General features: G+C 44.1%; 3 protein-coding genes and 2 pseudogenes across 4 annotated transcripts; 2 read left to right on the top strand and 3 right to left on the bottom strand.

The window, feature by feature from the left end:
* Positions 1-25,917: 25,917 nt before the first annotated feature.
* On the bottom strand, positions 25,918-28,430 carry LOC136473401 (type IV inositol polyphosphate 5-phosphatase 9-like). 2 transcript variants are annotated; one of them, XM_066471051.1, is made up of 7 exons: positions 28,265-28,430; positions 28,008-28,129; positions 27,796-27,903; positions 27,386-27,677; positions 27,088-27,287; positions 26,705-26,977; positions 25,918-26,621 (listed from the first exon to the last, which is right to left on the bottom strand). In XM_066471051.1, exons 2-7 carry the CDS (start codon positions 28,127-28,129, stop codon positions 26,480-26,482), a joined length of 1,137 nt encoding a protein of 378 aa, XP_066327148.1. In that variant the 5' UTR covers positions 28,265-28,430; the 3' UTR covers positions 25,918-26,479. The 2 variants fall into 2 exon arrangements, with proteins under 2 accessions (XP_066327148.1, XP_066327147.1); XM_066471050.1 differs by having other exon boundaries at positions 25,919-26,621; positions 28,224-28,429.
* Positions 28,431-34,349: 5,919 nt separating this feature from the next.
* Positions 34,350-36,590, bottom strand: LOC136473402 (type IV inositol polyphosphate 5-phosphatase 9-like). The gene is made up of 7 exons (XM_066471052.1): positions 36,435-36,590; positions 36,214-36,338; positions 35,992-36,105; positions 35,554-35,893; positions 35,254-35,462; positions 34,874-35,143; positions 34,350-34,766 (listed from the first exon to the last, which is right to left on the bottom strand). Exons 1-7 carry the CDS (start codon positions 36,459-36,461, stop codon positions 34,637-34,639), a joined length of 1,215 nt encoding a protein of 404 aa, XP_066327149.1. The 5' UTR covers positions 36,462-36,590; the 3' UTR covers positions 34,350-34,636.
* A 26,057-nt stretch (positions 36,591-62,647) lies between these two features.
* On the top strand, positions 62,648-63,860 carry LOC136477222 (annexin D5-like; annotated as a pseudogene).
* Positions 63,861-63,996: 136 nt separating this feature from the next.
* On the bottom strand, positions 63,997-67,358 carry LOC136477224 (uncharacterized). Its single transcript, XM_066475325.1, has 3 exons — positions 66,987-67,358; positions 65,988-66,225; positions 63,997-64,464 (listed from the first exon to the last, which is right to left on the bottom strand). The coding sequence occupies exons 1-3, from the start codon at positions 67,269-67,271 to the stop codon at positions 64,325-64,327; spliced, it is 663 nt and encodes a 220-aa protein (XP_066331422.1). The 5' UTR covers positions 67,272-67,358; the 3' UTR covers positions 63,997-64,324.
* Positions 67,359-68,569: 1,211 nt separating this feature from the next.
* On the top strand, positions 68,570-71,118 carry LOC136469810 (uncharacterized; annotated as a pseudogene).
* The last annotated feature ends 73,061 nt before the right edge of the window (positions 71,119-144,179 follow it).

The raw sequence follows: 144,179 nt of genomic DNA on the forward strand, positions 1-144,179 counted from the left end.
CCACGCTTGAAACATCTGTTCAGAAACAAAGAACATGCAAAATTGTTGCGATGGCACAAAGAAGACCGTAAGGTAGACAATATGTTGAGACACCCTGCTGATGGGTCCTAGTGGAGAGCAATCGACAGAGAATTCCCGGAGTTTGCAAATGACGCAAGAAACTTAAGGTTTGCTTTAAGTACAGATGGTATCAATCCTTTTGGAGAGTAGAATAGTAGTCATAGCACTTGGCCTATTACTCTAAGTATCTACAACATTCCTCTTTAGTTATGCATGAAGCGGAAGTTCATTATGATGCCTATGCTCATCCAAGGCCCGAAGCAACCTGGCAATGACATCGATGTGTACCTGAGACCACTTATTGACGAACTTCTCATTTTGTGGAATAAAGAAGGTATACGTGTGTGGGATGAGTACAAACAGGAACACTTTGATCTGCGAGCATTGTTGTTCGTAACAATCAATGATTAGCCTGCTCTAAGTAATCTTTCAGGATAGTCAAACAAGGGATATAATGCATGCACACACTACTTCGGTGATATTAGAGGTGTATTCTTGAAAAAATGTCAAAAGGTCGTATACCTTGGCCATCGTCGATTTCTTCCTGCAAATCACCCCGTAAGAAAGAAAGGCAAGCATTTTAAAGGGAAGGCAGACCACCTGACCAAGCCTCACAACCGAACCGGTGAGGATGTACTCGATATGGTCAATGATGTGAAAGTCATCTTTGGAAAAGGACATGGAAGCCAACCTGTTCCGAACGACACTAACGGTCACTGCACCCATGTGGAAGAAGAAGTCCATATTTTGGGACCTACCCTATTGGCAAGTCCTAGAGGTCCGCAGCTCGATCGATGTGATGCACCTGATGAAGAATCTTTGTGTGAACCTGCTAGGCTTCATGGGTGTGTATGGAAAGCCTAAGGACACATTTGAAGCATGACAGGACCTGTGTTGTTTGAGAGAAAGAGACAACCTACATCTAGAGAAGACAGATGATGGACGCCATTACTTACGTCCTGCTAGCTACACTCTAAGCAAAGAGGAGAAGGAAATCATGTTTGAATGCTTAAACAACATCAAGGTACCATCTGGATTCTCCTCGAATATAAAGGGTATTATAAATGTGCTAGAGAAGAAATTATGTAACTTAAAGTCCCATGACTGTCACGTTCTCATGACGCAATTACTTCCAGTTGCATTAAGAGGAATTCTACCTCCAAATGTACGTCTAGCCACCGTGAAGCTATGTGCATTCCTCAATGCAATTTCTCAGAAGGTAATTGATCCAACTGATCTAGCTAAACTACAGAATGATGTGGTTCAATGTCTCGTCAGCTTTGAGTTGGTGTTCCCTCCTTCTTTCTTTGATATTATGACACACCTCCTAGTTCACCTAGTCAAGGAGATTTTCACTCTCGGTCCTGTGTTCCTACACAACATGTTCCCCTTAGAGAGATTCATGGGAGTCCTGAAGAAATATGTTCACAACCGTGCTCGCCCAGAAGGAAGCATCGCCAAGGGCTATGGAACAGAAGAGGTCATTGAGTTCTGTGTTGACTTTATTCCTAACCTTGACTCGATTGGTGTTCCTGAATCGAGACATGAGGGGAGACTAAGCGGAAAGGGGACACTAGGGAGGAAAACATATATTGGTACGAATGATGATTATTTCAATAAAGCGCACTACACAGTTCTATAGAACTCCTCTTTGGTAGATCCGTATATTGAGACACACAAGGATCTCTTACGATCCGAGTTTCCAGGGAAGACTGAAGCTTGGATTACGCGTAAGCACATGGAAACTTTCGGCGGTTGGTTGCGAAAAAAATGTGCAAGGTGATGAGAGCATCCATGAGCAACTGTATTTATTGGCTATGCAACCATCATGGCATATCATCACATACAAAGGGTACGAGATAAATGGGAACATATTCTACACAGTAGCCCAAGATAAAAGGAGTATCAACCAAAACAGTGGTGTCCGCATAGATGCCACAGACCCGAATGGGAATAAGCAGACATATTATGGACGCATAGATGAAATATGGGAACTAGAATATGCACCTACTTTGAAGATCCCATTGTTCAAGTGCCAATGGGTCAAGGTGACCGGAGGTGGGGTAACAGTAGACAACGAGTATGGAATGATAACAGTAGACCTTAGTAATATTGGGTACAAAGACGAACCATTCGTCCTTGCCAAGGATGTGAATCAGGTGTTCTATGTCAATGATATGTCTACCAAACCAAAAAGAGGGAAAAACGATAATGACTCAACCAAAGAGCCAAAGCGCCACATAGTTCTTTCAGGGAAAAGAGTCATCCGTGGGAATTGAGGACAAGTCGGACATGTCAGAAGATTATGAAAAGGATGACCGAATTCCGCCCTTCAAAGTGAACAAAGACCCTAGCATCTTGGTAAATGATGAGGACACTCCATGGTTACGAAGCGATCATAACCAAGGGACATACGTAAAGAAGAAGTTCACTGCTGTGCCCACTTGATGATATAGTGATTTAATGTAGTGTGTGTTTGAGATATTATGTAATAATTGTGAATTCAGATGTTTATTATGTCATGTTTCAAATTAAATCAATGTTTGATTTGGTGGGATTTCTCTCTCAAAAAGGTAAATTAGGATACTGAGTGATGAAAAATTAAAATATTAACGTTAAAATGATGTGAAAACAAATTTCCTGTCCAAAACCAATAGTTTTAATAATTTTAATTAAATACTACATTTTTGCATTAACGAAATAATAAATATTAGTTACATTATGTTTTATAATTGTAACAAAAAATAAAAAAAGTTAGGTTATAGATTTTTCCTATGTGCAATAAAGAAAAAGAAAATCCATATTTTTAACAAAATAATTTTATGCCTTTTATTTAATTTACTATGTATTTAACAAGAAAATCCATATTTCTATTAAAAAAGTCTGCTCAAAACAGGCAGGAAATGAAACTGCAGGCCACCTTTACTCCCAGGGTGGGAAGCCCACCCGAGAGTAAAGGTGGGCTGCAGTTTCGTGGCCCGCCAAAAAAACTCTTTACTCCTGGTGCGTGTTACCAACCGGGAGTAAAGGTATACCTTTACTCCCGGTTGGTAACACGCACCGGGAGTAAAGGGACCTTTACTCCCTGGTTGGTAACACGCACCGGGAGTAAAGGACCTTTACTCCCGGTTGGTGGCTGGCACCGGGAGTAATTCTCTCTAATATATAACCTCTAGCGCCTGGCGCAGATCGATCCGCTCGTCTTCTTCCTCGTCGAACACCGCTGCCCTCTTCTTCCTCGCGCCGCCGTCCGTTCGCCTTCTGTGACACCGCCGCCCTCTTCTTCCTCGTGCGGCCTCCACCATGCGTGCCCGTGCCCCTCCTCCACGCACGCCCATGGCCCTCCACCGCGCCCTCCTCCGCGCCCGAGGCCCTCCACCGCGCCCGTGGCCCTCCACCGTGCCCGAGGCCCTCCACTGCCGAGCTCGAGGTGATCAGTTCGTCAATCTCTTTGTACATTCTTAGATGGTGGCCGAAAACTAGAATATTGTTTGATGAATCTAAAACACTGCCTTTGCTCAATAGAAGAATTTTTTCTATCTTAGATCAATGTTTGTTAACGAAATTTTATCTAAATATATTCATGTAGGGTCTTTTTTTGAAGGATTTGTTGTAGGATATATAATGGTCAAATAGGAACTCAATTTGGATACCCAGTTTGTAAACTAAGCATTTTTTAGTTTATAAAAAATATCACATGTGATGATGTAAGCAGGGTTGGACTTGCATGCATGGCTACAGACAATGAAGGAAAACTTCAACGTTTCTTCATTTGTGAACTTTGAATATACAGATATAATATATTAATGTTGCTAAAGTAATATGAGCATTACATATTTTTTCCGGGAAGACTATCTTCAAACTTTATATTATAGCATCAGAGATCGCCTGTAGAAGAAGAAAATAAATTCTTATCATTTCAGAAATAGTAATGGTTATATTAGCAATAAGACACATATACTTACATTTCATAATGACTTATACTTACATTATCAGCATAGAATTTTCTCATATGATGAATGACTACATGGTTCACATGGTACATAGGATCACAACATCACGCACCTGACACCGCCCCGGCCCGCCTCACGTCGTCGTCGTCGTCAGCACGCCGGCCCGCCTCACGTCATCGTCGTCAGCACACCGGCCACCGCGCCAACACGTATATATACGTCATTTGTATTCATATGCATGTATATATATGTCGTGGAGCACCGCCGCCCTCGTTCGCCCATGTGTTTCTATGTATACGGCAGAGCACCGCCGCCCTCGTTCACCCATGTGTACAGACATATATACGGCGGAGTGGAGCACCGCCACTCTTGTCACACCGCCCTCTCTCATGGCCTAGTTGATCAACATTCGTATTATCGTTATCGTTAATGCTAAACAATTACACCAGGGCGAACCGCGCTGTTGATGTCACCGACGTGGTTCGCCCTAGTCACCGATGCAATTCGCCCTCGGCCGTTTATGTATAGCCCTAATTCGCCCTAGTACCGACGCAGTTCGCCCAAGTGTGGCAAATTGTGTCCATGACCGAGGGGCAAGATTTAATAATGCATATTGTTCGTAGATTTTACGCATGTAAGCAAAGATTTGACGTACTATATATTGGTTTTGTTTTTTGAAGCTAGATGGCCGACCCGAGAAACATGGATGAGGCGGAGTTGATGATGAATTTAATCAACACTGGCACTCAAGTTGCCGGCGATGATGGTGCTAAAAATAACGTGCAAGAGGATGCAGATGATGGGAGTCAGTACTTAGCTCTTGAACAAAATGAGCAACAACATATTGGCCAAGTATATATTTTTTATTATTAGCTATATATATTATCATATGTCTTATGTGTGCTCATGACATTAAAAATAATGTTTATGTTTTGTAGCCCTCTGGATCGACATCAACAACTACAACGAAGAGTAAAAATGTTCGAGGTCCCAAAAAGCCATTGGAGGGCCGCTTCATCATCTCGGAGTTCAATGTGGATACAGGAGAAATGGGGGGGCCGAATAAAATGAAATTTGTGCACCACTGTGGTTACCTTGTACGGGACCGGCTCCTGATTAGTACCCATGAATGGAAGAAGAAGACCAATGCTCCTCATATCAGTTTTGTCTCCGATCGTGACAAGGCGTTAATTTGGAAAGATGTCTTGGTACATTTCACGCTCTAAACAGATGGTTATGATGATATAATAGATGGTGATGAATTGAAGGAGCGAGTTAGGGATTGGGCAATGAAGAAGATGGCCACCCAGTTTCAGACTTGGAAGAAACACCTATACACGACGTATGTCAAGAAGAACATAGCACCAGATTTTACTGTCCCAGGCCCGATCTCAAAGCAGAGGCCCTATTGGGATGAGTTTGTACAGTACAAGACTTTGGAAGAGGGTGTGAGTCGGGTGATAAAGAACCAACGTAATGCCCAACAGAAGACATACCACCATAACTTGGGATCAGGTGGCTACCCGACTGCCATTAAGAAGTGGAACAAAATAGAAGCAGACCTTCTTGCCAAGGGTATCAGACCAGAATCACTCGAGTGGGGAGAACGTGCAAAGAATTGGTTTTTCGCTCATGGGGGAACACTAGACCAGGAGACAGGGAAGTGCGTTTATGGCGCAAGACTGCAAGAAGCAGCAGAAAGATTGTTTTATGCTCAGAGAGCTACTGCTAGTGGTGCGTTCAGGCCCAATAGAGAGAAGGATGAGCTGACATACGCCATCGGGACTATTGAACATGGTGGCTGAACTAGAGGCAAAGGAAGTGTCTCGTGGGAGCATGGATTCCCTCAGGACAGACCTTCCTACAGAAGTCGCCAGAGAAAGAAGGAAGAAGAGGCACAGCGGCTCTAGAGGTTGGAGGAAGCGGTGCGTGAAGCACTAGGAGCGGGAAAAAAACCTTGAAGCGAGAATGCAGAAGGAAATCAGAAGGCAAGTGCAAATAGCAGTGAGTGCAAGCAAGCAGGCATCAGAGCCAGGAATCAACATTAGCCAATCTGTTCAGTTGAAAAGCAGCTGCGCTTCCACAGAGATACCAAATCAAGGGGACACAGGACTACGCTTCCCTGTGGATGACTGTCACTGAACCTTGTACAACATGTGAGCTACACATTCCGAAGGAGAATTCCACAATCAAGGTGGCTATCGGTCTTGTTAATCCTATCGACCGAACCAAGACACCAAGGATTCATGGGAATATAATCCAAGAAGGATATGCTACCATCTCGGTAGATAAAGCTGAAAAAGGTTTTAGTGATTTGCCTCTTGACATTCCTGGAGGTGATGGCGAGAAGACTCTAGGAGAAGCGGAGAAGACATTCATTCTATGGCACAAGCGCTACATCATCATTCCAAGGGATGTCGGCTCCACCTCCTCCTGAACTACCTCACCATAGGTACTGTGCGGATGAAAACTACTACATCATTAATTTGTATTGGCTTAAATAATTAACAATCTGCTCATAATAATATGTCATTTCTTTTTTTTGTAGCAGATCCTCCCCCAACCTAAATCCAATTGTTCAATCGCCAGATCATCATAGTGCTCTATACGATGACATTGTGTTGGAAGGCGAGACTGCATCCACACCATCTCCAAGGAGGTCTCCAACGCCGCAGCCGCCACCTCCAAGGAGGTCTCCAACGCCGCTGCCAACACCTCCAAGGAGGTCTCCAACTGCCTCCCCCGCCCCCGCCTACCAAGAAGCCTAGCAAGAGGCTAGCCCCTTAAATGAAGAACCAGTCCCCACCTGCAAAGAAAGCCACCAGTGAAACCAAGGGCTATTCCTAAAATAATATCTGAAGAGAAGGAAGAAGGAACTGATGCATATAAAAAAGACATGTCTAGATTCTATGACAAACTTAAAATGAATCAAGAAGCAAGGAGAAATCCGGAGAAACCGTACTTCTTCGTAGCTCCAAATATTCTAAGAAAAAAGGTGACTTCTTACCAGCAACAACAGCGGGAATCTCGTAAGCCGTCCAAATCAACGTTATCGGACTATGACCGCACTCTCACCAAGTCAATTGAGGCGGCACAGAAAAAGAAGCGGGCAGCGAAAGGAGTTGCCCAACTCGAACAACAAGCGCACCAATCAATCCCCCCGCTAGTTGTTGGTAATGAATATGGTTCGAATTTAGGATTAATGCATCAGGCAAACATACCTCCGGATGTCGATTTGGATCACCTTAGTGAATTTATTGATGAGACTGGTCTCGACCTTTACCAGATGTTTGGTGATGGAAACATTGAGAGTGCGGCGGAGGTTGATATTTGGAAGAAAAAATTTGTACTAGGCCAGAGTCTATACAACCCTCAAGCCTTATCTGATCTGGGGACGCAAATGTACCTGCTAAACAAGTGGTACATGCAGGCGTCTACCAGTGGAGACTTCTGCGTTGGTGTCAGAATTAGAGACGAACATTGGTTCCATGGTGATGATGTTATGTATGTTGACTTTGCAGAATTTCATCAACTATGCCACCTGACCTCTCTGGACAAAGTTATCATTAGCTGCTATTGCCTGTAAGTAATAATTCTTTCGATCTATTATTAAACTCATCATATGTGTGTATATGCATATAAATTATCCTAACAAGTACTATATATATGTAGATTTACAATGACAGAGCTCAGAAAGGAAGGCTGCAATGAAATTGGTTTTGTTGATCCCCATATAGTATTCAAAGACCCAATTACTCCAAAGACTAATTGGAAGAATGAGTCAGAGAGTAACCTCATGAACTTCTTAGTGAACCAACGCCACAAGAAGGATATACTCTTTCCCTATAACTTCAAGTGAGTGTTAATCATGTCGATCATCCTTAATGGCTCATATGTTGATTCTAGTTAATTAATGAGTGTTATGCGTTATATCCTATAAACACATGCAACAATCACTGGATATTGATGGACATCGATCTGGTGAAAAGTCACTTGATAATCTATGACTCGATGAGAAAACCACAACAAGACTACCAAGATATGATAGATATTATCCAGAGGTAATTTCGGGATCTCTAGCAACTATATATACACACAAACATGATGATTAACTATATCTGATGACGTGGCAAATTTTTTATTGGGCAGTGTTTGGAAAACCTTTATTGAGAAGCAACACATGGAAAAATGCAAAGCGCCACTGAATGTAATCCATTTGAAAGTAAGTCCCCTGAATCGCATCATCTTTATTAATTAAACATATAGCTTTCATCGGATCACCTAGATTGGATGACAAATCTTTTTCTCGTAAAGTGGTGTCTGAGGCAGGAACAGGGGAACAACTACTGTGGTTACTATGTTTACAAGTTTATCAAGGTGGTCTCCCAAAGAACTCCTAAAGAGAGACTCAAAGTACGTTAAAAATACACTATATATTCATTTAATTATTATTATTGATTGTGTTACTATGTCTTTATATATATATATATATATATATATATATATATATACATATATTAATTTATTTTCTTTAATTCAAACCTGTAGACTCGATGGTTGGAGGAAAAGGTCATACGGCAAGACCAAATCAAAGCAATTCAAGAGTCTATAGCCGGATTTTTTAATGAGCAGGTCATCGATTTCAAGGGCGAGTTCTACTTCGACCCAACACTGCTATTGAAGCCAAGCTATAGGATGAGAGGAAACTTGTTATGTCACAACAACTGTAATGCAATCTTTTGTAATATATGCACATGAAATAATATAATGTAAAATACACATATGCATGCATGCATGTAAATATATATATGATGCATATATATATATATATATATATATATATATATATATATATATATATATATATATATTTCTATGCTTGAATTGTATGATTTAATACGTTCATTGTGCTTGAACCGAAACATACTATATACGCGTATAAATGTATAATTAGCAGCGTACAATACGACTTCGAAAACCTATTTTGAAAAGAAAACAAAAAAATGAAAAGAAAAGAAAAAAGAAAAAAAACATTTAGTCTCGGTTCGTATTACCAACCGGGACTAAAGGTGCCGGCCATCGTGGCATGTCAGGAGGCACCTTTAGTCCCGATTGGTGTTACCCACCGGGACTAAAGGTCCTCTTTTAGTCCCGATTCCTGACCCGGGACTAAAGGACCCCTTTAGTCCCGGATGCTTGCTCTGGGTGGGGAATCAGGACTAGAGGGAGTTTCCCACCAGATGTAAAGCTCGGTTCTCTACCGGTGCTAGTACTCCTTGTGTCCCACAATACTAGTCGTTTTAGGATGGGACGCGACTACCAACGACCATAGTAAAGGACCTGCATGCCACTGCTCCAGTACTCCCTTCGTTCCTACGCATTATTCTCTCTCCTCTGCCCTCCTCTCCTGTTCGTCGTCCAGATCCAGCCTTCTCCAACTCCGGTGCTCTTTCCCCGTACGACATGCAACTGCGTTGGCATGCATCGGACGCTGCCGACGAGCACGATCTCCGCGCCAGGAGGCCCAGGCAAACGCAACTCCTCCCCGCCGGCATGCGGGGCGCACCTGCTCTCGGCCTTCGCGACTGCGCCGCGACCTCCGCGCCTGGAGGCCCGGGCAAGCGCGCCTCCTCTCCCCGCTGGTGTGCGGGCCGCACTCGCTCTCAGCCTTCGCGACCTCCGCGGCGTCCCACCATGGCCGAATCCTTCCTCTGTCGAGGGACGGAGGGAGTATGCAACACCGGACCATCCGGTATTTGCAAATTTACATACAACTGTGAATCTTAATTGCGAACACACACTATCTTGATATAACAACTTAAGTATATAACCTTAGAACAAAAGGAGTTTGGGAAATTTGAGAATTGGAATACACTCCACACACACAGCTAACGTCCCGTGTTGGCACTATGCATATACCGCTAGTGCTGTTTGCTTCCAAGGTTTCTTTCGATCTGATGAATGGAAGCATGCATCTAGAATGGAATCATCCCAGCATTGCCATCATATATCTATAAAGATCTTTATTAAAGATCTTTAAACGTGGTGAAAATCCTTGTTGATTGATCAACAGTGTCCATCTGCATGCAAGACTTAAAACGCTGTAGATCCACAGTGAACCAATCCTAGCCGTTCAGCCCTTTGCTCTCCATGCATGCCTCCGTCGGATGCCAGCCACGCCTCAGGCTTCTGGAATCATCCGTGCCCTCCTCCCTAGACTGCATCACGGCACCATCCGATTAATGCGATAGAATCGAGACAGCAAAAAAACACCCACGACCTCGCATGCTCCGCCGGCTCCGCCCTCCTCGCCGTCGCTCCTGCCACGGCCTCTTCGACCTCCCCTGCGTCCGTCTCCTCCTCCCCGGCACCTCGCCCTGGTGCAGCCCCGCGGCAGGGGAGCACAGCAAGCCGCAGGACTGGCGCCGCCCCCAGCTTTGCGGCGCGGCCGCACGGACGCGCACCAGCGGTTGCCGCCTCCCGTGCGACCTCCGCCGTCCGCTCAGCGCAGCACCGCGACCCTGCCTGTGCCCTCCGACGGTCGTGCAGTGTGGCACCGCTTCACCACTCTCACCTGGCTGCGCACCGCTCCAGCCCCGCAGCTCCGCCCCAGCCGCAGGAAAATCCACCGGTTCCTGCGCAACCGACCGGAGCGCCCCGGCACAGCAGCAGCGCCGCTGGACCGCGACCCCGTCAGAATGCGGACCCGTCTGTGCCCTCCGGCGGCCGCACCGGAGCACCGACCTGGCTGCTCTCTGTCCTCCCGCGGCCCCCGCTAGACTGCGCAGCGCGGCATAGCGCCTCCGCCGCGACGTGGTCCACCAACGGTGGACACCATGGTGCTTATCTTTCTTTGATCCTATCTTCTACTAACGAATGCCTCACTCATGGATGCTTTACACCGCGTGCTCAATGATTTGCCTGTACAACAATGTTTGTTGCTAACCAAATAACCATGCCCAGCTTTCTGCATGAACAGAGATGCAGAGGCACATATCTACATTTGACAAGGCGTCCTATATATTCAAAGAAGCAAACAAGAAGCACCGAAGGTACCCTTGCTCAAAAGTTAATTCAATTTTCCAAGCAATAGTTTTTCCAACTACAAATGCCTACCTGAATCAAACTCATTATATGGGACAGTAAGCCCTTCATGTTAGTCTGTATGTAGTGATTATCAGATCCACTGGACGAGTTGGCTTACCAAGTTTACATTACATGTTACAATGAATGGATAGTATCCAACACTGGGCAATACAGTTTATCTCTTTTTTTACAATATCTTTGTTGTTGGTTAACTTAGCAGCTGTTACACGTGCATCAAGCCACTGAATTTTGTGGTCAATTTCTTCATGTTCCAGGGAACTTGCAGGTATGTAGGTTGAAGTACAGACTTCCATTTGAACCTACATGGTGTTAATCCAGCATCAATTGCACCAGGTAAGTATTCATTTCCTCCTTAATGAAAGGTGTGCAGTTTGTTTGCCAAATCTCTGCTAATTAGCTCTCAGGTTTGTTTGGCGTAACGAAAACGTTCGCCTATAGTTCGTTACTATCTGTGGTTACATTTAAGCGATAATGTTTTCCTGTGTGATAGAAAATTTGTCGTTTTTAGTACCCAATGTTGTTATTCTTTGCAAGATCACATATTGGGAATCTCTACATGTTGCTCCCCAAATTATGTTTCACACTCCTTCATAGTTTCTTTGCAATTCATTGGACTTGCATGACCGCCATCCTCCCTAAGTTTATATATATGTTTAGCCTCATTTCGCATGACTCCAGAATTTCGACTCCAACATATACTATCTATAAATGTTGTGTACAAAATTGTCTCATTTTGCATTATCCGGAAAACGAAATTAATATGTTTAAATGACACCAAATATTTTATGATCTCTGGAAACTACTGTATGTTCAAATGAGACTAAACAGCATATGATCTCACTTATCTCATGAACCCAAGATCCAACACGTCGCCCTACCCCACGCGCTTTGTAGCTAGTATGTCTTACCATACACTGAAACCTCACGTACACTGCTGTTGGTGTGCTCTATGCCAAATTAAGATGAATTTTGAGAGCTTCCTTCTTGGGTTCTACTTTGTGATGCTTTCTCCAACTCCTTTGTCATGTTCAGCATCTGTGTTTATTTGTTCGGGATTCGACTGATATTCCACTATGTCACAATACTCCATCACTGCTGGTTCAAAATACCCCATCACTGCCGGATTTTGAACCGGCACAACCATACCAGCAGTGATGAGGGTAAGCTATCATTGTCGGTTCCTATAAACCAGTAGTGTTCTTCAACTTCACTGCCGATTCTTTACACAACCGGCAGTGTTCATTTCCATCAATACTGCCGGTTCAAAAGACCACCCAGTAGAGCTCAGTTCCAACAACACTATCGGTTTGTATTTCAACCGGCAGTGTTGTAGTAAGAATCACTGCCGGTTTGTGGCTCGAGCCGGTAGTGCCATCATTGCCGGTTTTGTTGCTAACCGACAGTGATGTTTACGACAACACTGCCGGTTTTCTAATAACTGGCAGTGATGTCACGTTCACAATTTATTGTTTTATAATTGATTTTAATTTATATTTTTTCGTGGAATCGGGTTTCGCTTTATATACGCTACGTAGACGACAGGCTAGAAAACATGGATACGTGGCTGAGGGAGCGTATCACGTATCGGATACGTATTCGATACGGATACGTGGTGGACACGCGGTCGATACGTATCGGTGGAGTATCCCATTTTTTATTATTTTTATGAATTTTGAGTATGTTTCTAGATATGTATCAGTCTATTGGATACGGCCCAGCCCAACAAGTTTCCGTCTGTCCCGACACCCTACCTCCCGTGGTCGCGCCGCCTCCAGCGAACGCGCGCACTGAAGCCTCGTCCCTGCTCGCCGACCTCCTGCGACGAGCCTCTGCCCCGCTTGCCAGCCACCGGCGATGAGCCTCCGGCCCTGCTCGCTGGAGACGAGCCTCTGCCCTCACCTCCGCGCACAGCCTCCTGCGTACACGTGCGCTGCCTCAGCAGGGGATGTAGATGAGAGGATGATTCGATTCAGCAGCAAAGCAAGCTGTCTACTATACTTCTGCATGTACATCCCCTTCCCCATTCTTGATCTATTCTACTTCTGCAGTTCTTAATTTTGTCTGTTCCCCACTTCCCCTTCTTCATTAGTGTTGCCCATGCTTCATTGCTTGCATGCAGTAGATGGCCTCTCCAAATTTTGTAGTGTTGCACTGCACAAGCTGAGTGCTAGTGCTAATCCTAGCATAGGATCTGTGGGTGCGGCTATGGTTAGGATCTCCTGTGAATCAAGAAACCAACAAGTTTTAGACTTTCACAATTTTAATTTGTATTATTATTTATTTATTAAAAAATAGTAAAACGTATCCGCGTATCATATTTTCTAGAAAATTGCCGTATCCACGTATCCATATCCTTCTGATACCGATACACGTATACGTATCTGTGCTGCATAGACGACAGGTACATCAATATTAAACATTATAAATGTTACGGTTACAATTCAAATGTTCTTATCCACATCTTGGTCCCTCAAAATAAAAAAGAAATGTTCTTGGACTTCACACATGCTTCTCGGACTCTTTACAATAATCTGGCGAGCCGCTCTAGGCCATACTGGTCCTTGTACTTCACGGATTGTGCAATGGAAAATACTCCATCTTTTTTCAATACCTCGGCTAAGATGAATTTTGCCAGCTTCGATTGCAGTGCGATGATCTCCATGTCTAACAGCCTTTCGTGGTTATATTTCTTGCGTTGTCGTTAAAAAAAGATGATATCCAAAGAGGAACAGTAAATCATTTTGTTGAATTATTAACAGACATAAATGAAATGGGGATTATACACACTAACTTATCGGCTTCTTCCGATTTTCCGCCGATGTAGCGAAGCATTGCCCACATTACATAAACCCGCATTCATTGTTTCCCGCCAGCTGTGATAGGTACTTCCACTCCATTTCGACAACCTTGAATGGGACCGGCTTCCCACCAATATATCTTCTTCGGACACTGAGCAACATTAAAAGGAAAAATATTAGAAAACGGTATGTGTGATTAGAAAATAATATGTTATTAGGATCACTTACTAATTCAGCACTGCCACTAGTGCATCCAGATGATGAAATGGTTTTTTCTTCAGGTCTTCCATGTCACATCCATGGAGGCCTATACATGTTCTCTCATTGACTCGCAAGGGGTTTAAGAAGCCTATGTAATCCCATTTGCTTTTTAGAATGCAAAATTTTGCTATACACCTACATAAAAATCATGGAAAGTGCTCAAAAGTTAATAATTTGTGTCTCGAGAGAGTAGTTAATTGTAATATCGTGCGTGTAGGGTACTTACATAGTCCACAACGTCAACATTTGAACATCAAGAGAGCATTTCTGGTATAGCTGAAACAAGCACTCCCACTCGACATCGAACTTCTCTTCTTCAGGATAATGAAAAACATATGGCGAACGGATAATAACCTCAAAACCAAAGTCGTCCGTCTCTGTTGCTTGAGCCATGTAATATTCATGTAACTGGCGCATATATGTTGTCAGATTTTTATACTCATGATCGGGAACCAAAAGATTGCCCCTTTCATACTTCATTGTCGGTGTTGTCGTACCTGGTCACTGCCTCTTCCATGGTTAATCCTGGGTTGTCTTCGACGTATTTCTGTATGTTCCTTAAATCTTTATTGTGTATTTCTTTGTCTCTTGTTGTAGCGTATTTATTCTGTGTTTGCCTTTTGAATTCTGTGTAAGTCGGCAGGAAATGCATCTCAAGCCTAACGAGAGTTTTGGCTATGTCCCGCTGCAGCTGCTCTAGCGTAGACACATCAATGACCTTTTTTGAGATCGCGTTGAAGAACGAGCAAAGCTTTATGATTGGGGCGCGGACCTTTGGGGAGGATACTACGCAGGGCAACAGGGAGCAGCTGGGTCATAATGACATGACAGTCATGGGCCTTCATAGGGCCATAGTTGAAGAAAAAAATAAGCGCACGGTCCTTCCTTGTACCGTGGAGCTTCACACTTGGGGCACCTGTCCAAGTCTTTGTATTTTTCTCCACGGTGCAATATGCAATCATTGGAACACGCATGGATTTTTTCAACCTCGAGGCCGTTGGGGCAGATCATTTGCTTGGCCAAGTATGTCTTTTCTGGCAACTCGTTTTTTTCTGGAAGCATTTTCCTTATTATACCTAACAACTGATCAAAGCCTTTATCGCTCAATCCGTTTGTCGATTTGAACTATAACAGCATGATGTCGGCTTCCAGTTTGCTCATTGGACAATTCCTATACAATGGTTTTTTGCCATCTTGTCTCATTTTCTCTAGCTTTCTCAGCTGTCTTTCACTAAGACATCCGATCTCTACATTACATAGCAGCTGAGAAATGCCATCGTTATCCTCTGTGTCGTCAGCTAGCGTGTTCCTAAACACATTATTAACTATGGCCACAGGTTCTGTGTTGACACCGGTTCCTCGTCAGCATCGGGGATGGCTACGTCAGGCATGTCCACATCATCATCGTTTTCCTGCAAAACATTCACACCAACCTCGCCATACATAGTCCATATCGTATAGTTTGGCATGAACCCCCTTGTAATCAAGTGCGATCGTATAGACTCAATTTGACGAAAGTTCCTATGATTCTTGCAATCTTTGCATGGGCAGAAGACAGGGTTCGCATTCCCAGCATGGGCTTTGGCATTGGTGATAAACTAACTGACGCCATGTATGTGCCGATTGTCCATTCGGGACAGATGCATCCACTCTCGATCCATCTCCGCACAAAAAATACTGAGACAGTAATTACAAAGAATTAATAAGAAATCGAGCTTCATGAACAACAATTGCATCTCGAAAGTACCATTTTTGGAAAACATTATTGTACACTAATTATTGGAAAATTGAAATTGGTAGCTCTGGCCCTGTAAATTGAAAATCGTAGTAAAAAACAATTATTGCACAATATTGAAGAACAACTATTCTACTCTACTTCTAAGAACTAATTATAGCATCACATACTAACAATGATGATCTTGACCACCATGGAATAATTAGCTAGGAATTTAAATGTGTTCATAGACACCAACCTTTTGAATGATGAATTCACCACAATTTGAGCCTTGCACAAATGTCTAATTGGAAAAGTGCTCTCTAGAATGGAGAAAGAACTAGAATGAGAATGAAGCAATGTAGCCATCAAAACGAAGCTAATTAAGCAACAAAATCAAAGGAGTGGATGTTTATTACTAACCTTAAAGCAAAAAGATCAAGCCATTCTTTAAAATCCAAGCACTAGCTTTATGGTGAAGAGCAGCCGCAACAATGGAGGGACGGGTCCAAACGCGCGTCTCTGTTCTCGGGATGGAAGAGAGAATGAAGGAGAGGACGGCTACAGCCTTTTTGTGTTGTAGGCTTATCACTGTCGGTTCTTGGCTAGAACCGACCGTGATAGAGCCCAATCACTGTCGGCTCTTGGCTTAAACCGACAGTGATGAGTGCCCGCCAAAACACTGTTGGTTCAAGCTACAAACCGGCAGTGATGTGGTCCTTCACTGCTGGTTTTAGCCCAGCCCCAATTTTTTTTTTATTTTCAAGCTCATAACCGGCAGTGAAGGTACATCACTGCCGGTTCTCACAAATCTAGCAGTGATGTGCAAATCTGGCGTAGTGTTTCTTTGTTAGTTCGTTATATTGTTGTTCGACTCAATGTTTCTGTCTGCCTTATTCAAGTTGACAGCAGCGCAAAACCATGTAAACATACATTTCAGGATGAATGACTGCAAAATGTTTAGGTCAAAGTGTGTTTCTGTGCACTTAATGCACTTCTATGGATTTCGTTGTTTCAGGGAATTTGTGGATTTCGTCATTTCTGCTTGCCTGCTGTTGTATTCGGGTCCTGAATTTTTAGTGTTATTTTCAACAGATGAATTGTCATACCAAAGGATGAGGCACAACATTGCGATCCCAGATACCACAACACAGGTTTGGATGTCCGATATTAAACAATGAACCACATTTGCTAATTTCATTTTCTATTTTCTATCATTCGCTCCTATTTTTTGAGAATGTATATGCATGAATCGATTAAGATGTTCTGGTATATACGTGATTTTTGTTCTACTATGTTAGCCTCAACCCTTCACTTCATACCCTATATGTATCTAACGTCTTCAAAAATGCATATGGCCATAGTACAAGGGTGCTCAGGGAGCAGTCTGAATGTTCCTCATAGTATTCCTGTGCCAAATATTAACTGCTACTCTCTTGCTTTGTTCCTTTCTTCGGTGTTGTCCGCACAACTGAGTACTCCTTTTTCAATTGACTTGCAGGTGCTCAGGTGGCTGGTGCTCAGGTGCCTTGCTAACCTGCTGATTTCATACATGGTACGGCTCAAGCATAGAGAAAATACCATAAAAAAGGATCAGCACATTAGGCCTCCAAAATGTACCATTTAAAATCACTTCACAATTGTGCAGATACATTGTTCATGCAGAGATCAAAATTATTGTGGCTCATATATAATCATATGACATCCTATATATCGCACGGGGTACCTACTAGTGTGTGTGTATATATACATGCCGGTCCAAAAGCTCTGAGTACTGTTCCTCAGAAGGTACCAATGACCTAAACCATGCATGCTGCGGCACCGCGCGAAGGCCTATATCATCGAGCTAATAATGGCCCCATGAGACTCCCTAGCTAGAAAGCAGGCCGTCCGAGAGCAGAAAGGTGGTGTGCCTCAAATACGATCGGCCGGGGTCGTGTGACCCTGCTACTGGCTGCTATCCACGAGCTGGGCTCCGCACGTCACCTTGGAGCGAGCTTGGATACGTGGCGTCGACGCTGAGGCTACCCCCGGCCTCCTAGTCCAAGGACCATGGTGGGACGAAGGCACCGTTTGTCAATTTGTGGCGATGGATGGATGCAGCAGCAGCTGCTGCCCACCAACCGGCTCAGGCACTCACACGTGTGCTCCTGCTCCGATCCCTGCGTGCTTTCGTCGTACAGATCGAATCGAAATCATCATGCATCAGCATCACACGGATGGATCATCGATGGGTGGAGCGTACCAGGTGCAGCCACGAGATGCGACGATGTTGCGCGCGGACCATGCAGGACCACGCACGACGGTGCAGTGCGTGCAACTACTGATGTGTATACGACGTGACGACGACACTGAAACCGGGCGCAACATACAAACGGTCGACACCACACCTACACGTCGTCGTTGCATGTTGTTTTACCAGTATAATGACATGATAATCGAGGACCACATTAAGGCACCACGTGTGTCCAGATGCATGCTCTACTCCGATTGTGTCCCGGCAACAGATGTGTTTTACTTCCTCCATCCTGACCAAAGATTAATTTGTTTCGTTGTTAACTTAGTTTACTAGTAATAAACATTAGTTTAAAAAGACGCCCAGCAATAATAGGTCTCATCACTGCTGGCTGAATAGCTTTTCAACAATTTTCTGGAGCCTAAACTTACAACCTAGCAGTGATAAGAAATCACTGCCAGCTCCGTGACAACCTACGGTGATTGTCTATTTTGGTGTAGGCCCACTGGAGAGAGAAGACCGTCAGGAGGGATTCGTTGAAGGAAGAGACGTGCCGCTATGGATAATAGGGGTCGTGCTGAGGCCTCGAGGGATCCACGTCGGGGGAAGGGTCTCGCCAGAGACGGTGGAGCGGGAGGTGAGGTATCAGATCTAGACGAGCAGACACGTTTCCTCCTGCGCACGGAGAGAAAAATGGCAGCAACCATCATTTGAGGGCCCGAAGCAGGGTCCCAGGAATGAGAGCTAATGGCGTGATTTGAGGGCCTTCTTGTTTTTAGTGCTCTAGTAGAGGTCATGCTAGAGCTCATTGCCTCATTGTGTTTAGTTCTAATCCTCAAATTTGGTTTTGAGGGCTCAGTTAGAGACTTTACTGTCTTCTGAGATCGGAGGCAACTACGTGGCTCTAAAACATGTCAGCGGACATGTGAACTGCGAAGGCATATTGCTATTCAATCATGCATGACGTTGGTCCCATGGTTGAAACCTGAGGCCACGAATTGCTGCATCGGAAAATATCTCGCAACTTCATAACAACTACTGACAATCTTATGTGGCTCACGTTTGTTGACAATGCTGATGTCTCCGTAGAGAAGTTAATATTAAAGCCAGTGCCTGTCTTCTTAATTTCTTCTGATTGATCCTTCTGAACACCCAAAACATACACCAAGGTCATGCATGGCCAGATGGCCAGGGCTAAGAAACGTCACCATTTCTGGATACAATTTGAATCAGCTGGATAATAATCTGTCAGTTACTCAATTAATAGGTCAATATGATCCTTGAATAATCCTTACATCCTCAGATGTATCATCGAGGGACCATTTTGAAAGCGGGACGCATGCATGAATCAGTAAAAAAAATTATCCGAAAGCGTGCGCTGCACGTGCTTCATTAAGAGAAGAAAGAGTTTTCGTTACACAATGGTTGCACACCACAGCGAGTTGCCATGATATACAAACCACGCACACTAACAAGGATCGCCGGCTTTAACGGCGGTGCTAAACCGTTGTACTAAACGTTTAAACAAATGTTGCGACCGAAGGAGGTGGGTGCGCTCTAACCGCCAGCCATGAAGAACGACGCCAGACACCTGTACCCGGCGCCGATGTAGGCGTCCAGCTCTTCGGTGACCACGGCGAGCACCTGTGTCGTCGTCATGGCAACGTTGGTAAAGGTCCTGCTGTTCCGTTCTTTCCAGATGATCCAGGCGACTAGGAGGACGAGTGAGTCGAAGGTCCGTCTGAAGGTTCCCGGGACTTCGTCGCGTGTCAGCAGCCACCAGTCGGCGAGTGTGGAGTCGTTGCCCGGCGCAAGGTTCTGGTGCCCCGCCGAGGCGAGCAGGCGTGCCCAGACCTCTCGCGTGAACGGCCAAGAGGTCAGCAGGTGGTCGGTTGTCTCGCCATCTTGATCACAGAGCGCGCAAGTAGCTTCCGGCTGCAGTCCATGTCGTTTGCGACGGTCCGCTGTCCAGAGGCGACAATGCAGAGCGAGCCAGAAAAAGAACTTGACCTTTGGCGGCACGGCCGCCCTCCAAACGAACTTGGCGCCCGGCAGAGAAGTCATACCGATGAAGAACGCCCTGTACGCCGACGACGCGGTGTAGGTGCCGCTGGCAGTCCACTTCCAGATGAAGCGGTCGGAGGTGTGAGGTGATAGCTGGAACGTCTCCAGGGTGTCCCAAAGATGGATATACTCGCAGAGTACCGCAACGGTGGGCGCGCCAGTGATGTCCCTGGTCCATTGCCGGCCGTCAAGGGCGTCCTTGACGGTGCGGTTGCGACGGCAGCATGCTACTGCCCTCAAAAGGTTTGGGGCAGAGCGGCAGATAGGCCCGTTCGGCAGCCAAGAGTCCGTCCAGAAACGGGCCGAGGCGCCGTCGCCGACCTGGACGGACACCGAGGCCCGGAACATATGGTCGACCTTGCGTTCCGGCTTCGACGACAACAGCTGACCAAACCGCGTCCGGCTGGGATCGACGCAGCCACTCCCAGCGAAGCCGCAGAGCAAAGCCGAGCACCCTCAGGTCCGGCAGGCCCAGGCCTGCCGAGGTCCTCGGGGGAGCAGATGATCGGCCAGGCAACCTTGCATTTTTCGCCAGCGACCGAGTCCGTGCCTGCCCATAAGAAGGCGCGCCTGCGCTTGTCAATCTCACCGATGGCCCAGGCAGAGAGGCTACAGTGTTAGGATTCCTACTCCTAGGCCGGCGCCGGTTGAGCAGCAGGGCTTGTCGGCTTCAGCCGAGGCAGGAGGAAGAATGAAGAGGCCCAAGATAAAGAGTACCAAGGTGTTTGGGCCAGAGTGGGTCACCAAGTGAGCCCAATTAGAAGTATGTGTGAGTTTTGCTATCCTATATGTGTGCTGGTCTCTGCCATGGAGGGCATGACTGTTGTAATAAACAACCCTAAACTCGAAACCTGAGATTCATTTGTCTTCCTGCCTCTACTGTTCTCCTCGCCTCTGCTCTGTTCCTCTCATTCCTGTTCCCTTTGCTGCTAACAAATTGGTACCAGAGCCTATCCTTCCTTGGCCGAATCAGTCCATCCATCCGCCTAGATCGGAGGTTACAATTCCTGCCTCGATTTTCATCCTGGAACCCCACAAAATCATCCACGACCATTTCACCAGGTTTAGGAAGCACCTCGGGGCCATGGATCCCAATACCAAGCTGCTTCTCGATGAGCTCAAATCTGTGAAGACCTCCCTCGAGTCGTCTCTCGGCGGCCGAATCGGAGAGGTGGAGGCGTCGCTGGGCAAGCGGATCGGGGCCGTGGAGCATTCCATCATGGACCGGTTCAATCGCTTGGAAGAGGCCGCTAAGGTGCTCGACAAGTGGAAGCCCAAGGTGGATGCGTCGGTGGCGGAGCTGCGTGTGGAGTTGGGCGAGGTCCGCAAGTCCGACGCCGTGGTGGAGCAGATGCGCGAAGAGATGACCGCGCTCCGCAAAACCGTGAGTCGTCTGGTGCTCGACTCGGATCCGTCAGCATCCACTGGGATCCTCAAGCCTCATCCTGTGGTGGCCGCAGCGACATCATCTGTCGGGCACCCGGCCATCGGGCCCGTTTGTTGGGCAAGGCGCGACACATCACCACTAGGGGTCCGAGCCCATGGCTCAACCCTCGGTCAAGGGTAAGCTCATCGAGACCCTTCCCTAGCCCACCCATCAGTATGTTCTTCATAAGTCGGTTTCTAGCTCGACACTGGATTTGGGGGATCGGGAGTTTCATGGTGCTGGGGGCGCACCGCATGAGCATCGCGCGCATTGGGGGACGCGGTATTCTAGTAGTAAATTACCTAAGTTGGATTTTCCAGTTTTTGATGGGGAGGATCCGAAGTTGTGGCTTAGTCGTTGTAATGATTATTTTGACATGTATTTTGTTGAGCCTAGTCAATGGATTCATGTGGCCTCGATGCGGATGACTGGAGCCGCATCTCGCTGGCTGCAGTCCTTAGATCTTAAGGTGAAGAAGATTAGTTGGGAGGAGTTCTGTCAATTGGTCCTTGATCATTTCGGTCGGGATCAATATGAGTTGCTGATTCGACAGTTATTTCACATTCGTCAGTCCGGGGCTGTTCAGGAATATGCTAACCGATTCACTGGCTTAGTTGATTAGCTCCTAGCTTATGGCAAAACCACATATCCTTTGTTTTATGCATTACGTTTCTTGGATGGGTTGCGTGATGACATACGTTCTGCTGTTCATATGCAACGACCTTCTACCGTGGATGATGCCTGTGTTCTTGCCCTGTTGCAGAAGGAACTGGTGGATCTGAGCCGATGGAAATCACCATCTAACGCCGTGCCCCATGCTGCAGCAGGCGCCAGTCCCTAATTGCGGTGGGCGTGTCCTTGCTGGTGGCGCAGTCGGGGAGGATCGACGTCCTCGGGGCGTCGAGGACAAGCTGAATACTCTTCGCTCCTATCGACACGCCCGTGGCCTCTGCATTCGTTGTGGAGAAAAATGGTCTCGCAACCATAAGTGCCCCGAAGCTCTTCAGTTACACGCACTGCAGGAATTCTGGGATATGTGCAAAGTGAAGAATCAGAGTGCTGTGAGGAGGCAACCACTGAAGATGATTGTACTCTGGTTTTTTGTTGTTCAAGTATTGACCATAGTCACTGCACCAACACCAGTTCGGTCTATTCATTTTGAAGGCACCGTCCAGGGCATTCCTATTCAGATTCTGGTGGACTCAGGCAGTTCTTGCTCATTTGTTAGCACCACTGTGGCCAGTAAGTTGATAGGTGCTACATCTCTGGCCAATCCGCCAAAAGTTCGCATTGCTGATGGTAGTATAGTTGAGTGCCCACAATCTTTCAGTGCTCTGTCTTGGGAGGTTGATCAATGCAAGTTCACTTCAGCTTTCTTGGCTCTTCCAATGCCCTCATACGACATGATAATTGGTATGGACTAGCTGGCTACCCATAGCCCGATGCAGATTGACTGGCAGCACAAGTGGGTTTTGATTCCCTACCGTCAGTCTACAGTGCGTTTGCAGGGTAAGCTCAGAGAGCTGCCAGAGGGCTCTATCATTCAGGTTACTGCACTTTCTTCTGATGATCATACTCAGTAGGATTTTGTTCATCCGACTGTCTCAGAATTGTTAAAGGAGCTTGAGTCAGTATTTGCTCCTCCAGCTGGTTATCGGCCTGCTCGGCCATTTGATCATGCTATACCCCTCATTCCGGGAGCATCTCCTGTGCAAGTTCGTTCCTATCGTTATCCACCATCGGTCAAGGACGAAATAGAGAGGCAAGTCACTGAAATGCTCAATGCTAGTATTATTCAGCCTAGCAAGAGTCCCTTTTCATCATCTGTTCTCCTGGTCAAAAAGAAGGATGGGACATTCTGGTTCTATGTTGATTTCCGTCACCTCAACGCAATCACAGCAAAAGCTAAGTATCCGGTTTCGGTAATTGAGGAGTTGCTGGATGAACTCACCCACGCATCCTGGTTCACCTGTTTGGATCTCACGGCTGGTTATCATCAAATTCGGCTACAAGTGGGTGAAGAACTGAAGACGGCTTTTCAAACTCATTCGGGACAGTATGAATTTCGTGTGATGGCATTCGGATTGACTGGTGCCCCGGCTACTTTTCAGAAAGCCATGAACACTACTCTGGCGCCATTGTTGCGTCGAGGAGTACAGGTCTTCTTTGACGACATCCTTATTTAGTAAGTCTCTTGAGGAACATTTGGTACATCTCCGGCAAGTCTTGGAGCTATTGCGCCGTGACCAGTGGCAAGTTAAGTTGTCCAAGTGTGTGTTTGCTCAGTGTTAGTTGAAGTATCTTGGGCATGTGATTTTCTGAGCAAGGAGTGGCCATGGATCCTGATAAGGTGCAGGCCGTTCTACACTGGCCAGTGCCCTCATCTGTAAAGGAACTCCGTAGCTTCTTGGGGCTGGCAGGATATTATCGGCGCTTTGTTAAGCATTTTGGTGTGATCACTCATCCGCTGACGGAGTTGCTCAAGAAAGGGGTTCTATTTGTCTGGTCCACTGTACATGATGTCGCTTTTCATGCTCTCAAACAGGCCCTAACTTCTGCTCTGGTGCTGGCCTTGCCGGATTTTTCCAAGCTGTTCTCCATGGAGACTGACACGAGTGGGACGGGAATTGACGCTGTGCTTACTCAGGATGGCCACCCGCTAGCTTTTCTTAGTAAGCCTCTTTGCCCCCGTTCCCAGGGTTTCTCGACATATGAAAAGGAATATCTTGCCGTTTTGCTGGCGTTGGATCATTGGCGAAGTTACCTGTAGCATGCTGAGTTCCGTATTATCACTGATCATAAAAGTCTAGTTTAGATACCTGAGCAACGTTTGCATATCCCTTGGCAACAGAAAGTGTTCACCAAGCTCATTTGGACTGTAATACCAGATTGTGTACAGGAAAGGGGATGACAACAAGGCTGCTAATGCTCTGTCCCATATGCCAGCTGTGCACTGTTCAGCAGTTTCTGTGGCTTAGCCTCAATGGTTACAAGATGTGGCTACTTCTTATGAGTCTGATTCTCATGCCCAGCAGATCATTGCTAAGTTGGTTGTTGATCCCTCAGCGGTGCCCCATTTTTCTTATCGGGATGGTCTGTTGCGTTATGATCAACGAGTCTGGATTGGTCATCAGTCTGATCTGCAGCATCGTATCATCGCTGCTATGCATGATGGCGGTCATTTCGGCATTCCTATTACTTATAGGCGCATTAAGCAGCTATTCGCCTAGACGGGTCTCAAGTCAGTTGTGCAGGAGTTTGTCCGTTCTTGCTTGACATGCCAGCAAGCCAAGCCGGATCGCTCCCGTTTGCCAGGGCTTCTACAACCATTACCTGTTCCTGATCGCACCTGGCAGATCATTTCTATGGATTTTATCGAAGGTCTTCTAGTATCGGGGGGCCTCAATTGTATCTTGGTGGTAGTGGATACCTTCTCAAAGTACGCCCATTTCATTGGTTTGAAGCATCCCTTCACAGCGGCAACTGTGGCTAAGCTTTTTTTGTCTCAAGTGTATAAGCTGCATGGGCTGCCCAATGCCACTGTGTCTGACCGTGACCGCATTTTTACCAGTCACTTCTGGAAAGAGCTTTTCAAGTTGGCAGGTGTGGATCTTTGTATGAACTCTGCGTATCATCCGCAGTCAGACGGCCAAACGGAGCGAGTCAACCAGTGCTTAGAAGCCTTCCTCCGGTGTTATGTTCATGCTTGTCCTCGGCAATGGAGTTCTTGGCTTGATGTGGCGAAATTCTGGTATAACATTTCTCTGCATTCTGCTTTGGGGCGTTCGCCATTTGAAGTGTTCTATGGATTTGCTCCCCAGCAGTTTGGCCTGCATGCTGCCAATGACTCGCCAATTTCAGACCTGTCTGAGTGGCTCCATGATCGTGAACTCATGACGGATCTGATCAAGCAGCATCTCCACCGTGCTAAGTAGCAGATGAGAACCGTTCAGAGCGCGAGTTTCAGCCAGATGATTAGGTGTTCTTGAAACTGCAACCTTATGTGCAGTCTTCTTTGGCTGACCGTTCTAACCAAAAGCTGGTGTTCAAGTATTTTGGGCCCTTTCGCATCATTGAGCACATTGGGTCAGTGGCTTACAAGTTGGAGCTTCCGGCCTCCTCTTCCATTCACCCCGTTTTTCATGTTTCACAGCTCAAGAAGGTCGTGGGTGCTCACCATATTGTCGAGAAATTGCTGCCACCATCATCTGTTCGCTAGAGTATTCCTGAGAAAATCCTTCAGCATCGTACAATCATTAAAGGATCAGCACCTATGCGGCAAGGTTTGGTCAAGTGGCCTCAATTGCCTTCTTCTTTGTCTATCTGGGAAGATTTGGAGTATCTTCGTCATTAATTTCCTCGCGCCGCTGTCTGGGGGCATCCAGGCGCGCAAGAGGGAGGGGATGTCAGGATTCCTACTCCTGGGCCGGCGCCGGTTGAGCAGCAGGGCTCGTCGGCTTTGGCTGAAGCAGGGTGAAGAATGAAGAGGCCCAAGATAAAGAGTACCAAGGTGTTTGGGCCGGAGTGGGTCACCAAGTGAGCCCAGTTAGGAGTATGTGTGAGTTTTGCTATCCTATATGTGTGCTGGTCTCTACCATGGAGGGGGGTATGACTGTCGTAACAAACAACCCTAAACTCGAAACCTGAGATTTATCTGTCTTCCTGCCACTGCTGTTCTCCTCGCCTCTGCTCTGTTCCTCTCACTCCCGTTCCCTTTGCTGCTAACATACAGCAACATGAATCAGTAATCAGTTTCGTCTTAAATCTCTTTCTGAGATTTTTAGCACGCACTTTGTAAAATTTACAGGCTCGATCGTTTGTTAATTAAATGTGTTTCAAAGCACAGAAGAAGCCTGCAACTTAAGCATCCACGCCTTCCACCAGTTCGCACACGGCGTGGAACACGGCCCTGACCGGGCGGTGATCGGAGAGCCGGTAGCCACCGCAGCGCTCGTACCGGACCTGCTTCATCCCCTTCCCGCGCCAGAGGATACGGTCGCACCTGCAAATAAACAACAGCAGCAACAGCGTCAGAACAAAACCATCTCGATCACTTGAAAGATCGATTCGGTGAGGATGCATGACCATGCCGGCACGCGGTGCTGCTTGTCGCGGCCGGTGGCGACGCCGTCAGGGCACCAGTAGAGCTGGTCGGAGTTGCGGCGGTACTTGTAGGTCGGGGCGAAGGCGACGTGGCCCTCGTGCCAGCGGTCGAACTGACGGCCACTGCAGAGCTCCAGCAGCAGCTCGTCGTTCTCCAGCAGCATGCTCCATTTCCTGGCCCCAACCAGCTGCCGTGCCTCGTCGTCGTCGTCCATGGCGATCCGGTAGTTGAGGTCCCCGAACAACACCACGCGGCTGCACGCGAGTACACGATTCGGTCATCAACGACTGTTTTCCATTGCTGCCTGCTGCCAGTAGATACTTGGTACTAGGTAGAATGTTCAGAGCTCAATCGGGCGACCTACTCATGGCCAAGAATCTTCTTGGGCAGCTCATACGGTGCTGCCGGCGCGCCGCCGTAGCTGAGGAAGCTGGTCCTGGAGAGGATGTCCACCGCGTCGGCGTTCCGGCGGAGCGCGTCGCCGTCCTTGCAGCCTGAGGCCAGGTGGCAGCAGACGAAGCAGAAGCTTGTGCCGTGGAGCAAGAACCGGACGGACACCGCGCCCTGCGTAGCGTAGCGCACGTACGCCGTGTCATCCGCATGCTTCTTCTGGTGTACAGTGCGTCCGTGCGTGCGTGCGACTCTGCTTCTATATATCTTACCTTGTTGCCGAGCCGGCCGAGGACGCCGGTGCCGACGCTGGAGACGGCAGGGTGGCGGACGTGCCGGCGGAGGCTGCTCCTCGTCCAGACCGACACGAAGATGCCGACCATCTGCTTGCTCAAGAGGCACCTGAACACGCCGCCCTGTCCTTGATCATGCATTGCTGCAACTCCATTTCCATGCCTCCTGTTGTTCAATGCGTCACCGATGAGCAGGTTCCACTTCATGGCTGCCCGCCTCTGTTTGGGGCCAAGCACGGTCCTCGCGTTCAGTGGCACCACCTCCTGGAACCTGCTTCGTGCAAACGTTGCGACTGATGATTCTTTCTTAATCTTACTGCACCAACCTGATCAGCGACCACGCTGATAAATTAAGAGTTGACAAATCGGTTGGCAAAGTGGACGAGTACCCAAGAACATAGATGTCGTACGAGTCGGTCTTGGTGTCCAGCCAATCCTCCAAGTCCAGATCATCCGGCGGCGCCACGCCGCCAACGTTCCATGTACCAGCAAACACCCTGCAGCAGTGCAGCGCCAGCAGGTCATGGACAAACTCGTATGCCGATTGCAGTTGGCGCGACAAAAGCTCAATTCAACGCAAGGTGTTCCAATGGGCGCTCACCTGTACTTGACGGTCTCGCTCTGCCCACCTAGCATGCTGCTCTTCTGCAACTCCACGCCTGAGAATTCGGAGATGAACTGATGACCCAATACCCTGCTCGCCGCCGATCTTGGACAGGTCATCTGGAACAGAGCAACGACGACGATGAGTTCATGTCACTGAGACACAAGCACGAGGAGAACGTAAGCAAGGGGATGGAAATGGAAGAGTGCTGACTTGTGCAAGCTTTGGGCACTCCCCCATAATGCAGCACCTACAAGGAAGAGAGCAGCTGCGGTAATGGCTGATTGGTGCCTCTTTCAGTAGGGACTACGCAGCATCGAAGAATTAATGAGAGGGCATGACCAAGAAAGAGGTAGCAGAGAAGGTTCAGGTATGTGCACAAGTCTTACTTGGAAGATATATAGGTGAGGCAAGTTGGATCCAGGGACAAATCTAGCACTATAACAATGGGCAGTAGCCAGTTGGCCACTAGATATGATGCTGACATATATACAGGAGCACGAGATACATGCCAAGCATTTCGTTTCAAAAAAGAAAAAAGAGATACATGTCAAGCATCCACATATTTGGTTAGGAGCTGTCCAAGTCTCCGTGCCAGCAGGTCTACTCAACAAACCTATACCTAGAAATCTGCCGCTTATTATTATTTTTTCTTCAAAAAAAAAGATATGCAGCTTTTCCTTTACCTGTAAAAGCATTAACCAGATGTTTTCACATCTCTATGTTACCTTTCTCAAAAATGTAATTTTCATATCTATGCATGCAGAGAAATAAATACAGTACCTATCGAACTAACTATACTCTTTATATGAGCCTCCAAGTTGTTAATAATCATGACATTTTCGCAAAAATGCACCCACACATCAATTTGGTAGATCGTAATCAGATCACCATTAACAATAATAGGTTTTGGTTTATTCCTTTCTGTTAAAAGCATCCGGCAATTAATTTGATAGACTCTAATCGTAATTAACACGTGGAGACACGATACAAAGGTAAAACACGATTAATGTAGTATTATGTTATAATATGAACAATAAGAGAGAGCAATGATAAGCAATTTTGATTACATATAGACCTCATATTCATTCTTGAATTTTTAACACCAATGTCTCTCGCAATTACTAGATTGTGCAAGAGCATGGGTTAATAGACTAGTTATTCTTAATGATGACAAGAGTTTAATGAATTAGCGGCACAATGTGTTTCATTTTTGTGGGAATTTATAGAACGTATGTTTTTAGCGCTACAGGCGATTAACGTGAAAGTTCCAAAGTTGTGTCTAATTAATAATAGTAAGATTTAATATAGCATCCTACCATCTGGTAAAGAAATATGTAAAGTACAATGCAAACTGAAACGACTTCCATTTCAGTATACTCCCTTGAGTTCTACTCCCTCCATCTTTAAATGACTGTCGTTTTTTGTTTTCGTGTCGTAACTTTAACTGAATTTGTAGAAAATACGTGTAAAATTTGTATCTCCAAATAAATTTATTATCAGAATAGATTCAATGATCTATCTAATGAAATTACCATAAATATTAATATTATATATATAGAGAGAGTCAAAATTGTTTCTCGGAAATAAAAAACGACAGTTATTTAGGGACAGAAGGAGTACGAGTCTTGTTATTTTGGACATGGTTGAGGTCAAATTTTGAGAATTTTTATTATCAGTAACTTTTAAAATATTTGGTTGTTTGAAGATATTAAGACATCATGTGATAAATTAGTAATTAGAAATTTGTTTTAGTCAATGCTAAGTTTTGGAGACAGCGTCATATTATTGTCCAGAACAAGAATTATATAACAGGAGTGAGTAACTATTTGTATTCAATAATGGAACCACCGGTAAAAAAAAAAGGAGAGCGCCTAAATTAATATCTAGGGCCATGAACATTGCTGCCCCGAACATTCTGATTGGAATGTCACCGTAACATTTTTCATGGTCTGGCCGGGGTAGGAAGGACCATCATCAGCTCTAATTTGGATAATGACTGGGGAGAAGGATGAAGCGACAAAGCTACATTGAGCAACTAGCTAGGATAAAATGTTTTGTTATTGTTGTCTGTTTGGGTTGCTACCTTTATTATGCCAATGCAACCAACAAACCTGCAACTTGTGCTTCAGTTTCGCCAGAATCTGGTTGACTCCTGTGCCCGTATTCACGTAGATGCTAAATCTCATATCATAAGAGTCATATATAGCTACAGAAATATATGAAGGCCTAACCGCTGCTTTTTGCTGGTGTTGACAGTATTTCCATGACTGAATATTTGACCCTTCCGTGTCCTGCTTTGTTTTACAGATAACATACACATGGGCTACTATAAGCTAAATTCCAAACTGCGCCAGATGTCACATTGCTCAGCCTGGCAGTAAGAGTAGGATACTAATTATTTTTCGGATATTAGGCTTATAACTCGGCTCACTGCCGATTCTAGCACACCTAACGATGATAGACAGCAAAGATGACGTATTCTCTGCAATAGGAATTAGGATCCATGTGGCAGCAGACGCGCGCCCATGCCCACCAGGATCCAGGACACATCTCCAAGGCACGTCCCATGTCCACCACGCACTGGGTTGCGTGGTCTTTGGGAGATGGCATGCGGTGGGCCTAGTGGCGTGGCGTGGGACGGTGGCGCAGGGCCCATAAGCCACAGGTGGCGGTGAGGGCTTTAACATGGCCCTACCTGCTACAAAGTCCCAAACTTACCATCAGCAATGCAACCGAGTGATCACAGCTCACCTAGTATACTGATACTGATGTTTCGGTTTGTTGCAAAGCTACTTTTATCGGAATGGAAACCTCTAGCACCTGATGCCGGGAGTGTGATCGGTCCCAATGCATCTGCAAGCTCCAAACTGCTCCTTCAAGCAGCACTAGCGTTCATTCATGTGGTACCTAACACAAGGGGGACCTTGGAGCAAACCATGCGTACACCAGTGCTGTTGGCCCATGCACCGTGTGTAACCCTGCAATTGGCTGCGCCATCGTTGTCACCTCCTTTCCCAGGACACCATGATGGGTATATACTGGGTAGGGCATAGGCATTAGGCAGCACTCAGCTCACTGATCTGGTTATATATGTGCATGACGAGAGCAGCAGAGTGTCACACGTGTCCTCTTTGGGTCGCGGCCATGACACAACACAAGGAGGTCGGAGGTCCCCATCCATGTCTAGTGGGGCTCGAAGTCGATGCACGCCATGATTGATGGGACAGCGTGAGCCGTGACACGTACTCGTCCTAAGCATGTGCTCCTCAAAAGATCACTTCGATCCATCCGACGGTGTACGTCGTCGTGTCGACCGATCGAGCGATCTAACATCTGCGCAATGCGCTCCGCTAAAGATTTTAGCGTTAAATTCTGATTCCGGACTGATCAGATCTCGAAGCCTCCCTGGTACAAACAAAACACTGGAGAGAAGTACAAGAGTACCACGATGACGACGCACTATCTAACACCTGAGTGTTTTAGCAGCGGGGAACACCCAAATTATTTTCCTCATGAATCATCTTCCTCCTCTCCTCTTCCTGCTCGGCACAAATACCAAATCACAAGAAATAGTTTTTTTCTATGAAAGAATAGAGACAGATCTTGGTGTTGACGTCAAAGTTGAGAAAGAATAAGGTCGCCGGAGTTAGAGAAGACGTTGGGCGCGGTGGTGGTGGCGGCGGCGGCGCGGGGACGGGTAGGCGCAGGCACGGCAGCGACGCGGGCGTGGCGGACCGGCGGTTCTACGGCCAAAAAAATTCGTGCGCAACACCCGATTATTGTATAGCATTTCTGTTTATTTTATTTCTAAGTTCTTACCGTCGTGTACTGCCACTGGATATGCTCTACTCTGCGTTATTTGTTGGATTTGTTGTTTCACAAAATCTTGTTAAGCTACTTTAAATTGATAGTTATGACTGAAAAAAAACAGTATAATGTGATTCCTCTTGCAAGCAGATGCATCTCACTGCACGTTCACAAAAAAAAACACAGTATAGCATACATTTAATTTTGCAGGTTTCAGTTGCTTCTTCTCAGATTCCAGTAGCCCTGCATCACTATGTGAATTAGTAGCTTGTAATTGACCAGTGACCACACCAATAGCTTCTTCCATATTCACAGAGACATCAAATTAGAGACATCATAGCATGATTCGCATGTCCGAAAATACATAACAAAACGATGATTAGCTAGAGCAGCATTTTGGTGAAACGCGTAAGCAAAAGATGTGAAGGCATGGTAAGGCTACCCTGACATGACTCCTTGCATACTCCCTCACTCCCACAAAGAATGTCATTTTCACTTTCCAAAGTCAAATATTTTAAATTTTGATCAATTCTGTATAGAAGATTATTAATAGTTATAATGCAAAATTAGTATCAACAGATAAATCACGAAATATATTGACTCAAAACCAAAGGCTGAGGGTAGCTGCAATTACAAAATATATCTGATTGATACTAAACGATGATTACAAAATGTCGACTTCAAACATCCAACTTGGGTCAAGGTCAAGAAGTATCGCTTCTTTAGGTGAGAGTAGTATTTTGAAGTGTATTTTTTAGGACCTTTCTGTAAGTGACTATTGCAATAAATGCTGTTTTACTGCCCGTATCACAGTATTAATACTACCGCTGTGCATAAAAAATACAATTCTAGGTGTATTCATGGTTAACGTGCTTAAAGTTTGACCAAATATATAGGTAAAGATATTAAGATTTATGACATCGAATAAGTATAAGTATATGAAAATATATCTCACGACAAATCTAATGATATTTATTTGATGTTATAAATATTAATATTTTTTAATTATAGTTAGTCAAGCTCAAGATACTTTTACTTTAGTACTATGCTAGAATTGTATGCTTTTATGGATGGAGGGAGTAACTGCTACTTCTCCCACTTCCTTGTGTTGAATATTTTGACCACTAAATGATTTCAAATGAAAAAATAACTACAAAGGTTTTTTTTTATCTTGTCAAGAACTACAACTTTGGTATATGAGGTGTCTTCATCCAATATTGTTTGAAAATTTCAAAGATTTGAATCTCAAAATATAAAAATAACTTAAAGTGAATATTTAGGACTCTAAACAATTTCTAATAAAAAGACTTGTCAACTACAAAGTTATGACTTTGAATAAAAAATTTGTCAACTATAGAGTTGTAGATTGCATCAGCAACTACAAATTTGTTACTGACAATTCAATATTCGAGGTCGTCAGAAATTTTTAAAATTTAAATTTCTAAATCTAAGAACTTCAAACACATAGGACTCTAAACGACTTCTAGTCAAAAACTTGGCTACTACAAAGTTGTAGAACGCACTAACTAAAACTGTGGTGTAGGCTATGTCAACATCTAAGACCATTCAAAAAAAAATTAAATTTCAAATTATGAGAAATTAAAATAAATTTTCTAAATAGTTTCAAAATAGAAAATTATTAACTACAATGTTGTAGATATAATTTTGGAATAATGTCCATCTTCATATGACTTCATATAAAAAAAGTTTTGAATTATTTTTAATACAACTATTTCTCCAGAGACCGGCTCCTTATGGGTGTCGCCTCTGTTAATCGATTTGTAGATGTGATACCCTTAGAATGTATAATTCTTTGATAGAAAAATTCAACATCTTGAATAGTGGGAGAGGCTATTGTAGGACAAAGATGGCCGTGGCATTCTTGGTTTCTAAAAATTCCCTTGAAATTAGTATTGTTGGCCCATCCTTGACCTCACTCTTCAAGCTCACTGGGTCTTGAGCGGTGTGGTGAAATCTTGAATTACCATTTACACTATCATAGTAATTAAGACTACAATAAAAGAAATAAAGTCCTTATTTTACTAAGGAGTTTTAATAAAATAAGTATACAAATTTTAACTTAATATGCATATAAAAGAACTGTTGGAATTAATAAGATAAATTTTTGAAAGTCAAAATTTAGATTTTTTTTTTGAGAAACAGTCAAAATTTAGATTGATAACGTCATGGGGCATGGGCTGCAACATGAGCCACCATCGCATATTGAACAATCATGAAGTGGCATACAAACGGTGAAAAAATATGTATATTGATTGGAAAAGTAACACTCGCAGAGTAACTGATAAATTAATCACAGCTAGATAGATATTATATAAATTAAAGTATCTAGTTAGAAGATGAAGCAAAAGAGAAAGCGCGAAGAAAAAACGATTTTGATTGGTTATATGAGTTTTGTACTTATGTCTCTTAAAATTTTACCCCCTGGGTTAATGGTGTAGTAAAAAGCCGAAAAAGCACGACCCTTGTCATCAGGCAAGGCATGGAGAGGAAGCCATGGAGGTACGCCTGTAGAATTTGAGCTGTTTCCGTCCTTCTGTTAAATTTTTGTTTTTAATGCAACCCCTTAGATTTACAATGTCTCGATGCCTCATTGGTTAACTGTATTTCAGAGCACACAATATCTGCTCACTTATATATATATACACCTTTAGCGTCGGCGAATCTAAGGGGGTTCATCAGGGTCCGCCGACCCCGATGAAACTTATAAAATTCTTTTGTAAATTACTGTTCAAACTTACGAAAATTTATATCACATAATAGAGTTGACCCAACGATGTTTTCGGCTAGATTCGCCTCTATTTAGCGACCTCGCACACGGCGTGGAACACCGCCCTCACTGGCCGGTGGTCAGAGAGCCGGTAGCCGCCGCAGCTCTCGTACCGGGTCTGCATCATCCCATCCCCGCGCCAAAGGATACGGTCGCACCTGCAAATCACAGCAGCAACAGCTAGCGTGTCACTACTGATCACCCTATCATGGCATGGCGCGATTCGATCGATCGATGTGTGATGTGTCGGGTTCGGGTGTCAGACCATGCCGGCGCGCGGTGCTGCTTCGAATTCCGATGGCGGCCCCTGTCGGCGCCGTCCGCGCACCAGTAGAACTTGTCGGAGTTGCGGTGGTACTTGTAGGTTGGGGCGAAGGTGACGAGGCCCTCGTGCCAGCCGTCGAACCGCCGGCCCTTGGAGAGCTCCAGCAGCAGCTCGTCGTTCTCCAGCAACATGCTCCATTTCCTGGTCCTCACCAGCGTCGTCGTATCCATGGCGATCCGGTAGTTGAGGTCGCCGAGCAACACCACGCGGCTGTGAGGTGACAGCGAACACAGGAATTCCATCAGACGACCTACTCACTCATGGTTAGTGAGCTGCCGCTTCTAGAACGCCTAGAATACTAACTCAGACGACCTACTCACTCATGGTGAAGAATCTTCTTGGGCAGGGGCAGCTCCTGCGACGCCTCTGCCTCCGTGCTGCCACGGCCGTGGAACCTTGTCCGCGAGAGGATGCTCCCCGCGTCGGCGTTCCTGAGCAGCACGTCGCCCTCGTCGCCACCGGAGGACAGGTGGCAGCAGACGAAGCAGAAGCTCGTTCCTTGCAGCACGAACCGGACGGTCACCGCCCCCTGTGCGTACGTGCACGGTCATGGATCATGCGAGTTGCCTTGTTTACTACTCCATTTCGGCGTGTGTGCATCTGTGTCCGTGCGTACGTACCTTGTTGCCGAGCAGGCCGAGGACGCCGGCACGAACGCAGGAGACGGCGAGGTGGCGGACGTGCCGGCGGAGGGCGCTCCTCGCCCAGACCGAGACGAAGATGCCCACCATCTGCTTGCTCGTGACGCGCCTGAACACATCCTGGTCTTGGTGCCGTGCTGACTGCGCCGCTTCTCTGCTTCCTGACATGGCTCCTCCTCCTCCTCCTCCTCCTCCTCCTTGTCTTCTTCTTCTCGTGTTGTTCAGTGCGTCAGCTATGAGGGAGTTCCACTTCATGGCCGCCGATCTCTTCTTAGGGCCAAGCACGTTCCTCGCATTCAATGGCACGATTTCTTGGAACCTAAAGTACGTTCGTGAACATCATAAATTGTACTGCTACTAGAGCAATGCAACTTGACGACAGCACAGTTCAGAATCAGAAGGATCAGCAATAAGTACCCAAGAACATATATGTCGCAGGATCCTGCCGTGGTGTCCAAGTCCAACCAGTTCTTGAGGTCCAGATCATCTGGCGGCGCAACGCCACCCACATTCCATGTACCAGCAAACACCCTGCATCAGAATCAGATCAGGCCGTGGAAACTTATTTGCCAATTGCATATGACACGAACCCAGTTCATCTTCATCTACGCAAGATGCTTCAAGGGAACGAATCCTCACTTGTACTTGATGGACTCGTTTTGCCCAGGTTGCAGTTGCAGCAGGGTGCTGCTCTTATCCAGGCCTGCAAACTCGGAACTGAGACGATGGTGCAGAAGCTTCGCCACTGATCTTGGCAAGACCATCTGGAATAGATGAGAGACGAGTTCATGTCAGTGATGCACAAGTTATCTGAGCATATATTTGCATTTCTGCAGAGATAGATGGAACTCATGGAAGACTTGTGCAAGCTCTTGGCTCTTCTCCATGACAACGAAGAAATGTTTGACAGATCACCGACTAGCGGCCTTTGGCGCCTCTTTCAGCAAGGACTAGGGAGCATTCAAGGATTAATTGGAGGGGATGAGGTAGCAGGGAAGGTTCAGAGATGAACAAGTCTGGACAGATACCATATATACATAGGTGGCAAGGAAGGAGAGAACGCTGGCACAATAACAATGTGCAGGAGGCGCTACCACGCTAGATATGATGGTGACAGGAGGAGATACATGATCAGCATCTAGCCACCCACACGTTTAAGTGGAGTCGTCAAAGTCTCTGCATGCACCAGCGTACTTACTGAACAAACCTAGACCTCACAAAAATCAGCACCTTTTTGTTACCAAAGAAAAACATATAATCAGAAGGGCCCAAGGTTACAGCCCCTAGGAGACATCTAGAGGGATGCAACGGTGGAACTGGTTGTGGACGACGGTTCAGGAACAGAATGTATCTGATGTCATGTACCACCTCCGTCCCTTTTTTAACTATCATTTTAAACTTTAACCATATATATATATATATATATATATATATATATATATATATATATATATATATATATATATATATATATATATATATATATGTACATAATTAGGACAATTACATAAATCATTGAATTTATTTTCATAATTAACCTATTTGGAGATACAAATGTTGTTATTTTCTACAAATCTAGTCGAATTTAAGGAAGCTTAACCAGTATGAATACTGTAGCGACGCTTAAAAAAGGACAAAGGGAGTATGCATGTGTACTCCTAAACTAAAAGGGTCAATATATTGCATCGAGTTGACATATTGAACCTCGTGGGCATCTTTAATTGAGTTTAATTAGCGTCAAGGCCTCAAGCAATTTAGAGATTTGATGGAAAACTAACTCTATCTGATCCCAAAAATTGGATTCTTAGCATAAAAATTGGATCCAAATCCATCCGCAGAGCACGCACCACGCGAGCCAGGCCACGGAGAAACGAGTCTCATTTTCGTTTCCTGGGAGCTTGGCCGGCTGGGTGTGCTTGCACCCCGGGAGCCTGGCCCAGGCCATAGAGCAGGCATCCAAACGGACTTGAGGTGCATCTCGGGAGCCTGGCCCGTCCAAAAGCAGGCATCCAAATATGCCCTTGGTGCATAAAATCGGTTTTTAGTTTTTACGTAGATTTTATCGTAGAGAATCATAAGAATTAATTCAACACAGGAACATCTTATCAAAGATTCACTTCCCATAAAGAGTCAGGATAGATTGTCCCAATCTCTGAAGAATGCCCATGTTTTTATTATGAACTAGAAGCTAGTTGGCAGTTGTTGAAAGCGATGATATGTTTACTTGCTCCTGGTCTTACTTTTATATTTTTTTTCTTTGGGAACAGGCTAGTCTCACTTTGAAGTACTGAGATGATCATCATAGCAGCACGCATGATTGGCCCAAGAATTACCTGAAACATTGACCAACAAATGAAGAACTGTTGCACACTGCTACTGAAAATGCCCAATAATCAAACCTAAAACTGCTGCTCGATGGATCTGAATCTAATCTTGTGGTGGTAATCTTCTTGACATTGTTGTTCCTGTGTGACTGGACTCTGATGGAGCACACGTCAGATTGGAAGCATCGAGAATTAGCATCTACCAGTCTTGAACAACTGGGTCATCACAAAAGTCGCAAACTTTATTCATCGGCCTAACGATGGTGAGTTTTAGGGTCCATATAGGAATCATGTATGCCGAAAATGTTGACGAGAGTAACGCGTCCATTGAATTCGCGGCTGCAGAACTCGTGAAACATAAACGGACGCAATAGGCCAATAAGTCAATAGGTAACGGCCAACGTTCTAGTCCTAGCAAGTCGGTATTACTTTTTTTTTTTTTTTGTTTCCAAACACACCTTTCATAGATCATAGATTGATCCAGCAAATATGTTGACATTGATGAATATCGCTGTCGACGGACACAGCACATAACAGTATTTAGCGCCATTAAATCCTAGTATAAGAATACGAGCACCCTTGCTAAATTAAAAGACTTAATTAAAATCGAGTTTTACTACCAGGAAGTTTGAAGCAATTTGATAAAATACTTGTTTGTATTTCTTAATTGAGACGATAGTATTATATTTTGGTCATTTTTTATAATGGAAGGGGAACAAGGTGCTTCGGTTTTGCTTTGTGTATCCTTTAATTTTTTATACGGGATCAATTTTTATTTTCCATTGTAATTTTGTTTAGTCCCTGATTAGAAGCACATATTACAAAGCCAAGACACAAGCTGAGAAACAACCACCGATGACCCAAAAAGAGCAACCACAGAGTAACTTATTTGTTAGCCATACCGTGGACATTACACATTCACACCACTCCTAGTGGCTAAGCCGCTCTTCTCCTGAGGGGCCGCCCAACGAAATGGGGACAAAAGGTGACGAGTGAACCGAATCTCACCAAACATAATAATTTCTCTTCAAACTATAGACAACATCATTTACAGCACATCCAGACTCCATGTACCACCATCCAACTTCGTATAATATGAGGTTGCCTTGAAGAAGAATGACAGAAGTGGTGGATTGAACACCACCTCTAGCACTTGATTTGGTAATGCCACCAATACAGACGCCAATGGAGCAGAGGCACCAAAAGAGCACACTTAGTGAACCAATGGGGCCCATCAACCAACATCAACCATGCCCAAGAAGTGTACTTCTTTGCATAGATGAGGATACACTCAATTAAGAAGCTCCAACGGATACACTCAATTAAGAAGCTCCAACAACCAAGGAGCTTGCCAAGGGAAGAACTAAGAGTCAGGGCCAAAGCATGGCGAAAGAGCTTGACACCATACTGAAAGGATCAAGATGCCCAAGAAGGGGGGTGAATTGGGCTAATTCTAATTTTCTTTGCAATAATTAAACCCTACGGTTAGCCCAATTAACCCCTTGTGCCTAGAAAGTGTTTCTATTGATCTTAACGCACAAAAGTTTAGCAGCCTATGTTCCAATCCTACTCTAACATGACAATTCTATGAATGTAAATGACAAGAATTGAATTGCTCAAAGTAAATGCTCAAAGTAAAGAGAGAAGGAGGAACGCAGCGATATTTTGCCGAGGTATCGGAGAGTCGCCACTCCCCACTAGTCCTCGTTGGAGCACCCGCGCAAGGGTGTAGCTCCCCCTTGATCCGCGTAAGGATCAAGTGCTCTCTACGGGTTGATTCTTCGACACTCCATCGCGGTGAATCACCCACAACCGCTCACAACTTGAGTTGGGTCATCCACAAGCTCCGCCAGATGATCACCAAGCTCCCAATCACCACCAAGCCGTCTAGGTGATGGCGATCACCAAGAGTAACAAGCACGAACTCTCACTTGACCACGACAAGCCTAATGAGAAGGGTGGATGCACACTTTGCTACTCTTGATCTCACTAATGAGGACTCTCTTTGGGATTCTCAAATCTTAATCACCATGAATAAAAGTACCACCACACACGAATGGAGGAAGTATTTATAACCATGGCTGAAAAACAAATCGTTATGTGCCTCTGCGGGGTGATCGGATGCTCCGGTCAGTTCACCCCCGAACTCCAGTGATCAAGTGGTGACCAGACGCTGGACAGCATCCGGTCATGATTTTCCCTCTCTAGAACCTTACTGGAGTCGATCGGACGCTGGCCCTTAGCGTCTGATCACTCACCTCTCAGTGTCTGGTCACTTCTAAATGACTTCACCTTGATCAAATGAATTGACCGGACTCTGCGCTAGCGTCCAGTCATACCGAAGCCAGCGAGCTACCTAGTGCTAGGTTTAGCAAGTGTGCACCACACCTAACCCACTAGACTCACCTAGCTTAAGCTACCCGTCCATACCCTCCTTAATAGTACGGCCAAAGAAAAAACAAAGTCCTAAACTACTCTAAGTGTCTCTTTAACTCCAATCGACACTTAGAACTAGTCTATCCTTAACCTTGTCGTCCATCCTTTGAAAACCAAAATGATTTCCATCGTAGGGGTATGACCACCATGATAGCCCAATCGATCTCCATTACCGTGACCTAACTTAATTGCCTCTGCAAAACACACGTTAGTCACAGTAATCACGTATTGTCATTAATCACTGAAACCCAACTAGGGGCCTAGATGCTTGGTTCATATAAGCTTTTGTTAATAAGAACAAAAGAATTAGGCAAGCTTATATGACCCAAGCCAACATGATGTACTCAAAAGATATGAAATAAGCATGAGTACAAGTAATAAAGCTTGTTTGCATCAGAGTAAAAACACGGAAGCAAAGCAAATGAACATAGCACAAGTGATATGACATATAAATAATTCGAAGTAGAGAGCACACATGTCATATATCACGATCACATAGATATCACTATCACATAAATATAGTTTGATGCATAAAAGTAAACACATAAATGCATAACAGTGTATCACACATAAAAACCAAACATGATAGAATACTAAGCTCCCCCTAAGTCTAACATACTCTATCCATCTCCCCCTTTGGCGTCAAACACCAAAACCTAAGGGTCGGTCAGCGGGGCTACAGCGGACGAGTCGGGCGCTGAAGTTCGAGGAGCGAGCTGAAACTATGTGCCATCATCATCTGAACCAGAGCTCTGAGTAGTCTGACCCTCTGTAGCTAGAATTGGTGCTGAAGTGGTCTGGGTCAGATCAAGGATTGGAGCGGTCGTAGACTGTGCAGGTATCACTAAAGCAGGCGGCTCTGATGATGCAATAGAAGAAGGGAGCATCTTTGTAGTTCCGATAATAGGTGCAACTGTAGAAGGACCTAGGACATGCAAATATGGCAGAGTAAGCTGCCCTATCAACTCACTGAAAGTCACTCCAAGACTCCAAGAGACTAAGACATCTGGCACTAGCAGCGAGGAAGTCTGAGCCAGTGTGAAGCCCGTCTGAAGAGGTGTGAACTGTGAGGCTAACATCGGCGAGGCAAATCACTGGGACACCTACTTTGTAGGTGAAGCAAACTATGTTGGTGGTTGTCCCTGACTCTAAAGCTCACTAGGCTATAAAGCTAGAGTCATAGAAATGGTGGCAGTCTGACCAAGCTAGGGTGAAGGCTATGGTGGTGGAACCCCAATAGCTATCACAACATGCTGCATAAACCCAAGTAGTTGCTGCTGCTGTATAGCCTGCTGCTGCCGCTGAAACTCATCATGCCGAGTCTAAAACTGTACAAAAGTAGCAGTGGTCTCCTAAGCTTGGCGAGTCTGATCCTGCCTCATCCACTCAAGTATGACAAGTAGAGTGGGGTCTGTCTATGGTGCAGGTGGAGCTGAACTAGAGTTATCGACCTCATGGTCATATCGATGTGGAGACATATGAGGGATATCACGATAGTCCTCATCTGAGCTGTCGCTAGGGTCGCTCTCGACCATCTCCTCCTACTGAGCATCAAGCTACTCCTCTATAGCTGCTATGCCCCTGATAGTATCATCCTGCTGGGCTGCAGTCTCTGGCACCTCTAGACGATGATGTGGCTGGCTAGGTGCACTCAGTGTACTATGGCGGATCATCTGAGTCAGGTTGTATGCAGGGAACTCTGTAGTAGCACTACTGTACTTTGCTAGCATCTCAGGCAGTCTCACTGTAACTGTCCTGTGAATAAGAAATGTGATCCAATGAGCATAGGGCAACTGACGATGACCTCTGAACCCCTCAGTAATAGTATCCTCCATCTTTGATAGAAGAAGATCCCAAATATCAAACATAGTCTGCTGTATCAGAGAGTTTAGAAGCCATAACTGAATGCGAGTCAAGCCCTCGCGATACCCCATCCTCGGAATCAGGATCCTCCTCATAATAGCATCTAGCACTCTAGCTGTAGAAGTGAGATCACTTGGAGTCCTGCTCGACCCCTCACCAAAAGGCTCTTTGAAGCAGTGGTGGACTAGATTTGTAGGAGGTACCAAACCGCCATGAGGGTATCTAGGAGGCACTGTCTGTCCATAGCAAACCTCATGTAGCCGGACGGGCTGCTCCTAAAGCCTAAGAATCTCTCTGACCCTAGTGCTCGTCAGCCTGTAATCTCTGCCTCTGAATGCAAAGTGTATAAATCTGTGCTACGGGTCAATCCAGAGTGTAGCATAGAACTGACGAACCCAAGATAGAACATATAATCCTATCCATCCAAGTAAATCTGTCAGCCCAGGTAGATATGCTAGGTAGGGGCGAATATGCTCTCCAGCTGCTGCTACTATAGACTCAATATTACACACCCTCTATGACCTGAATAGTACCCCACTGTTAAGATATGCATTATAGAAGTCTTCCTGCAGTGGTGTGTAGAAGCCCTCTGAAGCACGCTCATCCCGCCTCGGTGGAAACCACTGCTCAAAGTCCATAAATCTAAGCTGCTAAACCTGCTTGGTAGTGACAGCCCTCAAATCTAGATGAGTCACTAGCGGTGGACCCTGTGGTCTAGGAGGCGGACCACCATCCAACTTCATATAATATGAGGTTGCCTTGAAGAAGAATGACAGAAGAGGTGGATTGAACACCACCTCTAGCACTTGATTTGGTAATGCCACCAATACAGACGCCAATGGAGCAGAGGCACCAAAAGAGTACACTTAGTGAACCAACAGGGCCCATCAACCAACATCAACCATGCCCAAGAAGTGTACTTCTTTGCATAGATGAGGATACACTCAATTAAGAAGCTCCAACAACCAAGGAGCTTGCCAAGGGAAGAACTAAGAGTCAGGGCCAAAGCATGGCGAAAGATGTCACAGAACTGACCAATTTATAAGAGTACAAGTACAATGGCAGCCCGTAAGCGGTCGCACTGTCATACTTGAACCCATATAAACTCGGTAGTCCGTCGAGTACCACGATGGGTCTCGATAAATGATTTACAACAAACAAGATCGTACATGATTCAACATACATGCCACATATTACATAAAGTTCATAGATACATTTCATCATCAGAGTACAAATAAAAGTTATTACAAACCAAGTTTGATAGATAAAGCAGAAGCAAATAAGTTCGAAAATAAAGTTTCCAACATAGTTTGATACAGTGCCAAGTAGGATCACGGTCCACAAAAGCAAAGACAGGGATTAATAAAGAAGCCCGCCCAAGGTTTACTCCTCATCCACGGTGGGATAGAAGCAACTCTTGCAATAACCATGATACACAGTGCCATCTGCAACAATGGAAAAATAAAACCCTGAGTACAAGAAGGTACTCAGCTAGACTTACCCGTCGTAAACCAGAAATAAAATGACTCCAAAGATTATGCAAGGCTGTATAAGTGGAGATAACTTGACAACATTTTGCATAAAAGCAATTGACTCATTGTACAATTATGATTCCTTTATCAAGTTAATTATAACTATACATTTCTAGATTAGCAACTATCCTATGCCAAACATGTGGTATATCCATTTAAAAGCATACAATAGTAACCATAGCAGGTATTGTAATTCCATATTCATCTAAACCATCATGTTCCATAACACAGTTACTACGATGTTGGGACTAGCCAAGTTTCTCACAATCCAAGAGAGATGGCGATTCAAATCAATTTCAACTAGCTGGGAATTTATTCCTACCACAAACCCAGGCATACCGCATGAAGGCAGCCTTAGGTCACCTTTGGTACAACTCAAGTCTACATTTTGCGGGTCCGTACTGCACCACACAATCTGAAACACCAGATGCTAGGACGTTCAGGCCTAGCCTGCCCTTGGGCTTAGTCTGATCGTTCCCCGAAAGGAGCGCACAATAAAATGGGTCCCGGCCTGAGTTGAATTACTCGACTTCACGGTCGGAACGAGTTATCCGGCCAGCTAAGTGAGAGGCATGCGTTCAATCTTGTCAGAAGCGCCAACAACGGTATGGTCCTTAATCGACACGGACAGGGATAGATCCACACCCAAGACCTCCATGTCTCGTTGCTTCTCTATCGACATCCCGCCCGGTCTTGATTTTCTTTTACCCCATGGTTCTATTCCACGATAGCGAATATAGCCAACCGTGCTTCGATATCCACCAATATCTCGCAGGTGACAGGACATCACCCTACTTCTACCGGTCTAAGCATGGCTAAGCATATATTCGATCCTAGACCTATACCGGTTAAAGGTGTAATATCTAGACAAGGAATGTATATGCATCAAGTGGTTCCATTCAACTCTTATAACCTAATGCATAAATCATAGGTACTTAAGTAATCATTTGTAAAATACTGGGAGACTTAGAATGCTCCGGGGCTTGCCTCGCAGAAAGGAAGTGGGGCGGTGGTCAGGACACTCTAGAAGCTCTTCGAGATTCTACTCCACGCCTTCGGGAGCTACGGCTTGAAGATTCTCCTGCTAGTCCCCTTCCTCTGCTTCGTTGAATTCCAGCAACATTATTTCTTCCTCCGATCCTAGATGCATGAATATGGCATAAGGTATTGCGAATGCATACATGCGTACAAGTATAGCACGATGACACATGATGAATGCATTCATGTGAGTATTCGTAACAGCATGGTATTAACAAGTGCATAATGTTTATTGAGTAGGTGCATATCTCTTCTCGAGTATTTAATTAACTACTTCCACAATGCATCTACTATATCACAAAATAGCAGCTACTTGTTTCACTCATAACTAGAGTTCTGTTAATCCAAATGTAGTGATCCTAGACTTTCTGGAAAGCTTATCAAATTATCTACAACTTTGTTATTAACCATTTTTACAGCAAACATCATCCCTATCATGCAACTTATCAAACTACAGAATCTGTCTGGAATCCTTTTAAATTTGCATTTTAAAGCAACAATACTTCTACTTCATGTAATCACTCAAAGTTTGACAACATAAAGCCTACCAACAGTTTAAGCATACCAAATACATTCAAGACAATATAATGGTGAAGCCCAAACTATTTATTTAAATGCCTTTATTATTTTATTTAGATATTTAGGTTAAATAATAAACATATACCAGATGTACTTCATAAATTCTCAAAAATTTACAGTACTTTTCTAAGGTTACTCAAAGACTACAGTAAAAGTTTCATGCCACTTTATATAATAAAACATTCTATACAAAAATGACAAGATAGAAAGGCTTAAAGTAGCATAAATAGAAAACCCTAGTGAAAAGTGTCAAACAACAGATTTCCTATTTTTCTTAGCATCCTTATAGTACTAGGATTACGCCCAACAAATTTCATGAATTTTGGATTCATAAATAATTTATAAAAATTCATACAAGGATTAACTATTTAAAAAAGAAAACTCTATAACTATAAATCTACCCATGCACTGATCCTAAACTTTTTACCAGAGTTCATACATGACAAGAATAGCTTACCACAAAAATTTCATAATTTTTGGAGCAAAGGAACTCTAGATATAAAATAAACAAATTTGCATGCATTCAAAAACACATTTCAAATCTCTATTTAAATCTCCCAAAATTTCTACTTTAAATGTCAAGGATATATTTTTCCTAAATACTACACTTCCTAAGGAACACTACACAATTTATTGCACAATTTTTGAAGCTACCAAACTGGAGATATAAAAATCACAAAACAATTCAAAATCTAGAATCAAATGACCTATCCTATCTCCTGCTGTCGTTGACCGGTGGGACCCGTCGGTCAGAGGACCCCACATGTCATCGACCCGAAACAGGGTAGCTATGCTGCGCTATGGTGGCGCGGCCAAAGCTCGCCGATGGCGAACTTGCTGGCGGTGACATCATCACACGATGATCTACTCGACTTCGCGCACACAATGCACTACTTGGTGGGACTTCTCGTTGGTGCTAGCAACGGCGGCAGCGGCCATGGCAGGGCGGAGGTGCGGGTCGACGGTGAGACGCCGGTGGAAGCTACAGTGACTCAATCAAGCGCTATGCCGAGCATCACAGAGCTACGGCGGATCTAGCTAGCGCTCTATCATGGCCTAGGGTGGTCTAGTTAGGTGGGACCACAGCGACGGAGGTGGCGGCGGAGCTTCGGTGAGGCGGTGCGCGGGGCTAGAGCTTACCGAGCTCAAACCGTGGGCATGGTTGGACGTGGTAGGTTGCTGGGGAGACGGTGGAGGGCTGCGGTGGGGATGGAGGAGCTAGGCGTGAGCTGGCGCCTTCAACGGCGATGGTGGGCTCTCGGCGCCGAGGTTGCAACTGCTGTGGGCGAGGTGAATGGCGAAGGAGAGCCAGGAATGTGAAACTGAGGGCGTGGCTGAGTGCAGGCGGGTGCTGGAGAGGTGAAGGCATGCATTGGCCTGCCCTGGCCACACGTGGCAAGGCGCCGATGATGTGCGGCCGTTGCCAGCCACCACGCGGCGTGCGACGACTGACGCCGGTCGGCCACCCATCCTGATTCAGTTGATTTAGAAACAGAAAGGGGCACCTGACAGCCGGTTTTTTGTTCGAATTATCTCACGATGCAAAGCAAACCAGTGACTACTTCCAAAACAAAATTTGTAGCCCTAAGTGCCATCTACAATTCTTGTTCAAAGATCATGCTCTAATTCTCAACCAATAACGAGTAATGTCATCACCAAGATGGGTTTGTCAGGCTGTCAGTCAAACAAAGACTTAGAAAATTTCGTAAGTGTTGAAATGTTGATTTTGCTGATTCTTGTGAGACCAATTCAGGCATGGTAGAAGCTAAATCAGTCAATAACCCAAAAATAAAAGTTGTTCCTTATAGCAAATACTACAACTTTGCTTTAGTGATCTCCTCCATGCAAGGTCTCTAACACCTAGTTCAAAATTGGTCAAACATGTCACATTTAAAGAGTGGTGTGCTTCAAACCATGGCTTAATGACCTATTTACCCCTAACCATGAATATCAAAGTTGTTCATAATGATACTCTAAACATGTTTAAGCAATTTGCAAGGTCATTCAATCATTTCATGTAATAGTCACTCATAGAGCTATTTAGTGTAATCACATGAAACCTGACTTAAGGCTTGATCATGGGAAATGACATTCATGAACCATGTTCCATTTGTGAACCTAAGTATTGCCAATATATTTTGGTGACTCAAATCAACCATCTACATGTATACACTCATGATCATATGCATAGACACATGGAGTCATGAAATAATGAGAAAAGTTGCATATGTTCAAAGAAACATGCAATAACAAGCAAATGTTGCAGATGTTTCAATCCAATGTTTCAATTGTAAATGCTTGTTTATGAATGCTTGATGATCATGCTCATATTATGCAAGTCAAGTTATGCAAGGCTAACACCTGAGGTGTTACAGCCTCTCCCCCTTATAAAAATCTTGTCCCGAGATTTGCAAGATCTACCATTCTTGGAAAAAGGCGGGATAAACTTCTCGTAAATAATCTTCTCTTTCCCATGTAGCATCTTGTTCACTATGATTGTTCCACACCACCTTATAGAACTTAATAATCTTACTCCATGTTACTCTTTCCAACTCTTCTAACACTCGAATTAGCTTTTCCTCATAGGTCAAATCCGATTGAAGCTGCACATTGGTGGGTGCAATAGCTTCTTCAGGTACTCGAAGACATTTCTTCAACTAAGAAACATGGAAGACATCAAATATTGCACTCATCTCTGGTGGAAGTTGTAACTTATATGCAACATTTCCTTTTCGTTCCAAAATCTTGTATGGCCCTACATATCTTGGTGAAAGCTTCTTTTTCATCCCAAATCTCTTCACACCTTTCATGGGTGATACTCTCAAGTATACATAATCACCCACTTCAAAAGTCAGTGGTCTTCTTCTTCTATCGGCATAACTCTTTTGTCTTGATTGAGCTGCCTTCATATGTTGTTGGATGATACGTACTTGCTCTTTGGCTTCATTGACAAAGTCAATACCAAAGTATCTCATTTCACCGGGCTCAATCCAATTCAATGGAGTTCTACATTTTCTGCCATACAATGCTTCAAATGGAGCCATTTTGTTACTCGCTTGATAACTGTTGTTATAGGAGAACTCAGCTATAGGTAACCATTTCTCCCATGAACCTTTTGAAGATATAACACAAGCTCTAAGCAAATCTTCTAGGATTTGGTTCACTCGCTCCGTCTATCCTGAAGTTTGCGGATGGTATGCCAAACTTCTGATTAGCTTGGTTCCCAAAGCCTGGTGTAAGTGCTCCTAGAAACGAGCTATGAACTGTGGTCCTTGATCTGAGATTATAGTCCTAGGTACTCCATGCAGTCTCATGATCTAGGAAACATATATCTCCGCATATTTCCCAACTATATACCATGTGTTCACAGGTATAAAGTGTACTGACTTGGTGAGACGATCAACAATAACCCATATTGAATCATGACCTTATGGCGTCATTGGAAGGCCTATGATAAAGTCCATGCTGATTTTCTCTCATTTCCATCCTGGAATAGGCAATGGTTGAAGTAATCCGGCAGTTTTCATATGGATAGCTTTTACTCTACTGTAGTTATCACACCTAGCAACATAGGCTGCGATCTCTTTCTTCATCTTAGTCCACCAAAAATAGGTTTTCAAATCTTGGTACATCTTACTACTGCCCAGATGGATAGACAATTTGGACGAGTGAGCTTCATCTAAAATTTGATTCCTTAGCTCATGGTCTTTTGGTACCACAAGTCGGTCCTCAAACCATAATACACCTCTTTCGTCCAATCTAAAATGTTTGGTTTCTTGCTCTTGCATTTTTCTCTTGATGTGACTTATTCCTACATCTGTCTGCTGTAGCTCTATGATTTTGCTCTCAAGTGAACAACTGATCGTGATATTGTGTAGTACAATCAGGATGTAACAAGTTGAATCCATCTTCCAATAATGCTTCCACAGTGTTGCAATGAGACTTCTGACTAAGTGCATCGGCTACTACATTTGCTTTACCCGGATGGTAATGCACTTCTAAATTGTAGTCCTTAATCAATTCTAACCATCTTCGTTGTCTCATGTTCAGCTCTGGTTGGGTAAAGATATACTTGAGACTTTTGTGGTCAGTATATATATGACATACATTGCCCAACAAATAATGTCTCCATATCTTTAATGCATGAACAACTGCTGCAAGTTCTAAATCATGTGTAGGGTAGTTGACTTCATGTTTTCTCAATTGCCGAGAAGCATATGCAATAACTCTTCCTTCTTGCATAAGCACACATCCCAAACCTATTCCCGATGCATCACAAAATACATCGAAAGGCTTTTCAATGTCTGGTTGTGCCAGCACAGGTGCTGTAGTCAACAAAGTTCTAAGGGTGTGAAAAGCTGCTTCACATTCTGGTGTCCATTTGTACTTCTCATCCTTCTGAAGTAGTCTGGTCATAGGCTTAGCTATCTTTGAGAAATCTAGAATGAAACGACGATAATATCCTGCTAACCCTAGAAAACTCCGAACTTCATGAACCTGAAGTTGGGGCTTTCTAATCCATGACCTCTTGTACTTTTGATGGGTCTACAGAGATTCCATCTCGTGATAAGATGTGACCTAAGAAAGGTACTTTGCTCAACCAAAATTCACATTTGCTAAACTTTGCATATAGCTTATGCTCCCTAGTCTGGATAGGACAATCCTCAGATGCTTCTTCATGATCTGACTCATTTTCTGAATAAATCAATATATCATCGATAAACACGACCATGAACTTGTCAAGTTCGGGCATGAATACCGAGTTCATCAGGTACATGAAGTAGGCTGGAGCATTTGTTAGTTCGAAAGACATAACCAAATACTCGTATAAGCCATACCTAGTAGAGAAAGCAGTTTTAGGTATATCCTCTGGTCTGATCTTTATCTGAATGGTAGCCTAATCTCAAGTCAATTTTGGAGAATACCTTTGCCTTCGCTAGCTGATCGAACAAGATGTCAATGCGGGCAACGGATATTTGTTCTTGATGGTCACAGCATTGAGTGGATCTGTAATCTACACACATTCTCAGTGACTTTATCCTTCTTTTTCACAAACAAGGCTGGACATCCCCACGGAGATGAGCTAGGTTGGATAAGACCCTTGTCCAATAGATCTTGCAATTGAACCTTAAGTTTCGCTAACTCATTGGGTGGCATTCTATAGGGCCTTCTTGATATGGGTGCCAGTACCTGGCACTAACTCAATCTTAAATTCCACCTCCCTATCAGGTGGTAAGCCTGTAATTCCTCTGGAAATACATCAGGAAACTCACAAACCACTAGGGATATCACAAAGTGTGGTGGTTTGGATAGCACAAGCTAAATGTTGGAGTTCGAAATTGCGGGAGAGTGGTACTAGAAAAGCATTCCCTCCCATGGGTTCTCTCAACATAATAGTATGGGTGCTAGTGTCAATAAGAACACCATGATACTTCATCCAATTCATGCCTAAGATTACACTTATCGATAACCCGGGCAATATTATCAAATCCGTTGTGTACTCCCTCCCTTGTATAGAGATGAGTACATTTTTTACTATCTTTTTGGTAGTAACAGTACCCCCTGCTGAACTTATGTTATAACCCCCTTTGCTTACTTCAATTATTTCTTGATCATGTCTAGATGCAAATGCTTGACTCATAAATGAATGAGAAGCTCCCGAATCAAATAAAACAACAGCGGGATGCTTGTTGACGAGAAACATACCAGCCATGACAACTTCTCCAGCGGGCACTTCCTCAACAGCGGTATAATGCACGTATCCTGGACGTGCCCTTGCGTTCGCCTGCCTCTGATTGTTCTGATTTGGGTTGCCATTCTTCTTGGGGTGGGGGCATTCCTTGGCCCAATGACCCATTTGGTTGCAGTTGAAACATGGCTGATTATTCCTAGGTCCTGTGGAGCTTCCCTGACTGCCAGTTCCTTTTGGTAAGGCAATAGTGAACGCCTTACGAAATGGTTTCTGTGGCCTGTTATTCTGAGCTTTAGGTGGTGGAGGCCTAAACTTGGGTGTAGGTGGATGGAATTGTGGCCTAGCTATGATAGGCGCTTTTGACTGTGAAGATCCGGAGGCACCTGCCTCATATGCCCTCTTGCGACCCTTAGCAACTGGCATGCATGTTGTTGTGGTTTTCTTGGGTCAAGGCATCACTAATAAACTCATTGTATGTGGCACACCTAGAATTGGCCATGGTCTTCATCAGTTTGGTACCCTAGACCCTGTTTGAAGCTCTCTATCTTTTTCTCTTAGTATCCACAAAACCTAGAGCATATCTGGACAGGTTGTTGAATGCGTGCATATATTCGGTGAGAGTCTTTGTTCCTTGAGTGAGCCTCATAAATTCAGCGCTTTCATGCGCATCAGGCCCAGGGGAATATGATGTCCCCTAAAAGCCAGCTTGAACTGTTCCTAGGTCACTCGCGCATTAGCAGGCAAAGACGACAGGAAATGTGTCCACCAGATCCCTGCTGGTCCTTGCAGCTGATGAGAAGCATACTCAGCTTTCAGATGCTCTATGACCCTCAGTAGACTAAATTTCTGCTCAATGGTATTGAGCCACTCGTCAGCCTGTAGTGGTTCCTCAGCCACCTTGAAGATTGGAGGCTTCGTATCCAGAAACTCCTTGAATGTACTGTGCTGATTTGGCTCGGCCCCTGGTTGATGTGGGTGGCCACGAGTGGTGTTTTGCGCGATGAGGCGCAAAGCTTCTTCCATTGTCCTTTGGCTCCCCAAGAACTAGGGTAAAGAACTCCTGAGCGGACTGGCGGCGGTGGTGGTGGTAAGTCATCATTATTGCCATCCTGGCTACCACCAGCTCCAGCACGGGTGCGCGTCATCTGCGAAGTTGCAACAATAAGCGATTATTGGTTGATGTCAAGAGATTGCAGATGAATCATAATCATGCCAAACTGAAATTACTGGAGAAAATTCTCAAATTCACAATAAAAACAGAGGCATAACAATTCATTCTCGCAACATGACATCCCAATTTGACCACTTATCACGCTCATAACGCATGCAAATTTAAATCAGTGATCACCAACAAAGGACTGGAATTGCATTGATGTTCAACCAAACGTGCGATAGTCAGTGCGATTAACAATATTACATGATAGTCGGATTACCAATACCAAATTTGAACTACAGGTCCATTACATGAATAAAGGTGATACATTAGCCCTTCCACTAAGTACTAAGCGATCTAATCCTCATCATGATCACTATCGAGGTCAGACGATAGGATCCTCTCCTCCCTCAGGCTCCACTTCTTCCTCTTCCTCGTCCTCCTCTAGATCCATCTCTATGGCTCCAGGCGGAACATAAGGGTGGAGCTGGTTATTCAGCTGATGAACCTCCTCATGTAGGTTGTCGTTGTACTCTTCCTGCATTGGCCAGCTGCTGCTCCAGCTCAAACTGTCGAGCTCTCAGAACATCTTCTCTGGACCAGGCTTCATTCCTCTGGTGAGTTAACTGAGCCATCTCTACATTGAGCCTCTCAATCTCGGCATCGTGCTCCCTCTGAAGCTGACGTCGGTCCTCACGGGCATGACCAAGAGCACCAGACACACGTCTTAGGCTACCTTCTACTCCATCTAACACCTTCATCACTGCGAACATGGCGCTCATGGCAGGGTTATCACTGTTCTGCCCTTCTGCTGCACCAATCTCCAAAGATCTTCCTCTTGCCTACTGCCATGAGTCAGTGGAGGGGTTGCCCCTCGGAAAGACTCCAACCAAAGCGGCTGCCAGCTCCTAAGGAAAACGATCCATGATATCCCTCAGTATCCCAAAGGCTACCCTGCCAGCTGCTTCTTCAGCAGTCCTGCTAGTTGACTCATAACACCAACCTGTCCACTCAGAACCGTCACCTCGGGGATGAACAATGGCCTCCACAGTAACCAAGAGACCTTCCCCCAACTGCTCATTCGCCCAGAAGTAGCGGGGCTCCATTCCATCAGGATAGCCTACATAGCTGAGCACTCTCCACAAGAGTGTAGGCATCCCAAACTCTCCAAGAAACATGTGGCAGTTGATGGGTACAGTGGAGCAAGCTGACGGCTGGGAGCTCTGCCTCCGGTGGACTTGCGAGCGGTCTGCTTTGTGCGTGCCATCTGCACCATTAACATGTACCACTTGGTGAGACAATGCCATAATGGATAAGAGTTACATAACCGAGTAAGAATTTTATAAGGGGAGGAACAATGTAGTTATGTGAATGGTAATTATCATGATGCATGCTCGTTCCGTACGTCCTCACAAACTTAGGAAAAATTTGTTTCTAACGGTAGACACGGTGGCATACATACGTTCTCTCATATATAGCGTAACTAGTCGAGCTACATGTTTCGTTGTTAGTGTACCTGCATAAGAATTTCATTTCAGCCCTAAACCCATAATGAAATATGCAGAATGTAATTGTAAATACTTCCATATATGTATACCCATACATATACTTCCGTATCAAGCTACCCGACAATAATTTAAACCCACAATTAAATACGTACCATATACACATGCAAGCATGCATACATAGCCGTACCAAAGCTAACTCTTCCCGACCGCACGCTCACATCTTGCGGTCATACACTCATCATCTTACCTTGGCATAGAGGCATTTGATCCATACATTACCACTCAAGTGAATGGCATCCATACAATAGCACGCCGTATGGACGATGAAGTAAAAACCCCCATGTTAGTACTTAAATAGCCACCTAATAGTCCTTAATTTGGGCATAAGGAAAGTGATCATTGGCACACTTTAGATTTCAAATACCTATTATATAACTATTAGTTGCTAGAGAAGGGTTTTTGGAAAACAAAAACTTTTGTTTTAAATACACTTGTGACAATTAACGTTGAATCTTGCTCTGATGCCAGCTGTCGTAGAACCGACCAATTTATAAGAGTACAAGTACAATGGCAGCCCGCAAGCGGTCGCACTGTCATACTTGAACCCATATAAACCCGGTAGTCCGTCGAGTACCACGATGGGTCTCGATAAACGATTTACAACAACCAAGATCGTACATGATTCAACATACATGCCACATATTACATAAAGTTCACAGATACATTTCATCATCAGAGTACGAATAAAAGTTATTACAAACCGAGTTTGATAGATAAAGCGGAAGCAAATAAGTTCGAAAATAAAGTTTCCAACATAGTTTGATACAGTGCCAAGTAGGATCACGGTCCACAAAAGCAAAGATAGGGATTAATAAAGAAGCCTGCCCAAGGCTTACTCCTCATCCACGGTGGGATAGAAGCAACTCTTGCAATAACCATGATACACAGTGCCATCTGCAACAATGGGAAATAAAACCCTGAGTACGAGAAAGGTACTCAGCTAGACTTACCCGTCGTAAACCAGAAATAAAATGACTCCAAGGATTATGCAAGGCTGTATAAGTGGAGATAACTTGACAACATTTTGCATAAAAGCAATTGACTCATTGTACAATTATGATTCCTTTATCAAGTTAATTATAACTATACATTTCTAGATTAGCAACTATCCTGTGCCAAACATGTGGTATATCATTTAAAAGCATACAATAGTAACCATAGCAGGTATTGTAATTCCATATTCATTCGAACCATCATGTTCCATAACACAGTTACTACGATGTTGGGACTAGCCAAGTTTCTCACAATCCAAGAGAGATGGCGATTCAAATCAATTTCAACTAGCTGGGAATTTATTCCTACCACAAACCCAGGCATACCGCATGAAGGCAGCCTTAGGTCACCTTTGGTACAACTCAAGTCTACATTTCGCGGGTCCGTACTGCACCACACAATCTGAAACACCAGATGCTAGGACGTTCAGGCCTAGCCTGCCCTTGGGCTTAGTCTGATCGTTCCCCGAAAGGAGCGCACAACAAAACGAGTCCCGACCTAAGTTGAATTACTCGACTTCACGATCGGAACGAGTTATCCGGCCAGCTAAGTGAGAGGCATGCGTTCAATCTTGTCAGAAGCACCAACAATGGTACGGTCCTTAATCGACACGGACGGGGATAGATCCACACCCAAGACCTCCATGTCTCATTGCTTCTCTATCGACATCCTGCCTGGTCTCAATTTTCTTTTACCCCATGGTTCTGTTCCACGATAGCAAATATAGCCAACCGTGCTCCGGTATCCACCTATATCTCGCAGGTGACAGGACATCACCCGACTTCTACCGGTCTAAGCATGGCTAAGCATATATTCGATCCTAGACCTATACCGGTTAAAGGTGTAATATCTGGACAAGGAATGTATATGCATCAAGTGGTTCCATTCAACTCTTATAACCTAATGCATCAATCATAAGTACTTAAGTAATCATTTATAAAATACTGGGAGACTTAGAATGCTCCGGGGCTTGCCTCGCAGAAAGGAAGTAGGGCGGTGGTCAGGACACTCCGGAAGCTCTTCAGGATTCTGCTCCATGCCTTCGGGAGCTGTGGCTTGAGGATTCTCCTGCTGGTCCCCTTCCTCTGCTTCGTCGAATTCCAGCAACGTTATCTCTTCCTCCGATCCTAGATGCATGAATATGGCATAAGGTATTGCGAATGCATACATGCGTACAAGTATAGCATGATGACACATGATGAATGCATTCATGTGAGTATTCAGTAACAGCATGGTATTAACAAGTGCATCATGTTTATTGAGTAGGTGCATATCTCTTCTCGATTATTTAATTAACTACTTCCACAATGCATCTACTATATCACAAAACAGTCAGCTACTTGTTTCACTCATAACTGGAGTTCTACTAATCCAAATGCAGTGATCCTAGACTTTCTGGAAAGCTTATCAAATTATCTACAACTTTGTTATTAACCATTTTTACAGCAAACATCATCCCTATCATGCAACTTATCAAACTACAGAATCTGTCTGGAATCCTTTTAAATTTGCATTTTAAAGCAACAATACTTCTACTTCATGTAATCACTCAAAGTTTGACAACATAAAGCCTACCAACAGTTTAAGCATACCAAATACATTCAAGACAATATAATGGTGAAGCCTAAACTATTTATTTAATATGCCTTTATTATTTTATTTAGATATTAGGTTAAATAATAAATATATATCAAATGTACTCATAAAATTCTCAAAAATTTACAGTGCTTTACTAATGCTACTCAAAGGACTACTGTAAAAGTTTCATGCCATTTTATTCAATAAAACACTCTATACAAAAATGACAAGACAGAAAGGCTTAAAGTAGCATAAATAGAAAACCCTAGTGAAAAGTGTCAAGCAACTAGATTTCCTATTTTTCTTAGCATCCTTATGGTACTAGGATTACCCCCAACAAATTTCATGAATTTTGGATTCATAAATAATTTATAAAAATTCATACAAGGATTAACTATTTATAAAAGAAAAATCTATAACTATAAATCTACCCATGCACTGATCCTCAAATTTTTACCAGAGTTCATACATGACAAGAATAGCTTACCACAAAAATTTCATAATTTTTGGAGCACAGGAACTCTAGATATAAAATAAACAAATTTGCATGCATTCAAAAACACATTTCAAATCTCTATTTAAATCTCCCAAAATTTCTACTGTAAATGTCAAGAATATATTTTTCCTAAATACTACACTTCCTAAGGAACACTACACAATTTATTGCACAATTTTTGAAGCTACCAAACTAGAGATATAAAAATCACAAAACAATTCAAAATCTAGAATCAAATGACCTATCCTATCTCCTGCTGTCGCTGACCGGTGGGACCCGTCGGTCAGAGGACCCCACATGTCATCGACCCGAAATAGGGCAGCTACGCTGCGCTACGGTGGCGCGGCCAAAGCTCGCCTGACGGCGAACTTGCCAGCGGTGACATCATCACACGATGATCTACTCAACTTCGCGCACACAATGCACTACTTGGTGGGACTTCTCGTCGGATGCTAGCAATGGCGGCGGCGGCCATGGCGGGGCGGAGGTGCGGGTCGATGGTGAGACGCCAGTGGAAGCTACGGTGACTCAATCAAGCGCTACGCCGAGCATCACAGAGCTACGGCGGACCTAGCTAGCGCTCTATCATGGCCTGGGGTGGTCTGGTTAAGGTGGGACCACGGTGACGGAGGTGGCGGCGGAGCTCCGGTGAGGCGGTGCGCGGGGCTGGAGCTTACCTAAGCTCAAACCGTGGACATGGTTGGATGCGGTAGGTTGCTAGGGAGACTGGTGGAGGGCTGCGGTGGGGATGGAGGAGCTAGGCGTGGCTTGTGCCATCAACGACGACGGCGGCGCTGTGGTGCCGAGGCTGCAGCTGCTACGGGCAAGTGGACGGCGAAGGAGAGCCGGGAAAAAGTGAAATGGAGGCGCGGCTGAGTGCGGGCGGGTGCTGGAGAGGTGAGGGCGCACACTGGCCTGCCCTGGCCACACACGGCGAGACGCCGGTGACGCGCGGCCGTTGCCATCCACCACACGGCGCACGACGACTGACGCCGGTCGGCCACCCATCCCGATTCAGTTGATTCAGAAACTAAAAGGGGCGCCTGACAGCCGGTTTTTCGTTTGAATTATCTCTCGATGCAAAGCAAACCAGTGAATGATTCCAAAACAAAATTTGTAGCCCTAAGTGCCCTCTACAATTCTTGTTCAAAGATCATGCTCTAATTCTCAACCAATAACGAGTAATGTCATCACCAAGATGGGTTTGTCAGGCTGTCAGTCGAACAAAGACTTAGAAAATTTCATAAGTGTTGAAATGTTGATTTTGCTGATTCTTGTGAGACCAATTCAAGCATGTTAGAAGCTAAATCAGTCAATGACCCAAAAATAAAAGTTGTTCCTTATAGCAAATACTACAACTTTGCTTTAGTGATCTCCTCCATGCAAGGTCTCTAACACCTAGTTCAAAATTGGTCAAACATGTCACATTTAAAGAGTGGTGTGCTTCAAACCATGGCTTAATGACCTATTTACCCCTAACCATGAATATCAAAGTTGTTCATAATGATACTCTAAACATGTTTAAGCAATTTGCAAGGTCATTCAATCATTTCATGTAGTAGTCACTCATAGAGCTATTTAGTGTAATCACATGAAACCTGACTTAAGGCTTGATCATGGGAAATGACATTCATGAACTATGTTCCATTTGCTAACCTATGTATTGCCAATATATTTTGGTGACTCAAATCAACCATCTACATGTATACACTCATGATCATATGCATATACACATGGAGACATGAAATAATGAGAAAAGTTGCATATGTTCAAAGAAACATGCGATAACAAGCAAATGTTGCAGATATTTCAATCCAATGTTTCAATTGTAAATGCTTGTTTATGAATGCTTGATGATCATGCTCATGTTATGCAAGTCAAGTTATGCAAGGCTAACACCCGAGGTGTTACAAAGAGCTTGACACCATACTGAAAGGATCAAGATGCCCAAGAGGGGGGGGGTGAATTAGGGTAATTCTAATTTTATTTGCAATAATTAAACCCTACGGTTAGCCCAATTAACCCCTTGTGCCTAGAAAGTGTTTCTATTGATCTTAATGCACAAAAGTTTAGCAGCCTATATTCTAATCCTACTCTAACATGATAATTCTATGAATATAAATGACAAGAATTGAATTGCTCAAAGTAAATGCTTAAAGTAAAGAGAGAAGGAGGAACGCGGCGATATTTTGCCGAGGTATTGGAGAGTCGTCACTCCCCACTAGTCCTCGTTGGAGCACCCGCGTAAGGGTGTAGCTCCCCCTTGATCCGCGCAAGGATCAAGTGCTCTCTACAGGTTGATTCTTCGACACTCCATCGCGGTAAATCACCCACAACCACTCACAACTTGAGTTGGGTCATCCACAAGCTCCGCCAGATGATTACCAAGCTTCCAATCACCACCAAACCATTTAGGTGGTGGCGATCACCAAGAGTAACAAGTATGAATTCTCACTTGACCACGACAAGCGTAATGAGAAGGGTGGATGCACACTTTACTATTCTTGATCTCACTAATGAGGGCTCTCTTTGGGATTCTCAAATCTTAATCACCTCACTAGGACCTTGCTCTTCTTGGCACTCACAAAGGTGTTTCTCAGCTGTTGAAATGAGCAAAAGTACCCGCACACACGAATGGAGGAAGTATTTATAACCATGGCTGAAAAATAAACCGTTATGTGCCTCTGCGGGGTGATCGGACACTCCGGTCAGTTCACCCTGAACTCCAGTGATCAAGTGGTGACCAGACGCTAGACAGCGTCCGGTCATGATTTTTCCTCTCTGGAACCTTACTGGAGTCGATCGGACGCTGGCCCTCAGCGTCCGGTCACTCACCTCTTAGTGTCTGGTCACTTCTAGACGACTTTACCTTGATCAAATGAACTGACCGGACTTTGTACCAGCGTCCGGTCACACTGAAGCCAGCATCCGGTCAGTATTTGACCCTCCATTCACTTCCAACTCTCGATCATATGTGAATGGAGTTTGCTCCAATGGATCTAAGGGCTTTTTAGGAGCTAACTAGTGCTAGGTTTAGCAATTGTGCACCACACCTAACCCACTAGACTCACCTAGCTCAAGCTACCCGTCCATACCCCCTTAAGGGCCTGTTTGGAACGAAGGAAACCAAAACACAGGAATAGAAAAAAACGTAGGAATAAGGTATGATGAAAAGTGAAAAACTATAGGATTTCAAAACACAGGAACAGAAAATTTAGGCTGTTTGGAACACAGGAATTTATAACACAGGAATCTTCTCCACCCAGCAGACGATAACCGCGCAGGATCAAAAAACCAGAGGCAGGAGCAGATGTTTTTTTCCCGTGAAATCACATTGTCGCTACAGTATTCCAAAGGAAAGGATTCGTTGGTTTCCTTTGTTCCAAACGCTATGACCATCTTCCTTTCCTCCATTTTGATTTCCTTCACTTTTCCTTTGAAAAAACCGTGTTCCAAACAGGCCCTAATAGTACAGCCAAAGGAAAAACAAAGTCATAAACTACTCTAAGTGTCTCTTCAACTCCAATCGATACTTAGAGCTAGTCCATCCTTAACCTTGTCGTCTATCCTTTGAAAACCGAAACGATTTCCATCGTAAGGGTATGACTAGGGATGAAAACGGATCGGATACGGACGGATATCACCGATATTATATTTGTTTTCATATTTTTGTCCGGATTCGGATTTGAATACGGATAGTGTCAACTATGTCGGATAGGATACGATTGGATATCGACATCATAAATATGCGATTTGAGTATTCGGATACGGATACAGCATCGGATGTTGGATATCCGGATTCGGATACGGACAGATCTCAACCCCTCTAAACGGATTTGGTTTCAAATGCGGTCGGAAAATATCCGTACCGTTTTCATCCCTAGGTATGACCACCATGATAGCCCAATCGATCTCCATTACCGTGACCTAACTTAATTGCCTCTGCAAAACACACGTTAGTCATAGTAATCATGTATTGTCATTAATCACTAAAACCCAACTAGGGGCCTAGATGCTTTCGCATACCATAATGCCCAGGGTGTGGTGGTTGAAGGAAGTTGAATGGCACAACCGTCTTCACCAAAACTAGCTAGGACGAGGAGTCCAAACCAAAGCCCCTCATTGTACGTTACACCATTGTAATTTATGGCCCACCTAAGATTTCGTTTAGCTACACTCTAACCTAACTCAATCTATATGTATTAGGGTGGATATGGTGAAAAACTAGTTGATTTTGTATCGCAATATATGTGGATTGTGGCGGATTGAAGTGGCTAGATAAACTCTAATGTGTTGACTAATCATCGTTGGCATGTAAAGGTTGGGATGTTATTTTATATAATGGTATATAGGTCAGATATTCAAACAATTTGCAGCAGCCCAGGAGAAGTTATCTTTGGTTTAAGACTCAATACTTTTTTCTAGATATATAAAAATGACGAGACTTTTTATTTCTCTCTCTCTCTAGCTACAGCGCACGTTGACGCCCCATGGTATCCGGCCCAACTCTGGCAGGAATAATGGTCCGACCCAACCTAGCTTTTGACCCGCGCAACTCCTGAGATGCCGAAAGGCCTACAGAGTGCAAAGCCCTCGTGCATAAAAAAAAAATTCTAAAAAAAATCACATATTTTTCATTTCGCTTTAGTTCATTTATTCACGAAAATAAAAGGTAGTAACAATTGGAGTTAGCGTCACCTTCACATCTGACCAAACTGCATCCTGAAAACATCGCATTTCTCATATACTCCACAAAACTGCAGCACGTACAAGACATGTTTTAAAGTGAAATGTTTTATATTGCTAAGCAACGAGACTCAAAGTTTACCCCAGGTTGTTTACCAAAAAATCAATCATTCTACCAGATTTCTTCTTTTCACTCAAACGTGCATCACCTGCAGCTAATTGGCGCAAGGTCGAATCTTTCATGGGCGCCACACCGGTCCGTCAAGCAAGCATCAACCGAAAGTCGGGCAGGCCATGGCTGGTGGCTGCATGGCGCGGAGATGCTCGGGATAAGGAGGCATCCATTGTTTTGGTTGTCCTAAGAGCAACTCCGATAGTGCCCTAAATCTCCTCCTAATCCTTAAATTTTAAAAAGATAAAAAAAATTCTCTCTAACAACTTCTAATACTATCTCCTGCTATTTTAGGAGTTGAAAAAAATCTCCTTTTCTGCATAATTTTAAGCGTCGTAGAGTCACGCGTATCCTTGTGACTCTCGCTTGGTTTCCTTCGCCTCCCCGCGCGAACGATAAGGAGATCATCGCCGGCGCCTACCTGTTGTTCCTGGTACTGATGGCTACCTGTTGCTACTTGATGACCGGCAAGGCGGCAACTACTGTCGGTGTCTGCTACTGCTACTGCCGCTTTCTGTGCTTGCCGCTGTCTGCTACCACTGGTTGGGCGGCAGATGTTGCCTGCTCATGTGCTTTTGACGTGACCGCCTGATGCCTGCAGCTAGCCTGTGCTGGGAGGAGGCCACCGCTGCCTGGGAGGTGCAGCCTAGGGCGACACGACGGAAGGAGGCGGCGGCGGCGTTGGCACGCGCGGCCACGATGAGTTTGCGCGAAAAAAAAGAAGAAAGAAAGACCGCAAAAAAAAAAAACCCAAGTGGACCGACATTTAATTTTTTAAAGTTAAATATTAGAAACTATCATAGATGTTTTTTTTTCTTACAATATCTTCTAGGAACTGGTAAACATAGAGTGTTTAGAAGGAATATTTAAGGATCTAGGAGATGCTCTAATTTTTAGTGTTTTCTTCCGGCGTCCCGGCGACTGATACCGTGATAGTGGCGTGGGCACCCACCACCCGCGTCGATCGGATGCGGTCGTCCATCCCACGGCCGCCATCGCCCGGAATCACCGCATCTCTCTCGCGCCGCTTGCTTTAAAATGCCCGTGTGCGAGGAAGGAGGGTCATCATCATCACTCCACTCACCAGCGGAGACGGCTTGCTGCCCCCGACCCGTGCGGCAGAGGCAGAGCTCGCTCGAGCACTCGACACCAGCTAGCAGGGACAGACAGGGATGGCGAGCCTGACGGTGCCGCCGGTGCCGACGTGGCCACGGCAGGACGCGAATCGACCTCCACAAGGCGTTCCAAGGGTTCGGGTGCGACAGCACGACGGTGATCAGCATCCTGGCGCACCGCGACGCGGCGCAGCGCGCGGCGATCAGCCAGGAGTACCGTGTTCAACCAGGACCTTGCCCGTCGCATCGCGTCGGAGCTGAGCGGCAACCACAAGCGCGCCATGCTGCTGTGGGTCCTGGACCCGGCAACGCGCGACGCCACCATCCTGAAGCAGGCCCTGACGGGCGACGTCACCGACCTGCGCGCCGCCACGGAGGTGGTCTGCTCCCGGACGCCGTCGCAGCTGCGGGTCGTGCGCCAGGCGTACCGCGCCAGGTTCAGCTGCCTCGTCGAGCACGACTTGACCGAGCGGACCTCCGGCGACCACCAGCGGCTCCTGCTCACGTACCTGGCCGTCCCGCTGGCCGAGGGCGGCCCCGGCGAGGTGGTGGACCCGGCGGCGGTGGCGCTGGACGCGCGCGACCTCTACAGGGCCGGTGAGCGGCGGCTGGGGACGGACGAGCGCGCCTTCATCCGCGTCTTCAGCGAGCGGAGCTGGGCGCACATGGCGGCCGTGGCGCGCGCGTACCACCACATGTACGACCGATCCCTGGAAAGCGCCGTCAAGAGCGAGACGTCGGGCAACTTTTGCTTCGGCCTCCTCACCGTGCTGCGATGCGCCGACAGCCCCGCCAGGTACTTCGCTAGGGTGCTGCACAAGGCCATGAAGGGGCTGGGCACCTCGGACTCGGCGCTCATCCGGGTCGTCGTCACCAGGGCCGAGATCGACATGCAGTTCATCAAGGCGGAGTACCACCGGATGTACAAGCGATCGCTCGCCGACGCCATCCACGCCGAGACGTCCGGCAACTACCGCACCTTCCTCCTCTCCCTCGTCGGCCGCGACCGCACCTACTGAATACCAAAATCGGTGTGGCTGCTGCTGCATGCTTTCCAGCGTTCTTAGCCATCGCATCGTGTGTGTGCTTGCTATTCCGATCCTGTTAACTCCATCCATGGAAATGTTCCTTGCCTTGTAAATACTCCTACTTGTATTCTTGGGATAGTTGTTCGAATAATGGTTTGACAACTCAAAATGTGTATGTCCCTATTAACAAAGACAATGGAATTATTATGATCAACTCATGAAGGACATGTACATACTGCATACCTGCACAGGTAGCGGTGTCTATTCATTCACTACAAAGTTCATCTGCTCACTATCCCATACAGAAAGAACAGCATTGGCCGCCATGCCAAACGTACAGGCTGCCAAAGTTCAGAGCTAGTATTAATACAGCTAGTCGCCGAGAGAAACAGAGCTGCCGCAACAAACATGTCTGTCTCCTACACTCTTACAAACAGCCAAACCGTAATTCACATAGATAGACCCGAGGGCTTCATACAGGACGCAACCAGCTAGCCTCAGTCGACTGGCTTCTGGTTCACATGCCCGGACGCCGAGTATGATTGGATCGCCGAGCTCGTCACGCCGATAGAGTGCTTCGTCAGGTCCAAGCTCTTCCTTGCGGCGAACCAGATCATCCAGAAGAACCCAACCCAACCTGCAGTAGGATGCGTTTTCTCAACATTAGCACAATGCACACGTGATACAAAGCAGGTCCTCAGACTCAGAAGGCAAAGATATGCTACTCCCCCAACAAATCTCAAAAGAGTATTCTTGCTGCAAGGAAACTGCTTTGTCAAGACAGATTTTTCCGTGCTTTACCCTTCTAGATATTGGGCATCACAATCTCTATGAAATTTATAAAGAGAGAATCGTAACTGCAGCTATTTTTGCTAAAGCTATGCCACTTTATTCCCCATTATCCAGGGGATCTAGTTTGATGTCTACTTATTCTCCACTAATTTGTGGAGACGGTGCTGTTGTGACTACTTCCTCTCCTAAAGTAAAAAGAAGGTGAAATTGACAAGAGATCCAAGACTATCAATTTGATATAGCCTTTCAGGAAGTCGTGTGGAGGAAATGATTTATAAGAAATGAAACTCTTTTCTTGGGATGGACAAGGTGGAAATTGGAAACTCAATTTGACATGCAGTAAATTGACCTCACCTACATTTTTCATTCACAAGTTTTAAAATGTTAACTGTTGCATTCATAATTCTTCCAGAATTTCAGTTCTGCTACTTTTTCCTGATAATACCTTTGAAAATCTTTAGTTTTGCAAGTTCATACCTTTCATCACATCTTAGATGCTGACCCAACATTAAAGGAGGAACATAATGTAATTATTTGCATTTTGCAGTAGAATCTCTTCAACTCTATTTAACACTTGTTTCTTCAACGAATTGTAATGAGATTTCAAAAGCTTTTATGAACTAGTTTAAATGCCTCTACATGGTTCTCCTAATTGTAGAAAAACAGAATGTTAAAGAGAAAACCGGAAGTGGTATCAATAATTCACCAAAGTTACAATATATAGATGTCTCTACATGGTTCTCCTAGTTAGTAGTGACCACAATGTCAAGGAAAACAAGCACAACTTATAAACAAATCACCAAAATTACATAGTACAGACGTTTTTATGTGATTGTCCTAATGAATTAGGAAGCATACTCATTGTCACTGAAACCATATAGCACAATAACTTCTTACTTCTTCCATTGTTAGTCATCAATCATCATTGTTCTTAAAAGATCTTAAAATATTAATACAAAAGAGTCAATTTACTGTTAAGCATATAACAATGGGCAACCAACATTTGGTTCTCCTTAATTGTTGATTTAATGCGTTCATGACTCTATTCTGATTCTGATGCTAAGATGAGCACGTAGGCACCCTGTGGGAAGTAGCCAATACTAATTTTCTGATTCCTGATCTAACTTTATTACATGGGCAAGTGCATAGATTGAGATGATAATTCAGTTGAAAAGAGACACATTTGTTACAGTTTCACCGTATTAACATTGACTAAATTAATTTCAGACGCAGAAGTGCAGAGCATCTTCTATAATGGTTGGAGATTCAGGTAAAGTCTTTAAGGTTTTATATTATGCCTGAAGGTCGATTGCATATTAATATTTCAACAGCAGTACAATCTTTTATAGGGGAATATAGATGATTTACCTGTAGCAATCATAACTCCAACAACTGCTGAGATGACAGTCGCAGAAATGGCAAAGATAGCAACTGATACTGCTCCAATATACACTGCAACTAAGCAAGCAAAGAAGATAGCCAAGAATCCTCCGGCAGCAGCCAGTGACATCAGGACTGAGACGATGATTGCATTAGCAGTGGCAACCAGCAGGAAGAACATGAAGATCAGAAGGCCAGTCAATGCTATAAGCGTGATTGCCCCGACCTGCCACATCAGAAAAGGGCAAAATGAGGAAAATCTACAGTATTTACTAAGAAATTTCAAGAATTCCTAAAATGGATGCCAAACTATAGGCGAGATATCATGTAAGAGTTTATATGGGATCAAAACTGCACGCAAAAGCAATCTACCATGTTGTATTGCTAGTGAAAGTAATCTACCATGTTTTTGTTTCCACTTACACATGCTCCCTCCACCTAGAAATGCAGTGGATTTTGAGTTGTCTGAAGTCAAACTAACCTAAGTTTGATAAGTTTTTTTTAAGAAACAACCAATAATATTTATGATATTAAATGAGCACTATTAAAAATCCTGATACCCTATGAAATCTATTTTTATAGTTTATCTATTTGAGGTTGTAGATGTTAATACATTTTTTTTTTGTAAATTTAGTTAAACTTAAGGTAGTTTGATTTAGGGCAAACTTGATCCTATTATATCTCAGGACAAGAGGGATTACAATTCAGTCTATTCTTCATTTCCCTCAACAGATTTTGTAAACATTTTGGCCCCTGAGACCTAAAAAGTACCAATCTAAACCAACATTGCAATGGCGACTATGACACAGTAATCCTATTGACTGAAGCACAGACTAAAACAAGTGTACTGCTAAGCAATCACCTATAAAGACTTGTTCAAGTCGCGCAAACAATGAATGAATTACAGAACATCGAGTCAGATTTAGTAGTAAACAGGGCAAGGAAAACCCATGCTTATGTGACGGATCAAGGAGGCGTGGGGCCCACCGAGATGACGAGGATGGCGCGGAGGCCGCTGCCCCGCCTGGTCCACTCGAGCAGGTCCCGCGCGGAGTTCCGGGACGCGCCCCTCAGCCGCGGCGCGGCCTCGCAGGACGCCGCCCGGAGCCGCCGTAGCAGCGGCTCGTCGTCGGGGTACCAGACGCCGTCGACGTAGCTGCGGAGGACGCCGGCGAGCGTGTCCTCCTCCTCGCCGACGTCCACCTCGCGGGCGCCGGAGGGGGCCTCGCCGTTCGAGGCGGGCTTGGCGGGGGTGGGCCCGTCCACATCCATGGCCGGAGGGGGAGGGCGGCGGGGGACCGGGGAGGAGTCAATGCAACTGGGCAGCGTCAGCGAGGGGAACGGGAACGGATGAGGGTATACTCCGTGCACAGGAGCGGGTCCCACACTACCGTTGTAGGGGCTTTTTACATATTTACCATTATTATGATCGCCGCTTACAGGAATCGCACTCTTAGAATAACGCTTACAAATTTAGCCGTTTTAGTTCGCGCTCCTTTCATTTTTACCACTTTCACCTATGTAGCACGTCAACTCGTGCCGACACGCTGGCACCGGCACGGGAAATGACCCCGCTGTCCTCGGCCATCTTTCAATTAGACGCGCCGTTGCCCTCTCCCTTTTCCCCCTCCCCATTTCGTTCGCCGCCGCCTCCTTCCTCTGCCCGCCCGCTGCCCCCATTCTACTCGTCTCCACCGCCACGGCCACCACGGACGGCAACCTTGGTGTTCTTCAGCACATCCATCATCGACGGATCGAAGGTGCGTGCCCTACTTCGTAACGGGGACACAGAGCCTGCGCCGAGTAGGGTTAGAGATTAGGTTAATGTTCGCTGATTTCGTCTTGCTCTGCTATTTTCTTCATAGGCGATTGATGTAGTACGTCTCCATCTGATTCGTGTTGCAATGGCCACTGGTGATTGCCCTCCTTGGTAAGCACTTTACCACAGTAGGTGTGTAGTACTTAGTCTGTACTTGCTCATGTTTTTTTATGTCTATGATGATGCCAAGATTGATCCTGGCAGTGCATTTAGGCTAGTTGTTAAGGTTGGTTCATATGTTGCTGATGAATATGGTCCAGTGGTCATGGCAGAGTAGCAGCATGACATCTGGTTTGATAGGAACGATCAGTATTCTCTTGCTAAATTCCATGATGATTTATCAACAAAGACTATCTGGGGGCCTTCTCAAACACTTGCAGTCTGGGTTGTAGACCAAGAGACTAGCTCTGAGTAGAAGCTTAGGAGGGATGAACATGTGCAGCAAATGATTAAGGACCACTGGGATGAGAGGGTGGCTTTTCTTACAGTTGATGTTGTCAAGAAAGGTGTGTGTAATGACAATGCTAGTTCAGCTGCTTCTAGAGCTAGATGTGTCTCTGGTGTGACTAATGAACATAGTGCAGAGCCTAATGATGTTGAAGGCTATGGTGATACTTGTAGCACCCCACCCCCCCCTCATGATGAACAACCTGTAGTAGTAGTTGATTGGAGCATTCTAACCATTCAAGAGAACCCTAAAGATGATAGTACTGCTACATAGCTTGTTGATGAGGATCAGATATATGAGGCTATGGGATTCAAGGAAGCTGAGGCAAGAGAGGAAGAACATGGTACACAAGAGGTGCCAATTCCAGCTATGTCAGCACAGATGCATGAAGACATGAATGCAGCAGCTGTTGATGTTGATGACATTGCTCATGAAGAGCCACTGTATGAATGGGACAGGGACAATCCTGATATGAGTGTAGGCACTGTGTATCCCAGCATGGAGGAGCTTAGGCTAGCAATTAAACAATATGCTATAAAAAGGGAGTTTGAGCTTGTTACTGAGCATTCAAACACAGAAAGATACAGGGTCTGCTGTGGTGCTCTATGCTGCCCATGGAAACTTAGAGCTAGAACCCAACATGATGACAGTGTTAGGGTACATTTTCTAATTTTATACACATGTTTGTTGTAGTTTTTGTTTGCATTGCATCTTCTCCATTGAACTGGTGGTTTGAAGCCTTTCAATTATACCTATGTATGGCTTTTTTTGTACATGCAGATTCAAATAAATAAACAAGATCATAAGTGTGCATCTACACAAAGGGTTGAAGCTAACACTATGGCCTCAATAAAATGGGTGGCAGAGAGAGCAGTTCAATTCTTAAAGAAGAAGTCATCAATGGGGGCTACAGAGATGAAAAAGGAGTTGAAATTCAAATATGGTATTGACATGCCCTACCAGACAGTGTACAATGGGACTAGGAGAGCATCTGAAAAGCTTTTTGGTAAGTAGAATGATTCTTTCGATTGGTTGTATAGGATAAAGGCTGAGATAGAACTGAGATCACCTGGTAGTGTGGTAGAGATAGACACTATCATAGATGATGAAGGCAAAGTTAGGTTTAGCAGATTCTTCTATGCATTCAAAGCAAGTATAGATGGTTTTTGAATGGCTGTAGGTCTTATATCAATGTAGACTCCACTGCTCTGAATGGGTCCTGGAATGGCCACATGCCAGCAGCCTTAGCTCTAGATGGTCATAACTAGCTGTTTCCTTTAGCATTTGGCTTCTTTGACTCTGAGACAAAAGACAATTAGGTTTGGTTTATGGAACAACTTAGGAAAGCAATTGGACCCATGGAGCACTTAGCAATCTGCACAGATGCATGCAAGGGTTTGGAGTCAGCTATAAAAAGTGTGTTTCCAGATGCAGATTGGAGAGAATGTTTTAGGCATTTGATGGAGAATATGAAGAAGTACTACACAGGTGATGTGTATGGCAAGAATATGCGGCCTGCAGCTAGAGCATATTCCCCACATAAGTTCAAGTACTTCTTTGACAAAGTGTTGGCAGCTAGTCCAGAGGTGCAGAAATGGCTTGATGAGCACCATCCATTTCTTTGGGCAAGAAGCAAGTTCTTTGCTGATATCAAGTGTGACTACATAAATAACAATCTAGCAGAATCTTGGAATGCTTGGATCAAAGAGCACAAAGACCTACCTGTGCACTGCATGGTAGATGCCATTAGAGAGCAGATAATGATCTTGTTTGCCAAAAGAAGGAAGATTTCTATAGCATTGCCTCCTGGTATATTGCCTGCTGTCATCTATCAGCTTAATGCTGCCTCCAGGGGACTAGGTCACATGCATGTGTCCAAAGGCCACCCTATTGAAGCTGAGGTCACTAAGGTGTACAAAGATAAAGAAGTTAGAAGGCATGTTGTGTACTTACCTCAGAAAATTTGCACTTGTAGGCAGTGGCAACTAACTAGTAAACCATGTCCACATGCACTGACAGTTATCACCAGCATGAGGAACACTAACATGGGATCCTTTGTGGACAACTATTATTCTGTGGCCAAGTTTCAAGCAGCATATGCAGGTATAATTCTAAGCATCACTGATAGGAATCAATGGCCTGAGGTGGCCAAGGGGTACAAAGTCCACCCTCCACTACAGAAAAAGAAAGCCTAGAAGATTGAGGAAAAATAGGATGAAACCAGCAAGGGAGATAGGAAGCAAAGCAACTAGGCAAGTCAGGTGCCCAAACTGTAAAGAGTATGGTCATAGGGCTAGTAGCTGGAAGTGTCCCCACACTGGAACAAAGAAAAGGTGCCTTCTAACTATGATTTACTTGTTTTTGTTTTTTTGTAAATGATAACCACTGACCCTACACTTTGTAGGAAGAGAGCAAGTAAGAAGAAACCAGCCAAGGTTGGGAGGAAGAAGGCCAAGACATCTGGTGGTGATGAAGCACTAACTCCAAGAATAAGAGCAGCATTGGCAAGAGAAGCATCAGCAAAAGCTAAGAGGGAGGCCCTGGAAGCACAAATGAAGGCAGAAGCAGTAAGGGAACTAGCAGAAGTAGCAGTAAGGGAGGAAATGGAAGCTACAAGAAATGAATTTGCAGCAGCAAGGGAAGAAGAAAGAGGCCTAGAACTAATGTCTTTGGAAGCTGTTCTACCAGAAACACCAATTAGAGCACTGTTTGCACAAGATGAAGTCCAACCTGAGCCTGTGAAGAAAATTACACCAAGGAGGAAGTAGTTAGCAACTAAAGTGAAGAAAACTCCACCACCTAAGAAGAATGGAGAGAAGGACAAGGGGAAGGGCAAGGCCAAGGCCAAGTGACCATGGATGGTCTTTTATGCAATGATCTAGAACTTTTGTATTCAATGGCATGTAATTTATGTTATGTACTTAAATGGGCACAGAAACAGTAAGCATGGTGCCCTTATTTTGGTAGTGAAGAACATCTTAGTTATGTGATGGCAAACCAGCCCCCTATTTGAATGTCAAGAACATCTTATTATGTAATGTAATGGCAAACAATTAGCCCCTATTTCAATGTCAGCTTGCAGTTGCTCTTTTTCATTACAAGTTGGTTGTAACTGCTCATTCACTGAAAACAACTCCAACTGCTCATTCATTTGAAACTGAGAATGCATAATTCTAACTGCTCATTCATTCAAGCATACTGGACAACCAATTTCATTGAAATAAAAGGGTTCATTGTCATACAAAGTCACTACATTAGGTCATCATAGATTTGAAAACTACTCCAAACACAACAACCACAAGACAAACAATGACATAGTTCATTTTTGACATAATCTTCTCAAGCTTCTTCTCTAGTGCCTCAGTCTTTAGGTCCTTCAAGCCCTCCACCCCCAGATGGGCGCCTTCACTGTGCTCTTCTCCTCCTTCCTCCACTAGTTCCTCAATCTCCTCACAGCAGATCCTGATGATCTTCTTGTCGACCAATTCATCAAAATAAGCCTTCTGGAACCTATAGAAGCTACAGAGCTGCGAATTGTGCAAAAAAAAAAAAAGACAAGCTAGGGCTAGAATGAAGGAAAAAGGAAAATCACCAAAACTCACCCCATTTCTAGGGCATTTGAAGAAGCTGCGGCCCTTGTTTTGAGTGTCCTGCACCACGCAAAGCTCAATCACACGAGCAAGCTTGCAATCGGGGCAGACAATCAAGGGGAGCCCTGTTTCTGTACCAACCGGATAGGCCACAAACCTAGCGACCACGGAACTCAGCCTCCTCGCTGGCCTACTCGAGCTAGATGACTCCGCCCTATGTGACATGGTTGCTGTCCGTGGTGGCCGTGGCGGTGGAGACGAGTAGGATGGGGGCAGCGGGCGGGCAGAGGAAGGAGGCGGCAGTGAACAAAATGGGGAGGGGGAAAAGGGAGAGGGCAATAGCGCGTCTAATTGAAAGATGGCCGAGGGCAGCAGGGTCATTTCCCGTGCCGGTGCTAGCATGTCAGCATGAGCTGGCGTGCCACATAGGCGAAAGTGGTAAAAATGAAAGGAGCGCGAACTAAAATGGCTAAATTTGTAAGCATCATTCTAAGAGTGCGATTCCTGTAAGTGGCGATCGTAATAATGGTAAATATGTAAAAAGCCCTGTTGCATAATGCATTTGGATCAGGTTAGGCCTTTTTTCAATGTCTATGTATTCATCTTAATCACTCCAATCCACTTCAACATATGTAGATTGAAGTGCATATATATGTATTCAAACAAGGTCTTAAGTAGAATTATTTGACAGGAGCAACGTGTCACCAAAGCATTTGCAGTGACAAATGTCTATTGGAACGTGATCGGTTCAGCTAATCCCGAACTTAATTATGAGATTAATTAAGCGTTAAGCTTTTGGTCCACCCACTCGTCATTCATTTCTACCTAAATAAGAACTGTCATGATCGGCGGCAACCCTTAGAATCCTAAAGGTTCGGCCCCTAGGCCCAAAGCGCAACTATAAATAAGAGGAAACACCTAATGAGGACATTACTTCTTTGGATGTACCCGCTGATCCTCCAACCGTCATGCAAGGTCTAACGACCCGGCCTTCAATGCGTCAACTCAATTTAAAGGTGAACTCGTTCTTAAGCGATCCTTTTTATACTTTTGAGAATAGACTACTACCTAATGATGTTATATTTCTTAGGAACATTGGAGAGGGTCATGAAGGACTTAGAGGATGTGGTGGAGGTGAAGATGACTAGCAAAAACGTCTAATAGGAACCGGAGGCCCAGTCCAACATGATTTCGAGTCTGCCTCGGCCTCTAGGACCAGTCTGCCTTAAACCGGTCACCCAGGACGCATCCGGACTCCATTTTCAATGATCCACATATGGATGGAAAGCTCATTTGATAAGGAAGCCAATTCATGTGTTTTCACATCAAAAGCTATTCGGAATCAACGGGAATCATGGTCACAACTTAGCATCTAGAATCTGTTAGGGTGCTACAACACTGTCTTTTGGTCCGTTGGACCATGTATCGTGTTTGGGCCCATTAGGAGCGCATCCAGGGATCTTGCATGACCCTAGAGTCTTCATAAACAGCCATCGTCCCTCCATTAGGGTTTGGGTTTTGCTTAGATTAATCTGTCAAGAACAGTTTTGCCGTCTATCGGTTTGTGAGACCCCAACTTCGTGAGATTAATCATTCATCTGCAATTTGGTTGTGTTCTTTCTTATTCTTGCTTGTGTTCTTCGTTGCGCAGGCAGGGATTAGCCTTCTTGGCGAGGTCAACTTGGTCCATAACTTGGTTGATAACTAGAGGAGCTGTGGTGCTAAGATTGCAGGGTTTGATCTTTCGATCTTAAGCTGGATCGGTGTGTCATTCTCTGCCACAACGATAGTTACCTCTACCTGACGGAAGATCGGGATCTCCATCCCCATTAAGTGGTATCAGAGCTAAGGTATATCATCAGGTTCACATTTATCCCCTAGTTTTGAGTGTTTCACTTTCGTCCCATAGTCTAGTGCCATATTTTTTTTCTGTCCTAGAACCTTCCGCGCCACAGCCTTTGCATATTTCGGTTTCAGAGTCCGTCGTGTTGAGTTTGTGTCCTGGTCAAAGTCTTGTTGCTGGTTAGGTCATGTTAGAGTCCAGTTCATGTGTTTTCCCCCATCGTTTCTATCAAATCTTTGCTATTGTGACCAATTTTACGCACATTGTTCTTGTTTTGTCCTCTAATTTGGAGCCAATTCTTAAAACTGGTCTAGTTTTCGCATACGAACTCCGATTTCGACATTCCATATATCAAAATCGATCAAAAATTTTTTTTGGATCCGTCCATCCCCCGCATTATTAGGGTTGGAAAATTTAAATTGGTCAAAAACTGGTCACAAGATCCTCTTTTCGTGGTCATAAGGTTTTTGACGATTTTGAGCAAGTTTTCTGAAAATTCCACAGGCCACGTCTTTCACTTGTTTAAGCTCATATTTTTTGTGGTTACTTCTTTTGTGCTCCTAAGTGAAGAAAAAATATCAAAAAATAAAATAAAAAAGTTAAAATTTCCCAAAAAACAACAACAAACCCAAAAAAATAGAAAAAAGTGAGGGACAAAAGAGGAACAATATCTAGAGGAGCACATAGAGAAGACCAAAGTGAGTTGTGTTAGCGTGTGCTGTCTGGTTCCTTGTTTGTATTGCTATTTCCATCCACCACACTTATTTTTCACGCACTTGTCTCCTTGCTATTCACCATACTTGCTTGTTTGTTACACACCTGGTACATGGAGCATTTTAGACCAGCAACGAGAACAAGTACTTTAGACTATAATTCAACATTACTTTCTGTTACTGACTTATGTACCAGATATACATATTACTCTTTGTTTGCCTTCCAAGCTCCACAAATTCTTCAGATCCGTACAGAAAAAGGGCTTTGCAATCTCGGTACCCCTACCTCACAAGTATCACGAACCAGCCGCTGGTTGTATCGCCCACTGCTTGCGTTGGTAAGAAATTTGTAAGAGCTTGGTAAGACGCTTCCACTTGTTATGAAAAGTGACACCACTGCAACCACATAGGTAGAGATAACTTTCACCATTTGTTCCTGTTTTTGTGTTTACAATGGCAGGAGGTGATCAGACTGGAGATAACAATCCTAAGGGTTTCAATGAGTGTGTCAGCCAAGAGCAACTACAAGCTGTTGTAGAGGATGCCCAAAAAAGGATGAATGAGGCCGTCAGGAAGGCCGTCACTGATGCACTCATTGAACTCAACATTGGCAACAACATGGAGAGATTGGACAAATGAATTTCCACGCTAACCGATAAGGTTACTGAGTTGGAAACATTGGTGGCGGTCAACAACAATGATGTCTCTGGCAGCAACACTGATGGTCTCTTGCCAGAAGACACGGTGCATGATGCCGTTGGGAGCATAGATCGAGCAGCCTTCCGACAAGCAAGATTACGACAACATCTTCTCCGCAACACGATAGGTATGGGTGGTGTCCACCACCATCAAGGTAATAATCATCGTGTACCCGATGATCCTTATGCTAAGATTAAGTTCACAATACCATCTTTTTTGGGTCATTATGATGCTGAGGGATATCTTGATTGAGAGATGACAGTAGAACAAAAGTTTAGTGCCCACCTTGTGCCTGAGCATCATAGAGTTTGACAAGCAACTAGTGAGTTTAAGGATTTTGCCATTATTTGGTGGAATGGGCTAGCTGCATAGGATTCTTTACCTGGTACGTGGGAAGAACTTAAGGTAGCTATACGTGATCGCTTTGTTCCTCCTTATCATAGAGATTTGCGTAAGAAATTGATGCGATTAGAACAAGGAGATAAATCTGTACAGGATTACTATGGTGAGCTCCAAAAGGGATTGATGCACTGTAGTTTTGTGGAGGGGAACAAAGATGCCATTTGTCATTTTTATTTGGGTTTGAGGCATGAGATTTAGGACATTGTTGATTATAAAGAATTTAACACTGTCAACCAGTTGTTTCAGTTTGCTATGCTTGCAGAAAAGGAATTGTAGGGGCGTGAACAACAGAGCAAGAGCAAGGTCAGCACCACATACACGCCACGCTCGGCACCATCTTCGGGGCTAACCAAGCCAATCACTTTTTGGGTGCCTCCACCAACGAGCAAGCGACCAATAGCCTCTAGAGTTTCCACTACACCTAAGGCACCTCCCACATGACCTTTAGATTTAGGTAAAAATTCTTTGCAGATGCCTACCAAGAGTGCCTCATCCGTTGCATCGATGGGACGCACTTCGGGCATTCCGTGCCACCATTGCCATGGCATTGGCCATGTGCAGAAGGACTATCCAAGTCAGTGGACATATATTGCTACAGAAGATGGTTACATCAGCACCTCTGACATTGAGGATAAAGAAGACCAAGATGCAGATAAGGAGGACAGCGAAGTCCTTAGTGACGAGGCCACGGTGGACTATAGGAGCATCATTGTATAGTGGGTGCTTTGCTCACAAGTCTAGCAACTTGAGAAGCTACAACGCCATAACTTGTTCTAGATTTTCTTCGTTATCAACAACCATTGAGAACGTGTCATTATTGATGGAGGTAGCTACAACAATTTAGCGAGTTCTGATTTGGTCAAGAAGCTTGGCTTGACCACATGCCCACATCCACGTCCATACCATATTCAGTGGCTAAATGATTCTGGTAAAGCAAAGGTAACACAAACTTGCAGAGTTTTATTTTCCATTGGTTCTTATGCTAATTCTATTGATTGTGATGTGGTACCTATGCAAGCTTGTTCACTTTTATTGGGTCATCCTTGGGAACATGATAATGATGCTACACACCATGGTAGGAGTAATAAATACACTTTTGTTCATAAAGGAAAGAAAATTACTTTGGTACCTTTGACCCCTGCTCAAATTGTACAAGCTGATAGAGAACGCACTGCTAGTTTGAATGAAGTTCAATCTAAAAATTAGCAAGTTGCTAATTCTATTTTCCCACCTAAAAAGGATAAGTCTACATCTATTTCTAAGGCTGAGGGAATTAAATTGAAGCGTGGTGTTATGCTTGCAACAAAATGTGACTTTGCTGAAATTTCTGATAATGATATTTGCTATGCTTTGGTATGCAAATGAGCTATGTTTTCGCTTGATGATATTGTTAGCTCGGTGCCTCCTGCTGTCACTAACCTTTTGTAGGAGTATGAGGATATTTTTCTAGCTGAGATACCCCCGGGACTGCCACCTATGAGAGGAATAGAGCATCAAATTGATTTGATTTTGGGAGCAACCTTGCCCAACCGTGCTACCTATCGAACCAATCCTGAGGAGACTAAGGAAATTCAGTGGCAAGTCCAAGACCTTTTGGACCATGGGTATGTACGTGAAAGCCTTAGTCCTTGTGCCGTTCCTGTACTTTTGGTTCTTAAGAAAGATGGAACTTGGCGTATGTGTGTTGATTGTAGAGCCATCAATAATATTACTATTCAGTATTGTCATCCTATTCCTAGGCTAGACGACATGCTTGATGAGTTGTGTGGTTCTATAATTTTCACTAAGATTGACTTGCGAAGTGGCTACCACTAGATTAGAATGAAACTTGGAGATGAATGGAAAACTGCGTTTAAAACCAAATTCAGGTTGTATGAGTGGTTAGTTATGCCTTTTGGTTTGACAAATGCACCTAGCACTTTCATGCGCTTAATGAATGAGGTTTTAAGAGCTTTTATTGGTCATTTTGTGATAGTTTACTTTGATGATATATTGATTTACAATAAGTCTTTTGATGAACATATGGATCACTTACGTGTTGTTTTTACTGCTTTACGTGATGCACGTTTATTTGGTAACCTTGAGAAGTGCATCTTTTGCACGGATCGAGTTTCTTTTCTCGGCTATGTTGTAACTCCATAGGGAATTGAGGTGGATGAGATAAAAATTGAAGCCATAAAGAGTTGGCCGGTTCCCCAAACCGTCACACAGGTGAGGAGTTTTCTTGGTCTTGCAGGATTCTACCACCGCTTCGTCAAAGATTTCAGCACCATTGCTGCCCCATTGCATGAGTTGACGAAGAAAGGGGTGGTGTTTCATTGGGGAAAGGCACATGAGGAGTCCTTTGACACTTTAAGGACAAGCTTACACACGCATCATTGCTACAACTTCCAAACTTTGGTAAGACTTTTGAGCTATAATGTGATGCTAGTGGAGTTGGCATTGGAGGTGTTTTGATGCAAGATGGTAAACCCATTGCTTACTTTAGTGAAAAATTGCATGGCCCTATTCTTAATTATTCCACGTATGATAAGGAATTGTATGCACTTGTTCGTTCTTTAGAGACGTGGCGTCATTATTTGTGGCATAAAGAATTTATTATTCATTCTGATCATGAATCGCTTAAGTATCTTCGCTCTCAAAATAATCTAAATCGTAGGCATGCTAAATGGGTTGAATTTATTAAATCTTTTCCTTATATTATCAAACACAATAAAGGGAAGGATAATGTGATTGCTAATGCTTTGTCTAGAAGATATACATTATTGTTCCAGCTTGATTGTCGGATTTTTGGTCTTCAATCAATAAAAGAACAATATGCGCTTGATCCTGATTTTAAGGATGTGTTGCTTAATTGTAGAGAGGGACGTACATAGAATAAGTTTATGATCAATGATGGGTTTTTGTTTAGAGCTAACCGCCTATGCATTCCAGTTGGTTCCGTTTGTCTTTTGTTGTTGCAGGAGGCACATGGAGGCGGATTGATGGGACATTTTGGTGCTAAGAAGACGGAGGAGGTGCTGTCCACACACTTCTTTTGACCAAGGATGAGGCGAGATGTAGAGTGGTACATGACTTGGTGTGCCACATGTCAAAAAGCTAAGTCATGGTTGAACCCACATGGTTTGTATATGCCTCTTCCTATTCATTCTACTCCTTGGGCTGATATATCTATGAATTTTGTGTTGGATTTGCCAAGGACTAAGAGGGGGAGGCATAGCTTTTTTGTGGTGGTTGATCGTTTTTCTAAGATGGCATATTTTATTCCTTGTCATAAGAGCGACGATGCTGTTCATATTGCTGACCTTTTCTTTCAAGAAATCGTTCGCTTGCATGGTATGCCTTCTACTATTGTTTCAGATCACTACGCAAAATTCTTGAGTCATTTTTTGTACATGTTCTAGAATAAATTGGGGACCAAGCTACTGTTTTCTACAACATGTCATCCCCAAACTGATGGGCAAACTGAGGTTGTGAATCGAACATTGTCCACCATGTTGAGAGCAATTTTGAAGCTCAATTTGAAGATGTGGGAAGAGTGTTTGCCACATATGGAGTTTGCATATAACAGGGCGGAACATTCCACCACCAAGGTAAGTCCTTTTCAGGTAGTGTATGGTTTTAACCCCCATGCTCCTATTGATCTTTTGCCTTTATCTACCACTGAGAGAATACATAGTGATGCTAGAGAGCGTGCTGATTTTATTCGTAAGTTGCACAAAACAACTAAAACAAATATTGAAAGAATGAATGAAAAGTGTAGAATTGCTGGTAGTAAAGGTAGAAAAGACATTAAACTTGAACCGGGTGATTTGGTTTGGTTACATTTAAGAAAAGATAGATTTCCTGAGCTGTGTAAGTCTAAATTAATGCCAAGAGCAGCTGGTCCTTATAAGATAATTGAGAAAATAAATAATAATGCCTACAAACTTGAGTTGCCACCCGAGTTCGGGGTTAGTCCCACCTTTAACATTGTAGATTTGAAACCTTATTTGGGAGAACAAGATGAGCTTGAGTCGAGGATGACTCTATTTCAAGAGGGGGAGGATGACGAGGACATCACTCCTTCAGATGTACCCGCTGATCCTCCAACCTACATGAAAGGTCCAATGACCCGGGCTCGAATACGTCAACTCAATTTAGAGGTGAGCTCCTTCTTAAGCGATCCTTTTTATACTTTTGAGAATAGACTACTACCTAATGATGTTATCTTGCTTAGGAACATTGGATAGGGTCATGAAGGACTTAGAGGGTGTGGTGGAGGCGAAGATGACTAGCAAGGACGTCCAACAGGAATCGGAGGCCCGGTCCAACATGATTTCGAGTCTGCCTCAGCCTCTAGGACCAGTCTGCCTTAAACTGGTCACCCAGGACGCATCCGGACTCCGTTTTCGATGATCCACATATGGATGGAAAGCTAATTTGATAAGGAAGCCAATTCAAGTGGTTTCACATCAAAAGCTATTCGAAATCAACAGGAATCAAGGTCATAAGTTAGCATCCAGAATCTGTCAGGGTGCTGCGACGCCGTCTTTTGGTCCATTGGACCATGTATCGTGTTTGGGCCCATTAGGGGCACGTCTCGGGGTCTTGCATGACCCTAGAGTCTTCATAAATAGTCATCGCCCCTCCATTAGGGTTTGGGTTTTGCTTAGATTAATTTGTCAAGAACAGTTTCGCCATTCATCAGTTTGTGAGACCCCAACTTCGTGAGATTAATCATTCATCTACAATTTGATTGTGTTCTTTCTTGTTCTTGCTCTTAAGCGATCCTTTTTATACTTTTGAGAATAGATTACTAGCTATTGATGTTATCTTGCTTAGGAACATTGGAGAGGGTCATGAAGGACTTAGAGGACGTGGTGGAGGCGAAGATGACTGGCAAGGACGTCCAACAGGAACCGGAGGCCCGGTCCAACATGATTTTGAGTCTGCCTTGGCCTCCAGGATCAGTCTGCCTTAAACTGGTCACCCAGGATGCATTCGGACTCCGTTTTTCAATGATTCACATATGGATGGAAAGCTAATTTGATAAGGAAGCCAATCTAAGTGGTTTCACGTCAAAAGCTGTTCGGAATCAATGGGAATCGTGGTCACAAGTTAGCATCCAGAATCTGCCAGGGTGCTGTGACACCATCTTTTGGTCCGTTGGACCATGTATCGTGTTTGGGCCCATTAGGGGCACGTCTAGGGGTCTTGCACGACCCTAGAGTCTTCATAAACAGCTGTCGCTCCTCTATTATGGTTTGGGTTTTGCTTAGATTAATCTGTCAAGAACAGTTTCGCCGTTCATCGGTTTGTGAAACCCCAACTTCGTGAGATTAACCATTCATCTGCAATTTGGTTGTGTTCTTTCTTGTTCTTGCTTGTGTTCTTCATTGCATAGGCCGGGATTAGCCTTCTTGGTGAGGTCAACCTGGTCCGTGACTTGGTTGATAACCAGATGAGCTGTGGTGCTAAGATTGCAGGGTTCGATCTTTCGATCTGAAGCCGGATTGGTGTGTTATTCTCCGCCACAACGATAGTTACCTCTACCTGACGGAAGATCAGGATCCCCGTCCCCATTAACACCCCTGGTGTCTCTATCCCATCCATCCCTGTGACTATTCACATCACTTGTCAATTAGGCGCTGGAGGGTTTAGGAAGGCCGCCACCCACGTCTATCTTGTCTAGGTCCATCTCGGTCCAGAAGGCAGCCGCTACCCGGCTCCTCACGTTCTTCACCGACAGAGGATGTTCAAGTCCTCAGGCGATGAACTCAAAGCATCTACTACATCTACGACCTCCATCGCATCTCTAACGATACAGATGGCGTCCACAGGCTCTGGTTTGCCACTAAGATACATTCCACATAAGTTTGAGTTAGTGATCATGTTTAGGTTAAGTTAAGATCCTGTGAGTCTAAGTTTCATTTCAACGATGTCGGCACAACTTTAAATTTGGTGACCGCAACATTGTTAGCTCTCAACTCAAGCCATATTGACATCTTGCAATTTGCATTTGTCAATCAAATCAATCGGGGGATGATTGAGGCGATTAAATCACCTACTCCCTGCTCCCTCCATGTTGGTAAAAAAGAAGTCATTTTTATAAGATTTTAGTCAAACATTGGGGATATAAATCATGAATAATTTTTAAATTGTTGAGTTTGACAATGTGAAAACCACGTGAATAGATTTGTCTTGAAAAATACTTTCATAAATATATACATATAACACCTTTCAATAAATATTTTTTGAAATAAGAAGTCAAAGTTATGCTTTGGAGAGTACGTATTTTGAGGGTTTTGTTTCGTTTGTTTTTTCCTTCTTTTGGTCTAGAGGCTAGTCATAGTAACTTTCATTGGACATGCCTATATAGGCCCCGTTCGCTTCACTGAAAAACAAGCCAAAACACTGTTCTGGCTGATTTATTATGAGAGAAAAACACTGTCCCGGCTAAAAAAACAAGCTAAAAAGTATGAATTATAAAACAAGCGAATAGGGCCATATTGTTGTTATTCCATATTATCCTTTGGTGCTCATTCGTTGTTATTTACTTCTTTCCATTCTAAGGCCCCGTTCGGCTGGCTGAATTTGGCTAAAAAACATTGTTTCGGCTGAAATGTTGTGAGAGAAAAACACTGTTCCGGCTGAAAAAATAAGCTGAATAGTGCCGTTTTTTGGGTAAGCCGAACGGGGCCTAAGACCCTCTTTGCTATAGTTTTGTTAGGTTTGTCCATTGGCCCTCCCAAACATTTACATATGAGAACGACTTCTTAACTCAAAATAAAGCTAAAAAGGGTAAAGCTGAAGCCACTAAACCATGACTTTCTCATTGCTTCAGCAGTACTTTTCAGCGAACGAACATTGATTTTCTCTCATAACAAATCAGCATAAGCTAAATTTCAGCGAAACGAACAGGGCAATTCTGTAGAAACCCAAACTCTGCCAAAGAAGGCATAAATATGCGATGTTTACAACAAGATAACTAATTCAGAGGAATCTAATGAGTTTTTCAGATATAAATATAATGAGTTCTAAATTACAGGCCTTTGCTATTTGAATTTGTGCTTTGTGCTAAGAAATCGTTTAGCTTTTTGCTAGTTTTTGTTTTTCAGCCAGAGGCTGAAACTTTTAATTATGCTTGGTTGAGTGCACGACTCATGTAGAGGCCTGGAATAAAGATAGTTCCTTTTTCTAAAAAATGTTCATCTTGGTTTTGTCCTAAATCAATTTTCTTCAACTTCAATCAAGTTTGTAGGAAATGCACCAACATTTAGAACATCAAATTTGTTTTTATTAAATTCTCAAAATAGAGATGTCCATTTTTCCAAATTCTCAGTGGCAATTTAATCATATTAAAGAAAATCATATATGCTGAAAACTAGACCCTTGACATATATCTTTATATAAGTATAGAAATAGAAATATATAAATGTATATTTGCTGTTGCTTCCGAAATTGGGTCACAATGGGCCGGTTTGAATGGCTAAAATGAAGGAATTGGAAAAATTGGAAGAAGAAGAAAAGAGTGAGTACGGACGTTGGAGAATAGGCCTGTCTATATGTTGTTGGGCCTTCTCCAAGTGGTACCGTCATCTGAGAAGCAAATCTTCAGGGCTTGAAAAACTCATGTCCCAATAAACTTTCCGGCCTAGTTGCAGCCTCGTATTCCTTGCTCCTGCTAAACTTGCTAAGAGCGTCTACGATAGTTCTGAAAAATTGGTAAATCAATGAGTTTTCCAAGTGACTAAAAAAGATAGACATATATTTATTGAGCTTCTCCAATAGTTTTCAAAATCCCGCTCCTTAAATATAGAAGATGATTTTGCATCAGAAATTCTAGACTTTTTCTAAATTACCCTATCTAACTGCTTTTGTAGTTTCTTTCTCTCGTGTACATCTATATTAGAAATCCTATCTTACTCCTTATTCTTCTCCACACATCCTTCCACCTTTAGATTGACAATGGTTATGCGCGTGTATATTTCCGCTCAACTGGATCGATTTTCCTAAGTGTGGAAAGATTGGGAGTTAAGATAGGGAGTTTCTTTAGACCAATTTTTTTCAATCCTGCCAAAAACTCAAGAATGGGAGTGGGTTTTAGAAACTCTTGGAGATGCTCTAAGGCCCTGTCTAGGTCATCAGTTCAGCCACTAATCTTTAGTTTTTAAGCTCCAAACAAGCCCTAAAATGTTGTCTAAAGTTTAGTCAATCTTACAAGAAAACCATTAATTTTTTAGGCTGGATAATAAGTGAGCTAAAGTGTTATAAAGTTTAGTAGCTAACTAATAAACTTTATTAGACCATAAATAAAATCTAAAAAGGATCGAATTCTCGCACGCGTGTGGTGAATTGCAACTTGCAAACAGGGTGTATAGGGAGATGCATGTAGAATGCGAGGCCGGAGGCACTACTGGATCCGCCGCCTTTGCCGAGTGCCGGCCGCACTCGGCAAAGGAACCTTTGCCGTCGGCAAAGGCTTTGCCGAGTGCCGGCCGCACTCGGCAAAGGAACCTTTGCCGTCGGCAAAGGCTTTGCCGAGTGCGGCTCTCGGCAAAGCCCACTCGGCAAAGAAGTGGTCGGCAAAGGAATCTTTGCCGAGTGCCACGTGGCAGGCACTCGACAAAGGATTTGCCGAGTGCTACACCAGCATTCGGCAAAGGTAACAGGTGCCGTCAACTTGACGGCACCCTTTGCCGAGTGCCGACGTGTCAGGCACTCGGCAAAGGAATTTTTTTTTGAAAAAATCTTCACTGAGTGCTGACGTGTCAGGCACTCGGCATTTTTTTTTTGAAAAATTCTTTGCCGAGTGCTGGCACTCGACAAAGGTTTGGTCACTTTGCCGAGTGCCACGCCAGCACTCGGCAAAGCTGGGCTCTGCTGGGAAAAATGCCCAGCTTTGCCGAGTGCTGGCACTCGGCAAAGCTGGAATTTTTTTTTTGTTTTTTTTCTATTTTCTTGCATTCCAGACATGCAATTTCACATATATTCATGACAATAAACTAGAATATCACATAAAAATCACATTTCATCATCAAATGACGTCTCAACACGATATAAGTTCGTAACAAGTTCATAACATGTCCAAAACCTGCAAGAAAACAACGACGCGAAGGTCGATAACCACAGCGGCACGAAGGCCGACATCACAGCGGCATGAAGGCCGACAAGTCCACAAGCGGGTAGTAGAGGTACCTAGCTCGACCCGGCGTCCCTAGGGGCCCCAGAGCCCCCACCTTGCTCCCACGGAGACCACCCTGACTGCGGCGCCGCCTGGAATGTCGAGTAGGGCCCGGAGTGCCCCTACTGCGTTGGTGGAGGAGGAGCGGTACCTGGCCACGTGAAGCCCTAAGTCGGGAAGGTCGGGTGAGCCGACCACCCATGCGGTGGAGAAGAGCCCAGTGGAGGGCTGGCACCTAGAGGAGTCGGGTTCGAACCCACCGACTGTTCCTGCACAAAGGACAAGTGATCTCATTAGTACCTGCAGGATGGCCGCACAAGCTAAAGCAACAGGCAATATACTCACCGGAGTCGCTATAGGAGTAGGCACAGGAAAAGGTGGTGGAGCGAAGATCGAGGCAGGGAGCTCGTGCTGCTACATTCCTAGGATCTAAAGGCCCCAGAAGTAGGCGGCAAAGTCCTGCATCTGACGCTGGTAGTGCTGCGTGACAGCCGCCAGCTGCCGCTGATGGGCCACCACCATGTTCTCCTGGTTCGTCTGCAACTGTGCGATCTGGGCCTGCAATATTACACCCGCAAAGTTGATGGTATGTGAAAGCAAGGTACATGTGTGAAACGAGTGAACGACGAATGAAACTGCACTTACCTGAAATGTCGAGAACATTTGCGCGTTGCTCGGCTGCCGAGGCGCTATGGGGATGTCGGAGGAGCTCCTGGTCCTGTCTCATTGAATCTAGCTCAGCGTGGGAACAGAGGACGACTCGATGGCGTTGTTGGCCATCTAGTACTGGCCGTGCTGCTTCCCTCCTCCCAACCTCATCAAGAGGTCCGTGTCCAGGGGGTCAGTGGTGGGGTCGAACGTCGCCCCATGGTGCTGGCGAGCCGCGGAGGTGTACTCGGTGAGCTTGGGGTAGACACTCGTGTTGGTGTACGCGTCGGGCCCGTCCGCCGGGTCGTAGACGTTGTCCGCCGCCGTCGCTTTGCCCTTGTGAGCAAGGGCGTACCCCGTGAACTCGTTGATGACCTGCCCACCACGCGACTGGGTCTGCGAGGAAAACACAAACATGGTTACAAGTAATGACAATTGAGCGCTAGAATTAATAGATCAACAGAAGCATACCCATCTTTCCATGAACACTGGGAGGGACTGGTTCCCTTGGTGGTGTGGTGCCCCTCGCATCTGCAGGCGGCACTCCCGACGTTCTTTGCGCCTCTGGTATGCCACATCCATGGTCCACTCACGCACAATGGCCGCCCAGTAGTCCTTGTAGTTGTCGCACCACCCTAGACACATCTGCATGACATCAAGTATTTGACATGCCAGAAGATGAATTGAATGTTTCACGGAAGGAATCAGAACGAATGTTTCCTACTTAATTACCTGCATGTACTGTGCCTCTGTGAGGTCAGTCTCCCTCTGGAGTATCATCTCCCTGACTTGCGGCTTCTTCACCACCTAGCCAAGCACGTCGGCGTAGTAGCTGATGACGCACTGGAGATGCGCCTCGTGGTACAGGTCCTTGAGACGATCTTTGTAGACCGCCTCCTACACTCACGCTGCATGCTGCTCTCTCCCCTCCTTGCACGTGAAGAAGTCCTGCACACAGACATCATGTATCATTTCATTGTTTCAAGAACGTCCAACGAATGCGTAGTATTGAGAAATGCGGTGCGATGAAAATACTCACCCAGAACTCCCTCTTGATCTTCGCTGCAAGGGTATCACCGTTGGAGTCCGTGACGCTGGAGAAGTGCTCCCACTTCATGGGCGCCTGTACCTCACCCTTGTGGGTGATGAAGCCAGGGTAGTACTCCCTAATCAGTAGGCCCTGGATGCCATTGATATGGCGTGAACCGCTCCCTCCGCTCACAAACGTCCAACTACTGCATGAGTCATTAACAACAATTGTTAGTCTGCAGTTCGATTTTCAACATGTCATATGAACAAGTAGTGAAATCAACAATGGTTACTTACGTCTCACCCACGGGTCGAATCACCGGGCGATGGGAAGGGAGCGGCCGTGGCTCAGGGAGCGACGAGGGCCCACGCTGGTAGGGCTTGCTCGAACCTGAGGAAGCCATCTCACCTGGTGTCGGCTCGCCCCCGTCGTCGTCGCCGCTGCCGTCATCGGTCATCGTCGTCGTCATCCCCCCTTGCGGGGCCTCCTAGAACTACAGCCTCCTCGTCGACGTGCGACGTCCGCTGCCCCCCCTACTGGTCGACGGCTCCACCAATTGCTCCTCCTCGTCGTTGTCGGCGGCAGTCGCCTGCTCCTCGTGGCAGATCTGGTACTACGAGCAGACCTATCGATGCAGCCGCTGCCGCCTTCCGTCTGGCATTTTGTTGAGTGCTTGCAATGACAAAGATTAAAACAGTTAGCATAAATAACTGACAAGTACTTGTAAAGAAACATAATTGCAAGGTAATAATAATAACAATATAGTATTACATGAATTAGAAATTATCTCCGCGAACGGCAATATGGCTGGTGTGTAGTCATCATCACTATCAATATTGTCGAGCTCTCTTAAGTGTCAGGCATCATCTCCATTGTCCTCATCATCTCCATCGTCGTCATCATCTACATCGTCCACAACTCCATCGCGCTCCATCTGCCATCGCTCAAGGATTCGTAAGTCCTCAGCATCCTGCACCTCATCACCCTCGTCCTCATTGATGTCATTGTCTACTTCCATGCCCATGAGCGAAAGAATGTCTATCTCCAAACTCCCTTTTAGCCCCTCAGGTTGATAGAACTCATCTTTGTTTGGGTCAAAGTTGTAATCATCATCGTTTGGGACAGCCGCTTTACCACGCGGCGAGACCAAGTGCACAAGGCTCCAACCCGCAAGCTTCTCGTCTTTTTGGCACGCCCATGGGAGGTAATACACTTGCGTGGCGTGTCGGTTAGCCACAATATAGACATCATCTCCTTTATAGTTGGAATCCTGTCGAATTTTGACTTGCCCAATCTTAAGGTCTTTTTTCGTGACATCAGGATCGAACCAATGGCATTTGAATACCACTGGCTTAAAAGCTTTAGCACCCTTAAATTTGAGCTCGTATATCTCTTTAACTATGCCGTAATAGTCCTTCTCATCCATGCCGGGCGTACAAACTCCGCTGCACGTGGTTTTTAGGTTGGCCCGACTCTCCTCGTAGGCTCTCGTGCGAAAGCGATAGCCATTCACATCATAAGCAGTGAATGACTTGACCCTATGGGAGAAGCCACCGGCCACCTGTTTCAATTCATCACCCATTTCCGCATCCGTGCGGGCCTGCAAGGTCAGGACAGGTAGATCATTACATTACTCGCTCCTAGGAGCAAAGTGGAATCTTCTAGGAGCAAACGAGGTTAGTTGGATGGTACCTTTGTAGAGAACCAGGAAATGAAATCGGGCACACCATGTCTGAGAAGATGGTCTTCTTCTTGCTTGGTAGGAGCCCTATTGCCTCTCTAGTGTTCATTAATATATTCCTTGAAAAAACAAGAGACAAGGGGGTCGGATCGATAGGTGGAGGATAGTCACGGCGTATGTAACAAGCTCATTGAGAACTTACTTCTGATAAGGAATCACTTCATCAAGGTTCGACAACAAGTAGATCATGATAGTGCGCCACTCATCATGGGTCAATTTCTTGTTGGTACCTGCGCTTCCTCTTCCGAGATCCCCTTGGAAAAGGCTGAGGTTCGATGAGTTCTCGTCGGCATTGTAACGAGGGTTTGGATTGTGCACGCTGGGAAGTTTCTCAGTATAGTACGCCTGTGTGAATGTCGACACCTCCTCTAGAATGAATGCCTCTGCCACGGAAGCCTCAATTTTAGCTTTATTTCTACACTTTTTCTAAAGAAGCTTTAGACACCTCTCGATTGGATAGCACCAACGGGCCTGCACGCCCCCCCCAACCGTGCCTCACGCGGTAGGTGCAAAATCAGATGCTGCATCGACAAGAAGAAGCCAGGTGGAAATATCATCTCCAACTTGCAGAGCAACAGAGGTGCAGCCTTCTCCAGGTCAACACAAATGTCCCGAGATAACTCCTTGGCACAAAGCTGGTGGAAGAAAAAGCTCAACTCTGCCAGGACATGCCACACTGGCTTGGGGAGGTATCCCCGGGTCATCGCAGGAAGGATCTGCTCAATCCATATGTGGAAGTCATGACTCTTCATCCCTAAGACTTTCATAGTCTGCAAGTTCACTCCCCTACTCAGATTTGCCGCATACCCATCCGGGAACTGTAACGTCTTCATCCACTGCAGTACTTCCTTCCTATCAGCCCTTTTCAGGATGTAATCGACTGGGCCCCTTTTCCATCTCTTGCCTGGCGCAGGGGTCTTCATCACTAGCTTTGGTCTATCACAAATCTTTTCCATGTCTAGTCTAGCCTTAACGTTGTCCTTTGACCTTTTACCAATGTCCATGAGTGTTGCCCAGAGTGCCTCGACGACATTCTTTTCTGTGTGCATTACATCGATGTTGTGTGGAAGAAGAAGGTGCTTGAAGTATGGGAGCCTAGTCAAGTCCAATATATGAGTCCACATGTGGTCGTTACCATATCCAATAAAACCACCATTGACTTCATCAATTTGGAGAGCCTCTATCTCGGCAAGGACCTCGGCCGGGCTCTTAACCTGAGGAATGGGGTCGGTGACTTGAACACCTTTCGTGAAGTGCTTTTCATCTCGTCTCAATTCATGGTTCACAGGCAGGAATTGATGATGTTTGTCGAAAGAAGAATACTTGCCACCCTTGTGCAGCCAGGTGAACATCACATCTGCCTTGCATGTTGGGCAAGGGAACTTCCCGTGTACACACCACGCGCTGAATAAGCCATATGCCAGGAAGTCATGCATTGAATACTGGTACCACACTTGCATTATGAAGTTCCTCTTTGTAGCTCCGTCGTACGTCAGTACCCCCTCTTTCCAAGCATGTTGCAATTCATCCCACACTAGCTGCATGAACACACCCATATTGTTGCCCGGGTGTCCAGGTATTATCAGCGTCAAGAACACGTTCCTGGGTTCAAACATGACGCCGGGGGGAAGATTAAGGGGGATCACGAACACGGGCCAATAAGTGTACGGGGCCGCCATCATTGCAAAACAGGTTGAACCCATCTGTTGCCAGCGCTACGCATACATTCTGGGCCTCCATAGCCTTGCCAGGATTCATGTCATCGAAGTGCTTCCATTCATCACCATCCGCTGGGTGTACCATCTTGTCAGGACTGTATCTTTTGCCATTCTTGTGCCACATCATTTGTTTCACGGACTCCTCTGTCATGTACAGCCGTTGGATCCTCTGTAGGAAAGGAAGGTGCCGTAAGACCATCTCGGGGATCTTAGACTATTTCTTCTTGCCATCACTGCCTTCTACCTCCACAAACCTAGAGGCTTTGCACTTTGGATAGTGTGTTGCTTTCTTGTGGTCTCCCCTGAATAGGACGCACCCCTTCAGACAAGCTTGGATCCCCTCATACAGCATCTTAAGTGCACGAAGGAGTCTCTGTGACTCGTACGTGTTCTTTGGTAGGGTGTGAGGATCTGGAAGCAGTTTGCCAAGAACTGTCAACACGAGATCGAAGCCGTCTTGACTAATGCCCAATTGCGACTTCAACGCTATTAGGCGTGAAATGGCATCTAGTTGTGAAACCATTGTCTTCTCGTGAAGGGGCTTCTGTGCCGCCTCCATCATGGTGTAGAACGCCTTTGCAGTTTCCTCTGGATCATCCTCCACCTCCATTCCTTCAACGAACCATGCTTCATGAAAGTCTGCCATCATGTCTATCATCCTGGCATCTGCATCATATTCCTCGAGGAGGGGTCTCACCACCTCCTCCCTAATACGATGGTGTTCACCATGGTGGATCCAGCGGGTATAGTTTGGAACGAATCCGTTATTGTGAATATCTACTCCCACGGCACGCTTTCATTTCTTTTTCTTGTTCTTACACTTGCTGCAGGGACACGACATCCGACTCGACCCTTTAGCAGCTGGGCCAAATGCATGCTCTAGGAAAGCATTAGTCCCCCTAACCCATTCAGAGCTCTTACTTGTGAAACCCGTGTACATCCACTCATGGTCAGCCATCCTCTATCATGCGCCAATGTAAGCGGGTAATAAAACCAGTATTTGCATCTATACGGCATTCCTACCATCTAATAGGTGAAGGATAGGTCCTAATCCCACCCGTGGATGCGTACATGGGTTAGCTTCCATGTTCTGCCCCCGTCCAAGTCAGAATTTCGGCAGCACCTCCCCGCTGTTCTCTCGATACACGTCCCCGCAGGGAGAGTGTGTATCTAGAGAACACGGGGAGGTGCTGCTAAAACTCCGACTCAGACGGGAGCAGAACATGGAAGCTAACTCATCTATGCATCCGTGGGCTATCCAAAAAACATGGACAATTTGAAACAGATACGGTCGCAGATATGCAAAGACCTGCATACCTCCGACCGTATCTCTTTCGGACGGGAGACGCCTAATTGGGTGACGAGATCTACGACCAAGGTACGGGTACAGGGGTTATACCTAGGGTGGCGGTGCTGTGGTGAGGCGACGCTATGCAGGCAGACCGACACGGCGCGGGGCTACTCCAGATCCGCTCTTCTCTGCAAAACAAGAAAATATTCTAGATTCAGAAGGTGGATTTGGCTCATTAGAGATGCAGGTAGATAATTTCTGAGTTTATATTTATGATTTTTGACTTATAGTTTATATATCTTTAAGTCTCACTTCTAAAATCTTGCCAGCTTTCCCCAGAGCAAGCAGCTCTTCGCTTAAATAACACAACAAGAGCAAAAGGTGTTTCAAGCTTGTTAACTCTAGGACATAAGAGCTATCCTAATAAATTTTCTATTGATTTTTGACTTATTGTTAGTAATGATATATGATGTGCTAGGATGTTTTTCTCCTTTATCACACTAAGACTTTAGGATCAACTAATATAAGTTGCTAGCAGCTAAAAAAAGCTCTAGCTGATCCAAACAACCAAGCTTATAACAAGCTATTAGCTAGCTCCCTCTAGCTATTGCAGCTTATAAAAAGTTTATTAGACCCAAACAAAGCCTACGCAATTCCTTAATTCCCATGATGCTCATTAACAATCATCAAGTGGTAATATAGTTCAATCAGAAATATTTCTCTCTTAACTTGCTAAATAATCATATAGGATATATCTAATATACTAAGTCATGTACTAAATTATCATATAGGACATATCTAATACAATAAGTCATGTGCTAAATTATCATATAGGATATATCCAATATAATAAGTCATGTCTTATTTTAGATATTTCATTTCTTTCAATAACACATACAAAGTTTGCACTACAACTACAAGCAATATCTGCTGGGCAAGAAATTAGATGCTCACCATGAAACTGCTAATATCAGGCAAGAGCTGTGTATGCAGTTGTGGCTGTTCACCAAATGGTGCTAGTCAACTATTTGATGAATATATTCATCAATAAATTTGTTCCTCTGCAGGTACATAAATTTTTGTTATGCAAATAAAAAGTAGTGCATGTAGATCTAAATAATCAAGATTATTTTTCTTTTTCTATCACAACTATGCAGTTGATTACTAATATGTCATGTACAATCATGAAAGATTATTGAATGTCATGTCAAGGATCAAGTATCAGCACTGCCCACCTTCCCATATTTATAAGAGACAAAACACAGACAAGGGGTAGCTGTACTTCTTGTTCAAGAAAGTATGGTTCTACATTACATAATTTGTAAATACAACTAAAAATATGTCCATTTAAGTGCCTCACTAAATTATAGCATCTCTACTGATATAAACCATGTAGCAGTTATATACATACAGTAATTTAGAACTTATAAGTCAGCCAATAACAAAGACTAGAAATTCTGGAGCCTTTGATGATCAAGCTATAACCATTTTAACTCATTGGTATACACGCTGATATCTTTTTTGAAAATACAGGAGGGGTTTCCCCCTGCTTGTTAAATATTAAAATAAGTAGAAAGAAGAGTGTGTGCGGCAAAATCGAGAGCCACATCGAGCCGATAGCAAAATCGTGCGTCACGTGGTAGTACCTTGTCGAGGAGGAAGGTGGCGCACGCGACCGCTCTCCCCGGACGCCGGCAGCCGGGGGCGGAGCTCGCGGTACACGAGCTCGCGGTACACGGCGACGGCGGGGAAGCTCGGGGCGGCGGGGACCTCGGGGACGACGGCCGGCTGCTCGGGGGCGGAGCTCGGGGACGGCGGCTGGCTGCTCGAGGTCGGTGAGGCGGGGCTGGAGGTGGGAGGACGGGGTGGCGGAGGGCGGGCCGCGCGGACGGCGGCGCGGGCGCGGAGGAGCTCGGGCGACGGCGGCGGCGCAGGGAGCTTGGGGAGAGGTGGGCGCGGGCGGGTGTGAGGAGATAGGGTTTCGGTTTGGGCCGGTGGGCCTTTTTTCATTAAGGGCCTTTGCCGAGTGCTCTTGACCCGACACTCGGCAAAGGTGTATTTTTATTTTTTTTAATAAAATCCTTTGCCGAGTGCCAGGTGGGCTGGCACTCGGCAAAATCCTCTTTGTCGAGTGCCAACCCTAGCACTCGGCAAAGTGTAATTTTTTTTATTTTTCTTCCTAATTTTTTTTGTGGGGCCTTAATACAGTAACTACATCTCAACTTCAAATTTTGGGACAATTTTGACTTTTTGTGCTATATTTCTTCAATTATTTTTGTTTTGTTGAATTTTTCCGACAACTCCAAATTTGAACTGCAGGTACATGAAATAATGAAATTTGGTCATTCTAAAAATGGTAGTAATGATGTTCGGCGTATGTTGAGGCCGTATCCAGGACCTCGCATGAAGTTACGACCATGTTAGTGTCGTAACATGACGAGTTACCTGCGAGAAAAGTGTTTTTAAATTATATAAAATCCAAACAAAGTCTGAAAATGACGAAACTTGTCGAGGTGTGTTGTCATCGCATGTGGAGGCTATGGTAAAAAATTGAGAAAGTTTCGAGCAAGTTGTGATGTCGGATGCCTAAAACCCAGACATCTCCACATAAATTATATAAAATCCAAACGAAGTCCGAAAATGACGAAACTTGTCGAGGTGTGTTGTCATCGCATGTGGAGGCTATGGTAAAAAATTGAGAAAGTTTCGAGTAAGTTGTGACGTCGGATGTCTAAAACCTAGACATCTCCACATAAATTATATAAAATCCAAACGAAGTCCGAAAATGACAAAACTTGTCGAGGTGTGTTGTCATCGCATGTGGAGGCTATGGTAAAAAATTGAGAAAGTTTTGAGTAAGTTATGACGTCGGATGCCTAAAACCCAGACATCTCCGGAGATGTCTGGGTTTTAGGCATCCGACGTCACAACTTGCTTGAAACTTTCTCAATTTTTTACCATAGCCTCCACATGCGATGACAACACACCTCGACAAGTTTCGTCATTTTCGGACTTCGTTTGGATTTTATATAATTTAAAAACACTTTTCCCGCAGGTAACTCGTCATGTTACGACACTAACATGGTCGTAACTTCATGCGAGGTCCTGGATACGGCCTCAACATATGCCGAACATCATTACTACCATTTTTGGAATGACCAAATTCCATTATTTCATGTACCTGCAGTTCAAATTTGGAGTTGTAGGAAAAATTCAACGAAACAAAAATAATTGAAGAAATATAGCACAAAAAGTCAAAATTGTCCCAAAATTTGAAGTTGAGATGTAGTTACTGTATTAAGGCACCACAAAAAAATTGGGAAGAAAAATCAAAAAAAAATTTACACTTTGCCGAGTGCTAGGGTTGGCACTCGGCAAAGAGGCCTTTGCCGAGTGCCGGCCCACGTGGCACTCGGCAAAGGCTGTCGCCCTGGCCAACCCTAATCCTGCCACGTGGCAGGCCTTTGCCGAGTGCCTAACGGCAGGGCACTCGGCAAAGGGGACGACCACGGATGCCGTTTGTCCAGACCCCCCTTTGCCGAGTGCTTCTCTTTGCCAAGTGCCAGACACTCGGCAAAGAGATCTTTGCCGAGTGCGCGGTCTGGCACTCGGCAAAGAGCCTCTTTGCCAAGTGCCCGTGGTTTGCCACTCGGCAAAGCTTGCGGCACTCGGCAAAGTAACTGTTTCCCGTAGTGAGGGCAGAACGAGTGTACTGTCCGACAGCGATAGCATGTATGGTACGGTGTATCCAGTCGATCGGTGTCGTCACGGTATATACATATGCATGAGCACTGTTGATCTCCTTAACACCCGTACGCGCTTGAACGACCATAAATTAGACGCACAATTGCAGATATGTAGAGTACTATACGTACCAGCATCCTTTTACTCTCCATGGAATTATTCAGTTTGCACCGTACGTGTACGAGCCGCGCCGGCCCTGTTTAGTCGTCATCATAGTCAGTACATACACAGTGCTGCTAGTGCTACGGGATTCTACGTACAGGGCCTTTGATCGTATCCTTTATTATGATGTACCCAAACTGATCCATTCCATGTATGAATATGAACGACAACACAACACACATCATCCGATCGATCGCACCCTCATTCTCTATCAGCTCGATGGACGGCGCCTCGGTCGATCATGGTCATGGCCATCATCTTATGGCTTGGATCCGCAGCTCGACCAGAGAGGGTACGGTACGGCCTCCATTTACATGCAAGCATCCAGCTATCTAGGCAGGTGTAAGATTGGTGTATAATGCGTAGATATATTGCTTGAGCCTCTTGGACTGATTATATAGGAGTACATGGCTTGGAGGGCAAGTAGCCTCTTCTAGAGATAAGGAAGGTTATCCCAGGATTACGATCAATCCTAAACTAACTATATCCGGAGTTTGCCTAATATACTCTAATAGAGTCACAATGGGCCGGTTTGAATGGCTAAAATGAAGGAATTGGAAAAATTGGAAGAAGAAGAAGAAGAAGAAGAAGAAGAAAAGAGTGAGTACGGACGTTGGAGAATAGGCCTGTCTATATGTTGTTGGGCCTTCTCCAAGTGGTACCGTCATCTGAGAAGCAAATCTGCAGGGCTTGAAAAACTCATGTCCCAATAAACTTTCCGGCCCAGTTGCAGCCTCGTATTCCTTGCTCCTGCTAAACTTGCTAAGAGCGTCTACGATAGTTCTAAAAAATTGGTAAATCAATGAGTTTTCCAAGTGATTAAAAAAGATAGACATATATTTATTGAGCTTCTCCAATAGTTTTCAAAATCCCGCTCCTTAAATATAGAAGACGATTTTGCATCAGAAATTCAAGACTTTTTCTAAATTACCCTATCTAACTACTTTTGTAGTTTCTTTCTCTCGTGTACATCTATATTAGAAATCCTATCTTACTCCTTATTCTTCTCCACACATCCTTCCACCTTTAAATTGACGATGGTTATGCGCGTGTATATTTCCGCTCAACTGGGTTGATTTTCCTAAGTGTGGAAAGATTGGGAGTTTCTTTAGACCAATTTTTTTCAATCCTGCCAAAAACTCAAGAATGGGAGTGGGTTTTAGATACTCTTGGAGATGCTCTAAGGCCCTGTCTAGGTCATCAGTTCAGCCACTAATCTTTAGTTTTTAAGCTCCAAACAGGCCCTACAACGTTGTCTAAAGTTTAGTCAATCTTACAAGAAAACCATTAATTTTTTAGGCTAGATAATAAGTGAGCTAAAGTGTTATAAAGTTTAGTAGCTAACTAATAAACTTTATTAGACCATAAATAAAATCTAAAAAGGATCGAATTCTCGCACGCGTGTGGTGAATTGCAACTTGCAAACAGGGTGTATAGGGAGATGCATGTAGAATGCGAGGCCGGAGGGCAGAACGAGTGTACTGTCCGACAGCGATAGCATGTATGGTACGGTGTATCCGGTCGATCGGTGTCGTCACGGTATATACATGCATGAGCACTGTTGATCTCCTTAACATCCGTACGCGCATGAACGACCATAAATTAGACGCACAATTGCAGATATGTAGAGTACTATACGTACCAGCATCCTTTTACTCTCCATGGAATTATTCAGTTTGCACCGTACGTGTACGAGCCGCGCCGGCCCTGTTTAGTCGTCATCATAGTCAGTACATACACAGTGCTGCTAGTGCTACGGGATTCTACGTACAGGGCCTTTGATCGTATCCTTTATTATGATGTACCCAAACTGATCCATTCCATGTATGAATATGAACGACAACACAACACACATCATCCGATCGATCGCACCCTCATTCTCTATCAGCTCGATGGACGGCGCCTCGGTCGATCATGGTCATGGCCATCATCTTCTGGCTTGGATCCGCAGCTCGACCAGAGAGGGTACGGTACGGCCTCCATTTACATGCAAGCATCCAGCTATCTAGGCAGGCAGGACGCAGGAGGCAGCAGGGGACGACTCCAGATTCAATTCAAATTCAAACAGCTTGCCGTGCCACAAGCGTCAGTTCATACCAGCTAGTTACTGGTAGTAGCTAGCTTGGTCGATAATCGATTTCTTCCTTTAGCACACCTCGTTAGTACGTCATTATGGTGTAGTACTACCCTAGCTAATTACGCCAGGTGGGAGCCGCTGCCGCTAGCTGCTACACGTTACGTACGCAGCACTGCACCTATACTACTGTGCATGCTTTGCTTTCCCATCATCATCATATCGATATGATGGTTGTTTCTGTCATCAGGTCGGTCATGCAGCAGCAAACTCTGGAGCACTTGGATACACCAACAGTGATGCGTCGTAAAGGGCAACAGATATGATCGGACGGCTCTGCGATCGACCTAGCTACCGTCCGTATGTCGATCTGCATGCCCCATAACTACCGCAGCAGATGATGGCCTGCTTTATTCACCTTAACTGCAGCTCATCTGTCTGTTCATTTCAAGAGAACGGAGTGTCAACAATGCTGTCACATCTATCTCTTCTCTGTCTCTCTCATCATCAAGAGAACGGAGTATGCATATGGCAGCACTGCGAGTAGGGAGTATTAGTCAAGTGGTACCAACCTGCAACAACATGCAAGGTCAGCAAAGGTATGTCGTCGTCTGATGATAATTAAGCACCGCACATGCATTATAGTATATATTAATGGTGTTTATTAGGCCCCATTCACATCCTGGATGGCGTGCATGTGGGAAATTTTGGCAGGATCACTGTGCCCTGCCCTGGGACCAAATTTTAATTATGACGGTTGCGTCGGTTGCGCAAGCAGGAAAAATTCGGTGCGGACCATCATCCTTGCCAGGGCGTGGGGTGGACTGTTCAGCTGATACGTGGGCCATGTTATCATTTTAACCGTGGGCATGGTAAATCAGAAGTCCAATGGTCTACTCGTCAGCTGCGCATCTGCAGTGTTTTGACGGACCATCCGTGCCGATTTTTTTTTTCCTAACAAGCCGATCAGGAATCGAGGGAAAGGACAGCACAGTGGTCGTACTACTACTACCGGAGGTAGCGCAGGCAGCTGCATCTGCATGCATGGCCTGCTAATATATCATGAGGCCATCATGGCCAATCTTTTTTGTCAGCGTCAAAAGAGAGAACTGCAAGGCGCCCACACAAGAGCCGTATATTGGTATAGGCAATGCGTGTACAGAAAAGTTCAATCATAAAGCAATGGATTGCGGAATCATTAGGAGTATCAGAGGCGCAGTCGGTACGCCCCACGCATGGATGGTGCATATATGCAGTGCGGCATATAACTGTCGATAGTGTTTCTTTGCACATCTCGCTGTAAAATTGTAAATCTTTGCTGACAAAAGCGAAGCTAGGATCGAGGACACGAGTACAAATGCCCTGGGTCTGGGCTGGCAAATACTAAAGCTATCTTTCTCTCTCTCTGTTTTTTTTTTTACTATATGGGCATTTTCGATGGGGACGGGAGCCTTGGGTCCCCTTGATGTTTCAAGCTTATTAGGAGTTGGCACTGCTATAGAACATACCATCACTATCAGACCATCACCGTACCGCTGGAAGGAGTATCACTATAAGTTCATAAGCAAAAAACAAACAAACATTATTGCCATGTTTCTGTGTCATTGCCGGTTGGTGTTCAAAACCAGCAATGTCAGTACCATTGACGGGTTTTAACCCAAACCGGTAGTGATGTTGCCTTGGGATCCGAAAATAAAATGCAATCGAGTTAACTTGGAGCTCAAGGGGTTGTTTGGTTTCCTGGACTAAATTTTAGTCCATGTCACATCGGACGTTCGGATACTATTTAGGAGAACTAAATATGAGTTAATTATAAAACTAATTACACAGATGGAGACTAATTTACGAGACGAATTTATTAAGCCTAATTAATCCACCATTAGCACATATTTACTGTAGCACAACATTGTCAAATCATGGACTAATTAGGCTTAAAAAATTCGTCTCGCAAATTAGCCACAATCTGTGCAATTAGTTATTTTTTTCGTCTATATTTAATACTTCATGCATGTGTCCAAACATCCGATGGGACAGGGACTAAAATTTTCTTGTAGTAACCAAACACCCCCAAGTCTAGCCCTCCAAAGCGGTTAAGTCCGTCCGCTCTCAATTTCGGTGCCCTCTCTCTCCTTCCCTCGATCCGCATCTCTCTCCCGGTTATCTCGTACAACGCTTGTCGGCATGGTGGCGGTAGCCGCTCGAGCGTCTGGTGGCTCACGCTGTAGGGGTTCATAGCGGCCCATGGCGGTAGGGGCCGGTTGGCTTGCTAGCGCAGGGCTCACAGTGGCCCTAGGTTGTCAACATTGGCAACATATCCTCCACATCCGCACCAATGGCACGTACAAGAGCGTTAAGCATAGGGTGGTCATCTACGCCAAGAGGGGCCGCACGATCGCCGCCATATTCCAGGATGCCTCCATTGATGGGCCGGTGACGCCGCTCCCAGAAGTCCTCAAGGGTGGCGAGGGGCCGCGCTATAAATCCATCCCAGGATTTGAGTACTTCAAGATCAGGTTTAGTGCCACGGCTAAAAGGACATGATTCTCGATTCGTTTCTTGCTTGTATGGATCCACTGCTTCTCGATTTGTTGCTTGTTTGTATGGATCCACTGCACTCATGGTTTCTTGTATGGATCAAGTATTTGTATGGATGAATTCATTTGTTGCTTTGTATGGATCCACCGCTTCTCGATTCATTTCTTACTTGTATAGATCCACTGCCTATATGGATGGATCTGGTGTGGGGGTAGCGGTGACGACGGGCGAAGGGCCTCAATGAGCACGTGGATTCATTTGTTGCTTTGTATGGATCCAAGGCGGATCTAGGAAAATTTTTAGGGGGGCTGAATAACACATACCTCCGACTGCTGCTCGATCTTAAGTCTCAGCCCCACCTAAACTATAGAACTTTGCCTAAAAATTTATGGGGGCTCTAGAGGGGTTCCACTGCTTCGGTATGGGTAGGGGGGCTCGGCCCCCTCGCCCCCGCCCCTGCACTTCTCCATTTGGTTCTTACTTGTATGGATCCACTATCTATATAGATGGATTCGGTGCCGGGGTGCCAGCGCCGACGGTTGAAGGGCCTCGGTGAGTGCGCTGGTGTTTTTTTAATTTTCTTTTGTAAAATGGGCACCATTATTGCTAGGTAGGCAGCCAATAGTGAAACATCATGACTATCATTGCTGATTGCTCACTGCTAGATCAAAATCCGGTAGTGAAAGCTGGGTTGAAACTGGTAGTGAATGAAGTTTGTGGCATAGTGTAGGGTATAAGTGGAGGTTAGGATTTATGGAGAATTTTGGGGCACTAGATTACACAGGAGATGGGTCGATTTCAATTTGTCATATAGTCAATTAGTTTTGTTTGTTTTACCCCACCAATAACCCATCCATAAGTAATTGGCCCTCTTCATCCATGATTTTGTGGTTTCGCCCATGTTGTCATCCATGCAGTGGTGGCCAGGTAAGATAATGCACCATTGACCATGGTGGTTGAACATGGCTCTTTGTAAGGATTGAATGACCCAAGAGGGGGATTGAATTGGGATATAAAAAATAAAGCTACAACCTTAGCATGGATTTAAATAGTGGGCTATAGCATTGCTATACTGCTAGAGAGAGCCCATGCTAAGCTATTCCTATTTTCGCCGCTATGTTAGCTAAGACCGCTATATTGTGCTTAGAGAGACTCCAATTGGTATTTATTATAAAGCTAAAGATTAGGATGATGAAGATTAGACCAAACAAGCGTAGTTGAATGCTTGAAGAAAAGAATAATAAATTTGGCTTGTCATGATGTTGTCGATTCAAAGATGTAGAGAAGTCGATGGCATAACTAGGGATGCGATTAATGAGATATGTGGCCATTAAGAAAAGCTTCATCCCCAAGTTTCATAGTCATGGAGGCTTGGGCTAAAAAAGAAAGACTACCTTCAACTATATGGTGACGATGTTTATATGCACTCTGAGCCATTTTGTTGATAAGCATGAGGACAAGAAACCTGATGAGCAATCCCCATCTTTTGGAAGAAAATGCTTAAATGCTGATATTCCCCACCCTAGTTAGTTTGAAGGTTTAGATGTTTTCTGTTGAACAATATAACATTAAAAATTAAGAAAAATTAGAAAGACATCTAATCTCTTCTTATAAGATAAATCCACGTGAACTTATTGAAATCATTAATAACGATTGCATAATCAATCTGATGCCTCTTTTTTTTAAAAAAAAAAGAGGTTTGAAGTTAGGACTTCTCCGTTATTAGAAAACAAAACACAAAAAGAAAAGTACCGTGCCAAGGTTCGAATCTTGCAGCTTGACTTGCACTCCCGACACATGTATCGGTTAGTGGAAATGTACAGAGTATATGAACAGCGAATACTATTGAGTGGCAGATCTTCTGTCGGTTCTTTTAAGAAACATGATATTTGAACAGCAAAACTATTCCGTAGACATGGTACCACACTGGAAATATTAAGGGGCACCGTGGCACACCATGTAGTCATGGTCTAGTACGCGTTTGTCGATTACGTAGCCGGTAACAGATGCAAAGACGAGTGGGTCCATACTTGATTACAGACTTACTGTATTATTTTCTCAGTCGAAAAAAGAGTACACATCTTGATTTTTTTTTTCAAAAAATCAACTAGTTTCAAGTTTCACCGAATCTATATAAAAAAAGTTCGAATAACACTTATATGATACTGAATAATAAGTATAACGAAATTAATCATGCAATGTATTTTCATAGTAAATCTATTAATAAAACATAAATGTTCATACTATTTTTACAAACATAATTAATTAATTTAAAAATGGATTCTCTCTAAGAAAGTCAAATTTATACTCTTTTGGAACGAAAGGGAGTACGGAGCACGTACTACTGGAAAAAAATTTCTCTATAGAAAAAGGTAGTGCGTACGTACAAAGGCATGACATGACCAAATTATTAAATATGTGGTTCTACGAGACTATCAATAGCGCGTGAGAGCATCTTGTGCAGTACCACACTTTAGTGCCTTAAATTCAACCAATTATAGATAAAGCATAGCAATATCTATGATACCAAATAAATATTATTAGACTAATTACAAAATATATTTTTATAGTTAGAGCCATAAATGCGAATAACATTCACTATAAATTTGATCAAACGTGAACCATCGTACGTGACACGCAATACATAATTACATTTTTTTTGGCCGGAGGTAGAACTATCTAAAGTAGGCCCTTATTTGCCGGTTTAGGTAGTACTTTTGTTTTCTAGAGCCTTGTTTTCTGCTATTGTCTCGGGTAGTACTACCTAGAATAATGTCCTTATTTTGTTTTGTTGGAACCCTAAACTATTTGTAAATCATATTAGCTCTTCCAAAATTTTCTCTCTCGCAATTTCTCACCTTGAATCTCGTCTTCTTTCTATTTCTTTCCCCACTTCCTCTACATATGCACAACACCAGTACAAAGAGGAGAACGACCGATTTGGCTAGTGCTGACCACACTAGCGGCAAGGGGTAGGCCAACGAGCCGCACTAGGCTCACACGCCCCTGTGGCTGGCAGAGGCTCGGTTAGAGGGAGCGAGGGAGGAGGTGGAATCAGGGTTAGGTGGGGAGACGACGGCGCCAAGCGTGGTGGAGATAGCGGTCGGGCAGACACAGCGCTAGGTGAAAAAAAGTCAACTAAGGAGGAACCGGTTCCCGTCCATGGAGCAAGGGCCATGAGGGAATGGGGGATGTGGAGGAGACGATGGGCAGGGAGGTGTCGCCTGGTGGGCGAGATCGACCGATGAGGATCCATGGTTGATGAGGCATCGCTAGGCGGGCGAGATCAGCTGAGGAGGAGTCAAGGTTGGGCAGGAACATCGGTGGGAGGTGAAGCGTTGAACTTGTGGCAGGGAAGATACTAATCCAACCGAGAAATAGAAGCCTCCTACTCATACGTGGGAACGAATGGGTCGTGGGGGAGGAGATTTAGGTAGCCAAACACATCTAAGGAGGCTAAGTAGGTAGCCTGTTGGAGGTGATTTTTTTAATTCAGTACTCAAATATAGAGTAGGGGGGCTATCTAGGTAGCCTACTACAGATGCTCTACCAAAGATGCATGTTTGACTGGCTTGTTGAGCAACTCCACCGGTTCCCATACCCCCTTTCGCTTAAAATCTGGGATTGAGGAAGCTAAATTTCAGAGTATAAGCGAGGGCTCCTACAGCAGATTGAGTAAACTATCTCCTTTCTTACGTGGACCCACATGTCAGCAACCTCATTTCCTCTTCTCTTCTCTCTTTCCTCTCTCTCCTTCCCCTCTCCCTCCTTGCTCATCTGCCGCGGCTCGACGACGGGCCAGCTAGCACACTCACTCTCTGTGCGGCGGTGCGGCAACTGCCCACATGCACTCTCGGTGTGGCGGCAGCGTGCCCACCTCTCTCTCACTCCTCTCTCGATGGCAGGGTGGCCAACGCGGCAAGCCTGCTCGGCCCCGAAGGCGGCCCAGCATGGCAAGCCCGCTCGGCCCCCGACGGCGGCACCGGCGCGGCGTGAGCTCGCACTTGCGTCAGCGGCAGCGACCCGCACGCTCATGGGAGCGGCGGCAATAGCAACTCCATCCTATGGACCCACGTCGTCAGTGATAGGAAGATGAAGAAAGAGGATTAACAAAAAAAATATTTACACTCGCTGTTGACTTAAATATGTCGCCTGTGTAAGTTTATTTACACATGTGGTTGACTTAAGGCTAGAATGACACCACTTTTGCTAGCCTTCCACACCGAATGTTTGTGAAACCGTCTGTAATGATAAAAACCCCAACGCCAATAGAAATCGTTTCTATACTAGTGCCGTTTTTATATAAAATCATGCAGTACCTTTGCTTCAAAAAAAAAAAAAATATCATGCAGTACCCAGATCAGTTTAGTCGTCCAGCAGGCAGCAGCCTTGAAGTCTCCATGACAACCACTCCATGGTCAGGCTAGAGACGACGAGGGCCAGAAGGGAACAGTGAATCAAGCAAGCGATGTACGCCATGTTCGATTGGTTCCGCTGCTGTTCGGCTGCATTAATTTGATACTGTAGCAACTAGAAAACAGATTTTTTTAAAGAAAACACTGCTTCAGCTGGAAAAAAAAAAAAAGCCGACGAGCCAACCGACCGTGACGACCTTGTTGAATAGGACCTCCTGGGCCAGTGCCCAGTACGACTAGAGTAGTACTGCTAGTCCAGTACAACTCCTGTTTCACATAAGCAAAGAGACGACACATGCATGCATGTGTGGCCCGCGATCGACTGGCTGATCTCTACCGGCCGGGCCAGGCCGGCCGGCCGCATGCATTCCCGTCAGCTGCTCCGTCCATGTTCTTATCGGCGGACGTCAACCGGCAGGCCGGCCGGCCGGAGCATGCAGTCGAAACAAAGTGGACGAACGAATGAACAGTGGCCGGCCGGCGGCCGCAGTTACGCTGTGGCCGGCCCGGCCGGAGGCGGAGGGCATGGGGCACTGGCTGCAGTTATATATATATATATATATATATATATAATAAGTTATTTTGTAGCCAGCTACGAGTAGTAGTTATATATATATATATATATAATATATATATATATATATATATATATATATATATATATATATATATATATATATATATATATATATATATATATATATACTGTTCATCTTTTTTTGGTCACGCTAGATTATCTCTTTCCGCTCGCTCGCTTCACTTCAATGCAACAGTATGCCAGTAGCACTACCGTGCAGCATTACTAGGGAAAGTATTTTTTTAGGCTGGCCCGCGCCTCTGTCTAGAAACTGTTTAGTTTTTAGATGTGATGTGAGTATCTAGCCGTATCAAAAGAGCGATTTTTAGAGGTGAGCCAAGACCCCAGCATGCAGTCCCTAGAGATGGACTAAAATTTAGCCGCCTCTAGAGACTTGTAGATCATTTTTTTAGCCCACTACAGATAGTTTTAAAGAGTTTGTAAATCGTTTTAAAGAATTGGTAAAATGATTTTAAATGAAAAATTGTGAACTATAAAGTTTTATATCTTTTCAAGTACTACAATTTTAGTTTATGTTGTTTCTCCATCCAGGTCATTTGAAAAATTAAAAAAAATAAATTTGAAAATCTAGATCTTAAAATAGAATTTATGGACACAAAATGATTTCAAATCAAAAGGTAGTCAACCTCAAAGTTGCAGATCTTTTCGAGCATTACAACTTTAGTTTAGCTTGTTTCTTCATCCGAGGTCATTTATATATTTTTTAAAACATTAAATTTCAAATTATGAAAAATTAAAACAAAAATTACGGGCCATAGTAATCTCAAATGAAAAGGTCATCAACTACAAAGTTGAATTTCTTCAAGTACTACAATTTGGATATAAAATTTTGTCTTCATCCGATTTGTTTTTTTTAATGTGAATTTTACTGAGCTACACATATTTTTAGAGGTGATCGAGGCAAACTGCACAGGGGCAGGCTCAGCTCGGTGGTGAAGATGTCAAGGATGGGAGGCTGCGGGTGACAGGCGGGGGTGTGGGAATGATGATTGTTTTTCGCTGTAAGGAAGAAGAAAGGAAGGTTGAGGAAGTACAGTAACAATCGAGCAGTGAACCATTAATTAGATTGGCATCTAACAACTACTACTCATCGTCTAAAAGGAAATGATAAAACAAGTGCCCTTTGTAGTACCTCCCAGGGACAAAAGCAGATTGGTTGGGGCTTATAACCTTATCAGCTACCTTATTCAGCCTCAAAGTCAAGGTTTTAGTAACAATCTTATACACACTACATTAAGGAGGCAAATAGGTCTATACTGTTTGATATTATTAGCACCTTTCACTTTGGGGGGATCAGAGTCAAAATGCCATAATTGAGTCTAAAAAGATCTAAATGACCAGTCCTCAAGTCTTGGAGCATTTCCAGCAAAATATTCTTAATTTGATTCGAGAAAACCTTGAAGAAGAATGAAGAAAACCCATCTGGGATAGGCATAGGGGAGTCAACCGTATCTGGGTTTTGTCGTGTCATTATGTGTTCATTTTCCATGCGAAATAATGACTTAATGAGCTAGCACAACAATCCCCTAGAGAGCAAAGGTCGGTGAGCATATCATGGAACATCTGGACCGGGGATATCCTGGAATATCTGGGCCGGGGATCGACGCATGACTGACGCTCGCTGTTTGTGGACGCAAAGACAACGCGATCATTTATATTTATTTGTTATATATAATATACGTATATAAACTCGTATACCCTTGTTTAATATTGTTAGTTATTTGATATAATCCATCCTTACTAGCATGAACACATTGTCAACGGAATGAATAAATGAAAGCGAACAGAAGATATTCCAACGATCCACGAAGAAAAGCACACGGCAAGGTACAGGAAGGGACTGTTTCCAGCCCAGATCATCCAGCGGCGGCCACTAGAGTGACAGCATTGCTGACATGGACATTATATATGCCCCATGCCACAATGAAGAATGAACACTGACATTTGAATTCGTGAATTTGCTTTTCCCTCTACATGAGGTCAGTTTTTTTTAACTAAAGAAAGTATACCTCCGATGAAGTCGGACACTAACTAGAGATGCCATTTTGACTTTTTGTACACATCGATTACTATACTAAAAAATTGCAACACTAGCCAAAACACATGCATACGTCTTTTTTCCGTTTGCCACTAGGCACACAAACATCTAATTTCTATTATCCTGATAATTTTTTTTTCATGAAACACGGGAGTCATTGCCCCTACTAGAGAAAAACAGAGTCACAAATTATAAAGGGTGGGACTCATCGGTTTTGAAAATTTCCTGAGAGGCCCCCGCGTCATCTCGCACAGGCGGCTTAGGGGGGGGGGGGGGGGGGGGGGGGGCAATGGGCAGAGACAAGCCAGATCCGTGGCCTCTAGGTCTGGATCTGGCGACCTCCACTCCTGATGTGCCGCACCTGGGCAGCGTGCCACCAGGCGGGGCCCCTCCACGGCATGCATGAGGTAGGAGGGGGTGAGGCCCAGGTTCCTGCTTGGGGTGCCCGGCGACGACGAGGCCTTGCGGTCACTCGACGGCCTCATCGCCTCCCCTCCTACGTCTTCTCGTACCTCCCCGATGCGGTGGCCACGGCATGCCTTGGCGCCACCCGACAGTGGTCACTCGATGGCCTTGTCATCAGCAGGATCGGCTGCTGCTCCAGGCTGCCCACCACTCTAACCCACTGTGCTAGGTGCGTCGTAGTCGCCGCCCACCACTTAGACCCACAGGGTCCGGGTTGGCCCGCACGATAGCGTCGTGTGTGATGGCCCATAGGTTCACCACCATCGTGGTGCCGGCTGGGCCAACCATGTTGTTGGAAGGGGCGCGTCGGCTGTGGTGAGGCGTGCCCAACTCAATAGCTGGCCATGCGGATGGGCACACAATGTTTCTGTCACAACCACCTACAGATCGACATGTGCGCCATGCCAGCGTCGGTGGGGCATCTATTGGCGCCAAACAACCACATCTGCTTCACCCTTGCCCCTGGCCGCATGCAAATAGACTTCGGCGTCCCCTGCTCTTCTCGAATGGTCCCGATAGCTGGGGGCTAATTTACCTCATCGAGGAAGTTTAAGCTCCACATGGGGCAAGTCATGTGGGCATGTCGTCGTGCCTGGGCTTGCCGACTTGGTTCTGAGATGGCAGAGGTAGACTATAGTTCATTAATGGATTGGGGAGCTTAGGCAAAAGCCGTGCATGACCTGGTTGTGTGATCGACGGTGATACCCTTGAGCGTAGTTTACCTCCTTGGAGGCGTCGATGTAGCCTCCCTACCCTATAACTGTAGCATTGTCCCTCTCCTCCTTGTGAAAACCTTTCTCTAGAATCTAGAGTCGGTGGTGGTGGCGTCAACGACATTGCGTCCTTCTTGGGGGGCGCCATTTTGGAGGGGCTAGCTCAGACCTACCACAACTTTCTTTCCTACTGGGCTTGCTTTGCACTCCCTATACCGTGGCACAAGCTGCTTGCTAGATGGTGTCTACTTCTGGTGTTCTTGCTCTGACGTCCTTCAAGTTCCTTGATTGCATTTTCTCACCATATGCCAGGTTAGCGGGACCATGATCCCCACTCTTGGATCTCCTTGTTCTTCGGTCATCGGTCCTCCAACCCTGGAGGCTTCCTCCCATTTAGGGGTGTAGGTGGAAGGTGATTGTTCCCTGATAAACTCTATAAAAGATGTACTTCACGATTATCATCCGTCAATCTTGACTCAGTGCCTTATAGTTGCTTGTGCAATGGAGCTAATAAGAGTTTGTCTATTTAAGGTGCCATATTCGGCGATCTTTGACATGCCTATGTAGTGGGAGTTGTACTTTTTCTTAGTTTCTCCCTTGTGATTGTTGGTGTTTTTCCCTTTGTATGTGTTGTGTTGGTGTTGGTTGTCATCCTCTCCCCTCTCTCTTTGTACCCTGTTGGACCCTTCTAGGGTCACCCTTGTACTTGTTGCTTTGCACCCTCCATTACCAGCTTGCTAGAATCTATGGTAAATTATTTAGGTGGAGCCTCTCAGCTTCCCCACCTCAAAAAACACTATAAAGAGTCTAGCTAGTTTACAACGTTAGGGAAACGACTACTCTCTATTCTATGATAACCAAGGCAAATTTAAGCTTGAAAGACCTCTTACAATTGTCTAGTGATGGCTGCTAATATTTTTGAAAAAATTCTAGTTCCTTGTTAACTAGATGCGCTATGGCACATAATAATCAAAGTCTCCGTGAAGAAAGGGAGGACTGAGAGTTGTTGTCAAATATACTGAAGTATCAGTAGCAACAATAATGACTAATGAATAAGCATATATAGTCCCTCTTTGGCATTGCTTTTGTAGGGGCTTATCCACCAACTTAATTAAAGCACTACGAAACAAGCACACATGATAGAATGACTTCTAACGCCAAAAATAGTGAACCAATCATGTGATGCATCAATACGCACACCCCCACGTCATTCCTCTCCTTAGTCACAAGGCCTTCTTTGTTGGTCTGATGCATGCCTTCGTCCCCGACATATTATGACCTAGTTTTTTCCCTTGGGGTACCACAACTATTCATGGGATTAGGTGCAACCTCAAGTAAACACTATCCTAGACACCATGTCTATGCTAATGATTACTATAGTCATGATCTATATCTAGAACACTTGATGCGAGTAGAGATTTCATAAGCATGTAAAGGAACTTAACTTTAATTATATAGAAGGTTCATGTTTACTAGAGTATGAATCACAGATGGCACTTCTAGAAGAGGTACAAAGTGGAAGATGGACCAACAACTTTAGCTCCTCCCTAGCTCTCCCCTCACTCTCCCTATTTTATAAATGATATGATGATAGGGGTTCATGTTTTATGTGATTTCTTCTCCTTATCTTGGAATGGGAGCTGGTGCCCGATGAGCTATTTATAGTGATGTAGGGAGTAAGAAATATTTGTAGAGCAAACTTATAGGGGTTTGGTGGTGGGACTAGGTTGGTTGACCTAGGGGAGGTCCCCTAATCCTTCAATTAATTGCCTCAACCTCTGCAAGGTGTGGATGCACTCTTGAAGGAGGTCGGTAGTTAGATATGTCAGTTGGCATGTCAGTTGCTTCTAGGCCAGGTTGCTTGACCCACATGGACTCTATTATGTTCAATCTTCTATGTATGTGTCACTCTCAGTGTGTACAAGCCCATGGCAAGGAGTGTGTTGACTGTCGTTAACATCAATCATAAACCATCAACATATCTGCCATATATGTACTTAATTCCATCACCAAACATAGGTCTAGGGGCTTAAACTAATAAATTCCACAAGTTTTGGTGAATCTATGTTTGTAGGAGGATTTATTCAGAAAACCATCATGGTGGACCCAATCATCAAATTTAATCATGTTTATTCACGATGAAAATAACTCCAGAAGACTCTAGAAGTCCCTAGAAGACTCTCCACCGAAGATCAAGCCAAGAGGCTGCTAGGGGGTCGGCCGACCGGACCTGCAGGCCAATCGGCCTACTAGTCCCACCAGTCACCCCCTCCATGCTATGTCGGTTCTACACTACATTAAGGATCACATCTACGCCATTGATTTAAGTCGGTTTGATCTGAGGGTCCAGAATTGATGCTACCCCCTATATGTAGCAGCCCCTACCCTCCTCCCTAGAGCCATCCTAAAACCCTAATTCATATCTCTTATTTAGATCAACACACTCTAGGAGGATTAGGTCTCGAACTCTCCAATGTAGTAGATTAGTAGCTCGGGAGTGAGGGTCGAGTTGGGCTCATGCTCAAGTTCCGGATCTAGTGTGGTAGAACCTCCTAAGTTATAGGACCCACATGCACTTGTCACTGTCCAACGACCTTTGACGACTATGCATATGTTCCTGGTAACTTAAGAAGTCTATTGGGTGTCCTCGGGGAACCCCGAATCATCCACAATTTCTGAGTAGGATCACATTATAGAGTCATTGTAGTATTACAACATTTATTCAAATATATACATCAGAGTAAAATTGCGGAAGTCTTACGATAACTTAGTTTACAAACCAGTTGTTTCAAACCATATAAACTAAGTTCGATAATTAAAACAAACCATAGTAGTAGTGGAGTTGCATAATTAACATAAATATAACACATAAAATAAACATCCTGCCCAAGGATCACACATTCACTTATCGTTATCGACCTAAACAACGGTCATGCAGCAAGGTCCAAAACAGACCTGCTCATGAGGCTCACCTACAACAAGGGTCAACGAACCCTGAGTACAAAAGTACTCAACAAGACTTAACCGAAATAAAAACTGAGAAGACTCAGGAATGCAGGCTCAGGGATTCAAGGTATGGCTTTAGCAATAAACAAAGTTCTTTTGCGTAAAAGCTCTTTAACAAAATTCTTTACTTTAACATGTAAAACTTTATAAGTGCCACATATGAATCTGCCATGATTCGTAATGAGATCAAGAACTTCATATCATTCTCTTCCTCAAACCTTTCTCAAGTTCCAGTTATTAAACTACGATGATGAATAGTGAGTTGAGTCTCTATAACCAAGGAGCAACGATGATTCGAATCGATTATAACCCAGCTGGGAATTCCAGACCACACGACATATGCAGGTCCCTGACCTACATATATCAACCTGCACTCAGATCCTCTAAAACAAGAATGGGTCTGCGCCACCCAAGAGTATAGTACTCCACCAATCCGGCCCATTGCCACGTGGGTACATGCTATCCCTGCCATCTCTCCACTCCCAGTGCGCGATTAGCCATTCTCGTAATAGAATCGCCAAGTTAAGGCTTACTAGAGTATGTGGTTAGTACTACAAAGTCTTATCTCATGCAATTCAATAACAGACGGACCATAATCGACACAGGCGGAAAGAAACCGCTCACAAGACCTCTATGTCTTGTGGCTCTCACACATCGAGTCCGCTCGGTCTAGATTTATTACTTCCATGTTCACATCTCATGATAACATAAGTAACCAAAGGTCCATTTAAAACTCATAGGTGATAGGTAATCACCCAACTAAGCATGACTAAGCATAACTAGTCATTTACGAATAAAACAGGTAATCAAGGTAGATATGGAAAAACAAGGTTGGTAATGCACCAATTAGGTTTCCACTTGACCCCTAATCACTTAATGCAGTATATAAAAGCAAAAGCAATAAAATTTGTAAAACACAAGGTAGGGTTAAATGCATCCAAGGCTAGCCTTCGTTGACGGAAAAGTCCGGTTCCTGCGATGTTCCACAATTATCAGATCTGACCTCAACAGACGGATTAACCTCCTCCGCAACTTGATTAACTACCACGTGTTCACCTTCGTTCACTACACATAGTAACAATGCCATGTTTAACATGATGCGGGATATGAAACATGATGCTTGATGATGGATGAAAAATTAACAATTTGAATACAACTTTCCTTCGCGGTACAGTTGCAAGCCAACAAAACCAACTGACGCTAACATCTAGGGTTTCGACAAGTTAACTTATTAATGACCTAGGGCTTATGACCTAAGTGACTTGACCAAATTGATCTTGAAACCCTTATTGGTCACAAAACATGACCAAAACAAGATTAAACTCTAACCTAACACTTATGGTTTGCTTTTATTCATTTTTGAATTAATTTGGAAATAAGCTCAAAATGAACTTGTTCCAAATGACCTCAAAAATTTTATGTAAGCTTCCTCATGACAAATTAGTATACCAAAACAAATTTCATAATTTTTGGAGTTATACAGTGGCCTACAAAAATAATGGAAATTACATTTATCAATTAATTGAGTGAATTTTTGAACATTAAAAAATTATTCAAATTTCAAGTTTCATATTTTTAACCCATAATAGAACATGTATAGAAGCTACACACAAATTTTTAGAATTTTTAGAGCTGTAATTATTTTCCTATGAATTTCCAAAGTTTCCACACTATTTAAAATTCAGAAAATATAAAATCTCACTGTTCTCTCCCTTCTCTCACTAACAGCCTGAGCCCGTTCATTAGTGACACAAACACAGGACACGGCAGCGCTGCCGATTCCGGTCGGCCAAAACACGCCGACGACGAGACTCCGACGAGGTGGACAGCACCATCATGATCAACAACCCCCCTCGAACCTATCCCGACCCTTAGAACAGTAGTAGGCACACCGAAGGAAGCTCCACGCCGGCCATGGCGGCCACGGTGGCGTAGACACGGCGGTGCATGGTACAACTCTGGCTACAACGCAATAGAGACTAAAGCGGAGAGAGCATCATGCTCAGGAGCTCACCGCGAACACGACGGTGTGCTTAGTGAAGGCGGAGACGGACTGGAGCGTCCTGGCCACGGTGAGGTCGGTGGTGGCGGTGCTTCGACCGGCTCCGAGGAAGAAAACATCGTGCTGGACGATTCTGGCCAACTTGAGTGATGCGAGCAAGCCAAAGAGAAGCGCTAGATCGAGGTGATCACGCTGGCGTAGGTAGGCACGACGAGAACGGTTCGACGGCGGCTACGACGAGTGGCGGAGTTGAGCGGTGGTGGAACAGAGCAGAGAAGAAAAGAAGAGGACGGCGGCGGCGGGTGCTCCTCTTTATAGCAAGGAAGGATGCTTCCAGTTTTGCCAGCTCCCGACGAGATCGCCACGGAGACGGCAACATGTCACCGCGCGAGGAAGCGATGAAGACAGTCGGCGGCAAGCAGCTCGGTGGCGAGCAGGAGGTGGCACCCTGCTGTAAACTGATTTTTGAAATATTTACAGAATTGCCACTGAGTTCATTTTACAAATTACTCCCAAATTCTCTAAAGAAGTTGAAAATCTCCAAAAATAAAAGTTGCTCAACATTTCAAGTTCTACAACTTTGCTTAAATAAATATTTTCAAATTCTACCTCCATTTTGAAATTTGAATTTGGGGTGCATTTGAGCATTTGAATCATTTCAAAATTACTCCAAATTTTATATGTAAACTTTGAAAACTTTGAATACCAAAGTTGATCCTTATAAAATAAGCTTCAACTTTGCTTTTTGTCACACCCCCAAATTTCAAATAGATTTTGAAATAGATAGAAGGGGCAAAAAGGGACTTTTATAATTTGAATTTGAATTCAAATTTAATTTGTTTACCTTTTTACTTAACTATGATTTTTGACCATTTACATGGCCCATTAGGGTTATTTGAGTCAATTGACACATGGTCTCACATGATCACATGAAAATTGACCCTTGTGGTCATGATCTTTATTTAGAGTTTTGGATCGCATTTCATCACATTAAATAACAACTTATGAAATAAAGCTTATTTAGTGAATGCATTCAAAATTTTCTACTTTATGAATGCTTTGCAATGCATATGATGACATGTCAAGTTTTAGTTCTAGGTCAAAACACCAGAGGTGTTACAATCCTTCCCCTCTAAAAGAAATCTCGCCCCGAGATTCAAAGTCATAGGGTAAGTAATGGAAAAGGAAACGTGTCAGTCCAAAAACATCCAACACTTCTATATTGACGCAACTGAGGTTCCCTTACAAGACACATGTTGTAACATCCATAAAGCAACTAAGGTTCCCTTACAAGACACATGTTGTAACAACTGAGCGCAACTAACATTACTCTATATTGATGCAAGAAACTCTGGAAACTTTTCTAGCAAGTAATTTTCGGATTCCCATGTAGCTTCTTCTTCGGAATGTTGATTCCATTGTATCTTGTAGAACTTGATTGTCCTTCTTCGTGTAACATGGTCTTTCTGATCCAGAAGTTGGATAGGATATTCGAAATAGGTCAAATCTGGTTCAAGTTCCACTCCTTCAACCTTAACATTCTGCTTAGGTACTCGGAGACACTTCTTTAACTGAGAAACATGGAACACATCATGCATAGCTGAGAGATGTTTAGGTAGCTTCAAGCGATAAGCCACTTTTCCATACCTCTCTAAAATTTGAAATGGTCCAATATATCAAGGTGCCAACTTGCCTTTAACACCAAAACGGGTAACTCCCTTCATCGGTGATACCTTCAGATATACAAAATTTCCCTTGTTAAACACCAATGGTCTACATCATTTATCTGCGTAACTCTTTTGTCGGGACTGAGCTATCTTCAAATTACTTTGTATTTATCTAACCTTGTCTTTTGTTTCTTTCACAAGGTCAACTCCAAAGAATCTTCTCTCCCTAGGCTTAGACCAACTTAGTGAAGTTCTGCATCTACGACCATAGAGTGCTTCAAATGGAGCCATTCTAATGCTCTCCTGATAACTATTATTGTATGAGAATTCAGCCAAAGGCAGACATTCATCCCACTTTTTGGAATAGTTAAGGACATAACACCTTAACATATCTTCAAGTACTTGATTGACCCTTTTAGTTTGACCATTAGTCTATGGATGATAAGCTATACTATATAGGAGTTTGGTAACTAATGAAGTATGCAAATGTTTCCAAAAGCTGGAGACAAACTGTGTACCCCGATCTGATACTATGATCTTTGGTACTCCATGTAGACTCATGATTCTTGCTAGATACATCTTGGCATACTGGATAGTAGGATATATACTCTTGACTGGAAGAAAATGTGCTGACTTGGTTAGTCGATCTACAATGACCCATATTGAGTCAAAACCTTTTGATGTCTTGGGTAGACCAACAATAAAGTCCATACTAATATCCTCCCACTTCCAAGCTAGAATAGGTAATGGCTGTAACTCTCCAGCAGACCTCAAATATATAGCTTTCACCTTTTGACAAGTATCACACTTTGCTATATACCGAGCAATTTCTATCTTCATTTTGGTCCACCAAAATCTTTGTTTCAAGTCATGGTACATCTTGTTGCTTCCCGGATAGATAGATAACCTAGTAGTATGTGCTTCTTCAAGAATTGACTATCGCAACTCTGGAACCTTGGGTACCACTAAGCAATTCTTAAACCATAGCACACCTTCATCATCTATGCTGAAGCATTCCGCCTTTCTATTCCTGACTCTTTCCTTGATATGGGCTATACCCTTGTTTTCTTTCTGAGCAGCAATAATCTGGTCTCGAATAGTGGCTTCAATAGTTATGTTGGTCAAACTTCCTTGTTGAATTACCTCTATACTCAACTTTTCCATCTCTTGACATAAAGTCAAACCCATTGTTCTTACTGTCACACAATTGCAATGGCTCTTTCGACTAAGGGCATATGCAACTACATTAGCTTTACCAGGATGGTAATGTACTTCTAAGTCATAATCTTTAATCAATTCTAACCATCTTCTCTGTCGCATGTTCAAATCCGATTAAGTAAAGATATACTTTAAACTCTTGTGATCTGTGTAAATATGGCACGTATTACCAAGCAGGTAATGCCGCCAAATCTTCAGAGCATGGACAACTGCTGCTAACTCTAGATCATGAGTCGGATAGTGTTCTTCATGTTGCTTGAGTTGTCTGGATGCATAGGCAATGACTCGGCCTTCTTGCATCAACACACATCCAATACCAATACCTGAAGCATCACAATAAACATCAAACGGCTTTTCGATATCAGGTTGGGCTAATATTGGTGCAGTGGTCAATAGTCTCTTCAAGGTCTAGAAAGCCTCTTCACAATCAGATGACCAGACAAACTTGACTTGGTTCTTCAATAATTCAGTTATGGACTTTGATACTTTAGAGAAATTTGGAATAAACCAACGGTAATACCCCACCAATCCTAGAAAACTCCAAACTTGATGAACTGTGGTTGGCGGTTCCCAATCAAGCACATCCTTTACTTTGCTTGGATCAACAGCAACTCCTTCAGCTGATAAAACATGTCCAAGAAACTATACTTCCTTGAGCCAGAAGTCACACTTACTGAACTTGGCATATAATTGATGTTCTCTTAAGCGGGTCAGGATAATTCTGAGATGTTCCGCATGTTCCTTCTTGTTCTTGGAATAAACTAGAATATCATCAATAAATACTACCACAAACTTATCTAGCTCAGGCATGAACATTGAATTCATCAGATACATGAAATGAGCTGGGGCATTTGTCAAACCAAAAGACATTACCAAGTATTCATATAATCCATATCTTGTGGTAAATATTGTTTTGGGAATATCTTCAGGCTTAATCTTGATTTGGTGATAGCCTGACCTTAAATCAATCTTGGAGAAAACTTTAGCTCTGGCCAGTTGATCAAAAAGCAAGTCTATCCGAGGTAAGGGATACTTATTCTTAATGGTCACTTCATTTAATGGACGATAGTCAACACATAACCTCAGGGTTTCATCTTTCTTCTTCACAAAAATTGCAGGGCATCCCCAAGGTGATGAACTAGGTTGAATAAATCCTTTCTCAATCAACTCTTGCAACTGAGTCTTCAACTCGGCTAATTCCTTTGGAGGCATCCTATAAGCTCTCCGAGAGATCGGAGCTGTTCCAGGCTTTAACTCTATGTTAAACTGAACATCCCTATCTGGTGGTAAACCGGGTAAATCCTTAGGAAAAACATCAGGGAATTCACAAACTACTGGGATATCCCTAATCTCCTTCACAAAAGTTGCACAAACTCTTTCCACTGTTCTCCTTAAGGTAGGAAGTTGGATAAGAAGCTGAGAATGACTATCAGGCAAACTCACCCTTAATGTCCTATTCAAAACATCTATAACAGCCTTATACTTATACATCCAATTCATTCCCAAGATCACATCTATATCTTGATCCTAGAGAATAATCATGGTAGTGGAAAAAATATGCCCACCTAGGTTTATGGGTACCTGGTATACCATTTCCTTAGTACACAGACGTCCCTTGGGCAACTGTATAAAGAAACTTTCCTTTGTTTCCCCAATTAGAATTGCATGCTTTACGACAAAGGTTCTATTGATGAATGAATGAGATGCACCAGAATAAAAAAGCATAACAGTAGGGTGATTGGTGACAGGAAACATAACCATCATCACTGGCTCCCCTTCTGGAATTTCTCCAGCTTGAATATAGAACACCCGTCCTGTCTTCCTTTCATCTTTGCCCTTCTGAGCATTCTGATTGTGGTTCTTGTTCTGTGCTTGACCCTATTGTTGATTGATAGGGGCCTTCTGGTAATTTTGATTAGCCTGCCTAGGATACGGACATTCCCTGGAGAAATGACCGGTCCTTCCACAATTATAACATGTAAAATTGTGACCCTGTGACATTGGAGCATTGCCACCAGGAGCATTGGTCTGTTGTGCACTCGGGTAAGTGATAGCAGGACGAACATTTGACTGTTGCCTGGCTTGGAATTACGGTGGACGATAAGGAGGACGATAATGGTTGACTGGATGATAGATTATCTTTTGCCTCTTTTGATTTCCACCAAAGGATCTACTCGACACACTCTTCTTTTTCTTGATCTCCTTATGCTGCCTATACTTTTCCTCAGAAGCAATTGCAATATTCACTGCCTTATGATAAGTAACATTGGCACATGCAGTCATCATTGTCTATAATTTGGTATTCAATCCTCTCATAAACCATTTCTTTTTCTTGGCATCTGTATTGACATGTTCTGTTGCATACTACGATAGATGATTAAATCAACCCACATATTTTATAACCATTTGATCCCCTTGCCTCAAAGCAAGGAACTCATCCAACTTCATGGCCATCACCCCTTCTAGAATGTAATGAGCTCTGAAGGCAGTATGGAACTCAGCCCAAGTTATTAGAATGCCAGCTGGCTGCATAGCCACTAAATTTGCCCACCAGGCACCTACTGCACCTCTAAGTTGCTGGGCAGCAAACACATGTTTCTGCATCTCCGTGCATGGAATAAGGTCAAATTTCTGCTCCATGGTCCAAAGCCAGTCATCAGCCTCCAATGGTTCATCTGCCTTAGTGAACACTAGGGGTCTTGTATCTGTAAAATCAACATATGTAGCCTCTTGCCTGTTATGATTGCGGCCATGGTTTCCTTGCACCATATTCTGATTATGCACCATATTCTAATTACTCTGAGCTATCTCTCGAAGCAATCGAGCATTTTCGGTGGTCACATGGACCAGTGCTGCTATAGCATCAGCTAATGTCGGTGGAATTGGTGGTGGCTCAGGAACACCATCATCTTCATGCGAAGAACCAACAATATCCGAAGCACGAGTATGAGGCATCTGTTCATAACAAACCAAACTTTACTCACAAGCTTTTATTAAAAGATAAATGAGTTTACTACAACCCATTACACTGGTTTACTTATTTAAGTACAAGTCCACACCTACATAAGACTACTAAACTTAACCAGATCTCCTATTTTACAACACTACTCTTCTCCTCGACCACATCAACCTTCGTGATCGGTATCCATGTCAGAAACATTCCTGCCTTCATCATCACTTTCATCAACCATCACTAATTCTTCGGGATCTTCTTCGTCTTCTTCCTCTTCAAGTTCATCATCATCAGCAATGATGACACCGAGGTCCATTGCATCAGCTTGAGGTTCATGATTTGGATCCAGGAGGTTGCTCAGCCTATGGACTTCTTCATGCAAGGTAGTATTATGTTCTTCTAAATCTTCTACATAAAATTCTAGCTCATGTGTTCTAGCTCTAGCTACATCTTCCCTATGCCAAGCCTCATTTCTCCCCTCCACCATATGAACTAACATATGTTCGCAGTTCTTATGAGCAGTGGTGCGACACTTCATTTGCTCCTTTAACTTGCCTAGCCGGATGGTATCCAAGGCTCTATCCCTAGTAGCCTGTGCTAACTCAATTGAAAGCCTCTATATCTCCGCCTGGGGATCAGACCTAGAGCTGCTACTGCTAGCACCATCATTTCTAGGGGCAAGCTGGTGACAAGGAACTCCTTTAGGTCTAGCGGACTTACGAGGTGTTACCTTGGTGCGAGCCATACTATAGGAACCAAGATTAATCCAATTAAGACAACCTGATCAAAATCTAAAGAACAACCATGATGGATTACATAACTCAACCCAGACTCACTACCCAACCCAGACTCAGGGTGAAGGAAGTAACAAGTGAATTAATCATGATGCATGAATCATTCTTATGAACAAAAACATCAAAACTTATAAGGTACATAACCACAGTTATTTATATATAGGGCATAATAAGAGTACTACTCCACCACACAAGCCTTTTTAATCAATTAAGGAATGGTGAGAATGAAATAAGATAAGCCAGAAGCAATTTGGACCAAATTAACAAGTTATATCTATTTGTCCCAAATCATTTTGAAGTTTTTGTAAAACAATACAACAAAGACTTTGTAACGATCGCTCTAATACCATTCTGTGGTAGAACCACCTAAGTTAGAGGACCCACATGCACTTGTCACTGTCCAACGACCTTTAACGACTATGCATATGTTCCTAGTAACTTAAGAAGTCTATCGGGTGTCCTTGAGGAACCCCAAATCATCCACGATTTCTGAGCAGGATCACATTATAGAGTCATTGCAGTATTACAACATTTATTCAAATATATACATCAGAGTAAAATAGCAGAAGTCTTACAATAACTTAGTTTACAAACCAGTTGTTTCAAACCTTACAAACTAAGTTCGATAATTAATACAAACCATAGTAGTAGTGGAGTGGCATAATTAACATAAACATAACACACAAAATAAACATCTTGCCCAAGGATCACACATTCACTTATCGTCATCGACCTGAACAATGGTCATGCAGCAAGGTCCAAAATAGACCTGCTCACGAGGCTCACTTGCAACAAGGGTCAATGAACCCTGAGTACAAAAGTACTCAACAAGACTTAACCGAAATAAAAACTAAGAAGACTCAGGAATGCAGGCTTAGGGATTCAAGGTATGGCTTTAGCAATAATCAAAGTTCTTTTGCGTAAAAGCTCTTTAACAAAATTCTTTACTTTAACATGTAAAACTTTATAAGTGCCACATATGAATCTGCCATGATCCGTAATGAGATCATGAACTTCATATCATTCTCTTTCTCAAACCTTTCTCAAGTTCTAGTTATTAAACTACGATGATGAACAGTAAGTTGAGTCTCCATAACCAAGGAACAACGACGATTCGAACCAATTATAACCCAGCTAGGAATTCCAGACCACACGACATATGCAGGTCCCCGACCTACATATATCAACCTGCACTCAGATCCTCTAAAACAAGAATGGGTCCGCGCCACCTGACAATACAGTGCTCCACCAATCCGGCCCATTACCACGTGGGTATATGCTATTCCCGCCATCTCTCCACTCCTAGTGCACGATTAGCCATTCTCGTAATAGAATCGCCAAGTTAAGGCTTACCGGAGTATGTGGTTAGTACTACAAAGTCTCATCTCATGCAATTCAACAACGGATGGACCTTAATCGATATAGGTGGAAAGAAATCGCTCACAAGACCTCCATGTCTTGTGGCTCTCACACACCGAGTCCGCCCGGTCTAGATTTATTACTTCCATGTTCACATCTCATGATAACATAAGTAACCAAAGATCCATTTAAAACTCATAGGTGATAGGTAATCACCCGACTAAGCATGACTAAGCATAACTAGTCATTTATGAATAAAACAGGTAATCAAGGTAGATATGGAAAAACAAGGTTGGTAATGCACCAATTAGGTTTGCACTTGACCCCTAATCACTTAATGCAGTATATAAAAGCAAAAGCGATAAAATTTGTAAAACACAAGGTAGGGTTAAATGCATCTAGGCTAGCCTTCGTTGACGGAAAAGTCCGGTTCCTATGACATTCCATAATTATCAGATCCGACCTCAACAGACGGATTAACCTCCTCCGCAACTTGATTAACTACCACGTATTCACCTTCGTTCACTACACATAGTAACAATACCATGTTTAACATGATACAGGATACGAAACATGATGCTTGATGATGGATGCAAAATTAACAATTCGAATACAACTTTCCTTCGCAGTACAGTTGCAAGCCAACAAAACCAACTAGCGCTAACATCTAGGGTTTCGACAAGTTAACTTATTAATGACCTAGGGCTTATGACCTAAGTGACTTGACCAAATTGATCTTGAAACCCTTACTGGTCACAAAACATGACCAAAACAAGATCAAACTCTAACCTAACACTTAGGGTTTGCTTTTATTCATTTTTGAATTAATTTGGAAATAAGCTCAAAACGAACTTATTCCAAATGACCTCAAAATTTTATTTAAGCTTCCTCATGATAAATTAGTGTACCAAAACAAATTTCATAATTTTTAGAGTTATACAGTGGCCTACAAAAATAATGGAAATTACATTTATCAATTAATTGACTGAATTTTTGAACATTAAAAATTTATTCAAATTTCAAGTTTCATATTTTTAAACCAGAATAGAACATGTACAGAAGCTACACACAAATTTTCAGAATTTTTAGAGCTATAATTATTTTCCTATGAATTTCCAAAGTTTCTGCACTATTTAAAAGTCGGAAAGTACAAAATCTCATTGTTCTCTCCCTTCTCTCACTGACAGCCTAGGCCCGTTCATCAGTGACACAAACATAGGACACGGCGGCGCTGCCGATTCCGGTTGGCCAAAACGCACTAACGGCGAGACTCTAGCGAGGTGGACAGCACCATCATGATCAACAACACCCCACGAACCTATCCTGACCCTCAGAACAGTAGCAGGCACACCAGAGGAAGCTCCACGCCGGCCATGGCGGCCACGGTGGCGCACGGTACAACTTCGGCTACAACGTGGTAGAGACTAAAGCGGAGAGAGCATCACGCTCAGGAGCTCACCGTGAACTCGACGGTGTGCTTGGTGAAGGTAGAGATGGACTGGAGCGTCCTGGCCACGGCGAGGTCGGTGGTGGCAGTGCTTCGCCCGGCTCCGAGGAAGAAAACATCGTGCTGGACGATTCCGGCCAACTTGAGTGATGTGAGCAAGCCGAAAAGAAGCGCTAGATCGAGGCGATCATGCTGGCATAGGTAGGCACGACAAGAACAGTTCGACAGCGGCTACGGCGAGCGGCGGAGCTGAGCGGTGGCGGAACAGAGCAGAGAAGAAAAGAAGAGGATGACGGCGGTGGGTGCTCCTCTTTATAGCAAGGAAGGATGCTTCCAGTTTTGCCAGCTCCCGATGAGATCGCCACAGAGACGGCAACATGTCACCGTGCGAGGAAGCGGTGAAGACGGTCGGTGGCAAGCAGCTCGGTGGTGAGCAGGAGGTGGCACCCTGCTGTAAACTAATTTTTGAAATATTTACAGAATTGCCACTGAGTTCATTTTACAAATTACTCCCAAATTCTCTAAAGAAGTTGAAAATCTCCAAAAATAAAAGTTGCTCAACATTTCAAGTTCTACAACTTTGCTTAAATAAACATTTTCAAATTCTGCCTCCATTTTGAAATTTGAATTTGGGGTGCATTTGAGCATTTGAATCATTTCAAAATTACTCCAAATTTTATATGTAAACTTTGAAAACTTTGAATACCAAAGTTGATCCTTATAAAATAAGCTTCAACTTTGCTTTTTGTCACACCCCCAAATTTCAAACAGATTTTGAAATAGACAGAAGGGGCAAAAAGGGACTTTTATAATTTAAATTTGAATTCAAATTTAATTTGTTTACCTTTTTACTTAACTATGATTTTTGACCATTTACATGGCCCATTAGGGTTATTTGAGTCAATTGACACATGGTCTCACATGATCACATGAAAATTGACCCTTGTGGTCATGATCTTTATTTAGAGTTTTGGATCACATTTCATCACATTAAATAACAACTTATGAAATAAAGCTTATTTAGTGAATGCATTCAAAATTTTCTACTTTATGAATGCTTTGCAATGCATATGATGACATGTCAAGTTTTAGTTCTAGGTCAAAACACCAGAGGTGTTACATCTAGTCTTGGAGGCTCGACAAAGCCTTGTATCTTCACTTCTACATCTTGTAAGACTTATTATCATTTTATCATATTTCTATCTACATGATTATGCTTACTTTGAATATATATCTCGCTTAGTTATGGTTATCATTACTCTTGTGTATGGGTTCATAGAGCGCTTAGCCTACTAGTTTACCGGTTGGGCTAAGTAGTCGAGCCTCGTGTAAGCATGGTGCTTATACGATGCTCTGCCTGTGAGTGCACCCTGTTCCCTGGCCGTGTGGTAGCAGCGGGAGGGGACAACCCACTCTATCCTCTATAGTCCACCCCATGTGAACATGTTCTTAAATTGTAGGACCGTAGTCGCATCAGTAGAGTTATCTTTTGCAGAGCTCTACCATCTAGCAGCATCCTAAAGTGCACAAGAGTCAAGTTAGTCTTAGCTATATTTCGTTGTACTTTGACCATGTTATAAGAATATCATAGGAATCTACCTCACTCGTTGTTCTCCTGAGTTGACTAGTTATTTATCTTTATTGATTTATCCCCTGAGTGTCATTATACATAATTCCTATCATTACATATTACCCCTACTCTAGCTATGCTGGTATATTGATTAGTAGATACTCCTTGGTTATTCAATAATCTTTATTCCATGTTTTCCTATGGTAAAATATAAATAACGATACCTGGAATACTTCCGGTAAAGTGCTACAATGGTATTCTGTGCGCTTGTGGAAATCTTATATTTTAGTTTGCACTCATAAATACCAACAAACATTTTTGGCGCTGTGGCTAGGGAAACAATTGGCATAAAGATTAATATCATTAAGATACCACTAGCTTTAGTAGGATTACCCCTGTTCTATTATATTGTGGAATAGACAGGGCAGTAGATGCCATTTTGACCTTCCATCAAGCTTCCACTAGAAAAGCAGATATATTGAAGAACCCAGGGTGCCTGAGCATTCAAGAACCATCAACATTGGAACCCTGCCATCTCATAGGTTTGTATAGACATATATATATTTAATCTAACCATGTGTAGATTGGAGAAAAAGATCGACGTCACAAGAATTCAAATCACATCTCAAGTGATGAATACAGATGCTGCACTTCTCACAAATTCTATCATGTGAGTCATGGTAAGTATGATCAAGAAAGGTGAGATAGTCTTGGTCATGGACTTTAAAATTGGTGAGTAGTTATCTTTTAAATTTCTTGCATTCCACTACACGTTTACTTTAAATAATCCATGCATCCATTTTGTTTAGTTCGAATTCTCTCACATGAAATCCATAGCATGTTTAGTTCCATGCATATATCCATGCCACTTGCATCCTTTACCTTAAAAATCACTTACCATGATCATGCTCTTTCATCTCTATTTGAGTAAATCTCTGAAATGCTTTCATGCTACTTTTGTCGCCATAGTATGCTTTGGTTTCACTACTAGAAAGATACACTTCTATGACGAATAGATTTCATCAATGAAGGAGCCAAATTCATCATAATTTTAGTTTTATGACAAATTTATGATGAAAAATGGTTCATCATAGAAGTTGCGTCACACTTGCACATCTATGATGAATCTAACAAAATCATCATAGAAGTGTCTTGATCTATGATGAAAAATAGACCATCATAGAACTATTTTGGCATGCGTGGTAGGCTGGTGGGCACTTCCATTGGAGATGCTTTCCACAAGTACATGCTATAGCCAGTTGCATTTGAGATGGTTCGAGTATGTGTCACCTTCTTATTGCACAATGTGGCCATCTCTGGTTCTTGCACTTATCAGGTTCTTACTAGACCACGTGTAGGGTCCCTATTGTTCCACATGTTAGTTTTCTATTGGCACACATGTCATGTTGTGGTTGGATCATGTGGCACTTCTTCATTGGACCATGTGTCATATTTTTATTGGTCCACATGGCCGTTTCTTATTCAATCATGTGTCATGATGCTGTCTGTCCATGTTTCATATTTTTATTCAGCCACGTGGCTTCACGACTTCCTTCCACATGTTGAATTTTAATAGCCCATGTGTCGAGTCCTGGCTATTGCATGTGTCATGCACTGGTTCGTCCACGTGCCATATTTTTATTTGATCACGTGGCCTGTCCTACTTCTACCGCATGGAGTACAATCAATTCATCATAGAAGTAATTAGAGATCATCACTACTGCACAGATTGACTACACAACTAGTAACAATAATTAACATTTCACACGTCAGTAGCGAACCATTGATAGAGTATCACCACATCAAACTGGCATATGAGTCCACACATCAAACCACAAATGTTCACTGCATCAAGCCATAGGAGTTGAAGACTGAGAGTTAGAAGAGCTGAAGTGCGTGCATAGCTCACGGAGATTGTTGTACTCCTCCTGTTGCCGTTTCTTGTATTCCTCAAGCTCCCTTTCAGTCTTTTCTGTCTTTCTCTTTAGTTCATCCACTTGATCGACGAGGGCAGCAGAACTTTCTTGTTTAGCAGTAAGCTATTACCGAAGCATTCTCTTTGTCGATGTCTCTGTTCTGGTGGAGCTTGTCTAGATACCAGCATTCTTTAAAAAAAGTTGTTACCACTTCCCTAGGAGGGGGCCTTGCCCTAGTAGACATAGAGGACCTTGCAAACAACATCAACACTAGTTATTGGTTGCTGCCCATCAACAACAGGTTCTGCTTGCATAGTTTCTATAGCTTCATGTGAAATTCAATCAGTAAAACATTAAGTTACAGATAGTGAAAGAGGACTTCAACTAAAAACCTAAGAGATTGATTCATAACAAGTAATGCATAGGTCTTCCTCAGCCTACTGCTGATAGAGATTACATAAGCTTCAATAGATTTTAGTAGATTTTCGTAACACTAGGCTCCTGCTACGTTTCCTTCTTTTATGGCAATGGCTTCAGTAGATTTTAAGGGAAGGAAAAGAAGATACTTACAACTGCTACTCTTGCAGAATCGCTCAGGCCCTTTTTGCTACTGGTATGGAAGTCCCTAAAGACTTCAATAGCATTAACATCTTCATCAGGTGGACCATTTTCTTCTTCAAGTCCTTGATCATGTTCTGCTGCCTTCCTCTTGTTCTCCTTCTATTCACATTGCACATGAGTTTTGGTTTATATTTATACAAAGGCAAGAGTAACAATAAAACAAAACCATCACTTATGAATTTTTGTAGCTAGACAACATAGGAGCGAGATCCTGTAGCCTAGTGGTACTTCACTTTTGCACAATTTTGCTTGTTCTTCTTAGATGTTTCCTATAGCTTCATTTGTGTTAGACTACAGCACAAATAGACCATAGCCAGACTATATAGGAAATCGATGGGTTCACACACCTTGTTCTTAGCACTAGACCAAATCTTGATAAGGTCACACCACTATGCATCATTCATGGATGAGACAGGAGAGGTCATACGGATGTGATCAGTAGGGATGCCATTGAAGTATTTTTTTCTTCTACCTATAGCATTCCTGCCATACCGCAGACTGCATTACATTCTAACAAGCTTCTTTTGTTGGTGAGTGAGCACCATTAATGCGTAGCCTTCCTTGCACATATTAGTGTGAATGAAAAGTAAATTCATTAAAGTTGCTCAAAGTAGAGTTGAATATAAAGAGGGGATACCCATACATACATTTAGCCTTTCCACAAATCTTATGCAATAGACGGCGCCAGGCCTCTCCCCCTTGTATTGTTTTCAATGCATCAAAATTGGTACTTCACACCTGACTACTACACTTGCCTCTGAGGCAAACTTGGCAGCTTGCACTAGATCATGTGGCCTTCTGTTCCCCTCAGCAATAGAGATGCGCATCCTCAATCCTCCTTGTGATTTGCTCATTTTGTCAAGCATAATTCCACAAGTTCAAGGCCTCGGCTTCCTCGCTCTTCTCGGCAATGGTACTACATAGTTTTCATATATTTAGATTGTTAGGAAAGTTACATGGATATCAAATAGATAATGCAAATTGATTGATAGACATTTGTAAGGTAATACCAACCATAGCAAATTTCATCATTCTACGGGTGGAGAGAGACGGGAGTTTGTTGAGAGGGCTCCTCTTCAGCAGGGCTATCATCATTAGGCCATGAGGAGTCTCTCTCTAGGCTAGGTAGGGTGTCGTCTTGACCAATGTCTGCAATCAATTCATGAACTTGGAATTGATCCCTGGGTCTAGGTGTCGGTCATGATGGAGAATTATGTTCACCTACTGCTGCTATCTCCACCCTTTTGCCAGTAGAAGACCTCCGAGTACAAAGTCCATGAGCAGCTAGTTCTAGTGGTGTTGACCTCACTTGCTTAGAGAGCCTTCACCTAGGACTCATGGTAGTGCTACCTTTTGTTCTGCTGGTAGAGCCTCCTCTATGGCTTCTTCGACCAGACACTAAAATTAGAGATACAAACTTAAGCAGCAAGCATGTACAAATTCAATTGCTATCCAAATAGTAAAACATTGCATGGCTACCTACCCCCTCCCCCTCCAAACTAAATACAATATAGAATATGCACATCAATTGATAGGTGCACTGGCTCATCTATCGGCACAAAATCTTGTCCCGTGCCGGGGCACATGAGCAAGCCGGAAGGGTCCGCTCGATGGAGCTAGAGACCCGCCTAGCTTCAACGTAGGGATTATCTATCCTACGCACTCCTCCTAAGATGTGCCAGTAAATTTGACCCTGCAATTGACAAGGAGTGAAAGCTAATTAGTAATTTAAGGCAAAACATGTTGGTGTTGCCAAGATAGCCCTGAATGTGTCGCTCTGAGAGCCGATGTGGAAGGAAATCGACTAAATAGTTGATTCCAGCATACTCATAAGAATAAACCAATTAAAGCTCATGGGGTTGCAGAAGAAAAATTGGTTATCATTCAGGATGAACATCGTTATTTAGACAAATATTAGTCAATGGCAATAGGATATCAACAATAATCATTTTATGCTAAGCCAATGACTGCAAGTAACTGAATCACTTTTTATATAAAAGAAGCAGCTTATCATCATTTAACCATTTAATAGAGATAAATCTAATGAACATATTAGATCTGATCTATCGTTATGACTAGTGGGGTATGAGGTAGAATCATGCAGGCCATAGAAACAGCGATAAATTCGACGACCCTAACTTATTACTAATATTCGTGGGGCATAAGGCAGAATCATGCATGCCATAATACAATAATAAGATCATGGGACTAACACATCTTTCAACCTATCTTTACTTCAATGGTCTCATGACGTGGTCTGCATATGTGAAAGCACTCGATATCGGCTAAAATAGTCGATTCAGGCATAGCGCACAGTTAAGGTCATGCCCTATCAGGAATAGATCTACCAAATAACGATCCTCACTCCATAGTACTAACAATGGGGTGTGAGGCAGAATCACATAGGCCATGATAACGGTCCATGGAACGGTTTTCATTAGCCAATGGATCTATTCAAGACTAGACATGCCTTAACCGCACACTATGCACGATCAAGATTGACGTAAAATAGCCGATAAAATATAGCTCATTGTTTAAGTTGTAGATTAGATCAGTTTAGATTAATAAACGATGGGTTAAACATGATATAAGGCCAATCTAGATCAATCCCAATCGGGCAAAGTGATATTGGTGTAATTAAATAAATAATGAAAGCAATAAGCAATATCGGTAACTTAATGAATCTATCCGAAGGACGCCACCCTTAGAGCCAATAACTTGACCTTAATCTAGTTCGAGCAGTGGAGGTCAACCGAATCGATGCTGCCATACTTGAACTAAACTAGAGTCGATAACTAGCTTATACTAGAGTCGCAGTGGGGGTTGACCGGATCGATGCAGCCGTACGAATAGAAGTATAAGCCATGACGATACTTACAGACAAGCTGGAGGTTGGCCGGACCAATGCAGCTCTGCTCGCTGAAGAACTCACCAAGATCTACTCTACTCCTACTCCTAAGGGGTGGCCAGAGCCAAAAAAAGTAAGTAACTTTTATTTGATTGATTGTGTGCCCTCTTACAATAGCCGGGGTCCAATATTTATACCTAGAGCCTTATCAATGCTCGCCTCCAAGACATCCTGGCCTGTGTCTAGGAGATTGCCCTTCATGGAGTCTGTCATGGTGCGTTGGTGGCACTGACTGCGGTGCAAGTCTAGACAGGGTATGAGCTCCATGCCATGGAGACTGGCTTCCCAATGGGCGACAGCCCCGAGGAGCTTGAGGACCTGATGGAAGAATTCATCGTAGCGGCGGAGGCCATCGTGGACATCATGTCTACTCAGGATGTGGTGAACAAGGTCTTTGATTAGTTTGTACTTAGGGCGAATCAATGAACAAAGTCTCTTGCTCTTCCATGAACATATCTCAGTGCAATGCCCCTGTATGTGTCATGAATGTCTTTGTTTTTATGTTTGCTCTAGAGGCGATACATATCATATCGGCTTTTATGTCTTCGAAGATTTTCATTTTTGAACTAGAGGCGACACCTTTCTGGTACCGGCTATTATAGCCGATGACTAAATGAATCAGCTATCAAGTGTTAATCAAATGCTAGGATAATATCCCTTCAAATATTTTCATTGATCGCTATTGATAGGTTATACCAGAGCTTTTCAGACCAAAGGTTAAACAATCGATTGATCTAGGTCAAGCATCTTATTTAATGAAACAAAACTTCCTCTAATAGATCTATCAACTCTGATTTACACTTATGATTTGACTTAGCGTTCACATATGTCGGCCTAAGCCCATCTCTAGGACCAATGCTTATTCTTCATTAATCCAATGGCCGACGTGAAGCCGTGACTTTTTACTAAAACAAACTCTCAGAGCCGATTGCTTGGATCGGCTGTTGGCTTTCATTGCTGATTTTAATGAAGCCTCCTTCCCATAACTTGCTAGAAAAGCATTTGAAGTCTGCTAGCTCCCAAAAGACTGGATCGGCTATTGTGATACTTATAGACTCATCAGGGCAAACTAGTTTGATATCATCTCCATGTCATTGAATCAAACACTGATGCATGGTCGATGGTACATAATAGTTCGCATGAATCCAATCACAACCAAAGAGCAAACTATATGACCCTTAACCATCAATGATGAATGTAGTGAGTAGAGTCTTACTCTCGATTGTTAGTTCGACGTTCATTGCCCCCTGGGTCTTAGACATATTATCCCCAAAGTCCTTAAGCATCATGTTAGTCTCAATCAGATCTCCTGGTCCCTTGCCAAGCTTACGAAAAGTGGTGTAAGGCATGAGATTGATAGAAGCACCTCCATCCACCAACATCTTGTTCATCGGCTTCCCATCAACCAAACCTTTTACATATAAAGCCTTCAAATGCCGATGCTTGACTGGTCTATCAAATATAGCCTGCTGTATAACCGTCAGCTTGGTAACTATCTCTTCATACTCTGATTCATCGAAATCTGAATAAACTTCTTGATCTACCAGAGCTCTGAACTCTCATGGCAATAGAAAAGCCATTTGAATATTAGCCGATACTTGCTTTCTATCGGCTGTTTGCTTAGCACGCCATACTTGAGGTTTATCGGATGCCTAAGCCTATTCCAACTCTCTATTCCTTAGGCGTTGCACCCTTCTCTTCTAGCTTCTTGTCAAACCTCCTAGACACCATTGACCTTCCTACCAAACATATTTTCTCTCATTGCCTTCTTCTTCATAATCGGCACAGTCTTGATCAACAACTCTTTTTCTAAGCTGATTATGAACACTTCCATTTTTTAAGCACCGATCCATGTTTTTATGATGATATGCATCTTGAGCATGGATAGACCGGCGGTTGGCTTGAGATTGCCTAAACTCCCAATACTGATCACTGCACTTTGGATAGTTATTCCTGGTAGGCAACTTCAAACCTTTGTTCTAGCAATGTCTAAAGAAAAGACAATTCCAATGTGATTCAGCCTGCTTTCTTTCATACCTCTCTTTTTCCTATTGATGTTGGTATTCTTGCTTTTCTAACCAATGCTGATAATCCCTTTCCTTCTGCCGCTGCCATTTATTCAACAAAATTTGAGATGTAACCCATGGCTTTGTCGCCCCACCTTTTGACATTTCTCCCTGCTCATATCGGCTCTTTTGCTTGTCGCGATGTCTTCTAATTTCTCTGTATTGGTCAGCCGATATTTACATCTCGGGATCAACTGTTCCTGCTTCTCTTGATTTGGTTGATGTCAGGACCTTAGTCTTTCCTTTGGATAGCCTAGCATCGACCATGTTTTGATCTACTAGGAAAGGATTATCATCAACTTTCATTTCCCAAGGCATATTAAATTTGAGTCTTCCTTGCTGAATAGCCCTCTATATATGCTGCTGGAAGATTCTGCATTCATTAGTGGAGTGAGAAGTAGCATTATGGAACTTGCAGAACTTCTTATCCTTCAACTGATCAGGGGGCAACATAACATGATTATTAGGCAACTTGATCTGCCCCTTCTCAAGCAAGAAATCAAAGAGCTTGTCTAATTTTGTGATGTCAAAGTCATAGCTCTCCTTGACTCCTCTTCCCCAAGGATTTGGTACCATTACTGTCTTTTTGCCCCAATTCCATTCAGCCATGGCAACCTCTTCTTCTTCATCTTCATAATTATCATTGACCGAATATGGATTATAAGCTTCGGCCACTGTGGTACTCTTCTAGAATCAAGTATCTCTGCGCATACTCTAGAATTGGCTATTGAGCGCCGCCACTCGTTGAGCCAATTGACCCAAGTTGTCAAATTCGTGTCCCATCAGTTTTTCTTTCCATGTTGGCAGCATCCCTTAAACGGCCAAAGCGGCTAGCTGATCATCAACCAAATTTAATGAGAAGCACAAATTCCTAGTTTCCTAGAACCTCTGAAGAAACTCTATGCCTGATTCATTAGTTTTTTGTCTTATAGTTGTCAAATCGGTAATCTTTTTTTCTCCAGTCCTAGTATAAAAATATATATGAAATTTCTTTTCTAGGTCAACCTAATTGGCAATGGAGTTGACTGGCAGTGATAAAAACCAAGTGAAGGCTGGCCTTGATAGGGACAAGGAGAAGAAATGAACTTGATGGGCCTCTTCAACGGATGCTTCGCCCAACTATGTAAGATATCGACTAACATGTTCTATTGTGCTTGTGCTATCTTGGCCAGTGAACTTAGCAAACTCTAGGAGCCTATAATTTGTAGGAAGAGCGACCAAATCATACCATTCTAGATATGGGCGTTTGTACGAGAAGGTCAACCCTTTTGGCTTTAGACCGAACTGATTCTTCATCATCTCGGTCACCATTAGCAACAACTCATCAATATGTGAATTTGGATTTCTCTGCACTTGCTGACCCATCTATGGATTGAAATCCCGTGTGCCTTGATACCCTGGATTCAGAATCATATGAAGGGTGTTATAATCTGTGCCATAATGATACCCTTGTGGAATCTCTATCTGCTGGGTCCTTTGCTGGTTTACTACTTGAAGTCTCTGGTTATAGACATTAAGATCTATATCTCTACGGACCCTTTGAATTGATGGTGCTATTTTTTGAGCCAACAATGGTATGTGGCCTGATGTGCCAAAATTAATCACCTAGTTCTGACCTTGCCCTGCCGGCTATTGCACATGCTGCACTAACGAACCAGGATTATACTGTATCTGATTTGTAGTAACTCCTTGAGCTTGTTTAGATAAACTCTGAACTGCCTGGACATCATCATTACCAGCTGGTGCTGCTTCTTGAGAATAAACCAATTAAAGCTCATGGGGTTATGAAAGAAAAATCGGTTATCATTCAAGATGAACATCATTATTTAGACAAATATTAGTCAATGGCAATAGGATGTCAACAATAATGATTTTATGCTAAGCCAATGACTGCAAGTAACCGAATCCCTTTTTATATAAAAGAAGCAGCTCATCATTATTTAACCATTTAATAGAGATAGATCTAATGAACATATTAGATCTCATCTATCGCTATGACTAGTGGGGCATGAGGCAGAATCATGTAGGCCGTAGAAACAACGATAAATTCAATGACCCTAACTTATTACTAATATCAGTGGGGCATGAGGCAGAATCATGCAGGCCATAATACAATAATAAGATCATGGGGCTAACACATCTTTCAATCTATCTTTATTTCAACGGTCTCATGACATGAACTGCATATGTGAAAGCACTCGATATCGGCTAAAACAACCGATTTAGGCATAGCGCACAGTTAAGGTCATGCCCTATCAGGAACAGATCTACCAAATAACGATCCTCACTCCACGGTGCTAATAGTGGGGTGTAAGGCAGAATCACACAGGTCGTGATAACGGGCTATGAAACGGTTTTCGTTAGCCAATGGATCTATTCAAGACCAGACATGCTTTAACCGCACACTATGCACAATCAAGATTGACGTAAAACAGCCGATAAAATATAACTCATCATTTAAGATGTAGATTATGTCAGTTTAGATTAACAAACGATGGGTTAAATAGGATATAAGGCCGATCTAGATCAATCCCAATCGGGCAAAGTGATATTGGTGTAATTAAATAAATAATGAAAGCAATAAGCAATATTGGTAACTTAATGAGTCTATCTGAAGGATGCCACCCTTAGATAGAGCTGATAACTTAACCTTAATCTAGTTCAAGCAGTGGAGGTCGACTAGATCGATGCAGCCATATGAATAGAAGTATAAGACATGACGGTACTTACAGACAAGACAGAGGTTGGCCAGACCGATGTAGCCCTGCTCATCGAAGAACATGGCAAGATCTACTCTACTCCTAATCCTAAGGGGTGCCCAAAGCCGAAAAAGTAAGTAACTTTTATTTGATTGATTTTGTGTCCTCTTACAATAGCCGGGGTCCAATATTTATACCCAGAGCCTAAACATGAATCCTACTTGAGCATGACTCATTACAATTCTTTGACATAGAAGAAAACATTCCTAGTTTAAGATAACTTGGACCCTAATCTTTCCATTTTTGTAGAGTCCGATATGTAGTTTCCTGGCGCCAACCATAGCTCATCATCGCCATCTGCTGATGTCATCCAAAGCGATCCGATTCCAGAGTCATATTTGAATTAGCTGATATCGATCCTTTTGCAATTGATTCCTTATTCGACACAATTTTAGAAGCTTCGAGTCCTACGTTTTTCTCTCCACATTTTGGTGTAAACATCATCTTCTAAATCTGAATCTGTTTCATCTGTATCATCAAATCCCTCAACTACCTCACCTGGTTCAGGGATATATTCCAAATCTTCACCGTGTCTACCCTTTGTGCTTGAATTTTTTTGCCTTTGGATACACAGGTTTTGGGCCCACATGTATTCCAAGTTCTTCCATCATTCTATGATTCCTTGTGATTTTTGGATCTCATGCTCGTTCATAAGCAGTTAGTGGCTATTCATCTAGATTACAAAGACATTTATTAACTAAAGCTTCTATGGAATGTCAACACAACAGAGCAAGGGTATGCAAATAAGCGCCTAACTAGTAACTACAACTTATACAGAAGTCATTAATCCAATAAAGTACATGTTAGCTACACTCAACTATAGGAAATATGTAACCCCATCACTATCTACATATCCTTGGTTCAGTCACTACAGTAGAGCACACATCGTAAAAGGAATTTGGGTACCTCTTCCTCCGTGTTCCCTGGCTTTGCTTTGTCATTGGCACCACCATCGTATCATTCTCGGTTGTAGAGCTAGTGTGGCCAGCATTGACGAAGGGGTACTAGATCTAGCTCTAGCTAGGGATTAGATTTGGTCAGTCGTGATAGGTGCCGAGCTAGGTAGGGGATCTGAATCCGGCTTGTACTATCGTCGAGGCGAACCTTCCACCGTTAGTTGATCGACCTGCTAATGATAAATCGAAGGGGATCCGGCTCTGTCTAGGGTTTAGAAATGTATGAGAGAGGGTGTGGCTAGAGAGTGAAGAGGGACTCGAGCTGCTGTTCTGATGGCACCTAGGGTCTAGAGCGGGGTGGCAGAGGGGGTGGCTAGAGAGTGGAGAGGGAGGCCATGGGACTAGAATTTGGAGCTAGAGGAGAGATGGTGCGGCCGGAGAATGGAGATAGAGGCGGAGACAACCACTCTTTGCGCTTTTATGTGGCCATCGCATTACCACAAATGCTCTTGTCTGAAATTGAGGGCGTGGTAAACCTATTTTCTATGTGGAGGGTAAAAGAGAGACATCTAATTTCAGTGTGTGTTGGCGGGACTGCTCGGCGCGGTGCTCATTGTTTTAATTGGAAATGATTACGACAAAATGTTGTACTTACCTAATATCTATATTTTTATTTTTCTCTTATGCACCTATTTATATATCGGATCAGTTAGTTGTTGCCTTTTTGGTTTTTTCATAATGTAAATAAACATAAAACTAAAAGAGGAGGACAACAAACAATTAAAAGATCCATGAATTGACACCTAAGAATTACCAAAAAAAGAAAAAATAAACTTGCTCGCTGTAGCTTATTGCGCTACAACTGGAGATATTGTTTTGTGTGTGTGCAACTGGCACCTCCCAAGCTTATTGCAGTTGTTTGAACTAAGGCCTATAATTAGGAAGTAAGGGGAAGGCATGCCCAGGGATGGAAAACCCTTAAAAAACTAAATGGGTTATTCAAATGATATCCCCATGGATTTCCTACCCTAGAAAAAGTAGTCATGGATTTTAAGGTGCTTTGAGTTTCCAGAGAAGAGAAAAAAATTAAAGCATCCTCCTCTTGGCTAGCGCTCTTGCAATTCACCGACTCACCAGTACTCTGGATCGTCCTCATCCTCACTAGAGTCGCAGTCGGTGCTGTACTTTCCATCGCTCAAGTACGTTCCCATTGTTTGTGAGCCTCGAGTTGGTCGCCAACACCGTCTTAGCGAAGGTGAACATGGATGACAACATCCTGTATGCGTGCCTCGACCCTTGATCTGTGGGACATATCAGTAGTACAAGTCATGACTAGTTTTGGTCTGTGGGATGACCGTATGTGAAGTCTTATTTACATGCATGTCTGTATTAACTTTTGTTGAACTTTGTATTAGGTTGGTTAAACTGTTGAGCGTGGTGTACTCAGGTCCTTTGGTCATTTGGTAACTGGTTATACTAACGGTGTTTGCCCTTTCTGATCGGAGGACGTAGGTGTATAGGTATTGAAATTTTCTAGAACCTAAGACAATCTAGGCTACAAAATATAGATGATCCGGATCACTACGAAATACAGGGGCCATCCAACTAGTCCATTGAACCCGACTACCAGGGGCTAACAACTAGTTCTAGTCTATAGAACCCAACAATTAGTTCAGGATACAAATAGGTATGGACTAATAACATAACTAATTGGCTAATTTTTTAGCCTTGGCTAACTAGTCGTAGTCCATCCAAATAGGGCCTAAGACAGCCTGATACTAAAGAAATCTTGACAGGCTGGATCAAAGTTTTGATAAAACAACAAAATACAGATCACGTCAACTCTTGCGCCATATATGTGGGGTTTTGGGCACGTGTTGGCGGTCCTTAACCCCAATTTCTAACCACCGACTTTCATATAAAATATGCTCAAATAAACATCAAACTTAGAAATAGGGCTCTAAAACTAATCATTTCCACAAGTTTTGGTGAATTATTTGTTTATAGGTGACCAACATGAAAATACATCAAAATGGGCCCAAAGTACAACATCCACACAATTCAACCCAAGCAAAAGAAGGGGAAAAGATGGGCAAAGAACACATACCTAACACAACTAGACCAAAAGCACCATGGGTACGTGCTCTAGGTCTAGCCAAGATCCGACCGTGCGAAGGCGATGGCAATTGGAGCTAGTCAAGGGGCGGCCGACCCATGGGGTTGCTCACCCCCACCTGGCACTGCTCATCCTCTCCTTCATAAGGCGGTCACATGGCAACATGTAGAGGCGGTGGAGTCTAGGCTTCGCACCAAATATAGCCTCTACACCACCTCAAGCCTTGTATAAATAGAGAGGTAATGCCTCCCTCTCATACAAAAACACCAAGGAGGAAGAGCACCACACTTGAGCATCATTCCAAGGGCTTAGGCCCTAGTTAGCTAGTATAGTGAGTAGGGAGATATGTGAGGAAGAGTATAGGGAAGCACTAGGCTTGTCGGTGTCTCCCCAAGCTTGTACCTCAATGAGCACTTGTACTTCAACAGGATCTCCCGCTAAGTGAGTGTTTGTGATTCTTATGGTATAAAGTCTTTTGATTAGTTAAGCTTTGTTCATACTTGTTTGCAGGATCATCATTCATCCTTGTGGTAGATACTCTAGTAGAGGGCCCCGATAAAGACAGATAACCCTGCGCACGCTAGAGTAGTAGTCGATAGCATAGACGTGGTGTCTAGGCTAGAGGCTACCTTTGTTTGCCTTGTGCCCCATGGTTGAGGGGTAGGTGGCAGGTGGTCACAATTTGTCTATCCCTTGTAATCCATGCCTTGTTTGTTAAAGGGAACTGCTGTAGAAGCCCTGTACAATCCCATAGTCGGGACCAACATTATGTCAAAATTTCTAGCGAAAAATCTTTTGGGAAACATGTCACTAATCTCGACCAATAAACTTTTCAAAAGTCCCTCAAGACTCATTTTTGAGTGTTGTGGGATCGTCAGGGATGTGCCAATTGAAATTAACAAAACTGAGGTTCACTTAGATTTCCACATCTTTGCTATCCTCGACTTTGAACTTCTTATAGGCTACCCATTGAAAAACTTTTCCAAGAAAAACCTTCCCATGGGAGCCTTAGTGAAGAGTTTGGAAAAACTACTTTCGCCACTCACTTAGATATCCCAATAGTAGAGCATCATCCCAACAATGACCTATTCAAGGAGGTGAAGTTCATAACCCTGTTTGTTTCACCATCACCCTCGCTCGAACCTAAGCCATGTCCCTTTGGCCTTTCAAACAATGTTCTCGATAATGGTTGAGATTCAACGTTGGTTTTGCATGATTTATCTCTCGAGAACAAAAACTTCTATGCCATGGACAATCTTGGAGCACCAACTCTAGAGCTCAAAAAGAATGATTCCACAAATGAGCATGAAGGTTTGTCTTTTGAGACCCCTCACATTTCATGCTCACATTTGGAGCCTCCAGAGTTGATCACACTTAGTGCCACATGCTTCTATGAGGACCACAATCATCTCTTAGTCCTTGTTGGCAAATTCTTTAGAAGGATGGTTGTGGATGTATTCATTTATCACAAATATTGCAGATCCCGTAGATGCACTGTGGTACTAACCTTGTAGCTTGAACAAAAATGCTAAATGCTTGGTGGTGAAGTTGGGAACTACACCACCATTGATAGCTGCAAGATGAAGTTGACATGGTCAAGCTTATGACCATAAACAAAGCATTGTTGGGAGATACCCCAGTTTGTCTTAAAAAAGAGAATATAAAAAAAACACAACTTCCTCTTTTTATAAAAAGCAGGAAAGTGTTGTTAGGATAGTATGCACCTTCAGGTATTCTTGTTTGGTAACCATTATAGGTTAAAGATCAAGAAGAACATGGGACACACGATGCCTAAAATCACAGGAGCTGCATCAACTACACACTCAAAAAGAGACCCCAATCCTACACAATTGACTTTCACACAAAAGTCCAAGTGTGGGGGAGGATGGTGAAAGTCTCACCTCAAGTTCCATACACACCGAAGGCTATCTTGGTTTAAAATAATGATGTCAGCTCTGCCTTGCTAAAAAAAGAGGAAGCCTAAAAAAAGAGAAAGAGAGAGAGAGAGAGAGAAAGAAAAAAATATATATGATAAAAAGGAAGAAGAAAGAAAAGAAGGATTCTCCTCTTCCAAGCCTTTGTTACTACCATCAAGGCCCATGGTCCCTACACATTAATTGTGTATGTGGCCTAGCCTTGTGTTGGTGTTTCGAGTTGCCACCGACTAGTAATTTTCTAATATTGCGCGTTTGACTCGGATGGTGTGCTAAGAGGACATGAGGTTTATACTAGTTTAGGGAGAATGTCCCTACGTCCAATTTATTACGGCTACTCATGTTACTAGCACTAAAAGTTTGTAGTAGGGGCTACAAACGATCGAGAGAGGGATAGGTTCCAAGTCTATAGTAAGAGGAATGAACGGCTGCCGAGAGCTCGGTCGCTTCCTGGCTATGTGCTTGTGTGTTCTGATTGGTTCAGGGTTTGATGGGTTCGAGTCCCCTTCATGGGATGCCCTACTTTCCCTTTTATAGGCCAAGGGAAAGCACGGGTTATAGTGGAGGGAAAAGAGGAGAATGATAAGGAGAAGAAGACCTCTAGGATCATTGGGTCCTTCTTTTCCTTCATGCGAGTCCCACTGACCCTGTAGATGTTAACAGGGATAGCTCCACATCACGGCCCGATCCATCACTGGCACCATTCGCAGTCATCATCTCCTGGTCATGGCGCTCCACTCTGTCCTAGTGGACATCATGGTGAACTAACACGCCTATCAGTGCTCGTACGAGGGTTAGGCAGAACAGCACCGGTACGCCCAATGCTGTTCCTAATGTGAATCCCTAGGTGTGGCACGTCATGGCCATGTGTTATATTGGGGCATGTCAGTCATGTCCGTAGTGTTAGAGCTTTGACCTAGAGTGGTTGGAAGCGGTATAGGTATCTGTCAGGTGAGACGGATCCCTCAGCCTTGGGGTCAATCAAGGCGGAGTGCCCCTAGAGTTCAGGTGTGGCGGAGCACAAACCCAAGGGTCAAGCGAGGCAAAGCCTGCCCCTAGATGTTGGTGCGAGGTGGAGCTAGCCCTTAGAGGTCAGGTGAGGTGGAGCCCACCCTCAGAGGCTAGGCGAGGAGAGATAGGCCCTTAGTGGTTGGGCAAGGCAGAGCCCACGACCTTGGTGTCAGGCGCGGTAGAGCCCACCCTCAGAGGTTGGGCGAGGCGGAGGGCAAACCCAAGGGTCGGGCAAGTCAGAGCCTGCCCTTAGAGGTTGGGTGAGGTAGAGCGCAAACCCAAGGGTCAGGCAAGGTGGAGCGTGCCCCCAGAGGTTGGGAGAGGCAATGCCCGCCCTTAGAGACCGGGCAAGGTGGAGCCAGCCCTCAGAGGTCGGGCGAGGCAGAGTCCATGGCCTCATTGTCGGGCAAGGCAAAGCCTTTCCCTAGAGGTTAGGCGAGGCATAGCCCATCCTTAGAGGCTGAGCAAGGTAGAGCCAGCCCTTAGAGGTTGGGCAAGGTAGAGCCCAGAACCTCGGTGTCGGGTGAGGCTGAGCCCACCCCCGGAGGCTAGGTGAGGCAGAGCTTGCGTACCTAGGGGTCGATTGGAGCTATAGTCGCACTCTTGACTGCTTGAATGAATCAATGTTGATGGTTATTAGCTCCTCCTCTTTGGTTACCCTAATATTTGTCCCTGATAGTAGCCCCTGGGGCTATGGAGGAGTAGAATACTCCTTTAGAGGCTTTTCTGAATGGGAGGACTCTGAAGGCCTCGGCCTTCTTTTGTTGCCCACAGCGTGACCTAAGGGTGGTGATTCCCTTTCCTTGAGGCCCCTCCCATAGCAGGGGCTTAGTCGAGGATTGGTTCATCTTTGCGATTGTCTTCCCTTAAGCGTTTTTCCAATAAAAATGGAGGGGCCGAGCCGTGCCACGTTTTCCCTCTAAGGACGAATCATGGCACCAGGTGAGCTGTTAATGGGCTAGTCTAAGTGGGGCCCCCAGCATCCCATTCACAATGACTATTTCAGAAAGGGTGTATGTATACTCTTATTAGCCCCCGAGTGAGACCTGACCCCTTGCCGTTGCTAGGGTCGGGTGTCACTAAAGATCGAGGAAAGGATAGCAAAACTAGTAGGAGAAAGTGTCTCTTGTTTTGTGTGTACCCCATCCCTAGGATCTGAGCCATTGGTCTCCTTGCAAGTCCAACTTTCCTCAAACCCCTACATGTAGCAGGGGGCCAGTCGAGGGTCGGCTCATCTCTGTGATCATCGCCCCATCCATGGTTTTTGCAACACTAGGGGTTGAGCTAATGTCACTTGCCTCAATGGCTTGAGTGACACGCTCGGTGAGCTCGCTATTGGGCATGTTCTAGTGGAATCTAGGTCTGTTGTTCATGATGGGGTCGGCATAGCCCTCATGTTGCATTCCACTACTCCTTAACTCACCTCTCGGTAGATGCCCGTGTTGCTCCAGAGAGCGACTCAGGTGGCCTACTGACCTCTCCTCGATGGAGATTCTATGGACTTGGCTTGAGGTTAGGATCAAATGAGAAGGTCAAGATGACCTTATCCGCTTCTGAGCATATCGGCCAAAGGCCATAGGGGCTCATCTATGTTTTCTCCCCTCGCTCTGTTCGACGTGAGGCAGCCTCAAGCCCTTCGTGGGCTAGCCTTCGAACCCCGGTCAGTTGGATTCGCGAGTTCGGGTCAGGTAGCTCAAGTCCCCTAGCCCCATGGGCCTCAATGGGGGTTGGCCGTGTTTCATGCATCAGCCCATCTATGGTTTTCCCAACTAGAGGGACTGAGCTAACAACACTTGCCTCGATGGCTTGAGTGTCGTGCTCGGCGTGGTCGCTAATGGGCATGTCCGAGTGGAATCTGGGTCCATCATTCGTTCATGGGGTCAGCATAGCCCTCATGTGGTATTTCATTGCTCCTTAACCTACCTCCCAGCAGATGCCCATGTCACTCCAGAGAGCGACTCAAGTGACCCGCTGGCCTCTACTTGATGGAGATTATGTGGGCTTGGCTTGAGGTTAGGATCGAACGAGAAAGGTCTAGATATCCCTGTTTGCTTCTGAGCAGGGTTGGGCAAGGCTACTGGAGCTCATCTACATTTTTCTCCCTAGGCTCTGGCCTCGAGCCCTTCATGGGCTAGCCTTCAAACCTCGGTCGGTCACCGCTCATGTCGAATGAGATGACTACCGCTTCATGATGCAATGCGAGGTGTTGTGATTCAGCAATTGCATATGCAATGCTCGGATGTATGGGATGAATGTATGGATGAATACATGAATGCATGCATGTGCATTGATGAATGAATGATCATACACTAGAAAAGAAAGGTGGGGGTTGGTAAAGTTACCTCAACGGCTCGAGTGATGGGTTCGAGGTGCTCTTACCGGATATGTTCATGTGGGGTCCAAATCCGTCGTTTGCGATGGAGTTGGCGTAACCTACATGGGGTACCCCACTACTCCTTACCCATCTCTCGGCCACAACCCAACCCATCCGGGTGACTTTGGGTGATCTGCTGGCCTCTCCTCGATGGAGATTTCGTAGGTGGGCCCCTCCAAATCCTTCCTAGGAAGGTGGAGGTTAAAGCTTGGAGTGCGGGCAAAAAACTCCGATCATGTTGGTGAGCAAAAAATGTCGTAGCCACTAGGGCGTAGGTTTCTTGTAGTCCAATCAATTTGACCTAGCGTTAGTTTCCACACACCTTGCCTTTAGGTTTTAGCGCGAGAAAGGGGTCAGGCATTGAGAATGTCTACCAAATAGACACTCTTGCCAACCCCTGAGCGAGACCTGACCCCTTGCCGTTGCTGGGATCGAGGGCTCGATAGCGAAATTAATGCACGTAAAGTAAGGGTGACCCATCTCTCGGCAGCGGCCTGAATCATTCGATCGAATTGGGTTACGCGCTATCACAAGACTTACATCGATGGCACCGGTGATGGGTTTAGGGAGTTCTTACCAGATATGTTCGAGCGAAATCCATGCCCATCATTCGTAACAGGGTCGGCATAACCCGCGTGGGGCATCCTGCTTCTCCCTACCCATCCCTCGGTAGCGGCTAAGCTATCCGATTGACTTGTATTGCCCTGCTAGGATAGGACTTACCTACAGAGATGGATGATGAGAACATCCCATGCAAGAATTTAGTTAGGCAGATAAGCCAGGTGGTGAACTTGTAATAAATGGACAAGCACTAAATTTTTCTATAGGCAAACAACTTTTTTGCCCTTCTTCCCTTTTTGTATAAAATGGTTAGTGCATTATGATCCTTTCTGTCATTAAGGTCACAAAGCCCGGGGTGCGGGTGAGCAAATTCTGATCACGCTGGTGAGCAAAGGCACCATAGCCGCTGGGGCATAGGTTTCTCGTAGTCCGACCAGTTATACTTAGAGCTTGTTCCTGCAACCCTAGCTCCGAGGTCTTAACGTGATAGGGGGTCAAGCACAAAGAAAGTTGGCCAGGTGGATAAACTCTTAGATGTGGATCAACACCTTTCGTGTCTAAGGACAAAATAGCCTGGAGTGTGGAAAAAACTCTGATCACGCTGGTGAGCAAAGGCACCATAGCCACCGAGGCATTGGTCTCTCGCAGTCTTACTAGTTTTACTTAGTGTTCGTTTCCGCAAACCTCGCTTCTGGGCCTTAACATGAGAGAGGGTCGAGCATAGAGAATGTCTACCAGATAGGTACACTCTTATTAGCCCCCATGTGAGGCCCAACTCCCACCATTGCTAGGGTCTAATGTCACTAAAGGTCAGGGTGTTTGATAGCGAACTGATAAGAGAAAGTGTGCATTTATTAAGGGTAAAAGCAACATAGCTACTCAATGTTCTAGGCATTGATGAAGACTTCGCCGTTGATGGCCTTGACCTTGTAGGCATCCAGTCAGAGCAGCTCCATGATGACATACGGTCCCTCCCATGGCAAGGAGAGCTTGTGTAGGTCCTTGCTCCTCTAGACGAGGTGGAGGACTAGGTCTCCAACGTTGAAAGCCCTACCTCTCACTCGACAACTGTGGTACCGGTGCAACGCTTGCTGGTACTTGGCCGAGCAGAGGAGGGCAATGTCGCACACTTCTTCTAGCTGGTCCATGG

The sequence above is a fragment of the Miscanthus floridulus genome, chromosome 8 (genome assembly GCF_019320115.1).
Source record: "Miscanthus floridulus cultivar M001 chromosome 8, ASM1932011v1, whole genome shotgun sequence".
Lineage (NCBI taxonomy): Eukaryota > Viridiplantae > Streptophyta > Magnoliopsida > Poales > Poaceae > Miscanthus > Miscanthus floridulus.

Excerpts from the sequence above, each read along its gene's own strand:
- LOC136473401 (XM_066471050.1), bottom strand. The coding sequence starts at position 28,250 with ATGGGGGAGTGCCCAAAGCTTGCACAA. Across the intron at positions 28,130-28,223 it reads AGTGCCCAAAGCTTGCACAA|ATGACCTGTCCAAGATCGGC; the intron begins GTCAGCACTCTT and ends GCTCTGTTCCAG. Across the intron at positions 27,904-28,007 it reads AGCGAGACCGTCAAGTACAG|GGTGTTTGCTGGTACATGGA; the intron begins GTGAGCGCCCAT and ends GCACTGCTGCAG.
- LOC136473402 (XM_066471052.1), bottom strand. The coding sequence starts at position 36,461 with ATGGAGAAGAGCCAAGAGCTTGCACAA. Across the intron at positions 36,339-36,434 it reads AGAGCCAAGAGCTTGCACAA|ATGGTCTTGCCAAGATCAGT; the intron begins GTCTTCCATGAG and ends CATCTATTCCAG. Across the intron at positions 34,767-34,873 it reads CAGCACCGCGCGCCGGCATG|GTGCGACCGTATCCTTTGGC; the intron begins GTCTGACACCCG and ends TGTGATTTGCAG.
- LOC136477224 (XM_066475325.1), bottom strand. The coding sequence starts at position 67,271 with ATGGATGTGGACGGGCCCACCCCCGCCAAGCCCGCCTCGAACGGCGAG. Across the intron at positions 66,226-66,986 it reads GCGCCATCCTCGTCATCTCG|GTCGGGGCAATCACGCTTAT; the intron begins GTGGGCCCCACG and ends CTGATGTGGCAG. Across the intron at positions 64,465-65,987 it reads TGGAGTTATGATTGCTACAG|GTTGGGTTGGGTTCTTCTGG; the intron begins GTAAATCATCTA and ends ATCCTACTGCAG.